Genomic DNA, 144,179 nt, shown 5'->3' with positions numbered 1-144,179 from the left:
GTTGTTTTTGTTCGTCACACAGCATACAGACTGTATTGTGCGCATTTTGAACTTGCACAGCGGTTTTCATTGTTCTGATAAATTGAGAATGGGTTCCATACCTAAAGGTTTGTTGCTCATCTGACATCTGCTCTTGTACAAGACAAAAGTACCAGATTGTTGTTTGGGTGTATTTAATTATTTATATTAATATTATAATATTAATTAGCATTGTTATACATTATATTTTTAAAACTGTATTAGATAGTTTAGATATTATTGGATTGATGATACTAGAATTTTCCTATGAGAGAAGGAGAGATAAGTGATTCATGTGAGAAATAGCAGCCAGTCTTATGGACAGAACTTTTGATCCAGTCAGCGTGTGGTATTTTTAACAGGGCGCAAGCTAATGTTACATGTGTTGGAGTGTTTGTTTACCCTAGCTACCTATGATACGACCATTCCTGACATTAAAGGAACAGATGTTGCAAGCTTTTCAGGGATAATCACATGATCGTCAAGATCGTAAACAAACTTTGAATGTTGGTTTGAACTGTCAGTCTGATATGGGTAACTTTGAATACTTAAAGAGCTATAGAGCATTAAAGTTTTGATGGATGATGGCTAGGCAGATGCATCTAGGAACGATTCATTTGGAATAACCGGTTACATGTTTACTCATATCGTTTCTTCTTGTGTCTGCAGCTAATAGGGTATAATGAAAAACCCGTCAGTCTGCAGATGTTCATCGGGACAGCAGATGAACGTTACATCAGGCCACACCCATTCTATCAAGTGCACAGGATTACTGGGAAAACCGTCGCGACACCAAGTCAAGAGACTGTGATATCCTGCACCAAAGTTCTCGAAATTCCTCTCCTGCCTGAAAACAATATGTGTGCCAGGTACCTGTCGAACAAACCTCTGATTTACATGCACCCTGCCCTGCATGCATTGTAGACAGAGCTTTTTTGCATAAATGATGTATTGACATGGCTGACAGTTCTGTCTTTATATCAAGAAGATGTCAGCTCTGAATGGAAAGTATGTGAAATTCAGAACAGTTTTAAAGGTGCAATCTTTTTCTGTGTTACTTTTCAAGAAATGAATACTACTTTTAATAAATATGTTTTTATTGATTTACACTCAATGTTATAAATCTAGTTATAGCAGTACCCTAATTAAAGTTGATTTATTTTACATGGAGTGGATTACATCATGGAAGCCGACATATTGAGATCACATAATATATATATATATATTTTTTCTATCTTGGTACCCACCTTATTATCTGGAATTTTCATTAAAGGGGTCATTGGATGCCTATTTTCCACAAGTTGATATGATTCTTTAGGGTCTTAATAAAAAGTCTATAGCATAATTTGGTTAAAATTTCTCAATGGTAGTGTAAAACAACACCCTTTTTACCCTGTCAAAAACCTGTCAAGCCATTTCATTGCATCTCCCTTTAAATGCAAATGAGCTCTGCTGACCTCTCTTCCGAGCAGCTCTCTATGAGACTGAAAACTTTAGGCAGGGTTTTGACTTCACACAGCCAAGAACCTGAGAATGGCTTGATTTTAAAAAGGGGATATTATTTATCTAGATTAAAAAAAAAAAAAAAAAAAAAAAAAAAAACGCTTTGTTGATTTTTATCATTATAGGGTGGATGTGTACACACATTGCCAACACACATTTCAGTTCAAACCGCATGTTAAAGTGAATTTTTTTGGAAAGAAAAAAAAAAATAAACAAAAAAACACTAAACCCTGACACCAGAACATTTCTTCAATGGCTTTGGTAATAATAATAATAAAAAAACTTCTGCATTTGCATGATGATGCATTCCCCCACACCCATACTGACCAGGCTTTTAATAGAAACTTTTCCAAATTTCAGTGATATTCAGTAAATGCATGTCTCATGAATGAATATACAAAGTGAAATTCATTTGCCATTGGATTTATAGCTTTTACTTAAAAGTTGCTCTAGGCCATTGGCAGCAAACAGCACCAATTATATCACACTGGCTTCATTTCCATAGATAACTGCAATTTTATTAAATAAACACAATTTAACTGACTTTTTCCATCTTTCCTTGAAAGCATTGACTGTGCTGGGATCCTGAAGCTGCGGAATTCAGACATCGAGCTGCGGAAAGGAGAGACGGATATCGGGCGTAAAAACACACGTGTGTGTGCTGTGTTCCGTGTTCATATCCCTCAACACAATGGAAAAGTGCTGTCACTGCAGGTGGCGTCCGTACCTATAGAATGCTGTGAGTTCTTTCTGTGATTATGTATCTTCTATGTAAACAATTTTGGTGGAGCATTTTTTTTGGATACAAAGTGCATATGCCCTTTGAACAAGATGATTTTGAAAATGTTGCCAAGCCATAATGATGAACATTTCCTCTGGAATTTACAGCTATTTTCTTTCTCTGTTGACTAGCTCAACGATTAGCTCAGGAACTTCCCCAAATTGAGAGCTTTAGTCCTGCCTGTGGTTCTGTGACTGGAGGAGAAGAGATGCTTATAACAGGCCAAAACATCAATCCAGAGTCAACAGTTGTCTTCCTAGAAAAGGGCTCTGGTACGTGAAATCATCTATTACAATAACTGTTCTCACAGCTAGTTCCTCTTCTGTAATTAGGAACAGTTTTTAGATCAGTAGTCCTGCAATAAATTTTGGATGACAGTTTATGTTATGTAATAACAAAAGAGCCTTTGTTGTCTTTTTTTTCCATTCCAGATGGTAAAACACAATGGGAGGTCGATGTGAGAGCTTTACAAGAAAAGAGTCAAAATGTAAGCAAAGTATGTTATTGATTTTTGTAATGAAACCCTGAAATTCCTCAGTTTATATAACATCATAACTTATGTTAAATACACTTCCCATTGAGATCTGCAATTACAGGTGTCTCTGAAGTTCTCTTATGTTCCCATTCCTGTTTAGACAAGCATAGTGGTAAAGATTCCTCCGTACTACAAGAAAACCACGGCTTCCTCCACCCAGGTGCAGTTCTATGTTAGCAATGGCAAGAGGAAGAGAAGTGCCTCACAGTTCTTCACCTATCTTACAGGTAATTGCCACAGTATAAGCATGTCTGGTCCACTTTGGTGGCAAGAACTGCCAGTTAGACAGCAAGAGAAAGTCCAAGTAATATATCAAAGACCAACTACAATTAAAAACATGTATTTTGAAGATGCAACAATATTCAACAAGTTCATCAAGGCTGTAGCTCATTCAATCTTTATGAAGGTTTCTACAGTCTGCAAGCAATTAATAGAAATCTGGTCCCACTATATATTTAAGTGGCCTTAACTACCACATACTTACATCCAAAAATAAGTACAATGCACTTATTGTGTTCATATTGTGTTGCAAAACACTTATGCTGCTATTGAGGTGGGATATAAGTAAGGTTAGGAACAGGTTTGGTGGTATGGGTAGGTTTAAGGGTGGGTAAAGGTGTAAGGGATTGGTCAACAGTGTAACTATAAATGTAATTACAGAAATTAAAGATGTAATTACATGCAGGGTTTTTTATATGTGCAATGTAAAAACATGTATGTACACAATAAGTGCATTGTACCAAATTATTAATTTAAATGTAAGTAAATGGCTGTTAAAGCCACTTAATATAAAGTTGGAACGAAAATGTATGCAGATGCAGAATATATGTAGAGTATATCTTAAAGGGGTCATATGACATTGCTAAAAAAGAACATTATTTTGTTTATTTGGTGTAATGCAATGTGTTTATGCGGTTTAAGGTAAAAAAAAAAACACATTATTTTCCACATAATGTACATTATTGTTTCTCCTCTATGCCCCGCCTTTCTGAAACGCGTCGAATTTTACAAAGCTCATCGGTCTGAAAAGTGAGGTGTGGTCTGATTGGCCAGCTATCCAGTGCATTGTGATTGGCTGAATACCTCAAGCAGGTGACGGAAATGCTATGGCCCTTAACATACTGTGATGCTGTCTCCCGGCGCGACGAGACAAAACAAATAAAACCCATTACAAATGAGGCATTTGTTGCATCCAGTGGAGACATAATTTTGGATTGCATCATGCTGCATAAACATAAAACCATGTCTGCATTTGTGATCAGAGAAACGACAAACAACAAGCGCAACTCTACACTGCTCAAAACTCGCATTTGAAACATCAGTGGCAAATTCATTAAATATGAAAATGTACTTACAGGTTTTGAGTCAGAACAGCCGGCATTATAGGCTACTGGTTCAGGAAACAATCCTCCATAAAATGCGCTGCACACACTCAAATATTTGGGTTGAACTGTTCTGGAACAGTGTTACAACTTAACCACTGATTTTTAGTCGTGTCCTCTTTTGGAAGGCCAAACAAAAGTATTTTCGCTTTCACAACTAAACATAGTGTCTCCATGACATGGCGGCAGCAGCAATAATACTAAAGCGAGAATCAAAGTTATGCCTTCTTTCTTTGAGTGAACATTTGTCCACACATATACAAATATACACACACAGCGACATAAAAATATGCATTTCATGATTGAACGAACTTGTTTTGGGGTGCGTGGACGAGTCTTAACTTTTATAAAGAATATCTCACTGGGTTTGAGACTTTAGTCTTTGCAACTTTAGTGATCTTATCTATGCACAAACAGCTTGTTACACTCCAAAGAGAAAGGAAAACTTGAAATCGCTTCATATGACCCCTTTAAAGAAATAAGCACTGATAATGGTTACTGACACCGCTCAAAGTGAAAAAAGATATCCTGTTTCCTCCTGGTATTAAGATGCATCTTTGGCGATCCAAACGTAACTCTTGTAATCGAAAAGGTGTAAAAGAAAGGTGTAAAACCTTTTATCTGATCACAGAAACCACACATGGGGGGAGTCAAAAACACACATGATCACATTGCATTTATAGTAGAAACGCTGTCTGTCCTTAAAGTGTCCCAGACCACAGTGTCTGACCAAGTACCTTAAAATGAGTTCATCCTGGGACGTGTTAGCTGCATTGTACCAAAACACACAAATGACACTAGGAAGTTGAGGTACTTTGACTTTGGACTTGGACTGCAGTTGTGAATGGACTTGGACATGTTGGGCACAGAAATACGTCATGTGTTACTTAGAAAGATAAAAAAAATAATAAGTATCATCATGAAATTAAAATACAAAGATAAATGTTTTCCACTTTAACTCAGCTGGTTAAAAACTAGGACTCCACTTGGACTCAACAAGGTGGACTCGGCCCTTTTCATTTGCTTTCTTTCCCATTTAGTTGTAAGCCACATAATATGCTTTTGTTAATTATGTAATAGTTGTGTGCTGTACCCATCCTTCATGTGAAAGTGATGCAGAGTGTCATGAAGTAAGAGAGGAGTGTCTCAAAAATAATCTAACAACAAATGGTCACAGGAGATTTGAAATGCATGATAATACCAGTTGGAAATAGTAAAGAGTTCAAGAGGCCTAAGTGTTTTGGACAAAACTGAACATCTAAGGGATATGAAGATGTTCTGAAGCATTTATTGTATTAGCCAGGTGACTGGTAAAAATGGCCATTACTTGGCAGGGTGTTAAGCGTGTGTTCACTGTCTTTCAGAATTTGTGTTTAGTTTGTGTTGAGCAGAAGTAGCCTACTCTGCTTTTGGAAGGCTGCAACCCTGCAGAGTTTAGCTCTAATCAAACACACCTGAAGCAGCTAATCAAGGTGTTCAAGATTTATAAATAACAGGCAGATGTGTTGGACCAGGGTTGAAACTGAAGATCTGCAGTAAGTTAGTGGTTACCAGTGTAGAGGCAATCCCAGGGCTGTCCAAACTTGTTCCTGGGGACCCACTGTCCTGCAGAGTTTAGCTCCAACCCTAATTTAAATGAATAGTTCATCCAAAAATGAAAATTCTGTCATTAATTACTCACCCTCATGTCGTTCCAAACCCATAAGTCCTTTGTTCATCTTCAGAACAAAAATTAAGATATGTTTGATGAAATTCGAGAGCTCTCTGATCCTCCACAGTGCACAAAGAAAACAAAAATAATGACTTTATTCAACAATTCTTCTCCTCCTCATCCCGTCTGCTGTGGCGCACAGCTATTGTGGAGAGAGTATAATGACGCATGTGCTTGCTCCCGCTTTGTATATAAATGACGCATGCACATGTCCAATGTAAGCGTCGGCATGCACATTCGTTGTTTACATTAAGAGGAAGCAAGCATATGCATCTTGATACTCATAGTCATTATTTTTGTTTTCTTTGCACACAAAAAGTATTCTCATAGCTTCGCAAAACTACGGTTGAACCCCTGGACTATTTTACTGATGTCATTGCTACGTTTATGGGCCTGGAATGACATAAGGGTAAGTAATTAATGACAGAATTTTCATTTTTGGGTGAACTATCCCTTTAACACACCTGAAGCAGCTAATCAAGGTCTTTAGACTCACTAGAAACTTTCAGTCGAGTGCGTTTAAGCTGGTTGAAGCTAAACACTGCAGGACGTTGGCTCTCCAGGAGAAGGATTGAACACTCCTGGGCTAACCAATCTTTTATCCAGTAGTTTGGATTTGTTTATGTGTATAATACACCATATTGTCTGAGATTACTGTAGAACTGGACTGATTTAGGTCTCAGTTGGTCAAGATAGAATATACATTTTCAAATGTTTTCATAAATGTTCATAAAGCTAATCTGTAATGTTGTGAACGGCCTTCTTCCAAGCAGCGCAGGTCAAGCAGGAGTTTGGCATAAGGACGGACCTTAACACGAATGACCTTGCAGGGCAGCATCCTACCACCTCCCCAGTAGGTCTCACCACTATTGGAGACCTGGTTGCTTCGGATGAAGTCCAGCCTCTTGAGCAGTGGCTGCTGTCTGAAGGGACAGTCTGTGCTCCATCTTCAAGCCATCTCAGTTACTCACCTCAGGATCCTTTGTATCTGAGCCGCTCATTTCCAGCAGACAGAAGCCTCAATGCTGGAGCAGACCTCCACCCTATGTTCCACCCCTCATTGGTGGATTTCAACAACTCTTTGTACCAAAAGCCTCATCAAGATCTGTCTTACAAAGGACAACCTAGTCTTCCAGTGGCTGGGGATTCACTGCAAAGCTGCAAGTCACTCCAAATCTTAGCAGAGCAACCAAGGTCTCAACTAGGCAAAGGATACCAAGGCATTCCTTCAGAACACAATCATAATCTCCACAACCTTGGGCCTGCCTCAGTGTCCAATACACCCATGATAACTAGCCCAAATTTGAATAAATCTGGTCTGCATGCAGTGGATCCAGTGCGATTCCCACGGTCCTCAACTTCCCAGGTGCTTCCTCTTTCCCATCAGCCTACTCTCTCCAAAGTGCCTTCTAACTCACCATCTGTCAGAGAAAGTTTGATGGAACCTCAACCTTTAGATGCATCTCTTCAGGAGTCCAGCAAAAGTTACAATATGTCACAAGGTGGAGAACTCCTCAACGTTAAACAGAAACCAAAGGAAGAGAAAGCGGTAGCCTTTCGGTCCATAGGCCTTCAGGATATCACTCTTGATGATGGTAAGACTCCCAAGGAGAACCATTTTATAGCAATGAAGATAACTGGACAATGTTGATTACCACAGAAATTTGTTTTGACAAGCAAAACTAGTCTATAGAACAGGGGTCCTCAACTCTGGACCTCAAGATCCACTGTCCTGCAGAGTTTAGCTCTAACCCTAATCAAACACACCTGCACAGGCCAATCAAGATCTTCAGGATTACTACAAATTTGCAGGCAGGTTGGCACTAATCTCTGCAGGAAAGTGGATCTTGAGGCAAGGGATTCTTCAAAATAAATAAAGGTCTAGTCAAAATAACTAACATTAGGTTTTCTTCTAAACCAGGGTTCTCAACCACATTCCTGGAGGACCCCCATCACTGCACATTTTGCATTTCTCCTTAATCAAACACACCTGATTCAGCTCACCTGCTCATTAGTAAATATTCACAGACTTGAAATGGGTGTGTCAGACAAAGAAGACATGCAAAATGTGCAGTGTTGGGGGTCCTCCAGGAATGTGGTTGAGAACCACTGTTCTAAACCCCCTGAAACAGTAATCCCAATGCTAAAAACAAGATTTAGACCATTTTACTGCCGAAGCAAACCACACATACAAGCTTCACATTTCTGCTTTAAACTTGATAATCAAGATTATGCCAAAGATGTTGAGTCCACCTTTAGTGATCCAGAAATAAAGGAAACCATTAACAGTTTCACTTTAACACCAAATATTACTGTGATTGCATGTTTATTCCAGACCATGTTATCTGTTTACATGTAATACACACTTACTGTGTCTCATGCTGGGTCAATAACTCACCACAGGCTGCAATACCAAAATATGCGCTAGTTTTGTGGCATATGCTAACCAAGCTTTTTGTTTACTCTCAAGAAAAACTGGCAGCTGCCACCCCTAGTGTCTGAAAGCCTGTTTAGTTTGGGCCTAATTATAGTCCACTGTCCCGCAGTGCGGCGGGAAAGAGGATACTGGCATTGCATGGAGTCACTGAAAGCACTAAATATACCTCGAAGGCTAATCCACCACTAGTTTTACGCAGCTGTATTGTGACAGTCTCACATACTTCACACAAAATCTTGCTGCCATTAGCCTGGAAGAAGACGCATGGAAGAAGCACATGGCCTTGACTGAACTTGATCTTTGTTAATGAAGCTGTCCATTCCTTGTGTTTATTTTTCTATGGATAGAATAGCATAGAATACATTTATTAAGTTATTCATTTTTACCAGAATGAAATGTTGTAAATAAAACAGCATACATAAAAATGTATAACATATAATCAAATAAATTAAAATTATTAATAAAAAAACAATATAAAAATTATAAAAATATAAAAATAAAATATATATATATATTTTTTTGCGGCACCCTATTAAATATAGAAACATAGGGTTTAGATTTATATATTAAATTATATATTGCACATTTAAATCATAAATATTTACATTCATAATTAGCCAAATCCTATAGGACAGACTGTATTATTTTTGTTTGCGGCACTCTTTGTTTTTTTTTTTTTTTACCTGGCCCACTGTTACTATGTCTCAGCACTTATCTGTGTTAGAGAGGACAGGTGCAGTGGACTGGAATACCCCTGTTGAGTGAGTGCTGTTGTCCGGCATCATGCTCCCTTCACTGCCAGGGTGTGCGCGCGTGCGTGCGTGTGTGTGTGTGTGTGTGTGTGTGTGTTGTCTTTCATCTTCACTCAAACAGATTCTTGTCCAAATGCACAGCTACCTTTTCTGGCTTCGATATATTTATAGCCCACACTGTATACTCTGTTTCCCATTTCATATGCTTAATGGATGTCATGTTGTAAATAACTTCTTGTGTATTTAAAGTGTATTAATAGATTTGCTTGGCTACTGGAAAGTCAAAGAAACGAGTGTTATTTCAGGAACTAGGTGAAGCTAGGTTTGGGCTGTTAAGTAGAAACCTTAAAAACAGCACAAAAGGCTACTGTATAAATTAAAACTCAGTTTCAGCCTTTGTGGTTTAACACCTCTGTGCGAATGCTTAAGTGTGTTTTGAATCAGAATAAGACACGCAGGAAAACCCCAATGTACAACACTGCCCTCAGATGGATTTAATATACTGTAGATGGGCAAAAATGAATTATGCATTATTAAAATTAGTTAGATGTTATATGTGTGTTTTATATATGTTTGTGTGTGTGTGTGTGTGTGTGAGAGAGAGAGAGAGATGTACCACTAAGTTTCTTGTATTAAATTGTTTGCTTTATTTCCTTTGCAGTAAGTGAAATCATTGTAAGAGACTTGTTTGAGACTCCAGATTCAGGGAATGCCAACAGTGTGCCATAGCTTCACTCCTGGACAAAATGTCCCACCGATTAGAAGATCAATGGAAACGGTGCATCTTGCATCGGACGTCAGTACTGCTACAGAACTGATAATCAGAGAACTGGACATCTCATTGTAACTGTTTTGGTCTCAGCATCCTGCATTACTGCACATGTAGAAAAGATTTTCCATGAGCAATGCCATGTACATACAATTTTCAGCCTAACAGAGGATGCATTCAATCATTATTATTTGTATTTTAAATGTTTTTAGTTTTGACTGAACATATCAAATGTGAATGTAAAATATTTACCAGTCATAGTTTTTGATTCAAAATGTGCCTTAACCAGACAGGCCTTTTATTATCCTTTTGAAATAATTTGATTGTAAATGTAAAACCTATTCTTGAAATGTATGATAATCATAAGAAGCATAGAATGAATTATTAAGATGAAAATATGCAGCATTGTGCATATAAAGCACAATCCCATGTTTCAATCTGCTGAGTGTACACTTTAAAAAACTGTTACCTGTTTGGCAATGTTTCTCAAACTTTTACTGTTGCTTATTATTTTGAAATGTCTTTGTATTTATGAATTTTTTTTCTGAATATAAAATAAATTTTGTGACCATCTTCATTCTTCAAGGACTCCTAGGAAAAAAATAAAAATATATATATATATATATATATATATATATATAAATACAAACATATGTATATATATATATATATATATATATACATACATACATAAAATTAATTTTAATTCAACCCTATAGTGAGCTTACAATGAGCTTCTAGTAAACATATTGTCATTTATTTGTGTGAGAAATACCATAGTGCCATTTTAGTCCCAGTATATATTATATAACCAACAACATAATACATAACGTCTGGGCTATTCTGACAGACCTTGACTGTGGTTATTGAGGTTATGTTTTGCAAGGCTTATTTGGCTTGTGCTATTCAAATGTTTCATATTTGTTTACACGAGTAGGCCCGCCCTTTGTCACATAATCACCGGAAGTTCGGCAGAATGACATCAGAGGCAGCGGAAACAGGTATGAGGGACAGAAAGTGCCAGAAACAGCCAGAGAAACAGATCCAAACATGATATTTCACCGTTTTATTTAAACCAAGCAGATATCAGACTGATCGTCGAGCAGCACGGGACTGATTTAAAGACCGTCTGATGAGTTTAAGGCACTGTCTGTCGTGTTTAAACCATTAACTTACGTAGCTAAAGCAGATTAGCTTCCATGCTAATGTAAAATAATCAAATGCTCTTTAAATATAAACATTGGTTTTACGAATCAAAAGAATTGAACGGTACTCGCCGTAATGGGGTTTAAACGTAATACATAACGATATATTGTATTTTCCAGCTTGTAAACAGAAAAGGACGCGTAGCTACAAGAAGAGCAGTGCTACAACACAAGAGCAGTGCTGTATTTATATAAACACAGCCCTTCTGTTCGGGCTCTTAGATCCTAGTATTCATTTGCAGTTAAGAGGAGTTTAAATTGGATTGTGAAGGACTTGTTGTCATCTATAAAAGGACACCTTTTAACCTGATAGAGTCTAGACTGATTAGCAGTCAGGATGCCTCTGCTGTTTCTGGAGCGCTTCCCCTGGCCCAGTTTACAGACATACACAGCCCTGAGCACGCTTCTGCTGGCCGGGACCATCCTGAGTGCCTACAGCACGGTCCGAGACTCCGAGCCCCCCTCTGCCCTGACGGAGGACTCACACAGAGCACCTGAGGAGCAGCTCGAGCTGGACAGCTTCGGGAGTGTGGCCTCTAGTGTGCTGCTGTACCTCATCACGGACAGTCTCTTCGTCTGGGTGTGTGACACTCCAGTGGTGCAGATGTGAACCCCAGAAGGGCTGATCTGTGACTTGCTTTAAAGAAGTTTTCATGTCCCCGCAGGTGATGGTGAACACGGCGTGCTGCATCCTCATGTTAATAGCTAAAGTGATCCAGTGCATCGTGTTTGGACCGCTGAGAGTCAGCGAGAAGCAGGTAGGAGTCACGTATGAGGAGAACACTGCTGCACATGACAATAAAGCATCATACTGTATTTACTGTATAACTGTTTTTACTGCAACATGTTTAAATAATATATACAGTACAGGTCAAAAGTTTGGAAACATTACTATTTTTAATGTTTTTGAAAGAAGTTTCTTCTGCTCATCAAGCCTTCATTTATTTTATCAAAAATACAGAAAAAAAATGTAATATTGTGATATATTATTACAATTTAAAATAATTGTTTTTAAATTTATTATACTTTAAATTATCATTTATTTCTGTGATGCAAAGCTGAATTTTTAGGATCATTATCACATGATCCTTTAGAAATCATTCTAATATGATGATTCATTATCAAAGTTGGAAACAGTTCTGCTGCTTAATATTTTTTCAGAACATGTGATACTTTTTTAGGTTACTTTGATGAATAAAAAGTAAAAAAAAAAAAAAAAAGCTACGTTTTTAATATATAAATATTTTGTAATAACAATATACACTACTGGTCAGTAATTTCTTTCTTTTTTTTTAAATAAAATCAATACTTTTATTCAGCAAGGATGTGTTAAATTGATAAAAAGTGATAGTAAAGAAAATATATTATTAGAATATATATTATTAGAAATGTTTTTTTTTTATTTTGAATAAATGCAGTTCTTTTTAACCTTTTATTCATCAAATATATTAGACAGCAGAACTGTTTCCAACACTCATAATAAATCAGAATATTAGAATGATTTCTAAATGATCATGTGATAGACTGGATGTTACATGTGACACTGAAGGCTGGAGTAATGATGCTGAAAATTCAGCTTTGCATCACAGGAATAAATTATTATTATTTTTTTTAAAGTATATTTAAATAGAAAACTATTATTTTAAGTTGTAATAATATATCACAATATTACATTTTTTTTTCTGTATTTTTGATCAAATAAATGCAGGCTTGATGAGCAGAAGAGACTTCTTTCAAAAACATTAAAAATAGTAATGTTTCCAAACTTTTGACCTGTACTGTATATATATATGACATCACAACATCCTTAATTTGTCAGTTCATATAGAGACATATAGTCAGTCTGCTGGTGTTTTTTGAATTGAATTTGATGTTTTAAATGGTTGAATATGTTTTTAGTGGCCGATGGAAATACCAATAATAATATAATACTATGTTGAACAAATATAATGCAAGGATTTACATATTAAAACAAGACGTTTATTATTCATATATTGTTCGTTGATAGATTTTGAAACTGAGAAGGGGAAGATAATTGTTCAAATCAATGATGTAGTTATATATATATATATATATACAGACAAAAAATAATTATCATATTTTTTTAAAGAAATTAATACTTTTTGTTCAGCAAGGTTGGACAAAAGTGAGTCTTTCACAAAATTCTGTATGTATTTTACCGTTGCTTAGTCCTTTGAAATGTCTTTTTATTTAAAATTTTTTACTGAATATAAAATGCATTTTGTGACATTCTTCATGGACGCCTAAATATATGTGTGTGTGTGTGTATAAATTATGGATTCCACAAAAGTATCACACAGCGTTTTCAACACTGACAAAAATAATAAAGAAATAAATGTTTCTTAAGCAACAAATCAGCATATTAGAATGATTTCTGAAGGGTCATGTGACACTGAAGACTGGAGTTATGATGCTGATAATTCAGCTTTGATCACAGGAATAAATTACATTTTAACAATATATTAAAATAGAACACAGCTATTTTAAATTGTAATAATATATCACAATTTTAATGTAGCCTTGGTGAGCAGAGGAGACTTCTTTCAGAAACCGTTCCTGTAAACGTGAAGTGCTCGACACGTAAAGGGTGAAGATTTCCACTGTACTGATATACTGATGTCATCTGCTCTTCTCTGTCTGACAGCATCTGAAAGATAAGTTCTGGAACTTCGTCTTCTACAAGTTCATCTTCATCTTCGGGGTGCTGAACGTGCAGCGGGTGGAGGAGGTGGTGCTGTGGTGTCTGTGGTTCTCCGTGCTCATCTTCCTTCATCTGATGGTGCAGCTCTGCAAAGACCGCTTTGAATACGTGAGCCAAACGTCTTTACCACATCAATAAACACTGATGCTCATGAAGAGTGGAAGCTTTTATTTATAGTAGTGCTATTAGACTTTACATGGCAAACTTTCAGAATTTCCTGTTTTGACAAACATCACCATTTGCTTTAACTGCCAAATTAGTGAAAAAAGCAAAATTGCAAGATATCTTTTGGAGTATGTGAGTATGGTTGAGACATTTATGTTTGTTTTTCCTGGCTCAAAATATGAATTGATTTAATTACCTACCTTCCTCCTTTCTTTGCCGGCTTCCTTCCTTCCTTCCTTCATATTTCCGTCCTTCACTTCCTTATCTGCTCTCTTTCATTCTGATTTCCTTCTTTCTCTCCTCCATTCATGCTAGTCTTCTTCCTTTCTTATTTACTTCCTTGTTTCCATCTGGAACATCTTACTGGCATCTTTCCCTCCTTCTTTCATTCACGCTTCCTTTCTTGCTTCCTTATTTACTTCCTTAATGGTTTTCCCCTTATTTAATGTCCTTTCTTTCGATCTTTCCTTCATTTCTAACTTTATTCCCTTTCTACTTCCTTTTCTTCTTCCTTCCTTCCTTTCTTTCCTCCTTTACTTTAGTTATCCCCCCTTGCTTCATTCGTGTTTCCTTCTTTACTTCCTGCCCTCCTTTTTTACTCTCTTATGTACTGCCTTTCTTACTAGAGTTCTTCCTTCCCTTTTCCATTCATGCTTCCTATCTTTGTTTTTCCCTAACTTCCTTCCCCCTTTCCTTACCTTTTTAATGACTTCCTTCATGTTTCCTTCTTTACTTCCTTCCCTTTACATTCTTATCTGCTCCCAGCATTTTCTAGTTTTCCTTCTTTCCTCTTATTTCCTTTCTTCATTCCTTTCTTTCCTGTTTGCTTTTATTTACTTCCTTCCTTGCTCGCTTCTGTCATGTTTCCTTCCTTTCCTCCTCTGTTGCGTTTGTATTTACTCCTACCTTCTCTAATTACTTGCTCATTTCTCTGCTTTTCTTTTTTTGCTTCCTTCCCTTCTTCCTTCGTTTTCTCCTTCCTCTACCCTTCCTTCCCTTTTCCCCTTTCCTTCTTATTCACTTCCTTGCTTCCTTAGTTTTTGATGTACCTTCCCTCTCCTCCCTCCACCCTTCGCTGCTGCTTTATTCATGTGTTTCTGTATTGTGTTGTTCTCTGGCAGCTCTCGTTCTCTCCCACTACTCCGATGAGCAGTCATGTGCGAGTGCTGGCTCTGCTGGCGTCTGTTTTGGCGTGCTGTGGTGGTCTAGCAGTGCTCTGCGCTCTAGTCGGGCATCTTCACAGCATGCACACTGTCGCTTTCATGGCAGCTGAGGTAAGAACACTTTGCAAACCTTTCTAAGTGACCGTAAAGAAAAAAAAAGGTTGCTCTCATTCATTATTCTGCATTTTGGTACGTACATTCTGAATCAAGCCCGAACCTTGTCTCCTGTCCTGCAGTGTTTGCTGGTGACGGTGCGCACAGGACACGTCATCATACGGTGTGTGCTCTGTTGAGAATACAGTCAGATGTGTTCATCGTGAGGCAGCAGAAGCATGAATCTGAAGGTTTCGATCTGTTATTTACAGGTACTCCATTCACTTGTGGGACCTGAACCACGAGGGAACCTGGGAGAACAAGAGCTCAAATATCTACTACACAGACTTCAGCATGGAGTTAACCATCCTCTGCCTAGACCTGATGCATCACATCCATATGCTGGTGAGAGAAATACTCGCGTGGCTGAAAACTCGGACTCATCTGAATGCCTCTGATTGGCCACTGCATTCATAAAGTCATGTGTGATTGGTTATAAAACAAGGCAAAGGAAATATAATGGAACAAATGAGCCCTAATATTATTTAGGTAGCATCACTAGTTTGATAATAATAAAGGCATCAGCTGCAGGTGATATCTCTGATCCTTTCGTCTGTCGGCACAACCCTAACTCCGAGTATCTGTATGATCATGTATTGTTGTTTCTCACTCCCTTGCAGCTCTTTGGGAACATCTGGTTGTCCATGGCTAGTCTTGTGATCTTTATGCAGCTGCGCTATCTCTTTCACGAGGTGCAGAGAAGAATTCGCCGCCATAAAAACTACTTGCGTGTTATTGACAATATGGAGTCCAGGTGAGGAGCCAGATGTTTTCAGACTTACTACTAAAACCACTGCATTTCTGCAGGCATTGGATTATATTGGACAACTGGGAACATAAAGTCGCTGAAGTAGATAACTTGTGGTGTAATGGGTACAGCTTGTGGCTAGAAACCTGAAGTTTGCACAGGATATCACCTCTGGCCTTTGGAAATAGGTTGTACCTTTGATAAGCTGCTCTGTATGTGTGTGACTTAATATAGCTAATGAGATCAATTCTCCAAGGTTGTATTTTTTATTATTTTTCATGATACCAGATGTATGATGGTTGCTACAGAAATACTGAAACATAATCAGCATTGATAATAATGTTTCTAGAGCATCAAATCAGCATACTAGAATTAATTAATTACACTAAATTTAATGGTGCAGTCCGTAAGTTTTGCCTCTTTGTCACCATCTCCGTTTGAAAACCTTCACTTGCAGTTATTTGCGCAATTTGAACAATTGCGATATTGTCATCTAAAGAAGTAAAAAGTCTGCCACAGTTTGTTCTGACCAAATGAGGGAAAAAAGCATTACAATAAATCACACTACAATGGTGATTAAATCTAACGATCAGTTAGCTCATATCACGTCACACCGTGTAAATTATTATTATTAATGTTGTTATACTTTGTTCTCAAATTCTTAATGTTAACAACATCAGCATTGCATGACTGTGTGTATAGTGTGTATGGAGATTTCAGTTTCTGTACAGTCTGATCTGACATACCATTCGCATTTCATATTGAGAAATTATTTTAACCCAAAAAGCAAATTATTCTTCCTTTATTAAAAAATCTTACCAACCCAAAACAGATTAACAATTTATTTAACAGTTTTTGTTTGTGTGTTCCCTTGTACATAAATGTTACTATTTGTTTAATATATTTAATTCATGCTGATTTAGATTTTTTTAAAATGTGTTCAGACAGGATTGTTTTCATTACTATATTAGATAACTTTTTAAATATATTGAAATTAGATAATTGTTTAAAATGTACTTAGTTCAATTTCCACAGTGCCAAAAAAGTTCTAAACATAGTCTCCGTGTGCATCATATGTTTGAATGTGTAATTGGATGTATATCATGAATCAGAAGTGAGCAGACTGCTCCATTGGCTGATAAAAAGCAGACCTTGTGTGTTGACATGAACGCCTCTCCTTGTGCAGGTTTGCTGTGGCAACGCCTGATGAGCTGCTGGCTAATAACGATGATTGTGCCATCTGCTGGGATTCAATGACTACAGCACGCAAGCTGCCCTGTGGACATCTTTTCCATAAGTGAGCAATAACCAGCTATTGTCAGCACTTTAGTGTTGTAATATTTGAAAGTTAATCTGACCGTTAATGGTTTATGTTCAGTTCCTGTCTGCGCTCTTGGCTGGAGCAGGACACTTCCTGTCCCACGTGCCGTATGTCACTGAACATTAATGAAGGTGGGAGGGAGAGAGAGGAGGGCCAGAGGGAGCCGCTGGATGATAACATAGCTGCTGGACCGGGAACAGAGGCCCGACCGCACCTTAACCAGCATAACCACTTCTTCCACTTTGATGGTGAGGCGCTTCTTTACATATTCACGCAAAATCCAGATCATTTACTGAAAGTTAGCTATACAAAAATCTCCAACATAAATATTCAAGTTTAAGACACCACCAAAAAAATAACAACAACCATAATATATAAAACAACCTATCTATCTGACTGTCCTATCTATCTATCTATCTGTCTGTCTGTATTTTAATATTGATGCAGTGATATCCAGGCAGACGAGTAATGGCTATGTCAGAGATCAATTTTCAAATAAGGAAAAAATTATTCATTAAATACAATTTTATTAATACAATAAAATAATAAAGTCAATATGAAAATTATAATAAGATGCAAGTTTAAGTATAATTCTAATTTTATTCAATAATTTATACTAAAGTGCAGAGTATTCCAAATTGTTATATTTAAGGGATGAAGTAGTGAATATCAGAAGAAAAGCCCAAAAGAAGTAAGATGTAAGCAGAATGCAAAGAAAGGGCAAAAGCAAAAGAAAAGAGAAAAAAAAAAGAGTAGAGTAAGCCATCACAGTGGGCACAAGGAATATATGAAGGAAACTTACATCCCCCTTAAGTGGTGTTTACGTCTAATAAGAAAAGGTCAGATAGACTTATCCATTATGTCACTCATCTTTTGTGTCATATGTTGTTGTATCAACCATAGGTCAGGTCAGGTAATCACGACCAGTCAGATGTTGTGGTTAAAAAAAAAACAACAAGAATAGATGTGTGGCAAGACAAAGATTTCACACCTTTAGAACAAATACAGCAAAACTAGCACTTTCAAATATCATATTTTACATATTACAAAAACACTGTTTCTGGAAAAGAACATCTAGTACAGTTATGACTAATTCTGAGAAACATTATTACTCAGGCAGTAGTTGAATGATGTCCAATATCTAACACACACCAGTAAAGAAGATAAATATACATAACATACATATTTTTGGAGAATACAACAAATAATATGATATGAATATTTGATGAGGATTAATATAAGAAGCATAAATCAACAACAAAGTAAGTCATAAATTAAAACATGGATATGAAAATCAAAGAAAATATAACAAAACTGATTATTGGATACACCAAATATATTATTCTTATTTTTAATAACCTCTAAAACAAATAGGCTTTTGGTAGTTAAAGCATCATGTGATATATTAATCTCCACTCGCTCACCCTCAGGGTCGCGCATTGCCAGTTGGCTGCCAAGCTTCTCTGTGGAGGTCATGCACACCACCAACATCCTTAGTATCGCACAGGCCAACAACTCGCAGCTCAATGCCATGGTGAGTCCTCCTGCTGGCGTCCAGCATGTTTACAAACAGCCTCATCTGTTCTCCACATGTTTCCATGTTATAAACCTGACTTTTCTTGAATTTCACAGGCCCATCAGATCCAGGAAATGTTTCCACAGGTCCCTTACCATCTGATCCTGCAGGATTTGCAGCTCACTCGCTCCGTTGAGGTCACCACTGATAACATCCTGGAGGGCAGGATCCAGGTGCCTTTCCCAACACAGGTGAGGTTAACACCTCTACCAAAAGGTGTTTATCAGCTGCTGAAATAATACATTGCTTGCATAGGAACTAATTTAAAAGCATGTTTCTCTCCTCTCGCCTGTGGAGCTCACACCCATACAGGTAAACACTGCTCCAGAAGATACAGCGGGTGCCAGCAGCAGTTCAGAGGTCGCTGCCCCTGAGGCGGAAGACTTTGAGGTGCGGGGAAGCCGCTTTTCCAAGTCTGCAGATGAGAGACAGAGGATGCTAATGCAGAGGAAAGAGGAGCTACTCCAAAGAGCTCGCAGGTGAGTCTCCCTATAACTTCTTAAGTGTGAGGTGAACAGCTTGTACTGCTTTGCTCTATTTTGCATGAAAGCCTTTTCACTATCACCATCGTCATTTGTATTGTTTGCTGCATTTCACCCCCTAGTGGCCTTTGCACAGAAATTAAGTTCATTCTGTTTATCCACTGTGATTGAATGAATTATCAGTATATCCACACAAACAAATGTTCACCAAAAAATTTGAAGTAGCAGATTTTCTAGGGCTAATAAAGGTTATTAATTAATTATTGTTTTGGAAAAAGTTATTTATAACCACCAGTTTTTAAAGAAATACTGTTTGAAGAATAACATTTTAGTGGGAAAACACCAATAAATATTTATCTGATTAGATTTTGTAACATTCAGTTGGGTTGTCACATACAGTCCAGCGGCAAAAGTTCAAATATTTTAACACAAACAAAGCTCACATCGGGTCAGAAGATTCTGATCCATGCAGCACTGGTACTACTGTGTTGAAAATAAATGACTTCGGTCTGTCGTATGTCAGAGATAGTGAAAAGCTTTACAGTATCTTCAGTGATCAGTGGGAGTACCCCAAGGCTTTGTTTTAGGTCCGGTTAAGTTTTAATATAACATTCTGTTCTCTCTTTGTTAGACGTTATCTACACAAAAAGTCTGATGAAGAAGATGTGTTTTCTGCTCCTGCCGCTGATAATGATGATGTCATGCCCTCCATGGAGGATGACAACTCAGATTCAGTGACCTTGAGGCGCAGACGACTGGCGGCCGCAGCCGAGAGACGCATGCAGAGGCAGGAGCCTCCCCCATTTTGAATCAAGCAAAAACATGCATGATGCACCTGTGGTCCAGCCATGCCATCATTCAATTTTGGGCTGATCAATGCACATTTGTGCTAGATGCAACTATGTACCCATCAAACATTTCAGTTCATTGTCCATAGAAATAATATATGGTGTCATTGCCACACCAGTGAATTGTAGTACAGTTTTGACAAGCATCAAATAAAATATAAAGACACATGCATATTTTATTCATGTGTCTTCCATAGACAAATTTTTTAAAATGTTAGTACGTAAACAAGAGCATGGTTTGGACAGCTGTTCATATACGTAAAAAAAAAATGGTTTTGGTTCCTGAGTTTGCATTTTTTTAAATGTCTTTGTAAGAACCGGGCAATTTTAATAATATTATGTTGCGTACTAACAGTTTGACTCTAGAGCTTAAACAACAAACAATGCTGGGGTTGATCTGTGTGGTGAACTTTGAGTTTCTTTCTTTTGCCAGCGAATATCCACAAGATTTTGCTGCTGTTTAGCATCTGTATCTGCCTTTAAGTCGGTTGGCTCATGCGCTCGAAAGATCCAATCTTGCGAGTTGGAGCCATCTCTTACGCTTACAGTGTCATCCCAGCATTTTAGAGTTTCCGATGACCTTTTAAAAGGAAAGCAGCATAGATCCTAGTGTCTGTTCTCGCATTGTTGTGACAACAAATTGCTCTGTGAATCATAAAAGGTGTTCATTTAGTCACATGATGTGTTGTCATTCAAAACAGACATATTTAATTCATCTCTTTTTTTGAACTTGTACTGGTGGTTATTTAGTGAGGAAATGTTTTGTGCTGCAGGAAAGGAGAAGCTTAAAGTCAGGGTAGATGTTGTTTAATTTAGTGAACGTCTGTTCAATGTTGTCCTATTGTAATTTTCACAAAACGTTTTCATTAGGTTAAAATTAAATGGCGCATCTACCCTGACTAAGTTCCTTTTGATTTATTCATACATAACACAAAGTTACGGTCACTAGGTCAGGTTTGTAGCTTTTTCGTCAGCGTTTTATTCTGTTTGTATTCGAATGGTTTTAAAGACATTTATTACTCCGCGTACTAATGCCTATAAATGCTTGTTTTTTACTGGCCCATAACATTCATAATGCATTTTCACAGGATAATTCAGAATCCTGCATGTTGAGTTTGTAGTGAACAAGCTTTTCATGTAATAGCACGTGACTTTTAATTTGCATTTGCCTTCTGTTAAATAACCGTAATCTCAAGTTCAACCATCATAACTGTGACCACTTATACAGGAACTTATTGGCTTGATAGCCTGTTTGTCGACCTTGAAAAAGAAGATCTTCAGAATTGTCTGATGTTTTACACTGTGAATCTATTGTCAAATATTTTTAGTGTCACACAAGGATGTTTTAATCTTTCTTTTTTTTTTTTTTACCTTTCATGTGGACGTCTTTTTCTATGTATGCAATCACTGACTCTTTGCGTTCATATTTGTTTCCTGGTCAACTTTCCCAAAGACTCTCCTGGTGATTATAGTGAAGCTGGTTGTTGGGATTGTAATGACCGCAGGTCGATGTAGAATACGTTTGTTTTGGTTGCACAGATGCACCTTTCAGCAGTATTTCTTGGAAAATGTATTAATTAAATGTCCACTGGAGTGATTCAGGTAATAATAGATAATTTGATGGGCGGTCAAGCTGTTTGCTGGAAACCAGAGGGAAGCACTGGATTGCTTTATGTACACAATTCATTCATTTGTGCCTCAAATCTACAGTGGATCAATAATAGTTTTGATTTGATGATTTGTGTAAATAATTTTGTAATAAAGACTGTAAAATACATGTGAAATTACCCTGTACAAAATAAAAGTCACAGCTGCTTTAGAAGCTTTTACCCACATTTCCCAGTGTACGGGTGTGTTTTCTGTTGAATATATACAAAAACACAAGGAACATATACAAACATTACAGGTGGCAACCATGAGATACAATATTCCCATTTTAATTAGCTTGACTGTTCTTAATTCATAACACTACAAAACAGTTTTACTTAAGAATAAATTACATTTTGAGGTGAAATTAAATACTAGCATTAAAAAAAAAAGTATATTTAATGTTTTTGTTGTTGTTTTTATATATAAAATAGAAAAAAAAAACAATTTAATATATTACAATAACTTTGCAATGCAATAACGTTTCAAAACATTAGCTGTATACTTCTTGTAAAGCTTGAACTTGGTAAGCATAAAATATTCAACATCATCTAATGTGTTGGTTGCAAAATTTAAATGTATTGGTTACAGGAAATAGAATAAACTCATACAGGTTTAGAACAACGCGAGGTGAATTATGTTATTTATTTATTATTATTATTCATTCAAATCGCGATCAAAAAATGTTGAAGTTTAAGGGCATGTAAACAGTGTGTGTTGATCGACACTAGAGGGAGCCACAGATCCATCTGCCAACAAAATCTGACATTTAATCTGAACCGACTGTTTGCTGGGAACTTCAGATGGGCACCAAATCACCAGAATATAGGCCTATACTTAAGATAAAAAGACACGTAATTAGACTTAATTGCGTTATTTTATATTCTGAAAGTAAATAAGATCCAATGCAATTAACAAATCTAAAGCTAAGAGCACACCTAATTGCAATGATCAATTCATTTGATTAAGTGTTCAGCTGTATCCATGTATTGACTGAGCTCAGTCTCTAATGAAGAGTTCATTGATTAACGTTTTAGCAGCCTTCAGCTCTGCTCATAAAAGAAGAGCTTTAGCTTGAGGTCATTGATATTTGTTACTGACATCAGTTAAGCCCTAACACTAAATACAGTGGTGCATTTGAAATAGACAGTCATGTATGTTTGGAACAACGTGAGAGAGAGTAAATAACGATTTGCTTTCATAAGGAATAGTTCACTTTGGGATCAACTGCCTTAAATGATTATTATACGAGTTGAGGGATTTAAGGCAGCAACATCTTTCATTCACATGTGCATACTTTTTATTTCCTTATAAACACACTAGCATTTACACTGTATAGGCCTAATGAGCTTGAGTGAATATCATATACAGTCCCTTAAGTGCTATTTCATAACTGTATACTTTCTAGGACTAGTCAAGGACAAAAAAAAAAAAAAAAAAAAAATGCATACATTTATGGGTTAAGTGCTTTTGCTCTTGTCTGTGGTGGTAATTAATGGGTTTGTTCATTTTCAGCGATGATCTCAAGAGCATTTCAAGTTAGTTAATCACTAGTCAATAGTCAGTTCAATTATTTTTAATGCTTAATGCACTTACATGAAGTTGCAGTTACTTTATTATTTTATTTATTTATTTATTTTTGTTAATATGTAGATGTTTTGAAATGCACATTTTCACACTGAGGTTATTAAAATGAACTGTATCTGAATAGCTAATTAAAACATATAGGTGAGAGTTGTCACACTGGTAGTTATAGATCTGACTCAAAATCAGACATAATAGAGACGTCAGTTTACCCAGGCCAAAACAATGGGTTTTATTTATTTATTTGTACTTTTGTTTGTACTGTTTAAATTTTGCTGAAAATACTGTTTAATATCAGGTTCCTTCTAACAACTTTGTGGCATGCTGTCAAAAAAAAAAAAAATAAAACATAAATAAAAATCTTTACATAGATTAACTTTCACACATAAACCTACCCTTAAAATTACTCACTGAAGTAGAATGTTACATCTTGCTCTACTCTCCAAATGCCTGTTTTTAATTGGGTTGGAAATAAAAAAAACAGAAGAAGAAAAAAGAAAAGAATGTGCAGAAGAGGACCTGGCTTCTTTAATTTAGATAGTTTGTGGATCGTTAGGTAGAGCTCACAGCGGGTGATCGGTTAGAATCACGCAAGATTTCTTCATTGGAAGTATTTATTGAATTTACAACTGCATGATTGAATATGTACAGTGATGGGTGTGGTTCTGAAACAAATAAAGAAATAAAACAAACAATTATTTGAATGCAAATGAATGATTATCATGCAACAAATCTCTATTTGTATTAACTGTATTCTATTCTAACAATACAGCAGAAATAAAATACAATGATATTTTAACATGGCCGAAACTGGCATTAAAAGAATGAAAACGGCTGTGCTGTGTCTAAGCAGCTACAACTATAACAATGAGAAAGGATAAACCATTCGCAATACAATGGCTCCCTCTGCTGGTCGCATAAATAACTACACCAGGCCGCTCCGACAGGTGTCACGTGACAACCAGTGTTCATGCGGGAGGTGCGTGCCCTATAACCGATTAACTGGATTGAAGGCGAATATCATTGCGATAGCTTACAAACTATGTGCAGAGGGTGCTTAAATGGTATTCTACAATGTGTAACCAAAGAATAATGCCAGAGTGGAAACCTATACATCGATAGAAAGAAGCATCACGATACGAGGCCTAACCGGGCAGAAAAGCCTGAGCTTACATTTAGCAACACTAAACAGACAAAACACTACCAAAATAGCCTTAGCAATGACAGTAAAAGAACAACAAAATACCGATTCTTACTTGTAAAGACGCACACAGAATAAAGCAGTTGTATCAAGGTGGGTTGTAAGCCCGTGCAGTTAGCGTACACTACTGGCCAAAAGTCTCAGACAGAATGCTACCAGCGTGCAGCGATCCTGAGTCAACCTGTGATTGGCTAAGAGTCCAGGTGAAGTGAGGCGTCTTCCAGTAGGAGAGAGAGAGTCACAGTAAAGTGTCTGATGCTTAGCGGCCACAAGGGGGCCTTTTTTACATATATATATAAAAAATAAAATAAAAAAACAGAAGAAGAAAAAAGAAAAGAAAAGAAACTCTGCATTTAAGTCCATTTAATACTGTCGTGATTTTTAGATCAGACAGCTCTACTGAAAAATTCATGTTTGTGTGACGTCAGACGCATCTGTCATCACGCTTGGAGATGTTTGAGCTCGTTGGCGGGTCGAAATGTTTCCCCTGAGTGCTTTTACACCGACAGAAATCAATAGCGGCTCTGCTGTCACCCTCTCAGCTCGGCGACTGCTCTTCAAGCAGGTTTGATGTGTCTCTTCAGCGCTTCTCACGAGGACTAGCGAGAGCCGTCACTAAATCACGTCAGGTTTTTCTCTCTGATTTTCGCGGCTGTTCTGTCGCTTTTCCCGCGCAGCGCGGATGGGACGGGAATCAATAGCAACTTTGATTTCCAGCCATCTGAAGTACCAGCACGCAACTTTGAATGCTTCCATTACCTCAATTTAACCTTTTTTGAGCTGAAATCATAACTTTGAGAGGCAGCTTTTTTCTCTGTAGGTTTTTAAGAAGTCAGTTAACATCATTTTGTAGAGCAAGCCACACATCAGAGTTCAGAAATGATTGACGTTATAAGGCTTCGTTTTGTCAAACGGAAAAAAACTGGCTTGTTCACCCTAAACTGAAATGTCATCATTTATTCATGTCGTTCAAACCTAGTATTATTTTCTTTCTAATGTAAAACATGATGTCCAAGCTTCATAAAACAGAAGTGGATGGAAGGCCCATAAGGTCATGATGACTCATATCAGTATTCCTGTTTGTGTTAATCATGTTCATAAAGGGGTGTGAATTTGAAAGACAACAAGGGCTTCTCTGTTCTTGCTCTCACCGCCTTGCCGATGTGTCCTGTATTTTTGCAATGTTTGATCAACTATTGGGACACAGGCTGGAGAATGGAAAGGTAAAGAAATGATGAATCACTACAGTTCAGGGGAAGTTATGAGTTTACCAAACCTACATATAGCATACACATTATATTGACTCCTGTTAAGATAGCCTACTCTTAAAGTGTTCATTTTGTGTTTCCTCAGAAGAAAGAAAATAAGACTGGAACAACACATGGGTGAGTACATTATTAGAAATATTCATTTCAAAGTGATGTAGTTGTTATCTTTTTAGAATATCAGATGTAAAATATTGATACTGAAAACAGTGTCCTTGAGAAATCACTTCAAGCTATTTCAAACAGCTATATGTAAAGAGTCAGGGGAGGAACCCAATCATTTTTAGTCAATCAGAGGACTAGCCAGTTACAAATGCTTCTGGCTGTCAGTCATTTTGTGCATCTGGGTTTTCTGTCTTTGCAGGACAAAGTTTTGGATAGAGGACTTGTTGTTGAGCCTATAGTGAAATAGTGGATATTAGCAAAATGGCAGAAATCACTTACAAACCTGAGCTAACTTGTTCAATTTAATTCAATTCAATTTGGGTTAACTTTGTCGGTTATCTTTTTTTTCTTATACTGACTAGAGGTAAGCATCTTCAGTATGGGTCAAAGGTTAATAAAATCCTCCTTTCCCATCCCTGCTCTGACTGATAAACCCCCAGTCCAAACTAAGCCTCTAATCACAATATTATTAGAGAAACCCCATCTGATCAGTATATAAATCTCTCCATCCAATTACAAGATGTAATATTTCTGCACTCAAGCTGGTAATGAGCTCTAATGCCTGTGCTGGAGTTAATCCCCCTCGGATGCAGCACAGATCAGATGTTGCCTCTGTAATTAGACTGGCAGAAAATCATTATTTCATGTTTGAGGAAAGAATGAAGTCAAAGGAGAGGTAGTCTTTCTGCCGCTTCTTTCTGAAATGTACATTGCGGTTTAATGTTCAAATCAAAAGTTATTATAAATTGTCCCAATATTGTATTAGAATCCCCAACAAAAAATATAAACAAATCTAAATCAAAGTGATGTGGATGTGATGTGAGGCTTCTTTTAAGTCAGAAATGGAAAAATCTGCTTAATATTGTAACTAAAATGTACAGTTTAGGCCCAGATAAAGTCCTTTGGATGAAACAATATGAGCAAATGTAAAAATGTGAAATATAAAAATGTAGTAGTTAAGACTGTACATTAAAAAAAGAAAAAAAGAAACATTTTTTGCAACCCACATCAGGATATTCAGCAACAAAGAAAAAGTTAATTGAGAATTTATTGTAAAAATTGTGTTACGTAGCACAGTAAGAGCCAGGAGAGAAGGCTGTGAAACACCAAGCCAATGGTTGGTCCTTGCCAGTGTCAAGCCATTGTTGAGCTTCCGTCAGATGAGTTTATGTGCTTTTTTCCACAGGCAGGTGCAGAAAATATTTGCTAGTTGACCATTGGTGGAAGTCTTTGTGCTGTATTCAAGGGCAAATTTTGGCCCATACACAAGCGACTTGAGGCAACACCACAGAGTGTGACTTTTATCACAGCTAGTTTTTGATGTTGGTTTAGTTTGTCTAGACCTTATTAAATGAGAGAGCTTTGTGACATCAGCTGAAATGGAAAGCTCTTTGACATACAGAGAAATTTTCACCTCAACATCCCATATGGTTACATGTCAATAATGGTGCTTTTCCACTGTGTGGTATGACTCGGCTCGGCATGGCTCAGTACAGCACGGCTTGGCTCGGCACGGTTTGCGTTTCCACTGCAGTTTAGTATCGCTTTAGAGTGGGCAGGATTATTTACATGTCCTTATAGTTGCACTGCCTCTACTGCCGCTACTCCTGAAAAACTTTTTCATTCCACGTCGCCCCATCAAGCTCTCACTGGATCTGCTCCTTTGCTATCAACGAGAGGAACGCCTGTACTTCCTCAACAGACCACGAAACAGCCATTTTTTTTGGTTGTTAAACAAAGGTGCGCTCATTCAAATGAGTTGCATTCATTTCATCGCTGGCTGTGCTGATTTAAATCTAGTGGGTCTGTTGTGTCGCAAGTTCAATGACGCAGGTAGTGACGATTCTCTCCGACCAATCAGTGATCAGCAGAGTTTACATGTCACGTTTTGGTAAAGGTAAGGTTTGCTTGGAACCTCAACCGAGGTGATACTGAAAAAATTACCAGGTACTGTACCCAGTGGAAACCCCCCCAAAATTGAACCATACTGAACCGTATCATGCCGTACCATGCAGTGGAAAAGCACCATAACATTAAAACTTACTGGTTCCCGTGCTAATTGACTTAACGGAAGAACCAGTGAAGATTGATGTAATTGATGTGTCACCATACCGGATTTTAGCATGATTATACATGAGATTGTCAGTGTTTTGACTAGATTAAACCACTGGATTAAACCACTGAAGAACAGATAACTTGTATGCTACAGTAATATCCTTTTTTGAGCTTGAAGCTTTTGGACTCATTTGACAAAAACAGCTCAGAGGTTCTTCAAATACCTTATTTTGCATTCCACAGAAGAAATATAATCATATGTTTTTGTGTTGACATGTGGGTGAGTAAATGATAACAGATTTATTTATTTATTTTATTTTTGTGTGAACTATCCCTTTAAGCACATCCATGAACACAAGGTGATCTTAGCTAGAGATTTTCAATATGTTACCCATCAGATGCTCTGTAATATGTACTGTCTTAAGAGACAGGTGCAGCATGCACTCTTGTGTTTGCATCTAAACTGAGGTCATGGTCTCCACTCGCTGTATGGAAGAGGTTTTGGAGACCAGGTTCAATGAGCATTCCAGCGGCTTTCTCTCCCTGCAGAGGACATAACAGATGTGGATTTACATACACCCCCAGCATCCCACTCTGATGAGATTATCCGAGAGTGCCGAGAAAGACTCATACTTAATACACGCCTCGAGGAGGGCCAGGGGAGCCAGGCCCTCCGAGAGTGCAGGGGACAAAAGCAGAAGGGGAAAATGTCAAGCTTGCCAGACGGGAACAGGACAACAAACTGCTTTCGCCGCTCTTCAAGCTCTGTCCCTGACAAGAGGGTGGATGGATTAGCATCTCATAAAGGCTGTGGTAATGCTGTTGGCAATTACTACAAGATGAAGGCTCTTAATGCGTGTATTTGAGAATTCTGTTTTGGTGTGTACACTTCTTGCTCATGGCGTAAAATGGTGGAAAACTATTGTATAGTTTTTGTTACTAAGAAGTTGCTTTGGTTGTAGCAGCAGTAAAAGGGATACCAGAGGGAGTTATACACCTTGTAGACTGTCAGTTAAGCACAGCATGTTTCAAGTACCCTGAAAGTTTCTTTGAGTCATCACCGTCAAAGCATAACCATGACAAAAATCCAACTAAAGAATGATCAAATTTTTAGTAAATGATTAAATGATCCTTAATCCTGGTCATTATTCCTTGGGAAAGAAGTTGACATTTTTAATGGCAAATAAACACAAGGGGGCCACCACACAGCAACCCCATACTACACCTGATGCCCTGAATACATGTATTGGAGGCTCTCCCCATCTATCGTTGAGGTCTTAAATTATGCAATAGGCATTGTGTTGGGCGCCTGAACCTGTCATGGTCCTCTATAGCTCAAGCTTGTGATTCATAATTAAACTGTTTGTGAGGCCTGTGTTCGAATATGAAAGCTGCGACAGAGTGGCCTTGTCCAGAAAGCACATGCTATATTGATTTCTCTTCCTCTGAGATACTTGGCCTTGACATTTTCCAACCGTTTCCCACATTGTTTTGTAAGTTTTATTTGTTCCGCTAGCATGGGCTCTCTCTCCCACCAAGGGCATGCCCTGGCAACCCTAAATTAATCCCTCTTCTTCTTCAAACTCTGGTTCGATATGTATCCATGAGTTATGTCTATCTGCAGAGTCCAACTCATCATCTCGAGAGGAGGTAAACGTGGCTTATAATTATGGGCTGTGTTCATTTACATGTGTTAATCACTCAGGTGATGGGCTGCTCATCCTGATACCGGCAGGTCAGGCCCCTGCAGACACAAGAGTCAAAACCCAATTATATGCATGATTAACTTTATCCTAAGCTGTTTCCCCACAGTCAAGACTCTCACTGGATAAGAGGACAGGGTAGCGATGTGTGTATGTGCCTGTGTACTTGTAGAAGGGTTGAGTGGCATATGAATTACAAGTAGTTTAAAGCTTGTTTAATTGCTCTTGAATGTTAATTTGGTTTTGACAGGTCTGAGAAAGTTATATAATTGTAGTATATCAGAATTTCCACAAGTATCCATAAACACCGTTCCAGTTTGACTCTGATGTAAACACGTTTAAAGATGTAGAGCCAGAGAGAATAAAGTCTAGTTTACCTTAAATGTTATTATAGCCTAGAACCAGTCACTTCTGACCAACATGTAAAGAAAACAAACTACTTTTATGTGCTGTTCAGAGGTGGGTTTAAGAGAAATAGTTTATATCTTGAATGTGGATATCATTTCATAAATATAGTATAGTATAGAGATCAATTCTCACTATTAACTAATTGCTTGTTAGCATGCCTATTATTGACATATTGGCTGTTTATTAGTACTTATAAAGCACATATTCTGCATGACCATATTCTACATCTCTAATCCTACCCAATACCTGAACTCACAAACTACCTTACTAACTATTAAATAAGTAGCAAATTAGGAGTTTATTGAGGCAAAAGTTATAGTTAAAGGCTTGTTAATAGCTAGATTCAGAAATTAAAACAAATGTGACCATTATTCTTAGTCCTATATCCTGGTTCTTTCCTAGTCTATAGGAGTATACTAAACCAGGAGGTAGATATCTGTTCTCTTACTGTTGTCAGTTTCAGTGTTAATGGATTTTTTCACTCAGCCAAAAATGTCAGATCTCAGTAACCAAGATGTCCTGGAGTCTTTCAAATATTTTCTAGTTCATAAACATTATCCCTTTCTTTGGTTGGGTGAACCATTGGATATCCCAGCAATGGATGACTGGAGACAATGAAGCAAAATTATTTGGAAAATAGACCATTTAAGACTTTGTTGATTTATAAATCAACAGAAAATCCAGGCACTTTGTAGATACAGACCAGCACCCTCATTCCACCCAGTTCATCAAATCTGGCTGTCTACAAGAGCTCTCTACAACTGAGGTTGCTCTGGAACCACAAATTCAGCCCCAGGTATGTAGGTCCTTTTAACTTCATTGGAAAAAGTAATTCTTTCATATCAGTTACATTTCCTACATCAGTTACATCTCTTTGTACAATATCTTCTGAAAGCTCTGGCTCCAAATGAAAATTATTTCATAAACCTCTAGACATAGAGATGTCTAGTAACCTTATTTACTCAAGGATATCCTGGATTCCAGACATTGTCAAATGTTCTACCTAGTAGACTTGAAGGGCTACAGTCCTCAGGAATGTTCCTGAGAGGTTTAGGTATTACAGATCCATTTACAATACTGGATTTTCACTATAATCACGGAATTGCCTTTCTGCTGAACCACCATTAAGAGCAAGGAGGTGGAGGGTAGGGCACTTGTACATGGTGAGGTTTGTAATCCTCCCTAATGCCAGAGGTGTATCACCCTTAATGGTCATACATACACTTGCTCTGGCCATGCCTATAATTGTGACCCTGCTTTGTGCCTTGGATTCTTGTGAGACACCGTCTCTGAATGTGACTCTTAATTCTACTGCAATCAAAAAAGCATTGCACTTGATTTATACCCTTTATACCATTCTTCAGTGTATGCTCCAAAGCAGGAGCCACCTGCATTCACTGATCAATTAAGTGATGTTCTATTTACATAGAATCTTCCTGAGATTTATTGTTACAATCTGTACGCCCAATGCACAAGAAAGTACATGTGAGCCCTCCTTTTGGCACAGACAAGAATTTGACTGAAGAGCGATATTTTAAACAACATTTAGTGATCTGCTCTGTCTAGTCTCCTTCTTTTGTGAAAATAGAACAAAGAAATTCCCTCTGTAGTGAATTCAGTGGGAAAATGTTTTATTAATTGCCATATGCCTATTGATTCCTCTTTCAAGCCTGTTCTTTTGTTCTTCCTTTCTGGTGGCAGCAGAAGGATCTGTAAGTTATGTGGAGTGTCAAAGGTGTCCTTTTGATGTAGATGACAGACCCCATGCTAAGAAACACCTGTGCCGGGTCTGGGCTTGTCTGCTCTGGTCTATTTGCATCTGAACTGCCGGACAGATCAACCCATCAGACAAAACTAATTGAGCCCAGAGAGGCATAGCATTGGTCATTGTTTCTAATCTAGGACATCTCGAGTATGGGGATATTTGTTGTAGTTTTCAGACTTGATAATTAATCCGCATACGTACAGTTCTTTGTTTTATGTGCAGTAGATGCTTCTTTCTCTCTTTATCTTATCTTGTAAACTCTCTAAACATCCTTGATATAATGGTGTACTGTTCAGCAGAAGGTGCAGCTATCAGCAGGGAAGCCAGCATCAGCGAGTAGCAAAAATCACAAATGCCATGTACCTTATAGTGGACCCCCTCGTTGCTGCCCATGGCACTTGGTACCTACTGTGTGATCTTCAGTAGAAGAGGGTGGTATATTCACCACCCCCATTGACAGACTAGCAACATGGCACAGCTAGATGCTCAAAATGCCAAGGGTTAGAAGGTACAACACACAATACACAAAAGAGGGACTTAAATTGAAAAGACGCAGATGCATACACAAACGGTGACCTATCATTATTTCTCAAAGGCCTGCCTTTCAGATGGACTCAAGAAATGTCTTAAATTTCCTTGGCCTAAAACCATGATGGTTTGAACAGTGCAGCCGCATATTCATGATGATAGATGTCTGCCTCGCCTCATTCTGAATTTATAAGCTTTAAAAACTCCCATGACATACTGACGACTCTGCTTAGAACAGGTGGTACATTATTAAAAACTCCACACTTCTTTGGTTGTCTTTGATATTCCTCATCTCATCAAGGATTCACTTTTTAGATGTAAATACCAGGAGTCGAGGGAGCTGTTACTAGGTAACACCCACACGCTCTTGCTGTCACTTTAAATTTTTTAAAACAGACAGATGTGAAAAGCGGAATAAAAGGGAAGAGCTGCGAACTGTCCGTCCCGTGGCAGGTGTCCACAAGCAATGCAGATGGAATCAGTTGGAAGCCAAATGTATAATAGGTTGTGATCAGTTGCCACTCAAGAAGATGGTAAACTGCCAAAGTCTGAATTTCTTCACGCTCTTAGATGACATTGCAGGTAGCAGTTTTAAATACATCTCCTGATCAGTGTTATGCAGTAGCTAGTTACAAGTAATAATATTTCAATACTTTGTGCAGCAACTAATAGTATAACTAATTACCAATAGTTACCATCCATAAAACAGCTAGTTACAGTACTTAGTTAATTTAGATGCCTTAACCCCTATTGATTTGAAGTCCAATAATCCAATAATTACTAGATTAATATTCATAATTTCCACGAACCCTTGAACACATGAAGTCAGTGGAGCAGCAGGAAAGCTTGGAATATGAAAAAGCTTGCATTTAGCTGGTGGAAATATTGCCATTAAATTGATTTTGTGCGAAGAAAAGATGATCTGAACACCAATTTGTAAGTTGTGGCATTACATGGCTTGCCTTCATCCCTCTGATCCCGATGTACATTGCATTACTATAATAAAAAATCTTTTTAACAATTTCTTATGAACGTATGCTATTTCTTTTGATAAACTGCATCATGAAATATAATCGTATACAGGTAACAAAAATTATAGCTACAATTAGCTTCAAGCTACACATGACAATGAGGTTAATACAACACTTAAAAGTCCCTATTATCATTGGTTACACTTTATTTTATAATGTTTTATTTATAGTACATGTCGGCATCTTCTCAGTGGCTCAGGCGACTGCAGGGCAAGATCTCTGGTGTATGAGCGAGTAGCAGGTTACTGGAAAAACAGTGGTGTGATAACATATGTCACTGCCAGATCCTGGAGAGCGTTCGATGGAGGGGCATCATAGGAGGTATGTTTGTGATGTGATGTCGCCAACCAACACCGAAAATGTTCACTGCAGGTTGAATCCGCATTTAGTTTGTGGATTGCTGGAGGTGACACATCAGGACACTAGGATGCATTTGGTACAGATTAGGGGCAGTTGAGATGGATTATTAGGGTGAAAAATGACTCCGAGATGGAATTGTAGGAGGGCTGGCTGGCAAAGAACAGATCCTGACAGCTGTTGGTCCTCCAGCTTCTCTCAGCAGGAGATAGTCGCAGACATGCCCACAGACGCCTACCACAACAACAGCCAACAGGCCGAAATATTATCCTACACACAAACAGACAAGAAAACATTACTTAAGAATGTTTAAGAGTTCTATGTGGAGCAGTTACAAAATAGAGATGAACAGTGATGCACCAAAGGTTTTTTTTTTTTTTTTTACCGAAACACCAAAAACAAAAGTGTTAATTTGGCCAAAAATTAAAAATTAATTAGGGTAAATAAAACTTAAATTCAGGGTGTCATGCTCAAAGGTGATAAACCAGGCATAGTAAAGTTCTTTGGCAATGAGCCGCCACTCTATATATTTTAGTTGGAAAAAAAAAAAATCTTCTATATTGCTACTCTATAGCATCTGTTTTGTCCATGGTGGAGTGCATCCACACTGCTGACATATTTACTTGCTGTAGCTTAAGTGTGAATGAAATAGACACTGGTAAGCGTCAAAACGCGTCATCGGAGAAGAGCTTATTAGTTCAGTCAACGATTTTGTCAGAAACCACCAATTCTTCTTTTTGTACACCTTTACGGCTGAATGTTTTTGGTTGGCAAAATGCTGGTGGCTGAACGTCTGATGCCTACGGCACACAAAAGTGGAAACACTTCAGGAGTTTCGAAGTCATCGTCGGATTGGTTGAATTATACAAGATTTCTGGTAGACGTCTGTGTCACATTCTTTAAAGTTCCACCAGGAAACAAAGATACCGTGGCGCCAAACCCCCTTATGAAAGAAGAAAGCCGTAGTGTTTACAACTGTGATGACGAGTGCTTATCAGTATGTGAAAAATGTATAGTTCGCGGCATAGAATCTTTAAAATATGTCTGAGAGTTTTACACACCGGTCTGTTATTATCATGACATTTCCACGCCCCGAAACGTGACGATGACCGAAACGAACTGTTATTGGTTGTTTGACATGTCAGTCAAACGGCCTCATGGGCGGGCCTTGGCCAATGAATGCTGCCATGAATTCAAGACCTTCTCACTGTTCTCAAATGTCATATTTTCAGTTTTACATGACATATATGTTTTATCTACACATATTTACTCATAAATTTCCATATAAAACATAAATGAATCTAATTCCTATATTCAGGTTTCTTTAGGAGACCTTTCTCTCACGCAGGGTCCTCCATGCAAAGCCAGTCTTTGAGGTTGCCAGATCCTTGTTTTCCATCTAGGTTCATAAGGGTAGAGGTGACAGTGCTCCTTTCTGCAATTCCTGTGTTTTCATGCATGTGGTATCTGGCAAAGTTGCCACAAGCTTGGCAACCAAAAGCTTTTTGATTATTAATTCATGGCGGTTTCCTGCCTGTTTGCCAAGTAGTCTCCCTATGTGACTATAACTTGAATCGAGATGTTTGGAGAATTGAATTCATCTGCCTATAAGTAAAAAAGAAAAATTGTTATAATAAAAACAGCTGGGCTGATATTAAAATGGATGAGCCGCTGCTGGTAATACCTGCAACCTCAAATATATGTAAAACTTTTATCCGCAGTATTTACAGCAAATCACCTAAAGCGCTTTCAGAATAGATCAAAATGTAATCATATATTTGTGCCTTTCCATTTCAGATGAAGGAATCCATTCACTAGCGCAGTCTCGCTTTCCGAGCCATTATTCAACTACAAAGCAAACCATATTCATCATTGTGTTTTAATCACATCAAAAAGAAATATAGTGCTACCCCAGGGTGCTGGCAGGAATATGGAGTCCTCCATGATGTTATTGTTTCCAGCACTGCCAAACAATCTCAAAAATTGACTTAGAATAAATGTATTTTTAATATGATAACTCAACCCTTGTGAATACAGAGACACTCTGTCAATTTTTCTTGCTGTATGCGTTGCTTTACAGATGTAATGCGGGAGTGCTTGTGATATAGCGATATTAAACCTGCGAGCGCTGCCTTTCAAACTTTGTTCCGGCTTTCCGGATAACATTCTCTTTCCTTCAGCTTAACTAAATGCTCTAACAGATGAGATGAATGCATTGGTTTACAAAGTCAGCACGTTCCTCGCGATGTTAAGATGCACGCTAATCGGATCTCGGATGCACTTTTCGTGCACTTTATATTAATGTGATTTCAGCTCAGCGCTGTTTAAGGAATATACCTGCACCTACATGAAATAATGCAATCAGACAGAAAAGAACACATGAGCTGATTACGAGTAGAATAGACTGGGGCTAGTTGTCTCACAATGGGATGTTGTCAAAAAGGCAAAAACTCCAATTACGCTGGTTTTTCTGTTGTGAGTTTGTAAACACCTAGTTCATACGTGCATAAATTAGAGTACATTTAGTCAGTTTTGTCCTCCAAACATCATCATATCATAAAATTCCAACATGGTATTTTTATAATAGCTGCTGGGTAAAGAAGTGAATACAATAAAAACACTTGGATACATTAAAGCAAGGTAGATTTTCAACAGAAAGGCTGAACTATACAAGAGAAAAGATTGAGTATTTTTCATCAATCTCAGATCGGGGCAGTTTGTCACAATTTTATGAGGGTGGATCACATGGTTTGCATCTTTAAACTTATCTATTACAGTTTATTAGTTAATTTTTCAGATTATTGTTTACATTTATGTCTAAAAAGCCTATCACGCCTTTCATACTATTGTAGGCAATTCTAATTGTATTTCAGTTTTTTAACCTGCTGGACACAGAGCATTATAATGCTTAGCTCAATTCACTTCACAAATCATCAGAATTGTTATTCCTTCCCATTACAATAAACAAGGCGTATTGTTTTCTGTCTCCAGGTGTGCTAAATTATTCACAGTCTTTCATGTAAATAACCAAACAAGCCTTGGCATCCAAAGACAATGCGAGGTGGCATGTCTTAATTAGCCAATCATCCGTCAGCACACAATTATCCGTGCGTCAGGCGCTCTTATTGAATGTGGCGTGCGACGACAGCGGGCTTGTGTTTCGTTTGTGGCGAGTGATGCGAGTTATTTGTGCGGCGAGGACTGTAGTTGCTAAGGGACGCCGAGGCTCCTAATGATCCTTTCAATTAAAGAGGAGCCCTGAGGCTGTAGCACAGCTGTCTGTTTCAAACGCCTCCTCTCTTAATGCCCGCCTGAGCCTGCTCAGCATGCAGGAGTGTTCAAGTCAATATTATTTTAGAGACTACCTCCCATCTATTATTAAGTAAATTGAGCCATCAGCGTCTTTGGCCGTTTTGAACCCTAAATGAAATCTATTTGCCAAAGGCCTGGAGGACTGTCGGTGTGTAATACAATAATACACTGGATGGCGCGCTTGTTAGGAGAATGAATAATAACTGCACAAATAATTCACCCTTAAATCGGAAGATCCGTGTTTTTGATATGGAACCCAGATTTTACATTGAATAACGTGATACACTCTTAAAAATAAAGGTTCTTTACTGGAATCTGTAGTTCCAAGAAGAACCTTGAACATCCATGCACAAAAGGGAAAAAAGAAAATGTTCTTTGAATTATTCAAATGTGCATAACTGTTTGCTAAAAAATGTTCATTGTTGAACCCAGAATGGTTCTTCAGCATCCAAAATCTAATTATGCAAGCTTAATCTTTAATAGTGTCATGCCAAAATTGTTTATGTACAAAAGGAACAACTGATTTGACAATTTTGGCAATGTGAACAGCCCGGCTCTCAATGACCCATAATTTGGCTTCTGCTGTTTGGTTCATCAGCGGCCTGTTAGTGCCTTCTCACTATGCAGGAAAACACTCTCTCAGACCCCATCGATCTGCTCCAAATCAATGCTTTTAAAAGCCTTGCATAGCCTTTAGTTAAGAGCAAAAGCATGCATGCTTCAAAAACGGCCCACCTATATTGATTAGGATGTGGAATGAAGAGCGTGTGAGCTTTTCACGGGTTTTCTCTCGCTCTATATGAACTGTCCACAAACTGAAAAATAAAACATAAAAAAAGACAAAATACAAAAAACAAAAAATTTTAATCAATTCATCAATTCATCTTACTATTTTACTATTAAAGTCGAAAAGAAATAAGAATGTGTCATTTTTATCTACAAACTAGCTGTGAAGTCATTTGATTTAATTGTCCCTAATGTAGTATCACATTTTGAAACCTTGACATTTGAAAAATAAGGAACTAATATATATAATATGAAATATCATTTAAATTACAGAAAGCAATAGGTCGTCTCTTTATAAGAGGTTAAACATTTATACATTAAAGCATATTTTACAGCTGGCAACAGCAGAACTAGAAAAAAAGATATTTTGGAACGAATGTATCAGCTGCATTCAGAACCCATTTTACAGCAATTACTAGTGATATTTTGTTTACACGTCTAAAAAAGAGACAGAACGAAAACTCATCTCTAGCAGCCCCCAAACCCCCTTGTAAAGCAATAAAAAGATAAAATGACTGCGCTGAATGTGACATTGGTCACAAGATGATTGGATAGTTTGGATAGTTTCGCCGGAGCTTCTTCTGTTACAAAGCTTTGAATTCAGTGAATTGTGAAATAGCATTGCGCCGAGTATAAATATATACCCGAACTTAGAATTTACTGGAGGGATTAGAGAGCTTTTCAAGTCCTTGCAGCCTCTTTTCATGGTTTTGTGTACAAAAATGTTGTATTAGCCCTGTAAGCCACGGGGCCTGAGTCGTTTCTCTGATGTTTGTTGATGTCGGACTCCGCTATTCGAGCAGAAATGAGGAATCTGTGGTAATCCTGTCTTTCTTGCAAAGAGTTTACTAAATTTTGAATTTACACGTTTAATACCTTTTAAAATGCTCTTTGAACATTTTTAGCCCCTCGCTGTTTCCGCATCACAGGAAAAAAGCGACACACATTTCATGAGAAGATGCTTTATGGACCATAAATTTAATATCTCCTCCACTTAAGAGTACTGTCCCATAATCCCCCTGCAATAAATGTTGACTTGTGCTATTTAAATTTACAATTTATCCACCGTATTATGCCCAGGAGGCGAGTGTTACAGTTATTGAGCGTTTTCTTTGAGTCCATGTAGGTGTAGCACAGTTGTGAGCAAATCAGGAAGGCACTGCACACCATTCTGCAAAGAACAGATGATAGAATAATCCATAATGGGTTAAAATACATGTAAAGAATTTCAATAACATTGCAGATTCTAAATTTTCTTGACTGATGTCTTCAGACCAGGGAACGAATTTCATGACACTGGACCTGATGCCAACCCTAATATAGTTCCTCTTAAAGCATATTAAACTCTCAACTCTTACATATCTATTTCAACATTTCTTAATAAAATGGGTGTGATTTAAGTTTTTTTTTTCTTTTTTCTTTTTTTTAGGTTTAACATGTACATAATTTACTACCCACACTGATTCTAGAATATGCATTGCCAAATTTGCTTGAAAATCTAAAATTGTCCAAGTAGACAGCAAAAATGGCACAGATGATAAATATGAGTGAAGATCCGTTAAAACAAGGACAATTGAAATAATTTTAACAGCTGATAGGAATTACAAAAAAGTTTTAAATTAGTGCTTTGGCCTCTTGCACAAATATCTCACAATAAATGATAGATATGTTAAGAAAAGTATGTTCTTTTTTAAATATAGGCCTATGAAAAAAAAAAAAAGTTCAGAAAGAACGCTTTTCATTTGCCACTCCTTCTACATTTCAATAAAGAGATAATGAATAGCATCACTAAACATTCGGCCTCTTGTGCTCGAAGGTGAGTTCTTTGCACATCTCCAGAGTCAGTCTGCTGTCTCTCGCTCTGTGTAACACAGTCTGATTAATTCCGCTCAGATGCGCCGGGTTCGAACCGTGCAGGTTTCCGAACGCGCCATAGTTCGTGAAGCCCGCGTAGAAAGGAGATGTGTAGTATAAGTGTCTTGGGGGAAAGGGGCACTGCGCTGGTGACCCGGCGGGCGATAACGCCCCTGATGACTGCGACGCTTCGTCACTCCTCTTATCCGACGTAGCGATTTCGGCCAGAGACCAGAGTTTTGGTTTGGGGGTCGGGTTTGCGGAATGAATGACAGATGTGGGTTCGCAGCTCTCACGGAGGGGCTTCTCGGTTTCGCTCAGCTCGTCTCGGGGAGAGGAGGTCGTGGGCACCGGGGACTCTATCCGATGCTCCTCTTCTTCTCCAGCGTCGATGATGACATTATCCGTCGCGTCCGGATCTTCCGTGCGGCTTTCTGTGCAGTCATCGACAACTGCGATCAAATGATAACAGGCTTATTAGTGTTAGAAACGGACAAATAGCATGGAATATAGGTCTAGAATATTTGTAAATTAGCAAAAAAGATTCTATATTATAAATAGGCTATATAAATAGGCTAGATACTGCGTAACAATTACGCTCCTTTTCTCTAAATCTATCAAAAAAGACAATAGCTAGAATAAATGTGAGAGGTTAAAGAACTTGTTTGTAAAACTTGTCAGGGGAAAAAAAAGTCTAGTTAAAAGGCTGCAAATTATTTTCCTCCTTCTCTTTTAAAATATTGTCGATGTTTTGTTATTAAACGTGTGTCCTCTAAATTAGTCAATTTGGTGTAACCAACACACTGGGGATATTTTGTTATCATGTGACATATTAGAGAGGACCTCTATAGACCCTCATGACGGGGTGGCAAGGTCATTATTTAATTATTTGTTTGTTTAAAAAATCATTTTTATACTTTTTTTTTTTCATGAACAGGATCTAGACCATTTGGAAGCTTATTAATATTCATGACTCCTTAAGCTATTATTATTATTGTTGTTGTTGTTGTTGAAAATAATATGTTGTGTGCCATAAAGCTATTGCATTAGGTACTTGATGGTTAAACTACAAAACATTTCACCCTTTTGCCATCTGATACGTTATTTGTAATCAACATTTGTTCAAACATAATATATTTATTTAAAATAAAAATGTTAATACAAAATAAGAAATATAATATCAATGCAACCACGCGCATACGTGACATAACAAAGGGAAAGAATGAGCACCTAAATCTTTGGTCGTCTGTGTTGTTTCGGTCGTTTTGAGTGGCTCGTCGTCCTCATCATTTTTCTCTAAATCAATGCTGTCCTCCTCATCTTCATCCTCGCTCCGGTTCCGTGGCGTCCAAGTCATTTTATTATCTTTTTTCAGTCTTCTGCGGGCGTTGGCGAACCAGGTGGACACCTGGGTGAGGGTCATCTTGGTGATGATGGCCAGCATGATTTTCTCTCCTTTCGTGGGGTAAGGGTTTTTCCGGTGTTCGCTGAGCCAGGCCTTCAGGGTGGCGGTGGCATCTCGTGTGGCGTTCTTCCGGTAAGCGGGGTCTCCAAACGGGTACGGGCCCAGGGGACCCGCGTACGGGTGATAGCTTATAGAGCCAGTCATGCCTGGAGAAGGGTCATATGGGGAGCCCTGGGCAATGAATTAATAAAGATTACAATTTAGGGGGAAAAGCAGAGCAGACTATCTGTTTTCCATGAGGATCTGTTGATTTTTCTTAACCGTTTCCACAGGGTGCTTCTGGAATATTTCGTTATTAACTGTAGGCTATATTATAATAATGGCATAATAATAAACTTGAATCAGAGTCAAAAGATTCAGTTTATATTGATCTGATGTATCTGAAGTTTATATGAAAGCTCACCACACACAAATTTTAAGTAGCCTAAGCGTAAGTAATAAAACAATTAATATTCTGAAGAATAGAATGCAAATTCCGTGATTACGGAACACTATTCGTTTTCTATATTTTAAAGGGTTATGTTCACTACGTTTCTTGATAATTTGTGTTATCGCTAAGCTTAGTCAAAGTGCTTAACACAAATGTAATTTATATATTTTGACAAGTGTTTCATATTTGGCAAATGATAGTTCTTAAAACTATTCGCTTATGCTTAAAGAAAACACTAGATTTTGTAGCGCAATAGCCTACAGAAAAAGAAAGTACTAATAGCGATGATAATAATGCAAAGTTCCAACTGTGGGCACTGGCATGCTGACAATCATGATGTCATAATATAATAATCAAAATAAACCTCCAGACCGCTCAAGAATAAATAAACCTTGGGCTTTATTATGAATGAAACTCACCCCATAGGAAGTGAAGGGGGCTGTGGATTCGGGACTGTACTGGAGTGAGTTGAAGGCTGTGGTGTTTGTGAAGGCTGTGGACGCGTACGGGGCGAAAGCAGATCCGCTAGAGGACCGTCCCAGGTCATCCGTCCGCGGTCCGGTGATCGCGCTGGAGCCGTACGGAGGACACGAGTACAGAGACAGAGACGACTGGTACAAGTATCCTTGAGGAAACGCCATGACCAGACTACTGCTACAGTCTCCTCACGAGCCCGAGAGTCAGCGCACTCATCCTGGGTGCCATCGAAGGAGAAATCAAAGATTCAAAGCTGATCAACTCCCGATATTAGGAAATTAAACGAGGTCGCTCGCATGACCGGTGTCGTCAGTAAATTGGGTAGAAGAGTTCCGCGCGCTTCCTCAAGGAGAGTGAAAGAAGAGCTCAAGCTGAGTTTTCCATCTCTCTCTCTCTCTCTCTCTCTCTCTCTCTCTCTCTCTCTCTCTCTCACACACACACACACACACACACACACACACGTTCTTTTTTCACAAGTTATCCTCTTCATTTGGTCTTGACATAAGAGCCGTTTACACACGACGCGTTATTGCGTTCCGTATTTTTTTAAATGTTCAATGCATATTTTTTTTCAACATCTCTTACAACGAGCGCTGGATTTTTAAGATGTAGTGTCCAGTTAAAAACAGTAGTGGACCTTCAGTCATTTTTTTTTAAAATCATCTAGCCTAATTAATATGCGATAGACTTTGTAGTGTTTGCCAGTTGACAGTTGCGACACATGCTGTTGTTAGCATTTGCCATAAAATTCACCCTTTAAATTCGGTCTAGAGACCCAAGTCTGCTCGTGTACTTGTAGTTTTGAACGGTTTTTGAAATAGTCCTGTACGACTGCTCACATTTATTTTTTAAACGGCCTCAAATCTGTTGTGTTCCAATTTGTTGAGTCGGACTGTTTTTAGGCGCGAGAATTTCTCCCGTGTGAACGCCCACATGCGCGCTTTTAATACTGATTATTTATGTTCCATAATAGCCTATATTTAGCCTGTTATACTAATTTATATTTGATTGTTACAAGTTGTTTCAAACGGATGCTTTATTGCTATTTTAGATTATTTTACGATTATCCCAGTCAAGCCTATGTTTAGTGTAGGCTACTGAATTGAGAGAAAATATAAATAAAATCAGTAATGCGTCTAGAAGTCACATTCCTTCTGAATATGCATTGCACATCTATTGAGCACTGGAGGGATCCACGCGCCATACTGCACTGAATATAAAAGTTTATTTTATGGAGTTCTGTGCCCTTCTTTTAAATATATTCGAAGGAGAGTGCACTGTATAGCGCGCCTGTGCCGCTTTGTTGCTTATGAATGGAGCGTTGCGTTTTTGTTGCGTCGCGTCTCTGGAGGACGCAGGTGAGTTAATCCTCTGAGCGCCGAGATCCGCGGCTCTGACGCGCGCTCAGGAATCCCTGCACTATTAACATGACTTCCGCGAATCAGACTCGAGCAGAGCGGGAATGTTACGACCTCTCGACTGCAGATGGAGGAACACATGATACCCACACAACGCACGAGCGACGCGACACACAACCTGGTTCAGGTAAAGGGAGCAGGTGCCCGTATAGAAACTCTTTATAGGCGATGCGAGCACCTACCTGAGCGTGTCGGTTAAAGATGCTCGTCTAAACTATTTATCTAGGCATATCTCTTAACAAAACATAAAAGTATCGCTCGAATTCCTTGAACAATTTAAACACGCAGAGAGGTGACTAATCTCATTTGCGAGCTCTATTAATAGACCTAAGTGCTTGCTTAATGCAGCATGACTCTATGCGAGAAGTGTATCTGAAGTCTATATATAAAGCATATATATAGACCTTTAACCCAGTAACAGATATAATGTGCTTGCACTTAGGCAATATCATTTGATATAATGTTTGAAACGGTGTGTTGATGCATTACTCTTTTATATCTATAGTATTCTAATGCATTATATCTGTGGATGAAATTATTCATGAGAACAAATGATTAGTGTGTGTAAGACATTATAAATGCGTTAGTTACAGGCTTCATGAAAAGTCTTGCCAATGTAGATCTTCACATTTTGTCGAGACACCTGTTGACAAACATTTTTTTTTATTTTTTATTTTTTATATATATTTAGATGCGTTTATTATACAGTTTTATTTGTTGAGGCCTGATTTGTTTTCTTGAGCATTGTAATAAGTACATTGATTTGTGTTTTTAATCTAGATGCTGGTTTCATGGATCAAGAAGGACCTGCATTTTCAGTCAAGGAAAAGGTAGTTGTTAAGCTCAATAGACACAAAAAGTGATAATAAACTTGTTTTTGCATTCAATGAAGGATGCCAAGTATGCACTAGTGTGCAATATGTTATATGCAAACTTACACTGTTGAATAACTCAACAAGCCTCTCTTTCCAACACCCCAACTCATGTCTAAAGTTTGTTTTGGTCCAAGAGCAGTGCCAATCCCTTTCAATAGCTGATAAACCTCTCATAATTCATTTCATAAAACACAGAGAATCATGATTTTGAAAACTTTAAGTATATATATATATATATATATATATATATATATATATATATATATATATATATATATATAAAACACAGAGAATCATGATTTTGAAAACTTTAAGTACCATAATTTCCTCAAAGTAAACAATATTTTACACTGTAAAAAGGTCAAGAAATTTCAAAATATGCTTTATGTAGTTTATTAGCTAATTCCAAAATAATATTTAATTTGACAGAATCACCTTTTCTACTTTGCGTTAAACCAACAGAACAGATCAGGTGGAAATAGCTGCACATTTTCACTTTTTACAGTGTGTAATCGTTTGTCTCGGAAGATTATACTTTTATTTAGAAAGAGTCAATAACTCCAACGGCTAAATGAGCATTGATTGACGATAATGGTGCATGAATAATGTTCTCTTTCCACAAAACGCTATCAGATTTGATGCATCACAGTCAGTTTTATGGTGATATGACTTCATTATGTGGTTGCTTTGCTCATAAAGACGGATTCAGTCGGTTGTATTTGAACTGTTTGCTCGCTTACATTTCTCTCAGGAATGTGGGTAAATTTAGTGCTTTCTACGCTCAGTAAAAATGTTTGTCCTAACACAATGATAAATCTACAGTTAAGCTAAAAAAGAAGTGATAACAGCTGTGATGTGAGTAAACCTGTCCTTGCAGTCACTGGAGTAATTGGTGCCCGTTTTAACCAAACATCACTCGATCGTGTTATTTATATCCCTGTTTACCAATTGCTTGTTTATACAGAATTCCTTTCTCCAGTCTTCAGGGAATTCCTCAGCTTAACTGAGTTTTAATACTAGCAAAGATTAGTCCTGGCCTGCTTGTTTCTCTTTGACCTGCAGTTTTATGTTTATCCTGTAAGGTAGCTCTTGTTTGTGAATTTGTGTCATTTCCTCTTTGGTGTCCTTTTGCCACTCCTTGCTCAGTGAAGCCTTGTCCCATGCTGTGTTTTGACCCCAGGTGGATCCTGTGGCTTTGAGCCTCGTAGTATTCAGACTCTGTTGTGTATATCACATGTCAGTAGATGGAAATGGACACAAGTGGATTAGCTAAAGTGTCGCAGCAGCTGCAGGGTGAACATTGTGGCACATTTCTTCAGAGGCTTGTCATATAACAACGGGTCTGATTTCTCTGTTTGTTGCCTGCTGTTATAATAAACTTTACAGAACATTAATGAAGTTGTTTTTAGCTAAAATGTGTTCTGTGCTTAAAGGAATGACCCGGGCTTAGCACAAATCGAGCTCTGTGGATGTCTGTGACATACTGTCCATTACTTGTACCCTAGTTTGTAAAAACAAGCACAGGGTGCACTTACAATGGGAGTCTATGGGGCAAGGCATTCAGTTTTAAAGCAGAAATGTGCAGCTATTTATTATTATTATTATTATTATTATTATTATTATTAATAATTCTTCCATTTAAAAATGTGAAGTTAAATTGATCTTGCAATGGGACTACTTTTCTATGCAGATGAATATCAGTAATTCCTTGTCTCCTTTTGAGCATTGTGCAAAAAGTTACTAGATTTTTTGTTTGTATGTTTTGTTTTGTTCTTGGTTTGTTTTTGGGATTTGAAACATTTCAGAAATTTGTTTTACTTTTGTTTTTATGTGAGGTGTTTGGTTTTGGGGTTTTGTTTAGTTGTTTTTTGTTTCGTGTTTTTTTTGTTGTGTGTTTTGTTGTTGATTTGTATTGGGTTTTGTATTGTTGTGTTTTTATTTTTGTTTTGTTTTTGTGTGTTTTACTTTTTTTGGGGGGGGGGGGGTGTTGCGTATTTTATTTCGTTGTTGTGTTGTGCTTTGTTTTGGGTTTTGTTTTGGGGTTGTTTTGTTGTTGTGTGTTTTTTGTTTTGTTTTGTTGTTGATTTGTTTTAAGTTTTGTATTACTGTTTTATAAGGTTTTTGGTTTTGTGTGTGTTTTGTTTTGTTTTGCTGTTTTATGATTTGTGTGTGTGTGTTGTTTTGGGTTTTTGTGTTTTACTTTTTTTTTTTTTTTGATGCTATAAGATTTTTTTTATGTTTACAGAAGCACATTTTTCAACTTTCATTTTGTTTTTCTTCTATAATCAAAATAAAGCCACTCAAAGTAATGTTTAGTCTACATTTCATTCAGCTAGACTTCAAACTAAAGCCTGTTGTCGCAATACCGAACCTTCAGCTTAATTAGATTGCTGTAAAGTTTAACAGTGGAATGACTTCATTGCTCAAATATTCGGAAACATCAAATGCTTTAAAATTTCTGCAGTCCAAGACGAATCAGCCATTGTCCAGAGAGAGCCGAAGTACAAGTGGCCACATGCACACAGTGTTTCTTAATTAATTGCAAACGGCTTGGATTACACATCCGACCATTATTTATAGGAAAACAATTCCTTGCCAGTTACCAATCCTTGTGTAATGAATACCTATTGGAGCTGACTGTTTAAACCGGCTTGAATGGGGGGACATTTTACTGAGACATTCTTGTCTAATGAAAGAAATGACATGCCAGTGGACATGGAGGCAAGAACAGCTGCGACATGTGGAAAACTGGGATTTTTTAATGTGAGGTCTTATTAAAGGAAGCTTTACCACTAGTCTGATTGATTTCTGCTTTCTGGCATTATAGGAAAAAACTAAAACAGTTTGGATGAGGCTTTTGTTTGGATATGCAAATAAAAATGTGATGCACTTTTTACTGAAAAAAGAAAATCGTTACAAGCCTCGACACAAAGTGTAGCACTGAAATATACATGGCCACCGCTGAGGTCTTAATGAACATGAGCGCTGCTATAAATGACACAAAGCCCACTGGGATTTCTCTTTCCAAATGAAGTGTAGTGGAGGTTGAGTATGGACTGAAGTCTGACAGATGAACTGTGCTTAATGGCCACTTGCAGAGAGGTCTCATCTCCATTGGGCCGTGTACACACATCAGCAGGTGACTAAAATAGCCACTGCACTTGTCAAACTGTCACATTACAGCCTAATGAAGAGTAATCATGCCAGCGTTGAGTGAAATGTTATTCCTCAGCTAAAGGGTATTTGTGCTTGTCAACCAGTTTTAGATTAGCACAAAAAATGGCACATGATGCACTTATGCTGAAGATAAGAGGAAGTTAGTGTGGTAATGTTTGTTTAATGATGGTTCGGTGTGACTTGAGCAATAAATATGCCAGAATGGGTGACAGGGTTGCATATTTAGATTAAATTTAGCTATCACTCAGGAGAGCCTAGACAGTTTGGTACCAAATGTTGGTTTGTAAATATTGATGTCTAATGTCAAGATTTTATAAAATGTTTTTATTATTATTATTATTTCTTTTTTATTTTATTATTATAGGATACACATCATGCTTATGGTAATTTTATAAATTAATTTTCACCATTTATAAATACATATTGTAACTGTGTTTAAAACTAAAAACTTTATGTTTGATAATATAGCATATTTAATAGTTCCCTTTAAGTTGGTCACTCTCGATGTCACATCGGTGACCGACGAGTTGGGATATCACTTCGCTAGACCAGTCTACTTTGAGTGTAAACTAAACAAGCCAATGCACATTGGCATATAATTATTATAGCCAGCTGCAGCTGATTACAGCATGAGTATGAGAAGGCAGCAGGTACAATGCATGCCAGCTTTTCACTTTGGAGCCGAGCAACAACATTGTTCTGCTCCATCCAGTGTCTTCAAGTTAGCTACAAGTTCAATGCGCTCTTGGAAGCTTCTGGTGTTGGTGGTACGATGCTTCAGCTGTGGTCGTTCTGTGTTGAGCGAGTTGCGCACTTCAGGCTGCACTACCCCCTGTTGTGCTGCAAGAGGTCAATTCCCCTGTGCGCCTCAGCACTAAAAGAGCATTTCCCTAAAAGAGCCTATTTCTCTAAAAGAGCTTCAAATGTGCTTCTTTATAAAGACGATGGATCGTTCTTATAAGGATGCCGTTTCACCTATGCATTTCTGGATGATGGTCATGATCGATGCCTCTGGTGTCTGGGCATTAAGCACGCTGAGGTGGCTTTCATGGATGACTCATGTTACAACTGTGGGAAGATGACCTTCTCGGAGCTGTGGACCAGGCAATGCCTGAATCGGTTCCAGAGATGGTATTCTTTCCCAGGCCACCGAAAAGGTAAGTTCAGAGTGGAAACCTCAGCACTGGCTTCATGGCCGAGTCCCGAGGTGGGTGTGGAAGCGCGGCACTCACCGGGTCCAAGTCACACTGGCCTGTTGCCAAACCTTCACCCCGAGGTCAGATCTTACGTTTCTTCGGGCAGGAGTGCCCCTGGAACAGGTCTCCAGGCATGCTGTGGTCTACATGGATACCTCCACCGCTGGCTGGGGGGCCACGTACAACGGGCATGCAGTGTTGGGGTATGGACAGGCCCCCATCTGCACTGGCATATCAATTGCCTAGAGTTGTTAGCAGCACACCTTGCCTTGGACTGTCTCAAAGGGCGCTTACCAGGCAAGCACATGCTGGTCCGAATGGACAACACAGTGACCGTTGCGTACATGAACCGGTAAGGTGGTCTGCGCTCCTCCTTTGGAGTCGGAAGGCTCTGAGGTCATTTCGAGCCATTCACATTCTGGGCCTGCTCAACCGTACGGCCGACAAGCTGTCTCGAGCTACACTTCCGGGAGAGTGGCGACTCCATCGCCTCACGGTTCAGCTGATTTGGAGACGTTTCAGAGCCGCTTAGGTAGACCTGTTTGCCACTCCAGAGACCTCTCACTGCTAGTTGTTCTACTCTCTGACTGAGGGAACACTCGGCATGGATGCACTGACACACAGCTGGCCGCAGGGTCTGCACAAGTATGCGTTTTTCCCAGTGAGCCTTCTCACACAGATGCTGTGCAAGGTCAGGGAGCACGAGGAGCAGGTCCTGCTTTTGGCGCCGTATTGGCCCACTAGGACCTGGTTCCTCGAACTAGTGCTCCTTGCCCTTCCCTGGCAGATTCCTCTGAGGAAGGATCTACTGACTCAGAGACGGGGCACCCTGTGGCACCCACATCCAGACCTCTGGAAACTTAATTTCTGGTGCCTGGATGGGACGCGGAGGTTCTAGTTGACCTACCCCAAGAAGTAGTGGACACCATCACTTCGGCGAGAGCACCGTCTACGAGACACGCTTACACCTTGAAGTGGAACCTGTTTGTCGAGTGGTGTTCTTCTCATCGAGAAGACCCCCGGAGATCCCTGTTCAGGGTCGTGCTTTTCTTTTTGCAGCAAGGGCTGGAGCGAAGGCTGTCTCCCTCCACCCTCAAAGTCCAGGTTGCTGCGATTGCTGCATACCATGACCCCCTAGAAGGGAAGTTGGTGGGTAAGCATGACCTGGTCATCAGGTTCCTTAGAAGGTCCAGGAGGTTGAATCCTTCCTGGCCCCCCACCATACCCTCTTGGGACTTGTCTCTAGTGCTTAAATCACTACAGCAGGGCCCATTTGAGCCTTTGCACTCAGTCAAACTAAAGTTTCTTTCATTGAAAACTCTGCTCCTGCTTGCACTGGCCTCCATCAAGAGGGTAGTGGACCTGCACGCATTTTCGGTCGATGATTCATGCCTAGAGTTTGGGCTGGCTGACTCCCAGGTAATCCTGAGTCCCCGGCCTGGCTATGTGCCCAAGGTTCCCACTACTCCCTTCAGGGATCAGGTGGTGAACCTGCAAGCACTGCCCTCGGAGGAGGCAGACCCAGCCCTAGCTTTGCTTTGTCCCATCTGAGCCCTCAGATGCTACGGAGGCCTGACACAAAGCTTTAGGACCTCAGACCAGCTGAAGGGAAATGCCGTCTCTAAGCAGAGGATGGCCCACTGGATTGTGGATGCCATCACCCTGGCTTATCAGGCACAGGGTGTGCCCTGCTTGTTCAGGTTGCGAGCTCACTCAACTAGAAGTGTTGCATCCTCCAGGGCGCTGGCCCGTGGCGCCTCGCTGACAGATATTTGTAGAGCTGTGGGCTGGGCAACCCCCAACACATTCACTAGATTCTATAGCCTTCGTGTGGAGCCGGTATCTTCCTGTGTTCTCACCTCAAATGGGTAGTGGCACTGAGAGGCCCCGGTTAGTGTCGGCTTGCTAAAACCTCTCCAGAGAGTCCATATTGTAGACCCTGTTGAGCTCCTCTGTCCCCTCGGCAACCAGACATAGCGGAGCGTCCGGCGCCAAGCCTTCACTCGCTGTATCCTTGAGAACTGGTAGAAGGCTGGGGTCCATATGTGAGACCTAAGTGGATCCCATATGTGTAAAGTCTACAATATAGCCTCATAGCCCGTGTTTCCCCGGCAGACTTCTGCCATTTCCAAGAGGGTTACAATCACCTCCAATTTTTCCTATGCACCTAAATGGATGTTCATATGCGTATTTGCTCCCGAGACCTCCTTCAGGAAGGATGGAGCTTCCACAGCGTCCTTGTTCCAAGTGCAATGGGTATGTTTTCCAGTGTTATCCCAGTGTTATCCAATGTCACTGAGTGGGTATTGCTTTGACAATGTTGAGTGGAACTTCTTGTTGTGAGCCCCGGCTTACACCAAAAAGGGGCACAGGGCACTGGAAGGGGCAGCATCCATGGTGCTTTGGTAGGGAATCCCAATTTTGGTCACCAACGTGGCGTCGAAAGTAACAGACTGAAAGGGAATGTCTCGGTTATGTATGGTAACCTTCATTCCCTGAAGGAGGATATGTAGACGTCACGTCCCGTCGCCACGGCTGCTGTACCAAGGGTCACTGGCTTGGCTCCTTAGTGAAAACCTGGTATGCATTGCACCTGCTGCCTTCTTATACTCACGCCATGATCAGCTGTAGCTGGATGCAATAACTGCATGTCAATGTGCATTCGCTCGTTTAGTTTACACTCAAATTAGATCGTTTGTCGGTCACCGACGTGACGTCTCAGTTCCCTCCTTCAGGGAAAAAGGGTTACCATATGTCACCGAGACGTTCTTTTTCTAAAGAATATTGAATTTTTTTGCTTTCAGAAAGTAATAGAACAGCATATTGAACATGTAGCGTGCCATTGTTTTAAGAGATGGACCTGACACTTTAAAACAATAAATAAGATATTTAATGTTTTATGATTAATAAATAAACATCTAACAGCTGCATTTATAAAATATTATGCCATGAAAATGTTCAATTGAAATGGTAAAAACCATTAATAAATGGTATAAATGTAAATTACAAAAAATAATTTGCTTATACAATGTATTAATAAAATTTTTAATACTTCATTTTCAATAACTTTGGTAATTAGTGCTCTTTCTGATCTGACTTTTAATCACTTTCACTGATGTAACCTATTGCCTAGTGATTTATGATATGAAAATAAAGCATATTGACATTTAATTATCATCTCATGTAATTTTTTTGATTAAAAATTTCAATGAATTGACATATCTGAAAATGTACTATAAACATGTTCTGTTTTTTGCTTTCAGGAGTCTGATTTTTTGGCTCATGAGTTCATCCCATCTTCATCGCACACTTCAGGATCAGGCCAGCACATTTGTGAGGGGTTAAAATATCTAATTCAAGAGGGACTAGAGCCAGATGTCAAGACCACCACCACACCAAAACCAGCCCAGGCCTTCACAGAGGAGTCCACGGCCAGTCAAACTCAGGGTCAGGGGCTGGATCCCACTGAGAGACTCCAAGAACCAGAACCTGAACAGATCCTGGAGGACAAGAGGTCTGATCAGGAGGATCTAAAGCAAGATGATGAGACGTTCAGGACACAGAGAATGTGTGAATATGAACCAGAGGAAGGGATGCCAGCCGTGGTGGTCACCCAACCCGAAGAGGTGAGTGGAGACCAGAACAGTTCATCACGCCATGTCTTTCAAAACCAATATAACTTTTCTTGTTTCTTCTGTGGAATACAAAAAGAAACGTTTAGCAGAATGTCCAAGCTGCTTTTTTCCATTCAATGAAAGTCAGCGGTGACCGCAATCAGTGTTGTGGAAAGTTACTTTTAAAAGGAATGCATTACAATATTGCGTTACTCCCTAAAAAAAGTAACTTACGTAATTAAGAAAATTACATTACTTAGTTACTTTTTTGTGGAAATTAATGTGTTACGTTACTTTTGAGTTACTTTTTAAATCTGGGCAGGGCTTGCTTGTTTGTTTAAAAAAAAAAAAAGGAAAAAAAAAAACGCTCTTCTTTTACAAATGTGAAAGCGCTTTTTACACCGAAAGTGAAATGAATACGCTTCAGGCTGAAGCAAATGTAAATTCACATCTGTACAGTAGAAGGCGCAGCTCAAACAAATCGCATGAGGAATATGACGCAGGTTTTACATATTTGAAAAAAGTAACATAGATATTTTTTTGTAAATTTAAAAGTAATGCATTACTTTACTAGTTAAATGAAAAAAGTAATCTGATTATGTAACTTGCGTAATGCTCCACCCCCAGCTCTGACCGCAACTGTCATGCGCAAGATCGAGATATTCAGGGAAAACAACTTAAAATTCAGCCTATTTCAACACAAATAAATCAATCAACCACTGAGGCCTCAATTTTGTCAACACAAACATTATGGAATCAAAATGCTTATATTATTCTGGATCTGAGAATTACATCAATCCAACTTCGGACGGATCACTTCACCAAAATGTAATTTAATGCTTTAAACAAATGAGTGTATTTAATAGATGACTTATATTGTGTGTTTACTTCTGTGATTAGTATTCCTGCATGCTTGAGTGTATTTTTCTCAGTCTCTTTGTTCTGCTATATGTGTACAGTAGAGTCTCACTCTCACATGCAGTCTTTGTTCTTTGTGTAAATGTTATCTCTAATCATGCGCTGCTCGGCTTCCCTTACACATTTTGTTCGTTACAGATGTTTTTCTTCTCACATATGAAACATATGATAAGGTCTATATTTCTTTCATTAAATGTATGCAAATTATTATTTTCTCTTAGATAAGTGCTGGTTTTACAGCTGCTGTCATATCAAGATTTCTCAGAGACAACTGGAAGTTCACCGAATGTTTTTGCATTATTGACACACTGTTTTCCTAATTAATTTTGTTCAGTTGCTTTGACGAAATCTTTTTTGTTTAAAGCGCTATATAAATAAAGGTGACTTGACTTGACTTGTCCTAGTAAAAAGCTTAGTTTAGAATAAGAAAAATAAATAAATAAATGAAGGTGCATTTGTAATTTGTAGGCTACTAACAAGACAGGACTGCAAACCAAAAATATTATTTATGACTGGATTCCTATACACTTTAGTTCTTTCCAGGCAATTAAATCAAAATTATGCCTAGTTATTGCCTTTCTATAGTGCCTTTCTTTCTTTCTTTTTTTTAAATAACATTTTAGTAACCCACTGGAAATAAATCTTTAAGACTGGATTGTGTTTACATAGTTTACATATCTTGGATATCTTGATTGATTGATTGATTGAGTGATTGATTAAAAAAAAAATCCAAAACACTTTTCTGATCTTATTTTGAATATAATGTGCACATCCTTTCACATGTTTGTATCAAAATCTATTGCTAAAATGACATAAAGCTATGTGGCTCTAATAACTCCGATCCAAAAATGAAATTTTTATTATTTACTCACCTCAAGTCATTCTAAATCTTTTTTTTTTTGCTTTGCAGAACACAAAAGAACCAACCATTGAACTCTGTTTTATGGGAACAAACAAACAAACAGACAAACAAATAAATAAATCTGAGTGTAATTTCTTTGCCACAAACAAGATAGAATTGCAAACCAACATTTTTGTGCACATTCTTCCAAATGTCTGCATCAAAATCTCTTACCAGAATGTAATAACTTGGTCTGCCTCTCTAATCATTTCCACCAAAACAATGAAAACTCTATAATTTACTCGCCCTCATGTCGTTCCAAACCTGCATGCACTTTTTGATATTATGAAGAACATTGGGAGTCAACTAACACTGAATGCCACTGCCTTCTGCTGTATGAACAAAAAAGTCACAGCATTGAATTAAAAAAAAACAAACAAAAAAAGATAACAACTATTGTGCTCATTATTCCAAAATATTGGTGTAAAAAAATCTATTACCAAAATGTAAAACACAACAACAACAACAGCACTGAGACATTTCTCAAAATATCATCGCAGAATGATATATATCACAGCAGAAGTCATATATATTTGTAATAACAGCAGGGAGAGTACATGATAACAGAATCCCTTTCATTTCTGAATGACGTCATGAATCCTCCTTATTTCTCAACCCTCCCCGCCAACAACTACACTCCCTTCTGCTAAGTATAGCCCACTCTTGACAATCCAATCCAATCAAACCCCTGATGGATCCCACCATTAAATCTTCAGAAGTGACCTCTGTAACAATAATACCTCAATAATGCGGTATTATAATGTGCCATTTTTTTTTTTGGCTTTGTTGCATTTTGTTTTTTTATTTCTTCAGCACAAACAATATGCATTTGTGGAGCAGTATTTTATGGGTGCGTTTGCTCAGACACACACCTGTTAGTGTGGACGTGTGTGTGCGGCACAGTAATGATATGGGCTGTGCAGGACTAGATTGATGGCTCGGCTGGATGGGCTGCACTCTCTAAAGTGCCCCTGGGGGAGCCAATAGATAAATCAGTTTAAGCCCTGGACCCCATTTAAAAAGGCTTTGGCAGGTTAATGTGATATCCACTCCAATACATTATACCAGCCTCTCATTCAGGTAAATAGGCACTTACTCTGTTCTGACCCACACTCTCTGCTATCCAATTGTGTTTATTTCATTAGCTCATCCGTACAGAGTTTCCAATGACACAGGATTTCAATTGATCCTGGGCTGAAGATGATGGCTGGCATCAGGTGGCTGTGATGTGTTTAGGAAGTAGAAGGTGTCTGATGTGCTGTGACTTATGGGTGACGCTCCAGTGGCTCTGTGCTGGGGCGGATGGGTTCGGATCGGGACGGTCTGGATTTATCAGGGCATTCCTGTGTGTGACTGCCAAGTGTTCAAAGACAGTTTACAGCCTCAATCATTGATAAAATGGCCTTTAGCGCCTAGCTGCCTACCTAGACAACATTTTTAGGCATTATGGCCAGTATTGAGGTAACATGTTACGATGTATTACGAACATTATCAGAGTGATAGTCTCATAAAAGTGCCCATTATATTGATTAAAAATATATAATTCATAATTCATTAATTTCCTTAACTCACCTAAGTGGAAGATTTAGCATCAGAAATAATTTCCTCCAGGTGTGCATGTGGAACATTCCTCACATGAAGTCACTAAAATGAAAATATGAGGAAGAAAATCCCGATGTCTTGACGTTTTTGTGACAGGTGCAGTTTCACTGAGAAACTTGCTCATGTCATGTGATTCCACGAGTCACATAATAGCCTGCACTGTTTGTCACACATGTGCGAGGGAACACTGCTAAATAATTGCTCTGTCACAGTTGTGATGCAGCGGACCCATATTTGGCACTATTTTATACTTTCACAGCTTTCACAGTCTATGTTTTCCTGAGTTTGACACTGCTGTTTCTTTATTTTAGTTAATAAAAGGACAGTAAACAGAAATCTGAAATCACACAAATGAACACACACACACATACAGTATCTGCACTTTGAACTGCTACTGCGCTAAACACGGCCATGAAGCGTTTCTGTGGGGGGAGGCCAGCGCTCACCCAAGCTCTGAATATATATTGAATATTTGAATATTGTAGGCACTCGTTTGCATCCAAATGAGTTCTGCTTGTCTGGGTGATGGACAATTTCAACTTGACCCCTGTCTCTTTGTATGCAACCTACAGTTTACTGTCAAAAGCGTCTCATTGTCTTCGGCTCATTTGTGTGTTTACCTCTGGCAACCCCACATTTCTCAGTGTCTCGAAAGTATGGATTTTGTCTGTAAACATTGTATTTTATACCCCGGTCACACTATTGTCTGGGTGAAGTCATCTCCGGTCTATTGTTTAAAACCTTCATTCAGAAGCCATTGAGGTAAAGAGATATGTGGGGAAAATCTGCCTTTGTTAGAAAATATGACAAATATCACAGACCATCTATTAGTGGTGTTTGGTAAGTCAGATACACTATAGAAATGATTTTTCAACGTTGTAAATAAAACTAAACTATTGGAGTACATTTTATAAGAACATACTATTTCAGTCTTTCTACTTCAACATTTCACGTTTAATTAAAGGCGTTGCTTGCCAGGGCCATTATAGTGCACTAAAACTAAATTCATTCTAATAAAATTAAAATCATAAGAAAAATAAGTAATAATAATAATGTTAACTAAAAATAAATAAAAATAAAAAAAAGCTGGTTAATAAAATAATAAAAAAAATAATAAAAATAAAAAAAAAATTAAGGTCAAATAAAATAAAAAAAAAAAAAAAAAAAATAAAGTTTTATGCCAGCTGGTTAATAATGCAAAGTTTCTCACAATATATCTAAAAAAAACAAAAATAAAAATATTAACAATAAAATAAACAATAATAATAATAATAATAATAATAATAAACCTATAATAGTATCTCAATGATACTAAAATAACACTGTTACCAGTCTAATAGTCTACTCAGTAAACACACAGAGAACAGTTTGAACTTGCACATTTGCATCCAGACCCTGACAGATTCAACAGGCACAAAGATGCAATGCAGTCTGCGGATTAATTTGGTGACTGCTAGTCTATGACGGGCTCCATATCCCGTGTGTGTGTGTGTGTGTGTGTGTGTGTGCTTGTCCAACTGAAGCCTTTCCAAATGACTTCACCAATCACTTGTGAGAGCAACCAATTGGCTTCTCAAATGAGAAATATAAAGATACCAATATTATGCATGAAGTTATATTGGACTCTCAGAGGGCCACTAAAGAAGTAATTCCCCTCGGATGGAGATACCCGGTAACTAATATGAATAATATGAATGCAAATTGGATTAAACGCCTGCATTAGTGTCTGATAAACAATTTACGTTGCCAAGTGCTCAGAAGGGATGCAACGTTTTATCTTGAGCTCTTGTTTTTGATAGACTGTGTGATTGAATTCACTTCTGTGTACTTTTAGTACTTAAAGACTTATTACTTAACATATTCTATGAATGCTTTAGGAATGCATTCTTAAAGGGGTCATATGATGCGGTATCAAGTTTTCCTTTCTCTTTGGAGTGTTACAAGCTGTTTGTAAAGTTGCAAAGACTAAAGTCTCAAACCCAAAAAGATATTCTTTATAAAAGTTAAGAATTGTCCACTCCTTCCTGAAACGCCTCATGTCTCCACAAATCTACATCACTGTGTGGGAAGATTTGCATAACAACGCCCAAATGTTTACGCAAAGAAAGAAGGCGTAACTTTTATTCTTGCTGTAGTATTGTTGTCATGGAGACGCTGTGTGTTTCCAAATATGGTAAGGGGCCTAACATTTCCATCACACGCTTGATGTATTCGGCCAATCACAACGCACTTGATAGCTGGCCAATCAGAGCACACCTCACTTTTCAGAACGAAGAACTTTGTAAAAATCGACGCGTCTCAGAAAGACAGGGCAGAGCAGAGCAACAATAATATATGGTATGTGGAAAATAATATGTTTTTTGAAAATTAAACCGCATAAGCACATTACATTACATTACACCAAATACACAACACTGGTGGTATAACACTTCTTATCTTTTCACAAATTATAGTATCCACGGTCACAGTACATTAAAATTTGTATTCATTACAATCATGTAGCTCATAAAACTGACTCTAAATTCTGATTGAATGAGCCAGATTTTAGACCATTGTAAAATGCCCGTAAACACATCTGAGTAGCTTGGCAGCTTTAAACAGTGATGTTTTATTACCAGTGTTGGGGAAAGTTACATTTAAAAGTAATGCATTACAATATTGCGTTATTCCATAAAAAAGCAATTAATTGCATTACGTCGTTTTTTATGAAAGTAATGTATTATGTTACTTTTGCATTACTTTTGTAACCTGAGCTGAGAACAGAATTTTTGGAATGTATATATAAAATATTGAATCCTCCTAGTGAGATGTGTGTGTGTGTGTGTGTGTGGGGGGGGGTGTTTGCTAATTAAAGGATAAGAGGCTTGTCTGTGCTTTACTGAGAGGGCAGTTCATTGTGTCGGCCTTTCTTGAAGCATTACATGCCAAGAGTTGTAGAATTAACATCTCTCACACTGCCTTCTAAATGTTATTACATCTTTCATTCTTCTGAATGCTACAGAATTTTTAGCATTTAATGGGTTGTTATTTGAGAACAGTCAGCACATATGTGGGATCTGACTATGTATAACACTCCTGGTCTATATTGTACAGTGTAGTATGCACTTCCATGTAGTTGCCATTCACTATATACTGTAACTTAGTGGAGTAGTAGTATTTTATTTATTATATTCTTTTTATTTATTTGGTTAGTTGATATTTATCTAATTGTTGCTGTTGTTATTGTGCATTTTATAAGGCCAAATTCGTTCATTTTTGTAATAAAAAAAAAACAAAATCAATGCAATGCCATGAAAATTAACAGTGACAGCAAATATGTGTTTAAAATTGTGAAAAACGTTAAATGATTAACCATTACAGCATCTAAAACATGCACCTTTTCTTATAAATTCAAATCAATTTTGTAAATATGAAAATAATAATTAACTATGCTACCTTAAAAGATATTTTGAAGAATGTTGGAAACCAAACAGTTGCTGGTCCCCTTTGGCTTTCATAGTATGGGAAAAATACTGATAAAGTCAATGACCACCAGCAACTGTTTGGTTACCCACATTTTTTCAAAATAGGTGTGGAAAGACGTGAGGGTGAGTAAATGATGGCAGAATTTTTATTTTTGAGTGAACTATCCCTCAAAATATGTGTGTAGGGCGTAACAAAATAAATGCCTAAAATGAAAATAAATAAAAATAAATCAGTGTTTGTATTTAACAAGTTATATTTTTAAAATATTCTATCCATTTTTGTTGACTTTTAATCAAAATATTTGAAAATGGAGAAACTATGAGACAGATCAGTCTCAAGAACTACAATTATAACTTAACTACAAAAAAATTACATAAATCTTAAAATTAAAAATCACACACAAATCTAATAATAAAAAAACGGATTACATCTTAGTTTCAGTTTTTTAGAGTTTGTGTTGAAATTGAACTACAAAAAATAGTACAGAAATCTTCATGCTATTGACATCACAACCCTGAGCTCATTAGCATATGGCCACAAACATTTACATATCAACATCAATTGAGTACTCAGCACTGTTGAGTGACAATGTGAACTGTGCTGGACACAGGTCATTTAAATTCAGACATCTTAAAGGTACAGTAGCAACAAAAGTCAACTGTTTAATTTACTCCTAAGGGTTTACATCAGAGAGAGGGGTGAAAATGGGCAATGAAATTAAATTCCTACCTCACTGTTGCAAGAGACCTCGGCTAAGTTTGTAAGTGGACTTCAGGGAAAAACATTAATGCAAAAATTAAAAAATGCAGCATGTTTCCTTTAAAGGTTTAGGAGCGATTATGTGTCTCTGTAGGGTATTTAGCAGTAGACTGCTAGCGGGGTGCAGGACGTGACGTGCTATTATGACAGCCTTTCAGGTGTGATGTGAAACGCGAGTGGTAGTTTCTAAAACGCACGCAGCATTTCAGCAGAGCTCGAGGTAAAACTGCTCTCAATGTGCCAGACTCACGCTGCGATGTCATCGCATATTTAGCGTCGCGATTGTAAAAAGTTGAGTTTAGTAACTCGGAGGCTCACCCGGAGTCGTCGCCTGTCAGAAACGCCTTCGCTTTGGCTCTCCGCTCGGCCTGTCAAGGTGCGCGCGAATCACAGCGCTGTTTATTCTCTTTGATTTGTCGCAGATGTATGCAGTGCTGTTGACACGAGATTCTCTTGTTATTTTACGTTCAACATCCTCCCCCCAAGTTTATCTCTCCCCTGTTCTCATTCGAGCAATTCAGTTGACTCTTGGATCTTAACACGTGTGAAGAGTCTTCAGAAGTGTGGCGCTACATGATCATCAGAGATAGTCGTTATGACAATGCTCCAGTTGTCGTTCACACTTCTGCTCACTTCATGATACTGATCAAAACAAGCAAAGTGAAGCTTTAGTTTCCTTCTCGCCAGTACATGAATACTTGCACAAAGTTAATTAGGCCTCAGACTGAACGTGTCCGCAGAGCTTTTAGAGGATTTTTGACAGGTCTGTTAAAGGACAGCAATAAAGAAGATGAGAGAGAGAGTAATGTTTTCCGGTTATGTTAGATGTACTTTATCTCATCCGTGCACGTCCTGCTTGGATGATCCAAAATAACATGAATATGAAGAGAAGTGTACAGGTGACACATTTGCATGTTTTGGAGACAAATGGAGGTATGGTGAAAAGAAACTATTACCCTTTTGTTCCTGTAATCAGGGCCACATTAATCAGGGCTGTAACTCCCTGCACACTTTCATTTCACAGACTATGCGTAGACCGAATCCCTACACATGAATGTAAAATTAAACTATAAACTGAGGGTATGTTAACAATGTACTAAAAATGACAATTTTTCCTTTTACTTTTGGAAAGTTTCACTTACAGACGACAAGGTCAAAACGATTACTGTTCACTCAGATCTGTGAAAACAAGTAAAAACACTGTATTATTCCTGCCAGACCAGTAGGTGGTGATGTCACTTTGTCATGAAACACGTAATACGCATGATGTCACCGTTTTCTCAAATTCACATTTTAGTAGTTTACACAATAACTGTATTGTTTTCAAAGACCTGCACATTGTTGTGTACATGTTTTTAGTAGAAAGCGTTGTTGGGTAAACATGGAGTTTGGAGTGGGATCTGTTTATTCAACTAATGAACAACGTGGGAGTGTTTGGGAAATAGATGGAAGTTTTGCAATTCCACAAAGATACTTCTTACCTTTAACCAGGTGAATTTCATGACTTCACCCAAAAATGATAAGGAAGCAAATGGTTTCGTTTGGATTTCATTTTGTGGTTTATGGACTTTGTTTGTATTCTCGTTTCCCTATTTTGTTCCCTTTTTTTCCTCTTTGTCCGGGTGTGTGTGTGTTTATTTGAGGCTGTGTTTATTTGAAATACAGAAAAAAAACTGTACTACTTTGAAATATTATTACAATTAAAAATAATTGAAGTTTCAATTTATTTCAAATTGTAATTCATTCCTGTGATGACAAAGCTGATTTTTTTTTCATGTGTGTGTTACGTTATCCTTCAGAATAATTATAGTATGCTGATTTGCTGCTCAAAATAATTTCTTTCTTTTTTTTTTTTTTTTTACAATGTTTAAAATAGTTGTGCTGCCTCAAATATTTGTGTCAATCAATCAATGTCTAGGCCTGTCCTGACTGTACAATATGGTACTAACAATTTGACAGGTAAATATTGTTAATTGTCATAAAAATAATTTCACAGAAATATTTCAAATTGATACTAAATGTGGTTCTTGGTGTTTTGTTTTTTGTTTTGTTTTTTGGGGAAGGAGTGGGTGCTACAAAATGTAGATCTGGCTTGTCTTTTTTTGTCTATTTTTGAGTCCTTTCATAGTTACTTTATTTGTGATTATCAATCAACTTTATTCTGATTGCTGTCAGTAAGAGGGTTAGGCCATTTTATAGTGTAAATTGGTGTCATAATTATGTAAAGATGCAGCAGTGCTGTTTCTCAGGAGTAATTACCTGCACTGAACTGATTGATGTGTCTCTTTTATTGAATGGCTCGAGTGTGTGTGTGCTTTACTGTTGGAGGAGAGTGTTTTTATAAGTGATTTGTGTGATGAGAGTGTTTCAGTAATGAGGTCCCGTGGGACTCTCACCGGGTAATTACAGTCTCTATGAGATATTAAACTGTTTCCTGTGTCTTTTTGTTGGGCTTTAATTGCATGCAACAAGTAAGGCGAGTCTTTTCATTCTCTTCCATGGCACAAACGAATGTAACTCGCATCCTGTCTGTAAAAGAATTGTTTTATATGATAAATAGCTTCACATAAGGGAATTTTAAGAGATGTCCTGGAGAGCTGAAAGACTTCGTGTTCTATTGAAATTGATAGCTGAGGTTTGTTTCATGTTGAGGATCTGTGTTGATGTGTTGGGGGAATCACACTGGTTCTGCACTATTCTCGTTTGAATTGATTTTTGAAAATATTAATTTGAACAGTAAGCACTTAGACTGATAATTCAAAGTAACCACCTAAACTAGATCATTCAAAATAGTGTCCTTAGTTTTGATGAACAGTATTTTAATAGCCTACATATTTATATTTCAATGCTTTTACATTCTCTCACAAAACGTTTGTGTTTAGCTGAGAAACTTTGCGTTCACTCACAAAATATTTGTATAAGTATTGGAAAACTGTATTTCATTGCTTTTGTGAGCAAACACAACATTTCTCAAGGGAAATGTGATAGTTTTGCAAGAGAATGCAAATATTTTGTAAGAGAATAAAAAGTTTCTTTGAGGAACACAAATGGTTTGTGAGTGAATGCACAGTTTCTCATGGGAAAACAATACCTTTGAACGTAACACTTATGTCAGAGTGTAATGGATTATCAATAAAAATAATGTTGAAAATGTAAGACAAGGACTTTGCTCCTTTCATTGCTTGTTGAGCGTTTTTTGCTGTTCATTGCATTCAGAAATGAGCTTATAGCCAAAAGTGGAGTGGTAGGGTTTAAGCAGGAATGCATGATTGTTCAGCATATGTCACAAAAAGAAAGAAAGAAAGAAAGAAAGAATAAGAAAATGCCTGTTGTTTTCACTGGAGGATCTATTACAATTTCATTGAAGTCGGCATGAAATGGAAATTGCAATCGTATTCTCTATTTTGACTTGAGAGAAGAGATCAAAATTAGTTGTTTTAATAAACACTGCAATATTGCACAAAAATTACAATTTAAACATTACAAGGTCTAATATAATGTCAAATCTGAAAAATATACAACCAATGAATCATTCCCAATACATCCATTTACATCAATCCATCCATCCATCCATCCATCTATCCATCCACAAACAACACTGTGACTGAATGAGTGACGCCTTGTTCACGTGTTGGTTTCCAAAACCTTCACCTTCTCTGCTCCTCTCTGGTGGAATGAGTTGCCAACCTCCACTTGAACTGCTGAAACCATCACAACTCTCAAGAAGCAAGAGAGTTGCTTTTAAGTTTAAAGGGGTCATATGATTCTTTTTTTTAAGATCATTATTTTGTATATTTGGAGTAACAGAATATGTTGAAATACTTTAATGTTCAAAAAACACATTATTTTTCAAATACTGTACATTATTGTAGGTCCTCTATGCCCTGCCTTTGTCAAACACGTCTGACAAGTGCAGTCTGCTCTGATTGGCCATCTGACCCAGTGCATTGTGATTGGCCGAACACCGCAAGCACTCTTCGGAAATGTAACAGCCCTTTTCATAATTGCGAGCTTTATCTTTCAAAATAAATGTGAAGACAGTTAATAATGTCCTTAGTTTTACCATCAGTTCAAGCCTGAAAGGAGAAAAGAGTCGCAACAGACACAGTGATGAAGCTCCTATGTGTTTGCAGTACACAAGCCATGGACGGTTAAGACAGCTGACTCTACACGCACAAACACAAACAACCTCCAAAACTCCCCATCTCAACATCCAACACCAAATCTCACACACACACACACACACACACACACACACACACACACACACACACACAACATGCAAAACTCCGCATTTGAACAGTCTATAGCAAATACTTAAACTAAAAAAAAACATACTTAGCTGATTCAGAAGCACCAGATTGTCGTAGCAAAGTCAGAATTACCTCCTCTACTAGGTTCACGAAACGGTTGTCCATAAAATGCATTGCTGTTCTGTTGTAAGTAATCTTAAAGATTCCTAAATGCATCTACTTTCAGAAGCCCAAATAAAGTGCTTTTGCTTTCGCCTAGATACACACGGCATCTCCCTGACATGGCTGCTTCAACACTAACTGCGGTTACTGAAACCACTCCTATATTTCCACATAGTGATGTAGAGATGTGGGGGCATATTTGAATGAGCCATTTTAGGGGGGCGTGGCAGAGTCTTAACTTTGATAAAGAATATCTCTCTGGATTTGAGACTTTAGTCTTTACAACTTTAGAGATCTTCTTCATGCACCAAGAGCTTGTAACACTCCAAAGAGAAGGGAAAAATTGAAATAGCATCATATGACCCCTTTAAACACAGTATGTTGCATTTAATTTGCTAAAAGTTCATTTTAGATAGTTACAGATTTACTATCTAAATAGCTATCTCAGAATTAATTAGAATAGAAACAGAATAGTAACATGAATTCAGTGTATAATTTCTCTATTTTTGCTGACATTTTGAATGTGTATTTGTGTATTTCAGGTCTCATCAGACCAGGCGGAGGACATAAATGTATCTGTGACACTTGAGGACATGATTCACAGTGATTCCAGTCGCAATGCGAGTCCCAGCGATGGCACTGAACTCAGCAGCAGTGACCTGCTGTCTTTAAAAAGTGACACAGTATCTCTGCTCAGTGAATTGGCCATGTCATGCAAAGTTAGTAAACACACAAACAATGTCTTTTTTTGTCCTATGCTGGGTTTACACCACATGATTTTCAAAGTCGTTGGATCGCTGCTCTTCTCGCACTGCATGACTGTCTGGGGTTCCATCTAATTACTGTTGTGTGCACATTACATGACAGATTGGATTGTCAGATCTTAGCACGTTTTTAGACCTCTTGATTTGGGTTGACATACACAGCCGTTACAGACTTAAGCATGGTTTGTTTGTTGCCTTTTATGGTGCTACACACTCTCATTGAGGGACAGGCTTAAATGAGTGATTTTTTTTTTTAAACCAATATGAATATCTGGCATGAAAATTCAGTCAAATGTTTGCATCCAATTTCTCTGTCCAGATCAATGCAAAATAACATCAGATGAATGAAACTGCAAATTCACTCTCTGACAGTAGGTGCCACTTATGCTAAAACAGAAATACAGTTGCAAACAAAGGAAGTGTTGCACAAATTTCCATTAAATGGTATTCATGTTTTCAAACATCTGTTTGGATTTTTATATTCACTGTGTGTTAAACAATAAATTACAAATACAAGAGTACAGAGACAGAGCCAGATTCTTCCTCTGCTATTCACTGTTGCTTAGAAAAAAAGTGGCAAAAAAGGTGGCCCGCAGAAAATGTCTCAGGTTACGCTGTAAAAAATAATCCGTAAAATAAACGGTAAAAAACTGGCAGCTTTGGTTGCCAGAATTATACCGTAAAAAAAACGGTAACACGTTTTAGGTTTAACAGTTTTATACCGTAAAAAATACGGTAACACCATTTTAGGTTTAAGGATTTTACCTTAAATGTACAGTTTAATACCATAATTTTACTGATATAATATTAATATACCAACTTACTGAAGTACCGAAATCGGTTTTGTCCCTTTGTAATACACTGGTAACCACCAAAAGCATGTGGTGATGAGAAAGTCACGTGATGAAACAAAGCCCATCACAAGCAGCTTTTAAATAAGATACATAGAAGGTGCACAGTGTCATTCACACAAGCACTAAACACCATCATGGTGAGACTCATTAAACTGAAATATGCAATAAACATTGATTTAACAACATTATATGTAACATACAACCCTAATAAATGTAACAGATAAGAAAAAAATAAGAAGAAACATAGTTATTTCAAAGAAAAAACATCAAATTCAAACAAAATTTGAAATACAACGCAGAGAATTCTGGGAACGTCAGTTTACGTTTTTTCCCCCTGTAAATTTTACAGGAAATTACCGTTAACCATTTAACAGGTTTGTACTGTAGCATTTTCACAGTTTTTTACCGTTAAAATCACAGTCATTTACTGTAAAATTACATGTAAAGTCCAATACAGTTTTTCACCGTATATAGTAGGGGAATTTACCGTAAACCATTTAACAGGTTTTTACTGTAGCATTTTTATAGTGTTTTACCATTAAATTCACAGTCATTTTTTACAGTGTACGCATGAACCATGGTTCCCCGAGAGGAAATGAGATGCTGCGCCCCTTAGGGGGCACACTGGGGAATGCATCCAGCATGACCTGTGTCTTAAGCGTGTGTGAAAAAACGGCAATCCTATTGGTCCACATGACCCATGACGTCATAGGTGGGTGCCCAGAAGTATAAAAGGGCACCTGCTAAATACGTCACCAACTTAGTTGTCTGAAGGAGACGTAAACAGGCAGGCCGAAGGCATGGCGAGGGGGCGCAACATCTCCTTCCCTCTCGGAGAACCATGGTTACATGCGTAACCCGAGACGTTCCCTTTTCCACACTGCGCCCCCTAGGAGGCACAATGGGGAATGAAATCCAACCATGCCGTACCGAAGGGCATGCCTATACACCTGGTGGGAAAGCACCAAGGAAGTGACAGACACACACCAGGCCTTTCCTCAGAAAGGGGTCTGGCCACTGACGCCACGGGCTGCTCACATAACCTGGCAGAAATGGGGAACCCGATTTAGATCAAGGGGAACATAACACCCAAGTTAAGAGCACAGCCAGGGCCGCTGCTAGCAATTTTGGACCCTATGGAAGAAAATGAGGTTGGGCCCCCTACCGCTCCCATTCCACACCAAACATACAAGCTAACTTATAGATGAACATACAAATTAATGAAGACAGCGTTATATAATTATGAATGTTTGTGCTTTTTTGATTTTAGCTTAATAATATTTTTTTCTTTAATATTCTTATTATTTTAAGGGGATTTTATTAAATATTAACTTCTAAATTATGAACCATTTATCTTCTGCAATATCAGGGTGTAACCTCTAGATGGCTTTATAGCCCTATATATAAATACATATAAATACATATAAACCATTTGCTGCAGAGTACTTCAGACATAAAGCACGTTACTTGTATCAGGCTATTCATTGATATATATTTTTAGACATGATTAAAGACCACATTTAGTAAAAGTTGAAATTGAAATGTTGATTTGAAGTGTCAGTTATTATTAAATCTGGACAGAGAAAGCCTTTTGTTAGGCTACTCATACTAGCTACAGTGTGATCAGTCACACGAAAGTCATCAGGATAAATATTGGCTCAGTGTGACCAGGGCAATATTTTAAAACATAGAATTGAGTGTTTAAATAACACGAACATAGACATTCTGTGGTTGAGATGTGTATCCTATTTGAAAAATCTGCATCGCAATCAGCAACTGGTAAATTGAGATTCAAGTAGCTTTACTGGCATGCTAAAAAGGCTTTACAAAGCATCGACAGCGCTTCGAAACAATGGTCTTGAGCATTCAAAGCTACAATTCATAGTTTTCAGTCACATGACTGGCTCGAAGACCTATCAGGCAAAACATCCATAGAATTGCAGCAAAAGCTTTCACAAATATTTAGATCTTTTGAAGCAAAGACTTACATCTTCGTTGAACTTAAAGACATCTCCTATTTAACAGTTTACCATTCGATCTCACTCAGTGACTCTAGGCTGTGTAGGACGGGATGGAACCATGCAGTGAATGGGGGGGGGGGTTCCAGGGATTTTGCTGAAAATAAGCCGTAATTTAGTTTTATTTGTAACTCTTTGGTGGATACATTTATGATTTCCATTGCAATACTACTGGTACTGTTACTGCTAATAAAACAGATTAAGTGCGTGGTCCCTCAGAATTGTTCTAACTCCTAGCTAGCTATCCTTAGATAGCTATGTCCTCAAGGTCTTATGAAGGCTTATATATCAGAATAACAATACACAGCTAGCCTAGATGGCCAGGCAAGACCTTCCTGGTTTACATACAGAAATATAAGCACATAGACGTGAGAGGGACGCAGGCTTGATTTTTGCCTTGTAACGGTGTTGCCGGCCAAGGAAAAATTCTTTCACCTGGTGTAGCCTACTGGTGGAAGGTGCAGAGGAAACCTGTGTTCATTACATGCCCACCATTCGAGAGGACTCCCCATCGTTGGAATGTCAGGCATCTGAAAATAATCTTGAATCTCATCTTCATTGGTATTTGGCTGCTTTGTCGTAGGATTGTGGCTTTTGTAGTTACATCCAAAGAGCTCCTCAAGATCAGCCTCAAGTCTTGGTTTTTTATGCTCACTGGGCAACGCATTGGTTGTCGTGCTGCAGTTGGCAACCTCCTGTTCACCTGTGGTGACAGTGAAATATACATCAAGAAGTGGTTTACTATGGATTATTAGCTCACCTGAAATTTCTGAATGCTTTGTCTTGCTGTCATGCAATGAATCGGCGAGATGGGATTTGGCATCCTGTAATGTTAATGCACGCTTGAGTAGTCGATTGTTTCCGACAGTGCCGAATAGTGGTTAAAATAGTCAATCACTCGACTAGTCGACTAGTCTATGCAAGCCCTACATGAGGCATAGATCATGTGTGTCCCCAAGTGTCAGAAACCTTGGGCACGGAGGCACACACTTTCCACAAGGCTCACCTGCCTTGGTCTTAAACACACACTTCAAACAGATGGCTCCGCAGACAACATAAGTTGGTGACGTATTCAGCAGGTGCTTTTATACTCCCGGGCACCCGTCTATGACGTCATGGGCCACTTGAACCAATAGGATTGGCATTGTTTCATACATGCTTCAGACACAGGTCATGCTGGCCACAGTGAGCCTACAGAACTCCAAGGAATACTAAATGAAAGGGAGATCCAGGTGAGCTAGGGCGGGAACTTCCATGCCACAGAATGAACAGGGGAACTGAAAACAAATGCTTTACTTTGTGTAGGTCTGTTAGTTAGAGCACAGAGTGAGGAATGAGGAGACGAGGAGTACATCAAAACAGGAGGCTTTAATAGTATCATCAAAGGGTAACATGAAAACACAGGTAGCACAGTTTGACATAAACAATACCAGACAAAGGAACTCAAAACAGAGAACACTATTTAAACACATGACAGGATAAGGGGATGATGAGACACACCTGGGATCAATAGAAATAAATGGGGAACACCTGGAATCAAATAATAAACAATCAGGGAACAGGAACCGGAAGACCAAACAAGGGCATGGAAACACATGGGGACCAAAAAGCACACAAAACATGGAACATAGTCTGACAGGTATACATGTCAAACCAGCGATAAAAGACTACAGATTTTAGCCTAGGATTACAGGAATCTTTTCAGATTTTCAAAATTGAGTCAAACTTGCACAGTGTGAGCTTTAGATTGCGTCTTTGAAAATTCACTACACAATTGTCACTCGCATGAATGAGAATTGATTTGCCTCTGATTTCAGGGCATTTGTCAGCAATTTCCACAAAACTGTCGTCGACTGAAAATCTGGGCTAAAATCCTGTGTGAAACTGACATTAAACTGATTCCCTCTGCCCACCAAAAATCAGCACACTAATGGCTCATTCACACAAAAGCTTGACGGAGGGCGTTTCTGAAGTTTGGTGCTAACACGACCGTCATAGTGATAACAGCCAACCACATTAGTTTTCTGGTGTTGCATGCACGCGATTGGCTGGCGTCTGCGCTAGGGTATTTGCATAAGGCGATCCGATTGGAGGATGCCTGCATTGGCGCTTGAAAAGTTGAAAAGTTTTCAACTTCTGCCACGAGCAACGGACCCAACGTGGTGCGACGGACCCACAATTTATTTCGCCAATGCTTGAAGTCACTCCATTCAAAGTAAACGAGAGGTGTTGACACCTACGCCCCATGTGAATGGGCCGTAACAGTCACTCTGAATAACAGCAACAGCATATCAACAAGTTAACAACCCTTGCAACTCCCTGGCAGCCACACATTACATTATATTGTGTTTGCAAGTTTTAAAAAGGCAAGCTCATATTAAGAAATAAAAAAATAAATAATTCCAGTTCTCTTTCGTATCTCCGGGTTTCATTTGCTCAAACAGCATATGCTCATCATTACATACTCAAGTGCATCTCTGGCTTTGGCTCATCATGTTTTCTCAGCTTGTCTTTTGTAATCCTCTTAGAGGCTCCTGCTTGTCCTGGCTCAGTGAATGTCTTAACCGTACAGTGAGGATGGTCACCCCACTGATGAGGTCAGCCCGGCCTGCCCTCCTGTGTCAGATCTTAGCACGTTTTTAGACCTCTTGATTTGGGTTGACATACACAGCCATTTACAGGTTTAAGCTGTTAAGTGTATTGCAATGTATTTTGCCCAATTTTGTTCCCCATTGCATAACTAAAATACCCAAATTTAGCTTTTTACTGTTTTGTAAAAAAAAAAATCAATTACAAAACAACAATTTAAAATATTTACTTAACACCTATTGAACATTCTAGCAGACATTGCACCAATTTAACTTAAAATTAATAAGTTATGTACTGTATTTCTTTTACTGTACAAATATATGCAGCCTCACTGAGCAGAGGAGAATTATTTTAAAACATTAGAAAATATTTCAGATCCCACAGATACAAATCTATTACAGATTTGAAAACTTTGTGTGAATGTTATATTAAATGTATTAATATAGCTGTTGTAATTATTATTATCATTATTATTGTCTCACTTTTTAATTTTATTTTACAGAACAGCAGTAAAATTACAATACAAATATTTATGAATGTTGATGGAGCTTTTACTTTGGTGGATTTTTTTGACCACAGCAGATTAATAAATTATTTTAATAAGAATTTGGGAAGAAGTTTGTTGCACGTATCACATTGTCACATTCATGCCTTGTGAAAATTCATAAAAATGTTACTGAGTAACTGACAAGTAACACTGTTTCAGTGCAAATTATCCTCGCGCTTTGAACTTTAAAACCCTGGCTAATGAGCTTGTTCAGCGTTGTTTGAATACATGCAGTTCATGCATGTATTAGAAAACATAACACTCTGCAGTTTATTTATTAATAAAGGCAATTTCGCAATACCAATCATCATACAGTAATCAGCAACAACCACCCCTTCCTCTTCTCATTGAAGACATGCGATGCAGTGCTAAACTGTCTCTTGCTGTCAGTGCTTGTTATGATTTTTGCATCTTTCTCAGAGAGTTTTAAATGCTTCCACACTGCCGACTTGTCTGCTGCATTAGTGCACGCCTCTGTTTGGTCACGCCATTGTTCGGTACAATTTATTTTATAAATTTTTTTCGCTTATTCGGCCGAGCACCGAAATAACTTTTTTTCGTATTTTCGGCCAAATAATTTCAGTTGCCAAACCTTTGGTGCATCCCTAGTCAGAAGTATAAATTATTATATTAATTTAAAACAGGGTTATATGGGTGGATGGGGGAAACAGCAGACAAGCTTTTTGAAAATCCAAATTGATTTTCTGCCAGTAGGAGGTGCTTTGTCAGAAATATAACGGTTTCCCAGTAATGGCTGTAAACAAAGCAGCACTGCACTCATGAATGCTCCCATCAGATAAAGTTGAAATGCAATCGATCTTTCTTGAATTAGTATGAATGAGTAAAGTTTTTAAAACTATAGCCTATAATGTTGAAAATGTACGAGGACGTCCTCTGATGAGTTACCAAGGTAAGCCTATGTGCGTGGCCCAGGCCCAATTTAACCCCTGCTTATTAACATGCCTATTATTAACATTTTGGCTATTTATTAGTACTTATAAAGCACATATTCTGTATGACATGATCATATTCTACATCTCTAATCCTTGCCAATACCTAAACTTAACGACTACCTTACTAATGATTAATAAGCAGCAAATTATGAGTATATTGAGGAAAAAGTCAAGGTTAATGGTTTGTTAATGGTGAGAATTGGACCTTAAAATAAAGTGTGATTGCATTTTTAATAAACACATAGTAGTACTTTTAATTAACACATAGTAGTACACATAGTAGTTTTAATAAACACATAGTAGACTCATGATTAATTTTAGTGAAGTAAACTGTAAAACTGTCAACCCTGTCACCATCAACCCTGTTTTCCACAATTCTATCCCAGCATGTGTTAATATATATTAATTTAGCTTGAGATAACAATATACAAACATGTATCAACATTAAAGACGTTGTCTGCCTGACACAATATTTAAAATCATACAGAAATCTTCAAAAATATTATTAGAATGTAAAAGATCCATTAAATTGCAAACCAATTGCCACCTATCAAGCTCACTGCCTTTTACCTTCCACTGATGCCTTAAGCCTGGTGCACACTGTATAAGTTTGCCATCTGAGACAAATTTCAGGGATCGTAAAGGATTTTTTATTGTCTTAGGGCACAATCGTGAGTCTTTGATGGCCTAAGTTGACATGTTCACCAATAACAATGCTCTTTGTGGTGAATCTTAACCACCGGTGGAGATTTTTGTCCCAAATTGTTATTAATATAAATACTGACTTAAAAATAGGCTGGAAGAGTACATAGTTGTGCATTTTCAGTAATATATTATATCAAATCAAAATATAAGAAATATGTTTTTTTTTTTTTTTTTTTTAAATTTGTAAACTCATTAACAACACATTGTTCATTACTGAAGTGAACTTTATCCACTTTTGCTTAAGAAATGCAAATACAGAAAGACACGTTTGGTGTGCGACCGACTTGTCAACAATGAATCGCTGAAAAAAATACATATAAAAATAATTCAAAAAAAAAAAAAAAATATATATATATATATATATATATATATATATATATACACACACACTGTATAGCAGGCTTTACAAGGAAAACATCTTGTATTGCAGTGACATCCCCACTAACATCCTGCTGAAAGAAAATATTAGGGCAGCCGTGGTAGTAATCAAGGCTGAAACAACAGATATTCTTCCTTTATCCCGTGATTTCACACTTATCTGAGCCTGACCTCACTGCCACTCCTGGTAGAAAGAAGTTACAATGTTTCTTTGTATTCCAGATCAATGGCCTAAACCTACGACTCCATGAAGCTGTTGGTGTCAGGTGGAGTCAAGTCATTTTCTCTTAAGTAAAACATCAGTGTTTTGCCACGCCACCTTCAATGCGCACACATATGTAAGAGATAACACATTACCAAATGAGAAAATGGCCCTTCTTAAATGACTAGCCAGTAAGCCGTTGTTGCTTGCCTCTTCGAACAAGCACAGTGAGAGGTTTCAGGTGACCTCGCACGCCGTCCTGTCACTTTGACAATGTGGGGCAAGAGATCTTTCTGCCACAGGCAGACGGGATGTAAATGGGAGTAAATGGGTTTTTTTATTTCTAAATGCCGTCTGATAATGGAAGTGGGTGATGTGTCAGATCACACACATATGAGCCTCTGTTGGAGATAAGGCCATTTGTACAAGAGCAGTGTGTATGTGTGTGTGTTATCTTCACCCCTCTGTTTTCACAATTTCTATTCTGTTCCTGAAAGACTCATTTGAATTTCCTCATCATAACAGCCCTATGCTTGAACCTCAATTAATATGTTAATGTTGCTGTGCAAGGTTTTTAATTAGTATAAGATGAATCACATTGCATTTAGGGGACCTGATTATCGCTCTCGGATGCTTTGGGGGTGTCGTTTTGTTGTTACGTGACGCTCGTATTGGTATTGCTCAGGGTAGAATTTTTCAAGCTTAAAGTATTTAATTTTCTAAATAGTTAAGGTTTATTCTGTTAAGCCTTATTTATTTATTTACACAGAAAGATATCACTCTTTGGATTAAATCACTGGATCCTATACATTTACAATGCCATAATGGCCTTTTTGGAGCTTGAAAGTTTTGATTACCTATCATTGGGTAGACAGAACTCTTCAGAATTTATTAACTTAATTTGTGCCTGAAGATAAATGAAAGTCTTGCAGGTTTGGAACGATGTGAGGGTGAGTAAATGATGATTGAATTTTCATCTTTGGGTGAACTAACCCTGATTAGCAGAACACATATTCTGTTTAACAACGGATACTCTCATGAACGTGCGTCAAAAACTGACATGGAAGAGAAGAAATTGTTGAATAAAGTCTTTTATTTTTTTCGTGTTTTTGTGTGTTGCTACACCTAAGAACATTACATTTCTCACCCATTGTAAAATCACTTTTTGCTTTACTAAAACACACACTCATACACGTGTGGTGTTTCTTCATTGGCATCTCTTCTATCCATCCTTCTCTCTTTCTCCCTCCCCCATTTCTCGCTCTGTTTTTTGTCCACTGCTATTATTTCCATCTCAGTAATCTGTTGAGGTACATTTATTTTTGCGAGCGAGTTATTGAATCATAACTGTGCTTTTAAAAGAGTAATTAAAGTTAAACGAGGCCCTGATGAGCTACTCCTTCAGGAAATGTTGTGATATTAAATTATTTATGTCTAGAGGGTCTCTGTACCATATGTAAATCATTTAGAAATGCAAATGGCCCACTAAATCTCATAGATTATGAATCAAAATGTACTATTCCCATGTTTAGCGCTGGGCTTTTAATCACAGAATTACTTTTCTTTTTGTTCATGCCTAAAGTCATATTAATCACATGCTAGAAACACTGTAAAGACTAAGACACCTCCAGTTCAAAAGACAAAACCAGTATAATACCACAGTTTTTTATATTTTAAATGCTGACACTGACATTGCAAAATGCACTGTCTAAAATATAGTCTACACAGATATGAGAAAACAGAGTTCAAATGTTAAAACAGCTTAAGCTCAAATGTGTTGCCTTCTCAGAGCCACCACAAGGGAAGCCGTCACCGTTTTTCTGTCTTTAAAATCAAAGTGAATTATTTTTACGTGAACACTGCATGTTTAGAATACCATGCCATGCGCAAGACACTGCAAAAGATGCTAACTCAATTAATAATGTCCGTATAGTGAGTGTTTACATAGAAAACAATGGATATTGTGCAAACAGCACAATAGAATGTAAAAATGTACTCTGTGTGAATGCCCCTAAATGGCCACGTTTATCGCCGCTATGCAACATTTCACAGGCAAAAGAAAGCAGGAAAGGAGGTGACAAAATACCATTAATGATACCATAATAATACTCAAATGTAGTGTTACAGCATAATGAGCTTGGTTTTTTGGCAAGTTATGAATCTTTGTCAGTCAGAGGTCACAATAGGAATCAAAAGGTATGCTATTGGTTGGCCTGCAAATATGTGTCAAAATTGTGAAATTCACATGCATGGTTGCAGGTGTGTGTTCATTTGCATTTTACACTAACTTCGAATGCAGTTCATTCTCGCTTTAAAGCAAAGTTTATGTTAAATGATTAAATGTAAATGTCACATTTAGGGCGGTTGTGGCCTAATGGTTAGAGAGTTGGAATTATAACCCGGAAGTCAAGGGTTTGATTCTCATGTCCGGCAGGGATTGTAGGTGGGGGAGTGATTAACCAGTGCTCTTTTCCACCCTCAATACCACGACTGAGGTGAGACCCTTGGGTTAAATGCAGAGCACAATTTCTGGGTATGGGTCCTATTTGTAAAAATATAAATAAATATGAATTGAATATGACCTCAGTTGTACATTTTCATACAATCTTCTCATGCTCCATGGATGTGTAGGTTTAGGAATAGATACTTTTTTTCATACAAATCGTACAATTTTATTCAAATCGCAATGAAATTGTGCAAAATTGGATTGAAAGAACAAAACTTCAGAGTCAGAACTACTTTAAAAGTGCAGACCTCATACAAACTAAATTGAGATAAACTTTTGGAGAAAAAAGGGGTTGTGAGTTTGAGAAAGTGAAATCCATTGTTTCTGCTATATTCTCCAGCGATTGCTCATCTGCCATTTATCTCACATGTCCTAACATCAGGAGGCTCCACATAATGAGACACTGAGATGAGCACACGAGTGGCATCATACCAGCTGTACAAGCACAGAATTATCTGTCATTTACACCAAAAACCATCAGAATTATCATATATGCTTCATGACTATTTTCCACCCTGACCCTTATAATCAATCAGACCATTTTTACTCTTGTCCTATCAAAATGTAGGTTTTGACATTAGAGTTTACAACATTAGGGTCGTCATATGTTAATGAGCTCATGGTTGTGATGTCATAACCACAAATATTTCTGAATGAGTCGTTTTTACAGTTTTATTTTAATAGACAGGCTTTATGAAGGTAAGCTTTTTACATAATACCTCTGTGTGATTTAAAAAAAAAAAACCTTTGAAATATTACTAATATTGATCCAATACTATTGCATTTTGAGTTAACTGTCATTTTATGTGTTGTACAGAGTGATGAACAGGAGGGACCTGAGGAAGACACTCGGAGCATCACTGCATCTTCAGTTATGGTATTTCAATCAATCAATGGTATTTAATTATTTATCTGGTATTTTGAGGCTTAATTATTCCAATGGTAGAAGTTATGTAAAATTGCTATTATTATTTGTATGTACTTTATGTAAGAGTTAGGCGGAAATACATTTATTTATTTATTAACCAGACACTGTTATCCAAAGTAACATAAAATAAAAAAAAAACAACCACAAAAAACAAACAAACAAACAAAAAAACATTACAAACAGTATATATAAAATCATCAAATGTGGTTATGTTAGATTGTATTACATCACTCTGTATTGTATAAAACGCAGCAGTAACCACTCGTACCATAAATCAATAAACCATACCACACAGTGTTTTGGGAAGAGGACTGAGCTCTATTTCAGGCATTTTTCTCAAAGCATTTCCTTGCAGAGTATACAAACAGTCTTCTCCCAGAACAGCATGCAGGCGGTTGAAGGACAGCCCCCTCAGTGAACGCATGCGTTTTTTAATTATCGTGGAGGTGACACCTCTTCCCCGAGCATCTCTCACCTGAGCTGTAAACAGGGCTGTGAACTTTGTCGTCAGCCGCGCGACCCTGAGTGTCATTGATGAAGGGAAAAGCTCATTAATACTCACCCAGCTAGAGACAACACAACACAGCCAGCTGAGAAACCCTCAACATGCACATATAGCTCATTTCTGAAGCATCTTTACAGAATTTCAGAAAGATGCGGTTTCATTTTAGTGAGCGTCATGTCTGATTAATTGCTGTACTGTTTTTTCCACTTTTGTGATGTTATTATGCCTTGGTTACAGAAAGCATTTGAGTGTTTGTTCACTTCAACACAAGCTTACAGTGACCTGGATGTGTCAAGCTTTGAAAGCCAATCATAAAAGCACCATAAAAGCTGAATAAAATTAGCTTATATGGTTTGTGTGTTATAATTTACATTTTCTGAGGCCATACGATAGCTTTGTGTGAGAAACAGACCAACATCTAGTCATATTTTGCTAATGACATAGCTGATTTGATAATAGGATAGCTCTCAAATCTCACACTTGCATTTGCATGTATTCAAAACCTCAAATTTGCCACTTTTAGAAAGTTTGTGTATGTAAGTCAGTGGTCAATGGCTGTTTGTGACATTCAGGTCCTCCTGGTAAGTCTGTTTTTATGAGTTGAGAAGTCATAATTTCGATGTCAGGCTTGTTCAAAATTATGTTTTTACATCTTTGTCATTTACAAATGTGTAGATTGAATCGTTGTAAGCTTTACTTTTAAATGGCTAGTTAGCGTTCACTTGAGCATTTCCCAGTGCACTTTCAGAGTTCCTCTGAAACCCTCCACCTTCCCCAGCTCCACCTGTATACAGTAGATCTCCTACAATTTATTATATATGCTAATTGTGCAGCAGCAGTATGTCTTAAATACTCACAGCAGCGAATTGGAGTATGTATTGGCAATAGAAGTTCCTGCACTTCCTTTGCAGCAGCAGCAATAATCAACAACAACAATAACCAATAACAGCAGCAGCGTAGCAGAACTATTCCACCAAGACCAAATACATTAACACTGCCATATCCATTACCATGCTAAAATCTTCAGAGAGCCATAATAGAACTAGTTTTATTGTGCCAGACTTAAAGCAGAAGGTCTGGACTCCATCGCAGCTTTCATTGGCTAAAAGGCCATTTGACAACATGTACAGTAAAGCAACCAATCCCAGTTAACTTTGTTTCATGTTTAGGGGCATAACAATTTATTTTATAAATTATACATTATATTTGTGCTTGTAAATATCATCATCAGCATGCTTACTGTATTTCGCACAGCCTGTTTTTTTTTTTTTTTTTTTAATTGCGCAATTAGTTGATCCACAAGAGGGCAGCACTGGCTGTCAGAAAAACAACGGAAAAGATGGAACAACAACAAACTACTAGAGACTGCAGCATACTTATCAAAACTTAAGTATACTTTGGGCTTGAGTTCACAGGCAAATCTTTATCTTCAGGGTTCCATAATCAATACAGAGAATCAAATACAGAGCATTTACGATTTATGCCCATGAGTTTTGAGGCCTCGTAATAAGCTACATCATAAACTTGCTGCTGGAAGCATTTCTTTCAAAATGGATGTCAGAAGGCAACAGAGCCATAAACAACCAGAGACATTAATTTCAGAATAAACGAGGGGAGTTTGTCTCTTGTAAACTTTCATTTTAACTTTGCTGTAAACTTTATTGGCTGGGTACCAACTGGCCTGCCAATTACAGCTCCTTTCTCTTGTTAATTTTATGTCGGGGTGATAAATTCTCAGCAGGGCTCGAGTCCTGACCTCAACCTTACCTACTTCATTCATAAAGAAAACTCCTTCAGCACACCCCGTTTAAAAAAAAAAAAAAAAAAAACAGACTGTTGAAGGCATCACGAAATATGTCACAGAGAACCAATTTGTTAATGTGCTTTTAATTTTTTAGTGGGACATTTACACCCACACCATGCTTCTATTAGTTTAGCTAAACCAAGCTAATGAATCAGTAGATGACTCACAACACTGACTGTGTGTAGCGAAAGCTACAGCATGTTTCTCCTCCATCCCCAGTGTCCACACAAAGGGCACAAAAACTTGCTGATATCGTATCTCTCTCCCAGCGAGCAGGACACTGACCTAGCTGTCTCATTCTGCCAATGCTAACAGAGTGAACGCACCAGATCGGCCATTTCCATGTTAGCATTCAATGTCTGAACAGGCACCTTCAGTGAGTCCACGCTGAGATGAGTTCACCAGGCCGCTGGGTTTGGAGCGCCAACACGGCACTTCTCATGTTCAAGAGTAGACCTGACTCACCTCCAACTTGCTCGTGATTTAGCATATTGTTATTGTTAGCAAAAATATTGCATTTTTTAAGCAGCCCACATATACGTGAACAAACTCATTTGCATTTAATGCAGATCATGCAAAGTCTTCATGTCAAAACATGCACGTTAAATAATTTAGGGTTTCGTTGTATGTTTGTACTTGAAGAATTCACATCCTGAAATGATAAACATGCAATAGTTTATTATTTAAATAGCATAAAACAGGGTGGTCACATAATGTGGAGGGACGTCTTTTATGACTTTGTTAATGATAAATTATCAACTCAAATCCAAATAAGAAATTGATAAGAAATGATCAACTCATATCTAAATGTGCTATCATTTGCTGCAATTTTTAGCAAATCCCTCTATTGTTCTAGATCAGATAAGCACATTAATGCCATATTTTGTGTTTTTAAAAGGCTGATTTAAAGATGTTCACATGGTTTTCCAATAATAATGGTCTCTTAGAGAATTGAGGCATGTAAACCTGAACAAGTTGCTGAAGAAAACAACTAAAAAAACACCTGGAGTGGGAAAACGCAGTGCTGACATCTGATCCGTCTGAGAGCGAGAGTTCAGATCCTTTCATGTGTCCGTAAGAGCTGAAGCAAGACATGCAGTCTTAGAGAGATATCTCACAATGTCCATCACTGCAGCAGTTTGTCTTCATCAATCATCGCGCTGTTTGTTGACCATAGCAACAGGATGTCACCGTTATTTTTATAGATCTGGTTATTGGGGTCTGCCCTCTCACAGCAGGAATTTCCTCAGCACAAGGCATCAAGGGATGTGGACCTGAATGTGCTTATGACATATTTGCAGGGACCGTCTTTGTTCTCTCATGGATTGAATTATGACGTGATTTTCATGATCAAATAACTAAGCCGTAACATTTTGAGCATGTTTGAATGTCAGACAACATTTTGATGTCACGCTTTAGATTGTGGCGTGTTTCTGTATCTGGTTGCTTTCTAATGAGCAGCTTATGTTATCTGGCATTGGGTGTTTCCAGCAGACCGATGAATGGAGCTCACGTCAGTGTTTTCTCGCCTGGAGACGCAGCTGAAGTTTAAGAGTCAAGGTCACGCAGACCCCTCGCCTTCATCTGTCAGCTCCTTTTGATCTGCAGACGCTTTCCTCCGTCTTTCTGCACGCTCTGCTTTTAACACGGGGTCAGAGGTCAAGGCAGGGCAAGGCCGCAGGATCCCAGCCTCCTTTTCCTCTGCTAGTTTTCCTTTCTGTCTTTCTTTGTTTCTAATATCGGCCTGCAAAGTATTTGTTTATTTCAAAGTTCAGATCTATATTGCTTTAGCTTTTATAACATACATATGTCAATATCCACGCTCGGCCCCTGGTCCCAATCGGCAGCCCCTCAGTTGCCACGTTGAATCAATGTTTTGAACAGAAATGCAATAATGTCAGGACATTCACGGCGGGGGTTTCAATTTGTCATATCATAAACAGGTGCTAAACATGAAGATTAGCGGAGCTGAGATCCACGGTCTTCCCTTGGATCGTGTTATCTGAGTATTGGATCCCTGACATGTTCTGTCAGATTGAACAACGGGGCCCTTGTGCTGGCCACGGGCGTCTGCAGGGCCCCAGACTTGGTCACAGGTCATTGATCAGTGTGACAAGAAACTCTGTCTGGTTCTGTTTAGAGGGAGGCTGCCTGGAACCGACCTCAGATTAGAAATGAAGAGAGGTCAAAACAAGAAGGAGCTGAAGGCTAGTGTTATTACTGATTTTACTTACATTGTAAAAGGGGAGGGGCTATCTGACTCTGATGCTGGATGACAAAAAAACCTTATAATATGCCATACACTAGATGGTAGAATACAGCTTTATGGTCATGCTTTAGTTTGGGGAACAATTCTCACCATTAACTACTTATTGACTATGAGTTCTGGTGCTGAGTTTTAGTATGTACTTTCTGACGAAGTACATACTACTTACAGGTCTTACAGGTGAACCCTATTCTTGCATGCTCCCTTGTCAGGTCTTATGTCTTCCATGTCTTGTTTGTAGTCACTGTTTCAACGGGTACAGATGGACCCCATTGAGAAAGAGTGGCTGCGTTGTGCAGCGCTGGGAAACGCTACCACCCTGTACCTGCTTCTACAACAGGACCCTACACTTGTCTCCAAAAAGGTGAGACTTCACCATTGCCATATTCACCATATTTCAATAACTATATATATATTATTTGTTATTCTCTGTATGGTGCCAGTAGCATCATTTTCCTGATTACTAGTAATTTGTGTAGTGACTGGAGGGTTGCAGCGGTTGTGTTTCCTGAGTTGTAAGGGTCAAGCTAATTAGGATAAGGATTACATTACTGCACAGAACCAGAGAGTGTCTCTTTTGAAGATTTAGGGCATGACTCAGACAGGAACTGATTGTTGTTTGACCAGGAGCGTTTCTGTTGCCTGATAGTGTTAGAGGAACAGAGCGGGTCTTCTTTAAAGGTGTAGAGGAAAGAAAATAAAACATGCTGACGACTTCCAGATATTGTTTGTCCCCTGGATGCAAGCACAGCCTGTATTGGCTTAACTTCAGAAGCCTTTGGCCCCAAGGCTGTGTATTCTGCCACTTACGCACACTTCCGAAACAAGTGAGATGGCTGGACACAGAAAACGGAGAAGAGAAAAAGAAAAGGAAGGTGGCAGACGTGTGTCTGGTTGTAAATCATCACATATGTGCCTGGCAGCAGCAGCAGGTCGTGGCTCTACGGGAGTGAGGCCCAAAGCAGCAGCTCTTATTAAATTTCCATGAAGTTTAGTGAATTTACGCAGTGAGTGAGGATGACAGGGAACGGCTGGTGCTGCTAAGTGCTTGCAGCGTTGTTGTAGAGCAACTGGCAAAAACACTCACCACCTTTGTAGCTACTGCTAATAGCTACTTATTTTACTCTAGTTTAACCAGATATTAATGGAACATTCTCAGAAAACAGTGCCATTTGTGTCCAAAAATTTCTAGGAATTACTTTGAAACAGTTACTCTTGAACTAAGTCCTAAAGCACCAGTATGTGTTTACAGCCTTGCAGTGCAAGAACCAATAGTTATTAATGTTACTAACCTTGAGTCTCTAGCTGAGTTGCATGTTAATTAGTAATTAATCAGTAGTAAATCATGGCCCAAAAATTCCTGCAAGCTACCCTTTTTATAAAACCTACATTAAAAAGTGTTGTTAAAACATAGTTAGCTTTACATAGTAGCATAGTTAACATAGTTAGCTTTTTTTGTTTCTCAACATCAACATTGATCGTTCTTTCCACTAGTTTTCAAAGTCAAACGGATTTCATAATCTTAGTGCAAGTTTGTTTACCTGCTGTCGCCAAAGAGAACACTTTAAATCATGTGTCCACTAGCATGCTAGTGCTGATAACAGCAAAATGTTCTTTTGTGTAAGTGATGCTAACTTAGACAACAACAGGGCATTTCCAAAGAGCAAGCAAGGTTTTCTTCTGTACCTCACAATGCATTTTTCAAACAAGGAACCGGTTCAAATGCATCTTCATTGTCTTTAAAGATAAGATGGGACATTCTCGTCAGATCAGACTTCAGATGTGGCAGTCAAAGATGGACATTTTTAGTGGACCTTTTTGCTCGTCCAGTCCCCCCAGGTCAACAGTAATGGCCAATGCTCTTAACCAGGTTTAGATAAAAGCGATAGTGTTGATGGGATAGACAGCATCTTATGTGGCCATCACGATTGAGAGACAAAAACTCATAGGAAAGGTTAATCTCAGGCCCTTATCAATCAATTACATTTGGCTTTGTGGAATTAATGGCATGGCTGGAATTGCTTGGCAGGATTGAAAAGGGTTTGTGGGCTGAACTTGGCATTGGCGTCTCTAGGGGAAATGAAGCTCTTTGTGTTTGAAACATCACAGCCAAATGGTTCAAACCCCTCTCATAGACGCAGATACAGAGCAAGATAACAGATTCTCAAATTAATTAGTGCCTCCTCGTTCCCAATCAAACGGTTACCTTGAGTCCCTTGTGAATCCCTGCAGGAAATGCCGTGCCATTGAAATTGCAATGTGTGACTTTGTGTGGTACATCCTTTGACCATGTTTAATTTATGTGTCCGTTATGTCTACAATCTCATTTGATGTATTTCTTTCTTCTTTCCGCAGGACTTTGTCACCGTAAGTACATGAGGACTCTACCTATACCCCTTCATCCCCGTACTCTTTGCTTCTGCTTCATGCCACTAGAAAGAACTTGTGCAAACAGTTTGTCACTCTTTTGATGTAATTCTTAGTTTTACCCTTCTCTATCTGTTGTCCGCAATTATACTCAAGTGTTGTTTCAAGAAGATCATCAATTGTTATCTGAGGCTGGTTGGGATGGGAACTGTAGGCAGTGTTGTGATACTCAAAATACCAAAACTACCAACGTAACTACTAATTTTAGTAGGGTAACAGTTTGTTTTCAAGCAGAGTATCTTTCCCATTAAAAAGTAAAAAATTGTGCAAAACTAATGGCATAGAGAGAGTAAAATTCATTGGGAACACAGTTGTAAGCCCAAGTATATATTTAAGCCTTAAATGCCCATCCTCTATTTCATATTAACCAATTTGAGAAACATGATCTCACAAAATAAAGAAGCGGAAAAGTATTTTTCGAGGTCGTGGTTTCATACAAATTTGTAAATTGTGAAAATGTACCATTTGTGATAAAATGAAAGTAAACTTCAAACTGTACCTCTGACCCCACTCCTAAACCTAACCCTCCGTAGGGCGAGTAAGCTGTATGAAAACGTGTGAATGACATTGCCAAAACATAATATTTATGAATTGTAATGCAACTGTGTTGAAAATTGCAGTTCATTTAAATGAACCAGTTTTTTCGAAATTTGATCTTTTTGCTTAATTTGTATTGTAGTAGAATGCGAATACCTTCAAAACAGTTAACCACTTTTTATTAGTAGCTTGTTCATCGAGCTGAGTCAGTTCTGATCGCAATGAAAAGGAAGTCAAAAAAGACAGCAAGATTGGGGGTATTTAGATGAATGATATGCATGTATGAGTAGAGACTCCCACTGGTCAGTTGCATCCATCGCAATGCTGTTGTTTACTAAAATATGACACCAGGGAAATCAGATTTGCAAACAATAACATCTAAGGGCTTGCTAATCTTCTTAAGAGAAATTAATGAAGGGGCTGGAAATGAGAAGGGGGTGTCTGTAGCCAGGTTGGACACTGATCTTGAGGCGATCGAATAACAAGGGAAGATGAGACCAGGATCTGGGGATTAAGCTGAGGAGATCCCAGAGGAATCAAATGAGAGTTTAGCCTTTAGACTCACAATTTCTCAGCTTAGAGCCAACCGCCCCCAAACTTCAAAAACGGGAAGCTTTGAAATGGGAGTAGGTGTCTATAATCCCCTCTGTGGATGCTAATCTATGTACCAAGATTTGGTCCTTCCCTTAGTCTGAGCTTCACAACAATGCTCCTCTCCTCTTGGGCTGGCCAACTTTAGCCTTGTGATGTGTTGATGAAAGTAGAATGGATTAGTTGAGTAGGTGTTCTCTTTAGAGTACTTCTTTCATTAGATCTCATTAGCTCTCTCGACTAGAATGTTGCTTAGAGTCCATTGTACAGTATTTCATTTGCATCAGGACAATGTTTGATCCATGTTGTCTTCCATCACTGTTGTCTTCAATGACTTCATTGGATTTCCAGGGGGTAAGTATGCTCTCTAAGAGTCATTTTTGTTATATCAAGTTTGTTAGTGGTGTTTGCTAAGGCAAGCCTTCCCATGGTGGAGGAGGGACCCGGGTTATATCAAGGGACCAGAATATCACAGAGACTTTTGTGTGGGCTCTTTTGATTTAGGCCAGTAAGCAACCACAAAGACTACTCTAGCAACAACTTAGCAACATACTAAAAACCATCCAGACTTCCCCCAGTGCCCTGGTGACCACCCACAATACACTAACGTAGGTGTCGATGCTAAGGACCCCCATATATGATGATCCTTAATAGTTTGTTCACGCCAAAAGCAAAGTGCATATCCACGTGAGATGTTTTTTGTGTCATTTACGTGAATAAAAACATAATAATGCTCTCCCTCCATTTTTTTTGTACAACTGGACATGTCAAAGCAGACGTGTCATTAAGCTCTTCGCTGATTGACTTGCGCGACAACGCATCATGCGAATTTTCTGCTCGTGTTGAATTTTTTTCAACATGTGTCGAAGATGCGATTGAGGCGAATATCACCTGTTCACAGCAAACGTGTTGCCCAATTTGTCATGTCATAGTGCACAAATTTGCGGCTATTTGCATCTTTGCTTTTAATTTTTTTCTCAGTTTGAAAAAACTGGTAAAACTGGCAGTTTTTCAGCGCCAATCACCTTGTGGGCAGATATGCATCACTGTTTGCTTCCTGTCAACTTGCTGTCCTATCGAAATAAAGGCATAAAACACCAACAATAAATCTTAAAAAAAAAAAAAAAAACTTTCACAGTTTGAAAATTGAAGTGTTATTTGAAGCGTATATTGACAAGCAACCTAATTCTTTAGAAAATGTAATTTTCAATTTCTAATATCTATTTTTCTTATACCCTTTTATCTTTCAAATGAACACAATTGATTTCATTCTTACAGCACTGACGAACAGTAATGAAATGTGCATATATCACTGCTTTTTTTCATTGATCTTTATTAATTCAACGTACATTAAAAAGCTTTGCCTCTGTTTTCTGGAGCACACAATCTAATAATGAGAGAAACCAGTGTTAATATATGAAAACATGGTCATGGTGGTTTACACCTTCAGGCATCTTCATGCAGGAGTTGAGCACTCTTGTTCAACATTAATAATTGCAATGATGAGGTATTTAATTCATGTTAATTTGTGTGTCTGGTATGCGGCCCTCTCTATCCGCACAGGCAGCCGAATGATCATTGTGTCTAATTATAGTGTAATGACACGGCAATTATTAGTTTAACAAACAGGCACTGCTCCAGCCGCCTCGGGGCGGACATGCACCTCTCCGCATCTCTCAGCCAATAGGAATAAAGGATTGAGCTACTGTGGTATAAAAGGATTAAATTCATGCTTAAGTTTTAGGATAAAGAAGACTCTTTACATCTTTTTATTGGCCTTTTGTATGTTTACAAAAACATTTCACAGTGCTGCAGCGTAAATGTGGTGGGATTTTAACAGTTTTCTGAGATGAGAGGTAATATATACCTTGAAAAGTCAGCAATGTTTTGTTTCTTTTTCAATTCTTATGATAATGAAAGCAGACGGAGGGCTTGTTCTCATCTGCTAGTGTAAGATATGCTATGTACTAAACACAAACCTTTTAAGGCAGCATCCTAACTGAAATGGACCTTCATAAGAGGGATTTTATTAATCTATTCAAGCAGAAACTCTGTCATACAAATAGACTTTCTTGCTCAAAACACACTGTAGACTGAGTTCAATAGAGCTTAATGTTAGCATGTTGGTAAGCAAAACACTTGATACTCTAAAGGAGTGCTGTAGGGGTGGCATAGTTTTGTAGGCCAAATCCAGAAACGAGTTATCATTTTAGTACTTCTGGTTTTTTTTTTTGGTTTTTTTTTAATGGGATTTTGGTTAGTTGCCTGAAATAAGACATCAAAATCATGTGACTGTAGCATAGTTAATTTGTGTTTAGCATTTGTACTTCTAACAATTATGTTTAGGTTTCAAAATTTATAAAAGTTAATAAATAAAATAATAAAATATCCCAAAAGCCAGTGGAAAAATCAGGAACCAGGAGGATGCTAAATTACTACAAAAATCCTTTATTGCAGTGCTCTATAATATAATATAATATAATATAATATAATATAATATAATATAATATAATATAATATAATATAATATAATATAATATAATATAATATAATATATATAATATAATATAATATAGCACATACAAATATTAAATAAAATGGTCTGCTATAAAATTTGGATTATTTAATTATTAAGAATGAATGTTCGTCTAATGCAGTGGTGATTAACTAGTAGAGCACAACTCTTCTGGTATGGTCACAGATAGTATGGGAACAAACAATGCTAAATAAAATTAATAATAAGTGACTAGCCATATCATTTTGCATAGTTAGGAAAACGAAATAGGGTTTAAAACTTTTAAAGTGTTATGTTCTGTCAGCCGAACTATAATGACTAGTAAACTGAATTTCTGTTGTTTATAAATACATTAAATTATGAAATTAGTTCATATAATGTTATAAAATGTGCATATTGGTGAGCTTATACAGTTTGATTTTCTTTTCTGCAATAAACATTTTTATATTGTGTTGGATCGCCACAAAATCTGGGTCCTGAAGCAAAACAGCTGAGAACAGTCCCCTCAGTTCTATCTGAAATTGAAAATATTCAAAGCTTTCAGTATTATCAATCCTCACATTTGAGTGATAAGGTCATGAAAGGTATGTGTGAGTGTGTGTGTGTGTGTGTGTGTGTGTGTGTGTGTGTGTGTGTGTGTGTGTGTGTGTGTGTGTGTGACTGCTCTCCCTGTGCAATAATTCAGTGTTATCCCAGCAGTCATTGTAAGAGGCTGTTAATGTTGCTCTTTTGTGTGGAGCTATGGCCGTTTTTAAACAGCTCCATATGGTGACAAGCATCAGGCTTTGAGTGAGAGAGTGTGTGTGAGGGTCTGCTCTCACCCTCTCTATTGAGCCCGACCACAGAGGAGCACTATAAGCTGTCCTTTCACACTGCCAATAAAAGACAGAGCCTCCATCTGGCACACACTAAACCTCTCTCACACACACACACACACATGAAAATTACACTGCTTCTTATGCTCAGCTTGATCAGACTGGGGGAATGGAAATTCTCTGTTTGAGTATTTTTTTTAAACATCTGATTATTATTAATATTAATATTATTATAAATAATAATAATAATAATACAAATTAACTTTCTAGTTTTCTTAGATTTGTTTAAAAGGCTTTATTTAATAAAATAAATTTACTGTCCAAGCATCACCACATTATCATATCCATATGTTTTATACCCATTTTATTGTCTACGAACTGTAAATCACTTTGAAAAGTAACAATAAACTCCACAAGTCTAATTTTAGATATCTTTCATGTTTGATTACCAAATGGTGCAAAATACATACATAAATAAACAGACAAACACTTTGGTCTGGGGTTTGTTTAAATGCCTTAGCAAACACCTCAAAATTATATCTGTGTCACAAAATCCCCCAAATTGTATTGAATGTGCACGAAAAAAAAAAAAAAAAGTACTCATAGATAATATATTATTAATGAAATTAAATACCACTTAAGTGTTTTAAAGACTTTTAAAAAAGTATATTTTAGTAATAATGTCAAAATAAAGGTTTTCTGCTTTAAAGAGTTAAGCATATTTGAATAACATACTGCACTAAAGCTCATGGAAAGTGCTTTATGATTGTAAGTTTAACTCTAGTGTGTTATTTGATATTTTATATAAGCTAATATATTTAAAACATTCTAAATTGCAACCTAAAGATGTGTTTGTACAGAAATACATTCAGTTTTTACATTCAGTTCACGCTTAAGTGTAAGCTATATTAAAATTACTCTTTTTAAATGTATTTTGAATTGTAGGCCTACTTATTTTTCACAAGGATATGGAAATTTGGGGCACTATTTTAAGGATCTAAGCGCATGGTCTAAAGCGCACGGCGCAGGTGCACTCAACACGTTCCAAAATCCACTTCCCCAATCTCAAAAACAGTAAAACGTTCATCTTGCCCATACACATGGTCTAAAAGGGTTGTCCCTATTCTCTTAATGAGTAATGGGTGTTTTTTGGGCATAACGTGCAATAAACCAATCAGAGTCTCATCTCCCATCCCCTTTAAAAATCCCCCTATCTACATGGCGGAATGTAATTGTTCATTTTTAAAAATGTTTGTGTGCTGCTGTGCGTCCCTGTGTGTCGATGAGGCAAAGTGTACGCGCGTTGTGCACCCGCCTATAGGCGCATATTACTAACACGCTCTTTAAACAACAAAGAAAAAATATTGCGCCAAACTTTAGACCAGGTTTGAGTTGGTCTATGGCGCAGTCTATTTTCAGTTCCTCAAAATAGCAACACGAACAACAATACACACCAACACCCGCACAAACCCATTGCAAAAACAAATGGGTGCAAAAATGCATTTGCTATTTAAACAACGCGGCACAGGATGTGAAACTGAGAACTACGTCAGGCTGAAACTCTCAAAAACACTTGCGCCACATTGCGTCGGGTGTATGATAGGGCCCTTGATGTTTAATGCTCTAATAGATTCAGCTAACATCTTAGCTGCACTAGGTTTTGCTTTTCAGTGGATATTGTTTACTAAAGGATCATAGACCTGGGCAGATTGTTGCTCTTCAGGACGGGGCACAGACTGGCCAGAGACCAACAGAGAAGAGGACATTTCTCAACGGATTGCATGTGTGTGAATAAAGCGGGGCCCTGTCCGCCTAGCGAGGGCTCTGTAAGAGACGGCTTATGGGGTCAAGGTGGGCTGCCAGCTCTTGCGTGACAAGATACATAGGGCTTTTTGATTCGCTCTTTGGCAGATTACAGGTTGCTATAGTTTCTCTAATGCTCAAATCAAGCATTCAGCTAATCGGCTCAGAATAGGTTAAAGGCTGCCGCTGATTTGGAAGAGATAAAACTTGGTGACAGAAAATTGGGGAGGAGAGTTTGACAAAAGCACGGCTGCTCCGGCTTTGATGTCCCGCTCCGTGTGAATGTGGATGGGGACTAGAGAAACACTCTGAGCTTTTGGCCAAACACGCCGATGTGATGAAACACAATGGCGACTATGGAGAGCAACAAGGCCCAAAAGAGTTGTGTTATCCTATTACTGATGTTGTTTTCTTGCTTTCTTTCACTGTCTCGCTCTGGGGATCTCTGACACACAATGAATGAAAAAATAACACTTGGAACTCCTCACTTGGTCCTGAAGTTTGTAAGTAGCCTGTACGTTCATCAGTATTCATGCATTAGAGACTGTGTAATCTAGAGGACATTCGTGTTTAGAAAAACATAAAGATCAGTGATAGCAATGATAAATGATACAAATATTTAAATATGTATTAAAATTAGTGCAGTCAAATGATTAAACGCATCCAAAATAAAAGTTTTGTTTACATAATATGTGTGTGTACTGTGTGTGTATGTATATATATATATATATATATATATATACATATATATATATATATATATATATATATATATATTATACAAACACATACAGTATATGTTTTGAAAATATTTACATGTATTTACAGTATATATTTATATTCATATAATTTATATTATATATAAATATATGTAATATATAAACATATAACATTTGTCTGAAATAGATACTGTATGTGTGTGTTTATATCTACATAATAAATATACACAGTACACACACATATATTATGTAAACAAAACTTTTATTTTGTGTGATGTCATTAATCGCACGTTTGATCAAACGAATTAAAATTGTGACATACTTTCTAATTCAGGCCTGGGTTATTATAACAAACAAACAAATATATAAATAAATGGTACATGAAATAATTTTTTTTAAATGAAATAAAATCTTTTGTCAAAAAAACTGCCAAAAAACAAAACAAAAACTGCCAAAGCAACATTTCTAATTCTTACTTAAAATGAGAATTAAATTGAAATTGAATTATAAATTAATAAAAACTACATCCATATGTAAATAAAACTAATAAAAATGACAAAAAAACAACAACACAGTAAAAAAATAAATAAAAATTAATTAACAAAAATATAATGCTATATCAATAATACTTACTTAACACTGATTTAAGCTAAATCTGCAACCTTGTTACTTACTTTTTTATAACTTCACTATGTAGCAGTGATATATACAGTATACAAAAAAAAAAAAAACTCTTGGCATTACATTATGTAATGGTCACTGCCCGCAGTTTAACAGCAGTGGAGTTGGCGTCCTTGAGTTTGGCTCTTTTAGTTTGGCCTCAGTGAGCTAATATTGTGCTGAATTAGCTGCTATGTAAATGACTCAAGCCTGTTCTCATTCATTCATATGGGACCAAATCTGCTTATGCAAATGAACCCAAACACAGCTTTCATAGGTGCTTCATAAATAGGCTTCAGATACAGTGACCCAAAATGTTGGACTTTGGTATTTGGACTTTTATAACACACTTAAAAATGTCTAAATGTCATTGAATGTTTAGTTCTTGTCTCACAACACTATATTTAATTTGAAGTGAATGGAAAAGAAGGCTGTAAACGGTTTATAATGGGTTGCACTGTTTTAGGTATTGTCAAAGTGTTTATAATGATTATATCACTGTTATAACAGATTTGAAACAGGCCTCTGAACTAACTAAAGTCAACATCTTATTTAAGTATAGTATAAACAATTCAATATTTTCAGTAAGCAGTGAACAAAAATCAGTTATTGATTGATTAAAATCAGCAAGTACATGTATTCAAAACTGTCTCCTTCCCCTTCCCCTTCACAATGGTAAGCTTATAATATTGATTTATAATTTGAGCTTCTGGGTCTGATTTTGTGGAAAATGTCAGTTTGAGGTGAGGACACTGAACACTAACACAGAGATGTTTCTTTCTATATTTCAGTGGCTCATTAAGTAGCTAGCTAACATTAGCACCCTTGTTCGCTCTAGAACTATTCTGCTCTGAAGTGACTTATATTTTAACATTTCTGTTTTCAATTGGTCAGAACAAAAGGGGCAGATATGTTACTTATTGTTCAGATGACATATTTTCGGATAAATGGCGTATGTGGATGTAACATGACAGATCCGCTCTGATATGATGAGCATGATTCATCCGTGAAATTATCAACTCCACAAGTAACTTGCGATGAAAAAAAAATTGTGTTTCGATAAGAAATGGCGATAAAGAGACAAAACTTCCGTACTGGAGTCTAAAATAAAAACAAAGAAAAAAAGAAAGAAAGATAGATGATAAAATTATAAAATGATAAAATAACTTCGATCCTATTTATATTTTTAATGCATATCACTGGTTTTAATGTGCGTGATTCATAAGTGCATGTTTTTTCAAAATAAATAAATAAATAAAATAAATGTAAAATTGAATTGAAAAATAGTTTTCATTAAAATGTCATTTACATTTATATTTTCTGAATTTAGATAAATTTACACTAACAATACTAACAACACTCAGCTTTACTCTGCTCACACTATAGAAATCATTATAATATTAAATAAAAATAATAATAATAGTAATAATAATTCGTTTATAATAATTCAGTCTATATATGAAACCCTGTTGCTCACTCGGGTGGAAAATAAATAATTAAATTAATTAATTAATTAATTAATTAATAAATACATTTTAACATTTATTATTATTATTATTATTATACGAAAACAAAAAGAGATAATACATTGTAATGCGATAAATCATATGTATAGTCACAGATATACTGCGGTGAAATTCACTGAAAATGTATATCTAAAAAATGGACTACAAAATAAATTTACCTTACAAAAATGGGCCTTGCAGGTTTAATACAGAGAAGAAAATTTTGGTTACATTTTATTATAAGGTGTCCGTGTTACACGTTACATGTACTTACTATTATAATAGCAATAAATTATGCATAATTACGTGCAAGTAATCCTAACCCTAACCATGTAGTAAGTACATGTAGTTAATTAATATTACTCTGTACTTAAATGCATAATTACATTATAACACAGACACCTTAAAATAAAGTGTAACCAAGATTTTCAGTGAATAACTATTTTAAAAAAAAAAAGTCTCTCTTTTGTGAAAAAAATAACAGCATTCAGGATTGGAACCACATGAGGCTGAGTAAATAATGGCAGAATATACTTACTGGGGTAAATTATTTCTTTAAAGAAATCATCAAAAGCATTCATATGAAGCAAAATGCACTCAGTGTCAATATGATGTTTGTGAACAAGTAAATGTTCAGGTGAGTCCAGTGCTTGCAGTATCTCTTCTGAAGCCCAGGTGTACATCACATGTGTGATTGACAGATGTGTGGTGACTGACAGCTGCTGTGTTTGCATGTGTGTGTTGCAGACGGCGCTCCACTGGGCGGCCAAGCAGGGCCGTGTGGAGATGGTGGACATGATGGCGCGCTCCGGAGCGGACGTCAACCAGAGAGCGGTGAGAGCTGACAGGAGCCAGCGCCCCACTGACACGCTCACATTTACACCTCTGCAGGGGCCCGCGCACACAACACACACCCAAACACACACACAAATTAACACCTCCTCCCGCCGCTCAGGCTGCCCGTGTAATGTGTGTGTTTGCGTATAATTAAAGCGTAATTTCTCTTTAATATGAGCCCTTAGGTCACAAACTTCCTCGCCTATGTGATTGGACGTGGCTAATCAGCTAAATTCTGCTATTAATCAAACACACTCGCAGCGAGGGCTGGGATTTAAGTGGAGTGTGTTTGCATAAACATGACCTCATGTTTATTTATTCCAGATCTGCTAACAGTCAGGCAGTGAATGCTTTGGCCTTCCCCTCAGTTCATGCATATTATAATGCACTGTATCTTATCTGGACATATTGAGGCTTGCTGAAGTGCAAAGGAAATACTGACAGGATCTTTGTGCCTCTGGCAGCACCCCTCCCTCCCTCCCGACCCCCAGCCTTTATTTGGAGGTCTATTTTCCCTCTATCACCCACAGCATCGTGGATCCTCTCAGAAGGTCATTTCAGATCAGATCCTGCTGCAGTTTAAAGAGTCCAATTCAACCCTTTGCAAATTGGCTGTTTATATAAATGTGAGGATCCAAGAGTGTTTGCTTGTGGGTAAGGGACTAGAAAAAAAAAAAAAATGTCAGAAATGATGATTAGATGATTAGAAGAAAGCTTTTTCATTTTTTATAGTATTCAGGTTGGTTTGACACACATAATATATATAATTTTCAACAATGGTTTTGAATTAATGATTCTAAAATTAAGTGGTGTTCAGCACGTCAATGTATAATTTATTATTATTATTATTATTATTATTATTATTATTATTATTATTATTATTATTTTAACATTTTTTCAAGGATTAAAGTAGTGTATATTAGTGCTGTCAAATGATTAATTGTGATTAATCCAATATATATATATATATATATGTATGTATGTATATATATATATATATATATATATATATATATATATTTACATAATATATGTAGTGCTGTGTATATTTATTTTGTATATATAAATGCACAGACATGTTGTAATACTGTATGTGTTTGTATTTATATGTACATAATAAATATACACGGAACACACGCATATTTTATACAAACAAAAACCTTTATTTTGTATGTGATTAATTGCGATCAATCGTTTGACAGCACTATAAATATCAACAAAATATCAAAATATCAAAAGACCAAATTTTTGATAAACTACATATTGTTACATAATGCTTAAAATTAATTAATTTATTTATTTATTTATACAGTTTTAAGTTACAGCTCTTTAACTTTTTTTTTTTTTTTAAACTGACAAAATATGAAATAAGTTTTAATTCTAAAAAATGTAAGCATGTGCATCACAGATGAGTTGTAGATGTATTTAATTAGTTAGATAGTTGTGATAAGTGTTGTGATTACTTGATGTTTTCTCTCACTTGTTCCACTACTCTAATCTTCCTCCTCATTCTGTCTGCGGTGACGTGCTCATTGAAGATAATGTTTAAAGCCTTCACAAGCACTGTCAAGCACACACGCACTTTTTATTGCCTTCATAATTACATAATTAACTTTTGCTCTCTAATCGTTATGGGGCTAATGGTGCTCTTCAAGTGCAGTCTCCTCTGGGCAGAAATGGAATAAAAAAATCAATAATCCATGCAGCGCTGTCAGGGTCTGGATGTGGCTCACTATGATTCACAAACACATGATCGTGGACTTCTCTTTTCTTTCACGGTCTCAGTTTCCCTTTGGATAGACCTTTTTGGTGTTTCACCACTGAGAATAAAAACTGGTGAAGAATTTCGACTACATTACACAAACAATCACAAAGAAATGGCAAAAGCAGTGTTTTGAAGTAGAAAAACATATATATTCTATCTAAATTAAAAGTACATCAACGTTTTATGTTAATTCCTTATATGTGAATTTACATCTGATCGGTGAAATGCTAAATTCCTTTAATTAAAAAAAAAAAAAAATGAATAAATTAATAAGCTCACGTTAAATGTATTATATGCCCATCTCTCTCTCTCTCTCTCTCTCTCTCGATACCAACACCTTTACCTGGCGTTTTAAGCATGTAAGTGTACACCTGGTTTTATTCAGTTTCACATATGCAGAAAATGCATGTAAATTATCACACTAGATTCTGACATTACTTTCTCTGTGAAGAATGCATGTAATGTTCCCATCAAATTTAGCCAAAACATGATATCATATCTACACTTTAGAGCAGTCTTGAGGGTGGAAGTGCACCCATGATGCCTTGAAATGCTGTAGGCGGCTCAATAGGTTTTGTAGATTTAGATTTATGCTCTTCATATGAAGGAAATATTTCCAGAGCCAAACTGCCCGTGCTGTCAGTGTGAAATTAAGTTCTTGACCCATCTTGTGCTATGCTTATTCTGTTTCTGTAATCTTCTCTGGCAAACGGGAGCCGACTCTGGTCTTGATGACGGCCTGCTTTCTTCTTTCTTTCTAAAGGGGGTGAGTTTGATTTCAATACACCTGTGAAATGAAGCAGGATTTAGAAGAAATGTGCTTCAGATTCTGAACGCAGTCACACACTCATTGGCTGCCCAGCTATCAGAGGATTGTGGGACGGTTAAGAACTGGCACGCTATGAGACCAAATCCCTTTTCCTTGCCTAGCATTAGGTTTTAGTAACTTTTTTATTAAACATTCAAAATGGAGATACTATCAGATTAAGTTACGAACCTTAGAAGTAATGGGTTTTAATGCCATAACCATTCAGAGTAATACAGGAAGTATGTGCAATAGTGTGGTGTTTCCTAAGCTGAATATGACAGTTTTTATCATTTCATTTTGTGGAGCTCATTGCTATTACTGCTTACTATAATGCTGTTCATAGTATATTATAACGGATTAGGTATGCATACTTGGTGTATGATACCTTGAAGAAAAACGTATTGATCAAAATTAATTAGGCATTCATAGAGTTCACTGTTATACCTGAGGTGCACCTAGACCTTAAAATATAATATGTATGTCTTTGTTTGCCTTGAAAGTCAACAGAGTCAAATAGTAGAAGTAAAACGGGTTGAGATTGCATGTGATTAAAAATATGGCACTTAAAAAAATTCATCGTAATAATTACTGTAACAAAAATACAAATTAAACTTTTAAAAAATTTACACTAAGCGTAATATTTTAAATAAATAATATTAAACAAAATGTACTTTATTTACGAGCCTGTCCTCCAACAAAAAAGACCATATAGGTCGTTTGTGCAAGCACCTTATTACGACCTATATTTACGTTTTAAAGTTAAGCGGCCTCTAGCGGGCGTAAAAATAATGACAGTTTCGCGTTGCGTCTGTCGTCCTGAAATGACGTATAACGTCATTACCAATCAAAACGCACGTTTATTTAAATGCAATGTGTGGACTTTTTACACCGATCTCACAGTAATTCGTACATATTTTACTAGGAGGCTTATTCGTTCGAATGACCACACCTAACCCAACCCCCTAATCCTAACCCTCACAGAAATCATGCTAAATTATGATTTATTGAGCATATGCATTTTACGTGCACGTCTGTTCTCTGGGATCGAACCCATGATAGCATGATTGCATATCAAGGTATAACGCAATAATCTACCAACTGAGCTACACGAAACGCAAATCACAGTGCAAATAAAAGAGTACAAAACATTAATATGAAAAACGACCTTTTTGCCGATGGGGCGCAATTGTAGTATACGCTCTGATGGGTCGTATTTCAGGGATTTATAAAAACCACATACAATACAATAATACAAACATAACATTCACATATTTACACTAAGTGTCTTATTTTATTTCATTAATATTACACTATAAGTGCACATTCAATACAATTATGCAAACTTCTTCTTCACAAGGGTCATGACAGCAATTGTCCATGTTCTGTGTCAATATGTTAGTCAGTCGCGTTAAAACCAAACTCACTGTCTTACCTTGATCTCCACTGGCTCCTTTGGCACCCTGGACAGTCTCTCCAGGGCCTTTACTTATACTGAAGCTGACGTGAAACAGAGCACATGAAAGTGGCTGTGACCTTTCCAAAAATGTCAGTGCTAGGACTAGTGTAATAATGAGGAGTAGAGCGGAGGGAAGTCTACTTTAACCTTTAAGGGCAGCAGAACTACACTATGATAGTGCTGTGCTGTTAGCAACATGGCTACGCTGTGCTACACGCTACAAACACAGCCACCAGTGATCCTGGACTGATTCTAGGCTCCAAAAACATTAAAAAATTAAACAGTATCACCATCACCTTCAAACCCAACATTATCCAAAAAAAACAAATACTCAAAAACAACGATTCAATCTGTGTGTTTCTCTATATGAGTTCTGTTCCAGAATGTAAACGCTCTCTGCTGCTTACATAGAGCTCCTAAGTGACTGTATCAATCTACACAGGCAGCAACTTGACACATTATACAACTAGTGCCTTTCACGAAAAGTTAACTGGAGGCTCGATTGACAACTGATTCCAGTAGAGTTTGACATTAGCATGTTGTTAGGTATGTTTACACGCACTAAATTTCAAGAATCCAAATAAATCCAATCCAATTTCAGATTCTAAATGTTCTGTTTATGTGAACCCTAAACTTTGAAACTGATTCACATGTTTGTATACATGTGCATAGCATTAAAAATCTTCCATAAATACGGTACGCCCAGTCATCATGTTGAGAATTGTTTGTTTTTTTGATTGAGGGTATGCTTAAATGATAATGATGTACTAATTTTGTTTTAAAATTTTACATAATTAATTTGCACCTGTATTTCAGTTTCATGCTGTTTTGGACATTTAAGGACGTTATCCATTTTTTGTTTGGTTAATGTCCAAAATTCTTAAATATGCTCGCTCTACCCTCGTTTTGCAGTAATCACATGGCCCATTAGTGTTATGAGCGAGGAAATGGTAACTGAAAACAAATATCAGGGATAGATGGAGTCAATCCGTTTGCAGAAGTGTCTTCGGATGATAAAGTCCCCCGTGGAGCATTAATGTGCCGTCATCCACACTAATCACCGCCTGAGCTCAGATCAGCACTAAACCGCAGTCACATTTCGTACATCCATCATCCTCTCACGCCGGCTTCACTAGCACACTATCCTTCTAGGTTTTGATAGGAAGCACCATCAGGCTGCAGCTGTTTGAATCAGCGGTGGGTGCTGACGGGATCCTGGAGAGGGTTAGTCCCGTGTTAATGTGCGGGATGTACTGGAGCGATTGTCTCAGCGGGTCTCGCTGTCTGGTTAACTGCATAAATGGGAAATGTCACCTGCACACAGTGGTGTGTGAAATGACGTCCAGCTGTTTTTAATAGCCTATCACAATCGAGTGACAGACACAACAGGAGAACAAGAATTGCTGTCATATTACTGTCCTCCCACACTAATAATATTTAGATATTTGCTTGTGTGTAGGATGCATATAAACTGACATTTCAGGACTTAATTTGACCGAATGCACTTATAGATTGTTTGTGTGTATTTGCAGGGTTACACACCGCTCCACCTGGCTTCTCTACACGGACATGACAAAATCATCCAGCTGCTAATCAATAACTACAGTAAGATTCTGAATATTCCTGATTAACTACACCTTAAGATGTGTGGACGTTATCTGTATATGAGTCTGTGGCCAGTTGCTGTGCATCTTTTGCAGTCCAACTTTTGGCACTGCATGTAAAATATGTTGAGAGGATAAACACGTGTTACTTCATGTCACATTTTGGGGGTATGAAGTCATGTCGTGCAACCAACATGCAGAAAAACATGCAGGAATGGAAATTGTACAGAGAACCCCTGAAGACCACAATGTTTTGTGGTCAGTTCAAGTTTTAAAATGTCATGTGGTTTAACCTCCAAAAACACTTAATGAAAATAATGAATTAACAATTAATGTTATTTGAAAAAAAGTACAGTTTTTTTTATTATGAAAATGTTATTTATTTATTTATTTATTAATTTATGGTGTGTACACAATACTTGAATATATGTTTTAAGTAAATACTTTATACAGTACTTAAATTAAAATATGTATTTATTTATTTATTTATTCATTCATTAATTCATTAAGATGTGTACACAATACTTGAAGAATATGTACTTTAAGTAAATACTGTATACGATACTTGATTGTATATGATACTAAAGGTTAATGCCTTTTACTTAATGGATACACCACGTGACATTTTTGAGTCATTACATTTAGACTTCTCTTAAATAGTACAGTATTTGCCAAATACTACATACAAAACTAAAATATTTTTTTGTTTGTTTGTTCATTTAAATAATTGTATACAAAACTTAAAGAAAATATTTTAATGCATTTTACGTATGGTTACACCACATGACGTTTAAGAGTCATTAAATTTAGACTTTTCTTAAATAGTATAATAGTTGGTAAAAATAGTCTTTCAAAACTAACTTGTTTATTCATTCATCCATTCATTCATTCATCAATTCATTCATTAATTTAGGTGTGTAAACAATACTTGAAGAGTAAGTAAATATTTTATACAATATTTAAAGCTTAAAGAAAATGTTAATGCCTTTTACTTGATGGTTACACCACATGACATTTTAAAATCATTAAATTTAGACTTTTGTTAAATAATATAATAGTTGGTTAAAAAAAAGCTATTTTTTATTTTATTTTATTTTATTTTGACAGACCCTTTTGGCAACAATTCTTTTAGGCAGTCCTTCCTGACACATTTCTTTTCTGACAATGGTCACTACCAACGTAGTTCAGCAATTCGCTGTTTCCCCACAGTTCTAAAGAACATTCACAACTAATATCACAATCTTACACAGCTGGAACAACACCAGCATAGTTTCTTGTAAGATAGCAGGTGGATTTACGTAGAACATACTCTCGAGGATTATAAGCAAGCTAACATGCAATGCATTCTATATCTGTCATCCTATTTATATATACAAATTCCATTTTTCAAGTTTTAGTTTGTCAAGAGAATGAAAGTGCCATTTTTGAAGAGTGTGCATGCCTGAATGTGCTCTCTGGAACTTACAATTGAATCTTGAAAGGAAGCAAAATAGTAGAATACTAAATAGTAGTGGTCAGACACCATGTTTGTTATTTACAGCAACAACCTGACAATAATTTGATCTCAAACCAACTAATTAGCTAAATGTATTAGTCCATTATAAGAAAGAGGAAATCCAGCTAACTGACACTGATATGATCAGTGATGCAAAGCTGAAGTTACTGTGCAGTCACGAATGATAATTGGTTTTTAGGGGAGAAAACTCCAGCGACGGTCTCACACTGTGAGCTAACACTAGCTCCCGCTAATGAAGCTAACTATGGTGTGTGTCAATAGAGTAATTCAAAAGAGCAGTCCCTCGAGATCTTGGACGGCGTACACGCATGTGTGTGTGTAGGGGGGTCTTGTTTGTAAAAGCCCCTAACACAGAATAGATGCCCATATGTTGTGTGTTAGGTGGCCGCTCGGCCCTGTTGTGTTTGTAATTCACTAAAACACATATGGTCCAGGTCAATATTAGATCCCACCTCCTCCAAACAAACCACAGAGTTTCCATATGGTGTGTGGAAATGGATACTCCATGGTTTCCCATCACCACCTACAGCTCATTTGGACCCTACGCTGAGAGACAGAGAGAGGGTTGTCCTTCTTTTGTTCAGTTTTTTCACGTACTGTGAATGTTCAGCCAAACTGTAAATTGCTCTCTTCACAGAATGATGATACAGTTGAGCAGACCAGTGAAGTTTAGGTCAGTGGTGCTCAATTGGTTTTGAAATGTCATATTGGGCACAATCATATCCATGAATTTATAAATTGAATTTAAATAAATGAATAAATAAATAAATAAATAAGTGAGTGAGTGAGTGAGTGAATGAATGAATGAATGAATGAATGAATGAATGAATGAATGCACCTCTTCTATTATGGTTACACCGCATGACATTTTAGAGTCATTAAATTTAGACTTTTCTTAAATAGTATAGTAGTTGGTAAAAAAAAGTCTTTCAAAACTCATTCATTCATTCATTCATTCATTCATTCATTCATTCATTCATTCATCCCTTTAGATGTGTAAACAATACTTGAAGAATATAAATAATTTAAGTAAATATTTTATACAATAATTAAAGCTTAAAGAAAATGTTAATGCATTTATTTGATGGTTACACCACATGACATTTTAAAATCATTAAATTTAGACTTTTGTTAAATAATATAATAGTTGGTTAAAATAAATAAATAAAATGAATGAATGAATGAATTACTTAAAGACACCTCTTCTATTATGGTTACACCGCATGACATTCTAGAGTCGTTAAATTTAGACTTTTCTTAAATAGTATAGTAGTTGGTAAAAAATAGTCTTTCAAAACTAACTTATTCATTCATTCATTCATTCATTCATTTAGATGTGTAAACAATACTTGAAGAATATTTAATGTAATATTTTAAGCTTTAAGAAAATGTTAATGTATTTACTTGATGGTTACACCACATTACATTTTAAAATCATTAAATTTAGACTTTTGTTAAATAATATAATAGTTGGTTAAAATAAATAAATAAATAAATCGAATGAATGAATGAATGCAATGACTTAAAGACACCACTTCTATTATGAAGGTTTTTATTATTATTATTATTATTATTATTATTATTATTATTATTATTATTAATTTATTTTTTTGTTATTATTGAAATTATATAGGGCTGGGTAGTAGGTGATAGCATGTCGTCTGGATTACCTAATCAGATTTCACTTTTCTTTTTTTTTTTTTTTTTTTTTGATTACAGTGATTGTTATTCACACAGTAGCAATAAATAATTTATAAGTCACCAACTCTGTGCAGTTCTTTCTTTCTAAAATATCTTGCCACTTATGCATCCAGAAATTTTCAAGAGAAAAAAAAAGAAAAGAAAAAAACGAAAATTGCATGATACAAATGGCCACTGAAGACCTTCATGACAAGATTAAAAATATTGTAAAATATCAGATAAATTTATCTTTTTATGACATGGCAAGGATAGTTCAGGTTATAAAATGTCATGTAGTAAAACCCTTTACAGCATTATATGAATTAATAATTCATATTTGTAAAAAGAAAAAAAAATATTTTTTTATTTTTTGGTCTGAAAATAATGTGTAAGATATTCACTGTATCGATGATGCAAAGAAAACATTACATTTTACATCACATTGACATTTTTAAAAGTCATTAAATTTCAACTTTTATCTCACTCTCATCAGCACACTCTATCTCCCCAAAAAACTTGAATCAGTCACTAAACTAAAGGTGTTTAGCTCTTTAAACATGGTATAACAGCTCAGTTTTATCAAGACTTTAAGTTCTGTGATCAGCTCCTCTTCCTCGTGTTGTTTCAAACCTCTGTGATGAACTGGCTTGGTCCACACAATGAAAATTATTGAGGTCCAAAATAACCCTGGACCCCACTGACTCTCACTGAATGGACTTTATGAATCAATATAGGCTGTCGGTGTGTGTATACTGAGCGTCAGACTGATGAGATCTCTAGCACCAGACCTTCACCTGGGAACCTCCGAAGCAATGAGCCGTGCCTGGCCAAGCTGCCATCAGCGGCCCTTCATCCCCCTCACCAAGTCACCGACTGTTCACTGTTCACACACTCGCATGCACATCGTCTACAGCGTGCTGATACATTCCACTGCCTTATGTGTTTCTGTTCACCTCATCAACTTTAAGTAGTAGTTACAAAGATCATGCCTTCATTTGATGGAATAGTTTGCACAATAATGAATGGTTAAACAATTGACATTTGTTCTGCTCACAGAGTTATTGATTATCACCAATGTTTATTTCAATATTTCATTTTTATTACAAATAGACAACACATCTTAATTGGGTTTGGCGGAAATAGTGATGAAAATTAAGATTTTTTAATAAAATGGCTGACTCATCTTGCTAATGCTTAAACTTAAAAGTTATTATTAATAGTAAAAAACAAACAAACAAAAAAACACCACAACTAAGTGATAATCAAATTGTGTGGTTAAAAAATAAATAAAGAAATAAAATAAAATAAAGTGGTTTATGTCACTTTTGAATATCACATTTAAAAATAATAAATAAATAAATAAATAAATAAATAATAAAATTGAAATAAACAGTAATTTGTACATGGTTAAAAAATAGTCATCAGTTGTAAATAATAATAATAATGATATTATTATTAATAATAATAATAATAATAATAATAATAATAATGGTTGACCTCAGTCTTTGTATATAATATTATTTTTTAAATAATTAAATTAAATCAATCAAATTATTAAATCAACATATGTATTTAATAAAACAACTCTTTCTTTACAATTAAAATCTTTAACATCTTTGATAAATTAAATTAAATTAAATTAAATTAAATTAAATTAAATTAAATTAAATTAAATTAAATTAAATTAAATTAAATTAAATTAAATTAATAATTACACACATTTTTCATATTTTAAGCCTGGACAATTGTAAAATAATAAAATGTGTATATATAAGGAATTTGATAATAAAATAAATTACAATGTTAAATGGTAAAAAGCCTTTATAATGTGACCCTATACCAAAAATATATATTTTTTTAAATGTTAATTTTTTATAAAAAAAAATCAACCCCTATACTGGAACAGTTTACAAATCACTTGTAGGTGCAGAAACACCCCTGTATTAAAGTACCATGGTATTACCATCTGATTCCATTACTGCACCAGAGTGTTTTTATATAAGGACTCTGAATCTATTTGAAGCGTTCAAACCGCTGCACTAATGATTTCTATAGCACTCCGGGTGAATAATGCATTATCTTATCATGGCGAGATCTGCGCGAGTGGTTAGGGAACTGCAGATAGTTTAACATAGTTACCAACTGACTGCTTGCAGTGCCTTAAGCAATATAGTTGAACAGCGTTATAGGATTACCGCTTTGCGCCTGGAAACATAAGCCTCTCTTAGCGGCGTACAGCTTAAGACCTCCGCATAACTCTATTAAAGCACACAGAATTTCTCCAGACACACGCCTAATCATATAACTCTGTTAAAACAGCTCGCAGTTGCTTCGGATACAGTCGTGACTGGATTGTTGAAAATCAGAGTTAACATCTCACTCTTTATTGAAACTGTGGTTTTATTAGTTTATTGTTATCAATTCATGCCCATCGTCGATATTTAGGCACTGCGGGAGCTGCACTGTGGTTTTCCAGCGTCGTGTTTGGTTGACTGTCCACCTCAGGATTTAAGCTGACCGAAAACTTGAACAAGTGCTGTTGTTGAAGATCTTCCAGCACGTTCTGTAATAGTGAACATGGTGTAAAACACATATCTGCTTTAGGAGCTAATATATTATTCAATAGAATAAGCGACTGGGGAGACATACATTAATATTGAGGGTCTGAGAATAATGCAGGCTAAGCCTGTTGGTCAGAGAAGCCCTTAGGTCGTGTCTGCAAGGCCAGTCTTCCTGTAACGCCACAGTTCAACACTAGTTATAATCTACAAACATAAACCCTCACTGGGTGAACCTCGCACACACCAGTGCTGGGGGTGAAGCAATAAAGGTAACGCCAGTTACGTAATCAGATTACTTTTTTTAAAAGTAACTAGTAAAGTAATGCAATGAATAAAATTAATAAAAACAGTCGAATACAAACTCAGAATATTATACAAACCTGCAAAAATTAAATATATTAAATAAGACAAATACAATTTATGTATTTAATCCCATTTTATTAACCACTGTCTTTGCTACTGACCTTCGAGGGTCCAATTCAACCATATTAACAAGAAAAAATGACATATTTGTGTTTCATTTTTGTTATTGCTGAATAGTGTTGAACTTTCATCGCCTGCGTCATATTCTTCATACGATTTCTTTGAGCTGCGCCCTCTACTGTACAGACGTGAATTTACACTTCCTTCAGCCTGAGGCAGATTCATTTCAATTTCGGTGTGAAAGGGCTTTTACATTGTAATTTATTTATTTATTTGTTATATTAAAAACAAACATGTAAGCCCTGCCCAAATTTAAAAAGTAACTCAAAAGTAATGTAATGCATTGCATTACTTTTGACAAAAAAGTAACAAGTAACATAATTAGTTACTTTTTTAAGGGAGTAACATAATATCGAAAATACATTACTTTTAAAAGTAGCTTTCCCCAACACTGGTAAACACTGTCAAGAAACGTACAAGCTTTATTATATTTTTGTATAATGAGGCTTTAACTGTATAATTGGCTGTTACTGGGGTTATTATAAATAACTAAAACTCAATTTTTGTTATTATAAAAAACTAAAAGTAACTTGGGTTAGTATAATGAGCTATAACTAAGTTTAGAACTAAAAATAAAGCCATGAAAATATTTTTGTTAATGGAAATAAAACAGATGTTAATAAAAGCAAATTTAAGTTATTTTATGTCAGCTCATTTTCAGTTTAACATTCTGTAGTAAAATAAATAAAATTGAAATAAAAATTATAAAATGTATATAAATTATAAATAATAAAAGCTAATAAAGACATGTACGTAAACAAAATAATAAAAACAACAAATGCATACAACAAAATTGCTAAATATAAACTAAAATGAAAAGGAAAAATATAAAATAAAAACAAATTCAAAATATTAATATAAATACAAATAAATTAAATATGAATTCAAAACACTCATATCAATTTCTTTGCATGTCTGTTAATGTATTTATTTGGTATGTAACCATGTAATAACTGGCTTTATGTACAGTCAGCCAGATAATTCAGTTGGTAATTATTGTTTATTGCCTACATATTTTGCATGAACATGAAAACTTTTTGAATTGTGTTATTGATGTTTAAACATATTCAAATCCTCTCCCTCAATTTTCATTACCATAGAAAAATAAATAACTACTATTGTTATTATTATTATTATTATTATTATTATTATTATTAATCATAACAATTCTCATGACCACAATGCAAAACCTTTTTTTTTTTTTTTGTGGAGAATCAGTCAATCAGTCAACCAATCAATCAAACAAATAAACAAACAAACAAACAAATAAATAAATATTATTTTAATGTAAGTGTTTTAAAGATTTAACTATAAATTAATTTATATTATTGTATAAAAACCAAGAAGATAGATTGATTGATTGACTGATTTGTGATTGTCGGCTGAAGTTCAATTTTATATGCATAACTTTGTTTGTTTGTTCATTCATTCATACATGCATACAGTACATACATACTCTATTATATTAGAATTATGAAGCCTAATAACCATTTGATTTTGAAGACATGCAGTATATGCAGCTTTAAATGTCATCAACAGTGCTTCAGTGAAAAAGAGCCGGCCCGAGCAGCTTGTCATTCACACACATTCATTTGTCAGGCAAAGCACTGATCTCTAAAGCTGAATCTCCAGCAACAGAATATGTCATTCATGAAAAGCGTGGCGATTTTAAAAAGGCATAACAGGCTGTTGACACTCTACATAAAAATAGGAGATGTTGACCTTTAGCACATTAGGCGTCCTCTCCGCCCTGTCCTCGCTTTCCCTCTCTTTATGTTGCCCGGCCTTTTTTCAAATGCACAGTCCTCACCTCTTCTTTTCACTGTTATCTCAAATAATTACCCCTCCGTTTCCCCCGAATCCCTGGAGGCCTGAGCTGCTCAAAAGGGCAGTCAGTGTGTCCAGGCGTGCAGGGATTGAGATCAGCGCTCAGTCGCTCAGTATTCAGCCTCTAATTAACCGCCGCGGTGTTCCAGCAGGCCCCAGACCAGCCCGAGTCCATATGGCTGCTACAAGGCCAGTGTGATTATCACCATGTGCTACAGAGCGAGGGAGAGGGGGTGACTGAAGAGAGAGAGCGCTTGGGTGTATTATTTTTAACGACTCTCCGTTGCCAGAGATGACGGTGCTTTTGTTATTTTTAAGCAGCAGTAGCCTAACCTTGACCTCCCACACACTCACACCTCTGTTTATGTGTTAGCAAAAGTCATTACTGAGAGTGTTTGTGTGTTACGAGTGTGAGAGAAGGAAAACGTAATCATATTTTATTCATAGCTTCGCAAAACAGTGTTGAATCTGAGACAGCAGTGTTTCTGGTCAGATTAATTGTTGCTCTGTAAATTTTCACAGGCAAAATCCAGTCATTTCAAAAGGAATCCACGCGATTGGGGGTTTCCATATGCAGATTCCACAATGGGTTCAAGTTAGTCGTACAAATTTGCCGGGTTGAGCGACAGAAAGTGTATGAAAGTGTGAGCTGACACTGGACCTTGTAAGACAGCTTGTAAGTTCGGGATGAAGGAGGTGTGAACCAGCAAATGTTTAATGACAAAATAAACAACCAAAATAAAATTAATCCACCTCATGGCTGACTACTGCAGAAAAGTAAACAAAGCAAGTGATGTAAATGTCCTCTCTTGTCTTCCACTGTTGTCTCTCCTCCGTGGGGCTCATTAACATTCGTGCCACTGGACTCGCTCCGCCCCCATGGCTCTCGGCCCCTCCCCACTCCTCACCAAAGACCATTTTTTGCTCACTATAGGTGCTTTTCCACTGCGTGGTACGACGCGGCTCAGCACGGCTCAGTACGATAGGGCACGGCTTGCGTTTCCACTGCAGTTTAGTATGCTTTAGAGTGGGCGGGATTATTCACATGTCGTTATAGTTGTGCCACCTCTATTGCCACGACTCCTAAAAAAAAACGGTTTCATTCTGCATCGCTCCATCAAGCTCTCGCTGGATCCGCTCCTCTGCTATCAACGAGAGGAACGTCTGTACTTACGCAACAGACAATGAAACTTTTTGCTTGGAAAAAAAGGTGTGCTCATTTAAAATGTTTGATCCTTGGCTGGCTGTGCTGATTTAAATCTAGCGGTTCTTTTGTGTTCAGTGATACAGGTAGTGACGATTCTCTCCGGCCAATCCGTGATCAGCAGAGTTTCACGTCACATTTTGGTAATGGTATGGTTCACTTGGAACCTCAACCAAAGTGGTAATTAAAAAGTACCAGTTACCAGGGACTGTACCCAGTAGAAAACCCCCCAAAAGTGAACCGCACCGAGCCATACCGTGCAGTGGAAAAGTGCCATAATTTTGCCAAAATTTTGCTAATGTGACCGCATTTTAAAGATGCAATTCACCACTGGAAAATAGGGTTTTAATAAAAGTTGGCTGTCTGTGTAGTAGAAACACGAGAGCTACATGCTAAATAGAAAACTATGGAACCTTGTTTCTGCCACTGAATAAGGTAAAAAGGTAACTGCCTTTTTATCTCACTATTCTGGGGTTTTTCGAGGAGTTGCAAGTTACAAAGTCAAGTTACAAATAGTAAGATTATGTCTCACAATTGACCGTTCACAAAGAACTAGATTGACAGGCGATCTGAGCAATCATGACGCCAAATCCGCCATCTTGTCCGACAGCTATGACCGGAAACTTACAATAAATTTAATTTTTTTACCTATGAGATTGTGTTTTGTTATTGTCTACACCTACCCCAACCCTAAAAAAAAAAATTACAAAAATGGAAAAACAATAATGTTGTACAGCGTGTTAAAAAATACACTATATTGATGTGCTCATGCCCGGGATCCGCAGCTGTTTCCCAACCACAAATCAGACAGGAGAGTAGATTAATTTTGGTTGACTTAAACTTGAAAAATTGTATGTTCCGCGGTTGAAATAAAATATGTTGTGATGTTCATTCATGTTTATTTCACGCTTTAAGTAAATATGAAAAGATGGGTTCACATGGAGCTTTAACTGAGCCAATACAGTTATCTCTCATTAAGTATTCATTGTTTGAATTTCTGAGAGTGCTGAGACCTTGTTTCATATCAGAAGTAACCTGCTTTGTCTTGTCTGTCGGTGTGTTTCCGCTTTGCTCCACGATGTACTTTTCACTGCGTGAGAACACGATGTGTACTGTGAGAGCAGCATGGCTTGTCGGACATAGCAAAAGTAGCTAAGGGGAGCAGGTCAATTGCGAGAAATAAGTCAGAATTGCAAGATAAGAGTCGCAATTACCTGGGCTTTCATAGAAAACAGACCAAATGGGCTATGGTGAAAAAAGATGGGAAAATTTAAACACCCATAATACACAATTCAGTCAATCAGACAATCCACCAGTGAAGTTACAAAAATTGGGGATAAAACAAAACAAAAAACAAAAACATGTAGAATGCTATTTGGCAGAATCTTGACTGCAAGAACAGGGGTTTTCTTAAAACTACAAATCACACTTCCACTTTTTGTATCCCACTCAATGATGTTTGATTTAGCCCAGTGCATAATGGGTACTGAAGTTTTCCTACCCTTTTTTAAAACACTTTTTCTCTCTTTTCTTTTGTCATGTAGCACTGAATGAATGAATGAATGAATGAATGCATTTCTACTGCATGGACAGCCAACTTTTATTAAAACCCCATCTTGTCAGCAGTGAATTAACCCTTAAAGGGGCTGTTTTTCCATCGTTTTTCTAAGGTAACATGCCCTAGACAGATGTCTTTGACTGTTGCGCTAAAGGCACATCACATGTTCTGTGTGAATTGCCCCTAACAAAGTGAACTTAACTGTTTAATGTTCAAATATCTGTTACTCTCACTTAATTGTTTACATGCCATTTTTTCTGTTAACTTTCTGTATTCCTAAAAGTTAAAGGGGACTGGAGCAAAACTGATGTGGAGAAGCATCATGAAAGTAGTTCATATGACTGATATGCTGTATTACAAGCCTTCTGAAGCCATGTGACAGACTGAAATTTAATTCATCACATCTCACTGAAAATCATACCATCTACTTTTTCTGAGTGAACTGTCCCTTTAAAATAACCTTCTTAGTTGTTGTGTTTGTATTTATGGAAATGCAGCACAGTGTAACACAGGTGACATTAATAACATGACTTATTAATAACACCAGTGGCTTCACGGGGCTTATGCTTTATTTTGCAAGTGTTTCTGGCCAACCTGAAACAGCTTTTTTTTTTCTTTCTATCTTTCTTCAGATGCCAAAGTCAATGTAAGGGACTATCACGGGAAGATGGCAGCTCATTACTGGAGTGGCAGCAAGGATATTTTTACCGAACAAAGATCTCATTCTGGCACGTATTTACTGTCCAGTGTTTCACATTTACAGAAGCATGTTTAGAACAGTGACTAACACAATCATTCTGTGTATTGTGTTGTCATCTTTCTGCTGCTGTATTGGTTGTCTGTGGTGATTGACAGCTGTTTTGCTCCACTCAGCTGGCAGCTGGCCGAGGGGGAGGCGGGCCCAGTGTTACGCGCAGCTGTCTGCCCTCCTGTCTCGCTCTCAGAGTAACAGAATCATCAGTGCAGAGACGTCCAGCAGTCCACAAGAGCTCCATCACCCTCATCCTGATACACACTCAGCATGAACCACTGCCCAGTGATTGTCAAGTATTCATGAAATGAGCATTAAAGGATTAGTTTGAATAAAAATTAATATGCTGTCATCAGTTACTCACTCTCGTGCCTTTCAACTTGCATGCTAAGACTTAATCCTTTGGTAATAATTTATTAATTTTAGGGTTCTTGTATAAAGAAAACCCTTGTATTGAATATGCACTTGTAATTATATATATATGTGTGTGTGTGTGTGTGTGTGTGTGTGTGTGTGTGTGTGTGTGTGTGTGTGTGTGTGTGTGACACTGCAAGCACCAGGATTTGTTTACCTCTTTTACTCACTTAAAGTACATACTTTGCTGATAATGGGACGATACTCATGCAGTCACATTATTGAAATTTTGGCAGAACTTTATGGAGAAAAACAGTCAGTAGTGTAGTGATGAAGCACAGCTCAGTCAGAAGTCACTTTTAAACCAAGCAGCTTTCTTTGGCTCAGCACGGTGAATTCGCATGACCAGCTGTACCAAAACATGCACAAACATCATTGCTGTTAATCTTGCATTTACTTGTCAGAAATACCAAACCAGTCAGCTTTCTCTTTATATACACCCCAATTAACACAAGGGCTAGAGGAACACAACACAGGGCGTAATGCTTCTGTCCATCTGTTGTATCTCAGGCCTTTGTCTTTGTTTGGACACTAGCTGCAGTATTTCTCACTATCAGACCAACTCTCGCTAGCGGCTGTCATGTGAGAAAGCTATGTGCAGATAGCGCACACTCAGAATGGACCGATGGTTTGCACGAGTGGCGTACTGCTATGAAAATCTCTCTGGAATGAGAACAAACAATGGAAGACATTATAGCGGGTCATTATCTTGTAGAAAAATAAATCAAACACTCTGAACTTCAATAGATATTGCTAAAGATTCATCAAAGTCTAGCAATCTCTAGTGACCGTATGCAGTCTGGATTTCCTGCCATCTGGGAAAAGTCAGCAGCATGTCCTTGTGCGGATGTTCATTATGTCTGAATGACGGCTAGAAATATGAAAATGCAATGCAAGAAACTGGACATCTTTCTTGAACTTTTATTTATTTAAATGTTATTTTTATTATTTTATTTTGTTAATTTGTATTCATTTTTATTTAGATTTTATTTTATTCATTTTTATTTTATTTTTTATTGTTTTATTTTATTCATTTTTATAAATTTTTATTTAAATTTGATTTGATTTTATTTAATTTCCTCTGAAGAAAATTCTAATATCACAAAATAACATTGCGCTAACACTGCTTATGACATTATCACATCTGTTGCTGGTTAGAATTACGATCTGGTGTCAAAATGTGTCCTCAGGTGTTCAGGTGTAAAGAAAAAAGAGAGCAGACACTGGTAAAGGAATATGTTTTTGGCTGGAACTGCTTAAAATAGAACTCAGACGTTTACGTTTCCTGTTACATTACTATCAGTGACAAAATCATCTAGTAATGACTATAATATAGTACCCAACAGCAGTCTGTTCATAATCAGCATTGCCTTCTGAAAAACGACACTTTAGCATACTTTTAAAAGAGTACTTATGAAAATAGTATACATCCAAATATATACTCAGATATGAAAGTAATATTCTTGAAACCTTAATTGCACATCAATCAATTCTGTTAAAATTATAAGTGTGCTTTATTATGTTTGTCAACACATCAAAATTATTCTTTAAAACATGACATATATATATATATATATATATATATATATATATATATATATATATATATATATATATATTAAACATAATGATTTAAAATGTACACAACGATACTAAAATGTACTAATTTGACAAGTGTATCATCTGTGGTGAATTTACTTAGGGCCCTTGGCCCCTCTCTTTCAGGAATGCTGGGAGGTCGAGCATCAATAACAGTCGCTCACACCTGCCTCGGGCCGTTTGTTTAGGTCAAGATTTAGATCCTGCATCTCTGCCACCTCTGGCAAAGCACACAAAGAGGCTCTTGGGTAATCTTTGAGAAGAAATCACAAAACACACACACACAAACACTCACAAACAAGTGTGAGCCAATGACTTTTCGAGCTAAAGCAAATATTTCAGACATTCAAAGTTGGTAAAAGCTTTTAAATTCAAGTAATGATCCTTAGATGCACTGGACTGTGTGCTGGTGTCTCAAAAGAATCAGTTATGGCAATTTAAACAATCATTCATTAGATTTAATATCCAAATTGTGACCTTAAAGCACAAAGATCGGAAAAGTATGTATAGGGCAGGATTGAGTTCATCCCTGAGTATTTGATTGGATCAGGGATGTGTGTGTGTGTGTGTGGACAAACAGTGCTGGACAGATTACTTGAAAAATGTAGTTCAGAACTGATTACAGGTGATGATTACATGAGGAAACTAGTAATGTAATTTAGGTTACTGTAATGTATTTTTACTACTTTTTAGATTTTATCAAACTTGTTTTAGACTTACTATTCAACATAACATATACATACAGTACATACATACATATGTGACACCAGTCTTAAGTCTCTGGGGTATATGTTTAGCAATAGCCAACAATACATTGTATGGGTCAAAATTATCCATTTTTCTTTTATGTCAAAAATCATTAGGATATTATGTATCATGTTACATGAAGATATTTTGTAAATTTCCTTCCGTAAATATATCAAAACGTATTTTTTTAAATTATTAATGTGCATTCCTATGAACTTCATTTGGACAACTTTAATTTTTTTCAATATTTATTTGTTTTATTTATTTATTTATTTATTTTTTGCACCCTCAGATTTCAGATTTTTAAATAGTTATATCTCTGCCAAATATTGTCCTATATATATATATATATATATATATATATATATATATATAGATACTATATATATATATATATATATAATAAATAAATAAAATAATAATAATAACATTTTGTCCTACAAACCATACATCAAAGGAAATTAAAAAAAAATATATATGGAATTCATGTAATTGGGAATTTTGCATGAGGGCGAACGTTTTCTTGCAACACATAAAAGATCATCAAAAAGTCTCTTCAAGTTCTCTTCTGATGCGAGCAGTTTCATTCCCGCACCAGCCCCCCATCGTTTTCTCTCTAAAGTTACACACTTTCTTTGTGTCATCAGTCAGACATCAATAACGGATTCAGTGTTGGCGTCCAATTTCATGTCTGGCGCGTTGTGCGTCACTAAGAGTGCGTTTTTATCACCAAATCCTCCTTGGAGCCGAGAGAACAGCAACAATAGAGTCATCCAGGTTAACTTTTCCTTTGTGTTCCTGTCTGCAAAGCACAACACAATACATGACTATATATCAGGGCTTACGCTGTCAGAGCCCTCCTTCTGTCCCAGCGACACCGCAAAGATGGATCACCCCTGCCCAGAGAAAAGATCTGCTGCTGCTCAATGGCAGCTGGATTGTTTTACAGGACAATTAGACCTGGCCTTTGTTTGGATAATTACAGTGGATTGGAGGCAGACCAGCCCCCTCCAGGTCATGGGGACAACCTTGACACAGTCATTAGAGAAACGCCCAGTGTGTCATCAGATGTTTGGCTGGAGAACTTTTAATCCCACAGATGTGGCACTGCTGTGTGTATGATGTGTCCTCAAGCACCGAGATAAGGGTGAGTCTCACCAGACACGTCTAGGTCATACTTTACCCAACAAAACAAAACAAAACAAAAAACAAAACAAAACAAAACAAAACAAAACAAAATAAATTATTTATATAATATGTTAATATATTCTTGTTTCATATCAAAGTAATTTTATTTATTTGCAGCAATGACATTTGGGGAATCAATATGCTAACCTTTATTAAACTATATAATTGCATATGTAATGATGTTACAATGAAGAAATTTGATCAATAAAATCTAAAACCTGTATCTTTTAAGTAACCTATAATGTAATTTCTTATTCATTTGTATGCATTTATGGTGTTTCTATGTAGTTAAAAACTACACCAATCCTACACCATGTGTGTGTGTGTGTGTGTGTGTGTGTGTGTGTGTGTGTGTGTGTGTGTGTGTGTGTGTGTGTGTGTGTGTGTGTGTGTGTGTGTTTGACCAGGTTACTTTTGTTTTATTCATGATTTCCACATTTCTTCAGTACTTATTAAGCATTATGTTTAAATCATGTACATAGAGTATATTTAAAATCAGCATAGTCTGGAAAAAGAAAAACAGCAACAAAAAAACAAAACAATGAAATGCGACCTTTTCCATTGAATCAGAAATAAAATCTCTTAATTATGTGTATTCAATGAAATGCATATGTCAATAATAATAATAATAATAATTATTATTATTATTATTATTATTATTCAGAAGCGATCTCAACAATGCAATGATTGATCATTAAAGAAATCAGAATATTTTTGGAATATTTTTTTTCAGTTACAGAATTTTTCGGAATACTTTCAGAATATTTCATCTATAGACATGCACTAATAAAAAAAAAAAAAAAAAAAAAAAAAAAAAATCTCAACAAGGAAAGGTCTCTATAGTAACCAGGAAAACATTATTGTCATTAGTAGCAAACAAACACATTATAAATAATCAAAGACCCCCAAAAAAAGCATAAAAGCAAGAGTTTATCAATTCAAAGAGTCATATTCTACCTGAGTCATTCCCTCAATAAGCACTTAATCCTCCATCTGTCAAGCGAACCAAAACCACTCGAGACTAACAAACATATCTGAAGTCCTGTACATCTGAGGGTGGTGTTCCTAACTACAACAACAACAGTTTCTTGCATCTCCAAACAGATACTGATAAGTTGTAATAACTCTTACTTTGAAGCTCTATCTAAGGGTGAGTCAACATGGTTATTCCTTTATAATACAGATATTAGCAGTGTGAAGATGATTAATGATTGAGCGATGCTTTGTAGTGCAGCTTTACAGCTCTGACTCACGAGAGTAACACAATCCCAGCACACTCAATAGTCACCTGCATATCAGATAAATCAGACAGAAAGTGTAAATTGTACGTGGGGGTGTTGCCCTAGATTTGCAGGTGCACTTTTGTACAAGAACGCAGAGAAAAGCACACAAAGAGTAATTAAAATCTGGTTTGCAGAAGCACTTACAGACAAAAGCAATCATGCTAAGGCAGGGATTACTAGTACTAACGCTTATTACTAGTACTAATGTTTACTAACGCGTAATACTGGGCCATTTCAGCGAAAACGCAAATCCTTTTTACTCCACTACATTTCTTAATGCAGTGGAGTAAAACCCACTCTGAGATGCAATAGCGTGTCCAATTGGTGAACGAGCTGATTCTTTTCAATGAATCTGTTAAATCGGTTCACAATCACACTGAACGATACATTCGCGTGTTGGACTGAATAAATTCCTGTTGTTCACAAATCAACAACTCACTGATTCAAATGATTCGGTCAGAGCGAGTCTCTAGTTAACAGTAAATCAGATTACTTTTCCCAAATAACTAGTAACGTAACACATTACTTTTAAACTTACAAGAGAATATCTGAGTTACTTTTTCAAATAAGTAATGCAAGTTACTTTATTTTTCCATTCTTTCACTGACATCTCTCCTGTCTTGTGTTGAGAGAAATTTAGAGTAAATGTTGAAGCTGTGGCACTTCCTTCAGTCTAAAGCTTATTAATGTTATTTTTGGTGTGAAGGGCCATTGCAGTTGGCTAAAATAAAACTTTTCAGGTTTTTTTTTTTATATATATATATATATATACATTTATAAGCAAGCCCAGCTTGAAGTAATGAACGCAGAAGTAATGAAATGCGTTACTTTCCATAAAAAGTAACCAAGTGACACTAGTTACTAAGTATTTATTTATTTATTTAATGAAGTAATACAATATTGTAATGCATGTCTTTTAAAAGTAACTTTCCACAACACTGCAGTTCAGTGAATTCACAAGTCTGACCCAAAATGAGCTCACTCAGAGCTTGAGTGAACATGTGACTGATGGGACGAAAAATAAACTACTAATACCCAATTATTGTAAAAGAAACAAATGTTTCAGGCAAGCTGGGAAATCACTTTAACTCTCGGACTAAAAAACAACCCATGGCAACAGTAAAAAAGTTGACCAATTCCATGGAAAAACAATGGATTTGGCAACACTACCCAGAAAAGCATCAACCTGAGTTGACATTATTCACCACCATCACGTTTCCAATGAAACACAACATGCATTGACGGGAATATCCAATCTGGCTGCTTACATGGCAGACGCAAACGCACATATCTGATTGATATCAGATTTATTTCCACATTTTATCAACCACAAAGAACACCCGATGAAATAGCAACATATTAAAACCACTTGATTTTTCATAGTAATGCCCAGGTAACCATCTACAACACCCTATCACTGTAGTGTTTTGTGCATAAAAATTCTCACACTTTTTATACAGAACGTTTCTTTTAAATAAAAAACGTGATCAGTCAAAGCTGATCTGTGATTAATTCCTCCTCCCTTTATCAAAGACATTAATCAGATCTACATAATAAAGCTGCACATACGCTGATAACACAGTTTTTGATTAATGTGTTTAGATGAAGTGATACCTTCTCTAGGTTCATTTTATTGATTTTTTAAAGAGGTGAGAGACGAGTAGCGAGAGTGTGGAAATAGCTACTGCCTCTGTCAGCTCATAATGGTAAAAACATAGCTGTTTCGTTGTGATTAATGTGCTGTTTTGGGTGTCGGGGCAGAGGTTAGCCCTTTTGCACCTCGGCTAGTTTTTCAAGCCCACCCGGTGCAGGGCCCACAAGAAACCAGAGAGAGATCCAGAAAAATGCTTGAAATTAGACTAGAAAGAACGAGGGCCAGAAAACATACTTGAACACATTTGATTCGTGCTGATTGGAGTGTAGTTATGTAGTTGCAACCCTGTTGTATCAATTACACCCATGCTAAATGACTTGTTTCGCTCGGCAAATGTTTGTTTTCCGGCTGGTGCAGATGTGGGAGTGAATTTGATGATAAGCAAGAACAATATGCCTCACAGGCTGCCATAGAGAGAGATCATGTTCTCCTGGACAGAAACACACAATGGAAGAAAGAAAAAGGGAAAGGTGGTGAAGAAGAATGGAATATGGATGAGAGAAGACTCTTGTGGAAAATAAGTGTGCTAAATTGGACTGAATGTGCAATGAAATTGTGTACTATATATATAATATTATATTCATACAGTATTCATATAATATTAATGAAATTAAATATTATGAAGTATCTTTTTTTAAGAAAGCATCTGCTAATATACATATTTAACTATACAAAATCTGTAATGGTCAATCTCAGGTAACTGTTTTACATGGTTTTTAAAGGGAAGATGGATGCATTTCTCAGTCCTGTTACCAAAACTCTTATGTCTTTTAAAAAGCATGTTAAAAATATGTCAACAAATTCCTTTTGTTTACTCAGTTTTCTGTGGATATGTTTTCTCACACTTAAATGCCATTTCATTTATGGGTCTAATAAATAATTGCCACAGGACAGAAATTGCAAGTACGTTTTCTGTCATACTTGAAGGAATGTAATATAATACAACAATGCAGGGGACAATCATAGGATTTCTCTTGCCAAAAACATTGTCTTAGTGTAGATAGAAGGCCAAAACATAGAGAAAAATATGCATTTTCAAATTTATCTAGATTAATATGGATGTAGCCTAACATTTATAATAAATCGGATGACACTACTCACTCCTGTTACTATTAATCAGTTACTATATATAAGTATAGGATATATGAGTATATAAGTAACAGGACTGAAAGTATAAGAATTGAGATTTTAGGACAAAATTAGCAAGTACATATAATATAGTGCATGTTAATACGATGAGGATACTCAGTAAATTAAGTGATTCACCAAAGATTTGTATTTTTAAAATAAACAATTGATATCTAAGAAATACTTAAAGTGACAGTAAGTTAATAATGACGCACACAGTCATCATTACAAAATCATCAAATATATAAAAAAGAAATTGAGTCCACATGCTTTAGGTCATTTCATTGCCTTCAGAAAATCCAGATGTTACAGTATCATGTTAAAAATGTGTCTTGTGGAATTTTGCCAGGTTTTTTTAGAGAAGGAATGTAACAGGACTGAGTGAAATCTGGGGACATGACTAAAATGTGTATTTTATCTAAAATATTATAGGTTTATTTTGAAATAAATGTATTTAAAGCACAGATGGGATGGTAGGTACACAAAAATGCAAAATAGAAATTAATTCTGAAGGATTTTAAACATTATATTTCATGTTAAATGTAGCATTAGACATGGATGTCACTAGGCCAATTTTTGGGTGGGCAGAAATGGCACCCATTTGGTGGAATGGCCCTTATTAAATTACATATAAAGATGTACTTAAGACCTACTTAAGCAGGTAAAAAATGAGTTATTTTTTAAATTTTTTTTTTTTTTTTTTTTTTTGTTTCCTGTCAAAGAAAATGTTCCCTAAAGTGAGAATGTCCCACCTTCTAACACCAACTGCAGCCAACTCACACTAGCAAGTAGCAAGCCATAATTCAAGGCTGTGACTAAAGGCTAAATGCTATTGGCTATTTCAAAAATGGGGACAAGCCATTTCGATCTGTTGTGCACAACGTTAAATAGAAAATGTACTTACATTTTACTATAGTAATGTGCTGTTTTACACAGTACTTGTGTGTGCTGTGTGTTTTGATGTTTATTGTAATATCAAACTCTATTTGTCAATGTAGGCAGCAAGGCAGCTCACTACATTCTCAAGTAGTTTATATTATCCTATAAATTCATTGCCTTATGAATATGGAAATCCAAATATACTATGCTGCTTATCAAAGTACAATGGTATCATTACTCTCTGATATCACTGAACCATGGTACTGACACTTGTTTTGTTGGGAAGTCTCTTAAGTCATGGTGATTTTTCAGTCTTGGCTTTTCTTTTGAGTTTGAATCTATTAAGATTCATCCATATGGATGAATCATCTCTGTGAATAATGCAATCAGCTATTAGTATTAATAAAGTGCTTAATGTTTTCCTAAAATATACGCTTCTTTCTCTGCAGCATTTGTGTCTTTTCCAGCTCATTATGCCTTCACGAACTGAAGGTCAGGCCAGCATTGGTTTCATTCATTTGTGCTTTGACAATGGCCTCCTGAGAAGAGTGGTTATGTCTTTCTTCATTCACAGATCACTTTCTCCAAACCCCAAACAGCTTTACAACCTTTAATGATCATCAATTACTGGCCCATTTTGCCTATCAAGCGACTCTTAACCACAATGCAGACTAAAAATTAACTCTATTGAGGAGCTCTGGGTGTAATTTGTTACCTGAATGCTCCGGCACAAAAGACTAGTGGGGACGGCTACTTAGCTAAATGAGCTGAATACTGTTTATGGGCTCTTAAATACACTTCTCACTGGCAGCACAACAATGCATCGACCTCTCAACTTTGGCATGACCTCTCTCAGTCTGTGTTAACTTCAAACCCTGAGCGTCCCCTCCCACAGCTGGGAGTTGTTATGATAGCCAATAAAAAGACAGACAGCCAATGGAGTCCCAGCCTACGGGCCCCTCTGAGCAGCCTGTATGAAAACAAGAGAATGGACCAGAGGCGTTAACTCATTAACAGCCTTTGTTGTGCCAAAATGGGTATCATGCGGGCTCTTGGTGAATGGGAAATGGGCTAATGACCTGAAAAGCAACTTCAAAAAGCATTACAAACCAGATGAATGCATCCTTCCATTTCAGAGTCACCATTTCAATGCAGGACTTGCTCTAAGAATGTTGACGTCTTTCAAACCATTTAATATGATAATTATCTCCTGCTAAAGGGAGTAAATGTGAGTTTGAATGGGACATTGTGTTTTGAGAAGTTTAGGTTTTGCGTTTTAACCTTATTTGAGGTTGCTCTTTATTAGCTCGTCCAACAATTAAGAAGTCAAACATATCTCTTTCTCAAATGTGTTCTCTTTTACTTGCATTTCTTAGGAACTGGACTAGGAATCTGAAGCCTTCCTGACCCTCTCAAAGTCTTGCAGGTTATAGAATAATTTTCAAAATACTTTACTATTACTTGGTCTTTTATTAACTTGTTATGGTTCCATTGGGGCCTTTCCCCTTTGTTTAACATATATATTCAAAAAAATCAACAGATGTCGACCCATATGGATGTAAAAATGAACATTTGCACCCACAGCTGAATGGTGGAGCAAAATTAGTCACAGTCTACTTTGTAGCTCTTCTGTAGTCATTAGGCTAATGGCAGCAGCAGATGATGCTGTGGAGGTGGTAGGACAACGTAAATTCTTGGTAGAAGCGTGAAGCCCTTTTCCGACCCTCTTTGGGTGGGTATGAGCCACTGGAGCAAGTAACCTCCTGAGAACCATCCAAATGAGGAACCCTGAGGGTGTTTGTATGCATCTTGTACCCTATGCAGGGGGTCTTGGGTTACTTGTGTTGGTGAAGGGCTCAACATTGGGTTGTCACTTTTTTGAGACAAGTAATGGGAACTAGCTGGAGTGGGGGTACCTATTGGACTCTCAACCAATAGGAGAGCATGTACTTTAACCCGAGTAGGCGGACAGCATGATCCAGTTGAGTGCGTTCATGTAAATCCTGACCCCAACCACTTTGGGGACAACAAGGTTTGAGCATAACAATTGAGGTTGCCTATAAAAAAAATGGCCTAGTATGTGTGTAGGTGTGTGAATCTGGTCAGCTGTATGTTCAGGAGAAAGGGCTTTCTTTGAGGGACACTGTTAGGAAGCCTCAGCTGTCACATGTTGGGATGTCCCGTAGTGCTGGGCTGCTCCCATCTCAGTTGGAACTTTGATGAATGGATCAGTTTGCTGATTTAGCCCGGGGTCAAATGTAGAGTGATTAGTACAGCACAGCTGAGAACTACCTGCGCCCCATGCACACTTCTCCTCCAACTCTTTGTGTTTCAAATCAGTGCAACAAAGCACAGTGCCAGGAAACACTTTCAACTTTTCATTGGGAACAAACCGAGCCCATAAGACAGACAGTGTGGGTAATTACAGAGTGCATGAAGTTGAGCATGTTAGCCGCGAGATTTCACCATGGGCTGTTAGCTCACAGGAGACCGTCTTGATTTAATCCCACCCCTCCGCAGTCACGCCTCTCCATCTTCATAATCTCCTACTAGTCTATGCTGCCATGCTGTTCTGAGCCTTAGGCCAAGGCCCGGCACTGTGTTACCTCCCCCTTGTTGTCTTTTTAAGGAGCAACAAAAGAGCCGTTCTCTAATCACAACCCTCCCACTTCAATTTGAGCACCCTGGGTAACAGGCCATCGATACACACTCAGTGTGGGCACCTGTGCTCCAAAAATGCAATTTATGTACACTGCCTCTGGCGAGACAGGACCGATTCAAAGGACGGCTCTGTTAGTCTCAGTCTTTCCCGCTGTGCCCACGCTGACCAGAGGAGGTGGTTTGAACAACAGAAAGAAACACTGTTGATAAGGGATGAGGTATCGCTGTCATAGCGACTTTTTAGCTTAAGGGTGAAAACACAAACCCGACATCACGCTAATCAGATTTAATTTGTCCAACCTGGGACAGCAGAGGGTTAGACTGATTCCTACTTGAGTGAGACTGCTGAGAGGAAGTGACAAGACTCATCTGTGTGTGGTTTTACCAGGCATATGAATTACATCCTGTTCGGTGACTGAAAACCTAGAAGAGTCATTGGCGCTGAATTAAACGACTGTTAAACATTTAGTTTAGAAGTCTTGTCTACCAATAATAACACAGCAATACAGGTTATAAGATACTATTATAGGCTCAAAGCACATAAACATATTTAATCCAAACTTGCACATATTCACCAAAAATATTAAACATAGTTAAAAAGAAAAATATGTTTAATTATAATATTTAAAAATGAATGCTTAGGAGTAAATAACATACAATTTACAAAATATTTAATGCTGACCTCTACACTATAAATTTATGATACCCAGAGATTTTTAAATTGCAAATGCCAGCAAAACAATTAAGTGTCACTAATCTGAAGTAATGTGCTACGACAAGAGCACTAAAAATAAAAAAATCCATAATTTGCATACAGTTCATCCAGAATATTTGATCAGAGTGGAAATACGTCAAGCAGATTTACACATTAACAGTGACAGACACTGCCATGCACACATGGTCAGCTACTGTCACTCTGCAATTGCATAATAAAACTGCAATAACAAATCCTCACAGGATTTAATTAATAAACTGTTAAACTGAGAGGCAGGTCTTTATGCGGTAAGTAAACCAAAGAAATGGGCAGGATGCCACTGTGTTAAAATCGCATATACGCACCACCTCTTTTTAGTCATCCATCTACCTCCATACTTGACTGCATTCAAGCTTTTGTTCAGCATTAGCATGCTGTCGAGAAATAGTTTGTAACAAAAATGTTTGAAAGTTGCTGATATTCTAGATGTTGCAACATACCTTGAGTTTAACCAATGGGGGTGCACTTCAGGAGGTCATATAATAGAAGTTCATTTGATGATTAGCTCTATCTGAGACTCCTTCTGGAGCCATAATGAAGGAGTCGAACCAACGCCTTTGAAGATTTTACCTTTTCCAGGCCAACAGGGGCGGCTGAGATCCGGCCACATGGGCATCTGGTCCGGGGGACTGCTCAGGTTTGGGTTACCGTAGCACCACTGAGGTTCAACTAAACTGCGGGAGGCCAAGAGTAAATCTCCTTTGAATTCAATTAAGCCTTTGTTTTTTGAAATGGTAGCTATAGCACTGTGAATAAATTCACTCAAATTCTCTAGGAGGGCGTATTATTTTATGACTGTGGTTTCATGATGCAACATTTTAAACCAGATTTCTGTACTGGTTAAGCACAGTGAAGTATGACTTGTTATTCTTCTTATAAAGTGAGATTTCTCTATTGGATTTAAACCCAGCAGAAATGTGCTGGTAGTAGACTTCTATGCTGCTCTTTTTGCTGCCATTTTCAAAAGGATCTCTTCCCTTCTCTATCTCTCTTAATAGAATTAGACCGCCTTGACTCTCAATAGGCACAGATCCTCACATTTGGCCCTACAAATGAGGGTGCTACTAGAGACAGGCCTTTCACACAGATCAGAGATCGGTTTTCTAGTTTAGGATAGCTGAGATTAGGAATTGGATTAGAGTGACAATTGTTGCAAATGAATGTGGAATTGGTTAGTTGAGGCAGCAAATGTTTGGAGCACTACAGCTATCTCTTAATGCGCTAAACCAAATGTGTGTTTATTCATGGTACCAAAATCTATCTCAGGTAACATGATAAATGGACAGTACTAAATACAGATGTAAATGTGGTATGAGATTGTGATCTGATCACTCAAACTCATTTGTAGCTTTTCCTGATACTAGAACAACAGTTGGAGCTGTGTTGATAAGAGTACACATATGTGACAAGAGAAGGGGACCAAGTACCGAGCCCTGTGGCACCCCATTTTTTAAGCTTTGTTGAAAATGAATATCGTTAAAAGAGAACAACTCTTTAATGGAAACATGGAAAAGGCTACATAGACACAAGCACTAAACCATTAATATGCAGTTAAACACTGCCACAGCAAGCGATGTCTGTAGTTCATGAAATTAGAAACCCTCCCAGATCAGTGGACAAGTGAAAGGCATTACAAATTCTGTAGGCATTTAATGGTAATGTGCAATCTACATATGCCAACAGACAACTTCAGACTGGATCACTTAAGACAGGTTAAGTTTAGATGACATAACTACTGACCATTCACTATCATGCCTGATATTTGCAAAAAGTTGAGCATTTTCTCAACTTTTGAATGCTTTTGAATACTCTCAGTGCTTTCTCTGATCCGTTGTCAATCCCCCAATTCTTTCAGTGAGCATGTAGCTTGGCTCCCATTGGAATTAATTGATTGAAGTAGATGATTTGTGGCCAGAATAAGTTGTAAAGCCAATGGTAAAAAGGTATGTAAAATTAATAGGTGTAAATGGAACCACAGATCTTGATCCTTATATAATTTAATTCTTAGTTCAAGCCTTCTCTGAAAAGTGCATTGCATTCCGGGATATAAGATATGTGTAAATATAATTTCAGTTTCCATGTCTGCAACAAACGGAAATAAATAATAGCTTGAAAGCAGTAATAGAGATTACTGTCTAAAGTGGCTGCATTATCTACTACTGCAATAGAGTTTGTCTACTCTAATACAGGTGATGATTTCATAATTACAATTAAGAGTTGACAGTTACTTTGGATTGCTTGCGGAATTTAATGAGAAGATGACAGGAAAAAGGGGGGGGGGGTGACAGCAAATTACAGGATGCTACTGCTTTTCCTTATTGCAGTTTTACACATCAATGTATTTGAGAGCTGTTTCCTTTCAGAAATGGAAGGAAGTTGGGTCAATGAGGTCTCCCTGTGATGTGTTAAAAACACAAACAAGGTTTGCTGTTCTCAGTTGACCCTTAGACCAAAGCACCTGGCTCTGACAAGCCCAGCTCACATTCCTGGAGTGACTGCTCATTTAACTGGTTGTGATCTTGATGCAGTTCTAGCTTCTTTGTTCTCTTCTTTTTTTTCTTCATCAGTATTGAGGAAGCTACTTTTAAAACTTAAGCTTTCCAAGCTACACACATCAAAGACTTCAAAACTTCCAAACAAGCTTTTGTCTTGACAAACTGCTTTTCTAGTTAACAATTTTACAATTTAATGAATTTCTTCAGTTCATTTTAAGTCTACTTCTGCGTCATGTTTGTTAACTTATTTAAGATTAAAATTTTGACTGTTGCACAACCTTGTTAGTTAAATTTTAATCTTCACTTTGTTTTTAAAATGTCTTTTTTTAGTTTTGTAGATAGTACAACTTCCATCAGATGTTTTTTGCAACGTTTGGGGTCGAAAGTGTTGGTGAATGAAATTGACACTTTTATCCAAAATAAATACTCTTGGGATATATATCAGTCCGTGCAATTCTCTGTGAACTGAACCCCTAACCTTGACCTTGCTACCATCATGCTGTACTATTTAAGCCACAGGAACAGCAGATGACCAGATGCACTTTAAAGGTGATGCATATTTTCAGAGAGGTCCTACCACGATCCTGGTACATGTGCTTGGGTGGTTGGTGGTCGGTGAACACCATTGTGGCCTCAGTTTGCTTACAGTAAATGTTTGCCATTTTTTCTAAATAATTCATATAATAAATTAAATCTGCTGTATATATATATATATATATATATATATATATATATATATATATATATATATATATATATATATATATATATATATATGTCACAAATTGAAATATTTGTTTTAAATATAATGCCAGCATGTCATAAATATGAGTGCAATATGAGGTTTTCTTATAAACTGCATATGCAGAATGAAGTAATAGTGTGTTTAAATCCTCTATTCATAACCAAACACCTTTGGTAAGATGGTGACCTTACTTTACAAACTACTGACCAATCAATCCGAAAAACCACACATCAAATTACAAAGACACAGACCCACAGATCTCCCACAGATTTAGATTCCCCTCTGACTGGCCATCTCCGTAAAACTGAGACCCCAGTTATCACAAGCTTACCCTTATCTGTGCCGCACAAAATTACCATACCAATGCCGGCTGTTTAAGCGATGATACATTAACGCTGCGCCGAAAAAAAAAGAAAGTGGACTGCAAGCCCCAAGCGTGGATTCCTCTCAACCCAAATCACCGTGATGCATTCAAGAGGCGGGCTGTCATAATGGATCCGAGCCTGGCTGCTAATGGTTATTTAATACACCCATCTCCGCGTTCCACTCCTTTTGCATACTGAGCACACAGTGAAAGCCCTAAACCCTCTTTAACACTTATTCAAGATGACAGGAAAAATGAAAGCGTTTGTCCTCTCAATGGAAAAAGTAATCACGGCTACATTATCCATCCGCTCGGCCCTATCATGCTAAAGCAGGGGACAAATGTCACAGAGATGTATTTAAACACTGATGGAGCACCACTGCGTGATTCCTGCCATGGGGCTGATTAATAAGAATAAATAAATATAAAATCCTCAATTTGTATGTAAATGCGCTGGGGAAGAGGGCAGGCAAATCCATATCAGTAGCTAGAGCTAGTCGGATCTACGGACCAATCGTCATGAAGTGAAGTGTAAAATGGTAATTGTGGCCATTCGTCCGTCGTATGCGTAAAACATTATGAGATTCTTATAGAGCCTGTTAGCTAGACTCTACATGACAGGGGAGGCATTGCTGGCATCCTGTTAGCATACAAAAAGATATCAGCTAATCAGCTCATAGCAAGAGTAAAGTGGTGCATGAAGACAGATGATAGCTCTGTTCCACAGCCTAGCAGGCTTTCTAAGTACCTACATAGGCAATTGCTGTCTTAATTCCAAAGTATACTTAATTTCTTTTCTGCGTACGCTAGAGTATGTGTATAGTTGAATGCATACCCTTTCAAAGCATACTCCATTTGATAGCATGTATGAATGCAGGCGATAGACACATGCGCACTAGAAATCATCATCTTTGTCCAGCATCTACACTGTTTTTCTCCACAAGAAATTGGCCCGGGCCAGTGCTGCCACCTTGTGGAACAACTGATTAGTGCAAAACCAAGACAAGACGCATGTGTGACCCTGGGCATACAAAGTATGCAGGGTTCTAAAAATCAGGTGGTGCATGTATTACTCTAGTAACAAAATTTGCGTCATGTGCACTTTATGTGGACCCTCACGTACACACACACATATATATATATATATATATATATATATATATATATATATATATATATATATATATATATATGTGTACGTGAGGGTCCACATAAAGTGCACATGACGCAAATTTTGTTACTAGAGTAATACATGCACCACCTGATTTGATGAAGATGATGATTCCACTGGGTTTCACTGGGTACAGTCCCTGGTACCTGGTACTTTTTTAAGTACCACCACAGTTGAGGTTCCAAGTGAACCGTACCGTTACCAAAATGTGACATGAAACTCTGCTGATCATGGATTGGCCGGAGAGAATCGTCGCTACCTGCATCACTGAACTTGTGACTCAAACACAAAAGAACCGATAGATTTAAATCAGCACAGCCAGCCAACGATCGGACGCAACTGTTTTGAACAAACACACCTTTTTTAACAAGCAAAAAGTTTTGATGTGTGTTGTGGAAGTACAGACGTTCCTCTCATTGATAGCAGAGGAGCGGATCCAGCGAGAGCTTGATGGGGCGACACGGAATTAAAACGTTTTTGGCAGTAGAGGCGGCATAACTATAATGACATGTGATTAATTCTGCCGACTATAAAGCGGCCCTAAACTGCAGTGGAAACGCAAACCATGCTGAGCTGAGCCGAGCTGTGCCATACTGTACGGAGCCGTGCCGAGCCGAGTCTTACCACGCAGTGGAAAAGCACCATTAGACACGTTTCTACCAATGAGAACCTTCCAGAACCAAAAACGTTCCCGCTGGGTCACTAGGTTTTGAAACCTAGTTTGAAAATGTCAATGATGATATATTCTGTGGTTCACAGAGTGCTGGTTAGCATGTTGTGTGTTGGTAAAAAGGTTCCAGTAGGCCACAACTGGTGAATCAATGTTTGAATCGAGGGCAGGGCTCCAAAGACTCACAAAAACAAATTCTCAAGAAGTAAGAAAGCGAGAAAAGGGGTTTTGGCGCTAAATTTATGAGCATAATGGTTTTGGACAAAAGTCATTCAGTTATGTTTATCTTTGGCTTCTCTGTAAATAAGACTGCTTTGTGTTAAATTGGATTTTGCAGATGACACTGGCGGTTAGAATGGATCTGCTCAAGTGCAGCTCTCAGGAGAAACTTATCAAGATCTCTCGCATCACACCCATAAACACCCTCATGCAGAGTATCGCTGTAAAATAAAACCAGCATTTAAATATTAATAGTTGTGGATTGTTGGGTAGTGAGCCTGATCTGAAGACTGCAACGTCAATGAATATTAATCATTATTGAGGAAGAATGGCATGCACACACTTATTCATATTCTAATGTATTTATGCTAATACTTCCGCCTCACTGTGTATGTGTTTATGAGAGTTTGAGAGAAGATGTATAGTCTATATCAGAGTAAAATAGAAAAATTCTTGAGTTTTCAAGCATAATTTAACATTAATAATCGATTTAGTAAGCCTTGTGGTGCATGAGGTCTGCATGTTGATATTATTATATATCAGATTTCAAATAATAGATATTCTAAATGTGAGTCAAAGGAATGTTCCAGGTTCAATAAAACTTGAGCTCTATCAACAACATCTCTAGCATCTTGTCATTTACCACAAAAAATATAATTTGACTCGACCATCGGTCTGCAAACACTGCACCTATAATGGAAGTCTATGAGGCAATCATGGAGGCTCTAAAAGCAGAAATGTAAAGCTTTTCTTTTTATTGAAATTCTAATATCAATTGTTCCATTGACAATAAAAGCTGCACAGTTGTCTAAATCATTTTTAAAATGGTACCAAATCTCTGTCTTTTATTTTAATGTGTTTTAATGCAAAAATTGCCAAGTTTATTGGCTGTCCTTGGTCACGTCAGGAGTTGATATAATATTGGTTATATTGAAGATTACAGTAGCCTGATGTTAACATGCATGTCTAAGTATTTTAACATTTACCTTGGTGTACTGGCCCCATTGTAAGGGTTTTACTGTAAACACAATGTTTTCTTTTTACAAGTCGAGAGATGAGCTGAAGTTATTTTCGACAGCATGTCACATATGCTGTACATGGAGCCTAACTTGTATTGAGCCTATATAAAATGGAACTGTAACACACAACACACAAAGGCATTTCCAGATGAAATTAGCTGGTAAGAACTCTCAGACCAACATAGCCTGCCCCGAGGAGCCCTCACCATCAGTCTGACTCTAGATAACTTCTCTTGAAAACCCTGTTTGATGAAGACTCTCTCGATCCCATCAAAGTACGACGCTGTGATATTTTCCCACGAACTAACGGATGGCCAGCCCTGATAGCAGCCAATCCATTACTGTCAGCCGTGGGGTGAGAGTCATTAATTACTCTACTCTCTCCATCCTGGCCACACACACACACAGGAAGACCAGGTGTGAGGGACAGTCCTGATTATCCTGTCCACAGATTGGAAAAGATTAATCTTCCCCTCGTAGAAATAACGGACCACCGAGGTCCTTTCATTTCAGATTGTAATCATTCTCTTAAAATAATAATTGCCTTTTTCCTCCCCGGCATGTTTTACATTACAATGTGTGTTCGGTGTCTATTGAGGTGGATGTCGCATTGTGTTGGGTGCTTTGAAAGGGCTGGACTGGTGTGGCAGTCTGCAGTGATTAGTGATCGTAATGTTTTAGTATTCAAATGACAGTGTATTTGGTGGATTTGCTAAAGCAAGCATCACTCTCACTCTTGCTCCTATTTGGTTTGGTGATTTAAACAAACTGTTAACCCTAAGTATTAAACAAGAAACATTTGCAGGTGAGCAAATCCACAAACACAAACACTTTTCAATTTCACATTCCTCTAAATCAGTTTATTTTATAATTAACTACTAATAAGCTGTGCAATCTATATATATGTGAGTCCATGTACAAATTTCATTCTGTCTTTTAGTTTGTCGACAATGAAAGTGGTGTATGTTTTTATTTTCTTTTTAAGAGTGTGGATGTGCGGAAGTGCTCTAGTATCTCGAAAATAATCTGTAAAGCCAAAAAAAAAAAAAAAATGGAGGACAAAAATAGCAGAGTGGGGCTATTTTCATTATTTACAGCAATACTATGACATAAATCTTATTGCAAACTAAAGGTTTTGTGTTTTTGCCTATAGTGACCTCATTAACAACAGTTATATATTGTTGAACCAAAATAGCTCAAACTATGGACGTTACTACATAAAGTCACTACCAGTGTTGGGGAAAGTTACTTTCGAAAGTAATGCATTATGATATTGCGTTACTCCATTATTAAGTAACTAATTGCATTACTTAATTACTTTGTAACCAGAGCTGGGCTTGCTTATTGGTTTTTTGTTTGTTTGTTTTTTAATAACAAAACCTAAAAGTTATATTTTCGGAAACTGTAAAGGCCCTTTCATACCAAAAGTGACATTGATAAGCCTCACTGTGCGTTCACACCGCCAGCGTCGAGAGCGTCAAAGTGGCCGGAAGTCATTCATTTTCAATGTGAGCCGGCGTCGAGCAGCGGCGAGGAGCCGCGTGGCGCGACTTGGCCGTTGAGAGCGTCGAGGAGAGTTGAAATCAGGGCAACTTTATGGTAATGATCTATGACGCGGTTGGGCAGCAACCAATCAGAACGTAGAAGTCCACCGCTTGAGAGGATAGAGAACGCAGCTCCAACCACATTAGTTCTCAAAACAAAAGGTTGATTATTGGTGTGGCGGGTTTGCAGTAATCTATGATGTGTCCGTTTGCGTACAGGGACATAAAAAAAATAATTTAAAATGATACGTGGACCAAGGTGTCTGAAATTGTTCATGTTTCTGGTGAGTTGCTGATGTGCAGTAACGATATAAGAATAATAATCTAATGATATAATAAATAACACTAGGCTACAGTAGTCCCAGTTTACTTTTTAAAAAATTTCCTTGATTATATTTACTTAAGTAACATTTTTAATTCAGGACTTTTACTTGCATCAGAGTATTTTTACAGTGCTTTATACATTTTTAGGTAAAGGATCTTAATACTTCGTCCAAAACAATATTTAATGAGGTTAACTTATAACGTTACGCTCATTGTGGTCAGTCTGCACAAGATCAACAAGCTTGTTTGCTTTGCGGCCACTTTAAATACACGATAAGCATTCGATCTACGTCAGAGCGCTCACGAATCTTTCTGCAGCGTTGTTAGCAGGGCGGCCAGAACGATTTTTGACGCTCTCGACGCCGGCGGTGTGAACGCAAAGTCAGGCTGAAAGAAGTGCCTCTTCACCTCACTCCCAATTTCTCTCAGTACAGGGACAGGAGAGCTGTCAGTAAATAAATGGGAAAACAAAATAACATGCGATACTTATTTAAAAAAAATAACTCAGATATTTCATTGTAAGCTTAAAAGCAATGTGTTACTAGTTACTTGGAAAAAAGTAATCTGATTACGTAACTTGTGTTACTTGTAATGTGTTACCCCCAACACTGGTCACTTTGATTTCAAACCCTGACTAGCTAGTTTCTCCAACAAATCATTGTACTATGGTGGTTATGTCGTTGTACAGACCCCTGGTCCATTTACTAATGTCAGGGCGGAACAACTGAGCATGCTAGTATACATTCAACATATTTATGCCTAGCTACACTCTCAGAAATAAAGGTACAAAAGCTGTCACTGGGGCTGTACCTTTTCAAAAGGTACACTTTTGTACCTATTGGGTTCTAATATGTACACTTTAAGTACTAATATGTACCTTTAAGGTACCTAAATGGACCCTTAATGTACAAATATGTACAGTACCTTTTGAAAAGGTACAGCCCCAGTGACAGCTTTTGTACCTTTATTTCTGAGAGTGTACCTGAATATTAACACAACCAGTTTATTTGCACAATCATTCAAAGGAAACTTTGAATATAGATGTTTGTTAGCATCACAATAACAGAAGACTGACTGCATGACAGACAGTTATTTTGCTTGATACTGCAAACTGGGATTTGTAATATGCTATTGTTTTAATTCATTATCATAATCACAAGTACACTGGTTTCTAGCACAAATAGTTTCCTTGTTTAGTGCACTTTGTTATTCTAGTTATTTACATACAGCAGCGAATGAAGCAAGTCTTGCATATGTACAGAAAAAAAGCTACTTCCATGTTGCAAAATAAGGTGGATAGTATCACGGCAGTGAGTTTTGTGTGGAAAACATAACATGCAAATTAACATTCTCTTCAGAAAATGTAAAATACAGTATATAGCTTAATGTATGTATGTAGTTATTTTAAAATCCCCATGACATTAAAAAAAACTCCAGTATAATACAAGCAGAAATCAGAATGTGGAAAACACATCTCTCAGGAACGTGTAGCTTCACAGAAATGCAGACAAACACATGATTGTAACAGCATGCTGTGGGATTGCCAGAGCAAATCTCACTAGTGTCCTAAAATCACACACTCTCCCACAACTAATTTACTATGACAAACACACACTTTCACATGCACACACACTCAACAGGCAACAAGAACACCACTGCACAGTCTAAATAAATAAATGAGTGTAGTGGAAAGATATAGTATAATATAGGGTTGCTTCATTTTAAGGTGTCCTTGTTACAATGTAATCATACATTGAAGTACTTAGTAATATTAATTAACTACATGTACTTACTATATGGTTAGGTTTAGGGTTACTTGCATGTAATTATACATAATGTATTGTTATTGTAATAGTAAGTAGGCTACATGTAACGTGTAACAAGAACACCTTAAAATAAAGTGTTACCTAATATAGTAGGTATACCTGAAATATAAGCAATGTAGTGATGCTTGCCCTAGTAAACACTAACGTAGTGTTAAGGATTTAATCCTTTAAAACACATTTTGCTAAGCAATCTGCTCGTAGGGAGGGAAAACGAGGGGTCATTCTGATTATGGAACAGAGACGGGGGTCTGTCATGTTGAGTGACACATAAAGCCTCTGAATACTAAAATCTATTCTTGCATATTCGCACTGGACTGTGGACAATGCCAGCACTATACACTGGCAGTGAAGTCACACAGGGCCTCCATCTAATAGTGCGGGGAAGAAAACACACTGACAAAACCTGGAAATGGGTCTTTTTTATTGCTTGAAGGTTGCTTGGTTATTGCTCAGAAGATAGTGTTCTCAGTTACCTTTCGTTTAAGTATTAGCTTTGTTTCCAATTAAGAGGAATACAACCAAACATAAACCAGATTGTTGATTTACAGTAAAAGCACAGAGTGTTATATTAACACACACATAATGTGGTCTTAAAAGTTTAATATTGAGTCAAGACTGTGATCTCTGACTTTTGATTGTCAGCTTTGGTTGAGAGATATGCCCTGAAACACGTTTGCTTTCATTTTGTCATTTTTAAATAATATTTTAAATAATATTTGTGCAGTTTAATTTCATACTACTATCACATCATAGTGAGATCATGTCAAGCTCCAAAAGGACCAAAATTTAAGTCGTTATTCACTTTTAATAATCTTAAACAGACATGAAAGCAGGTTAAAATTGGATAACTATGGCAGAAGGGAATTTTCAACACATAACCAATGTTGCTTTAATATCATTTATATAGTATTATAATATTTAGTAATATTTTGAGTTCTCATTTTAGTTCATCTCATTTTTTTTTTTCAATTATTTATTTTAATTTATTTTCAGTTATTTTAAGTTTTAATAAATGTAATAGGCCTACTTAAACTTTTGTTTCAATTAACAAAAATGATTCATTGTTTTGATATTAGTGTTTAATAAAAAAACAACATCACTACAAATAATTACTTACATTGTTGCCTGTTCTTCATAAAGTTATGACTTGTGCACAAGTAGCATTCTACTTTTCTTTTTCTTTCGTGTCATTTTGAAGTTCAGGGTCTCCATTCGCCTTCATTGTACGGAAAAGAGCAGCTTGGACATTCTGCTAAACATCTCCTATTGTGTTTCGCGACATAAGGAAAATCGTTTAGATTTTAAACCACTCTTATTGAAATATATTTCCTGTAATTGTCATCATGGGTGAAGAAAGAGGTATTACTTAAGTTGTTAAACAAGGAAGCGAGGCAATTAATATCGCCATAAGAAGCGCTCACAAAGATCTCCGCTCTCTCTGAGCTCGTGTCAAAGGCTTTGAGTCGCCGTAGCCTTTAACACAACTGTGGCGAAAAAAAAAAAAAAAGACAAAAAAAAAAAAAATAACCCTCGGCTCCATTTAAGTCTGATCTAAAGAGCTTACAACTGTAATTAAATCATTAAATTCTTGTCCATGCTTGACAGAGCAGAGAGAAATTAACTTCCCCACCAACCTCATTTTCTATTTGAACATGAAATAATGATTTTCTGCCAGTCTAATTACAGAGGCAACATCTGATCTGTGCTGCATCCGAGGGGGATTAACTCCAGCACAGGCATTAGAGCTCATTACCAGCGCGAGTGCAGAAATATTACATCTTGTAATTGGATGGAGAGATTTATATACTGATCCGGGACCAGTTTTTTGGAATATTGTAATTACAAGCTTCATTGGTCAGCTACTTATCTAAACTTCGCAGGAAAACAAACTGCGCGAGCGTGCATCACATTAACCCGTGACCCTGTCCGCGGCCGCGCGACGCTCCTGTTAGCAGGCTATGAAGGGGAAATGGGTTTTGTGTCTCTTCAGGGTGGCTGAGCGCAATGTATCTATTACTTAAGAATAACTGGCTGTGAAGTCATCCGTTTGACCGCCACGAGGAGTTTGTTTCTCCTGCTAAACGCGCGAAGAGAGTAGGCTATTGATTCCTCAAGACTGCGGCCATTTGCCTGCTAAAATAAAGCAGGTGCAAAAGATGGGAGGCTAGGGCGTTCAGAAAATTTGCAAACACTATTTCATTTTCGTTACCAGCCGTTACCAATCGTTGCTGTCTCGCTTAAACAAGCGATCCTCCAGGAGCCCCTTCTGGAGACTCAGGGTCCACCACAGCTCTGCTGGAGATACAGCTGAAGATGAGCTCGTGGATCTCCAGACCCACCGACGATTCTCCAGCGCGCCTGGAGCAAGCTGATGAAGGCCTGAGAGTGTTGATGTGTGGTTTCCATTGTGCTTTTCAACCATCCGCTTGAGGAACGACCAAATCAACATTTCTCAAAGAGCAGTTAATCATTTAGGTCCTTGAGTTTGGTGAAAGGAAGATATTAGCTCTCCTGGACTGGATATCTTTTATAAATCTTGCTTTAAGAGCTTTGGTAAAATCAGAATCGTGGTACTACAATTATTTTACAGCTCGTTATTGATACAGCATACAATATATATATATATATATATATATATATATATATATATATATATATATATATATATATATATATATATATATTTAAGTATTCAAATCATTTTATAATAATTTTACAGAAATGCAACATTTGCAAATATTATTAGGATGTATAAATTTTGCAAATAAATTTTACACGTTATTTGCTCTAAACTACAACGCATGCGTAGTTTGTTTTTCAAATATGCTTTTGAAAATGGTATGAAAATAATATAAGCGAAGATCCGATATATTTCACTCTCTCGGTTTTTTTTTTTTTTCTCATTTTTCTTAGTTTTAAATCTACAACCATCGAGAACACTGCTATTTTTCTTTTTTCTTTCTTTCTGTTAATTTAAGCACCTGTCGATGAATAGTGATATTATCACCTGCTTCGCAGGATAAAAACTCTTTTATAAAGCGGATTATATTCTGTGAAATAAGATTTGTGATGTGCTCATAATAAACCGATGGAGATGTAATCTCAGCACTACATACTGTTTTCTGAGGACAATAAAGCATCAATATGTCTCTTCAGGATTTGTTTAATCTTTTCCTGGAATTTCAGTTTTGTAGGCTATCTCTTGTTTTCTCTTAATCTTAACAGAAGATCTTGTTTAATCCATCGCAGTTTGCAGAAATATTGTTATTTTTGATTATTATGACAAATAACAAAATATCCTGATTTTATTATTATACTGTTTCTAATACCATATTGACGTAATATTTTTCACTATTATAGGCTATATCTAATATTTTATTGTCATAATAATTTAGTCAAATTCCTTAAATTTGTAGGCGATTTGGTAATTGTATGTTACGCAAATATAAGTTTATTTATTCTCTCATACGCAGTCTTGTTTCTGTTATGGAAAAGGCTGTGTTGTGTGAGAAGAATATGATATGATTAAACGATCGGAAATAAAGTCTGAAAATTATCGGACGACGACTGACGTGTGTGTGTGTGTGTGTGTGTGTGTGTGTACATCCGCTTTTATACATACATATCAATAAAAAAACAAGAGCGAGCGCGCGCGAGGGAGAGTTTTCAGAGATGGGAGGGGCCTGAGAGACTCTAGAAATGTCAATCACACGAGTGTTGTGAACAATCTCCCTCAATCTGAATGTGACCTCAGTGCACCTCAGAGCTGAGAGCGGCTTTAACTCTCAGCGAGGCTCTCCGCGAGTTTCCACTCAGTCCTCCGTGTCAAAGGCGAGATCTGTGATTGTTTTCCGTAGCTCGGACCTTTGGCTGCAGCATGTCTCTCCCGCAGCTCGGCTATAAGTACATCAGACCGCTGTACTCCGCGGAGCGGCGCGTCGGCGCGGAGCTCAGCGCGCCAGGCTCGCTCTCCAGCGTGCTCTCCAGCATGTACGGAGCTCCGTTCGCCAGCGCGCAGGGATACAGCGCGTTCCTGCCCTACTCCAGCGACCTCTCCATTCTCAATCAGCTGGTGAGTTCATCTACAATACATCTTTGAGTTGAGGAATGTGCTGTAATGATCATTTGGATTTACAAGCATCTTGGAAAGTTTGAAATATCGTTTGCATTTATCGTTCGACCTGTTAACTGCATGCGCAACTTAAAAAGAAAATGTAGGCTAAGTTTATTTAAGTATAAGTAGGCTACCGAAAATAGCTTTTTCGTTTCTCTAGTTGTTTATTTCATATCTATTTACCGGCGCTTAAATAATAATAATAATAATTTTCTTTCCTCCAAAGAACTGCAAGTTCAACTCACGAAGGGTTAGCCTATATTTAAGTAAATCATGATTTCTTTAAATCAGAAAATGTTGTTATGGCATATTTAGACTTATTATTAAAATGTGAAAACGTGTGTCAAGGTCCACAAATTACGTTTAATTTGTATTTATACAAATTAATAAAATGTATTCAAACACGTTTTATTGTACCTGGAAATTCTATCGTAATTGTTTTCCGTTTTTTTCTTCTTCTTTAATCTTAAAGAATTCAAAAGGAATTCAAAAAATTTACTTTTAAATGTTTAGACTGATTTATTCAAGTCAAAATGATTATTTCATAAACCTTTTACTACAAGTTAAAATAGCAAAAGTATTTTTTTAAGGGTTTTAAGGGTCCAATTTGGTAAGGAAACAAAAACAAACAAAAAACAAACAAATAATATTAAAATTAAATAGAAAAAATAAAAAATAAAAACATAGATAACAACTGCATATTTCCATTTATACAAACACTGGACTTTTTTTATTATTAAATATGGTTTTATTTTTCCTTGTTTTAGTCATATCTTTATGCAATAAATGTAAATAAATGTATCAGTAAAAAAGCACATATTTCTCTCAGATGCACTCATATCTACTTGCTTTCCTTCTGTTTAAGGCTCCCAGTATGAGTTTAAAGACAGTCCTGGGATTCAGCATGCAGGGTTTCCTCACGCATCCTTCTACCCATACGGACACCAGTATCAGTTTGGTGATCCGTCCCGACCCAAGAACGCCACCCGCGAGAGCACCAGCACCCTGAAGGCCTGGCTCAGCGAACACCGCAAAAACCCTTACCCCACCAAAGGAGAGAAAATCATGCTGGCCATCATCACCAAGATGACCCTCACTCAGGTGTCCACCTGGTTCGCCAACGCCCGCAGAAGACTGAAAAAAGAGAATAAAATGACTTGGGTTCCCAAAACGAGAACCGACGAGGAAGGAAATGTGTATACGAGTGACAACGAGGACGGAGACAAGAGGGACGAGGACGAGGAAATAGACCTGGAGAACATAGACACGGAAAACATCGAAGACAAGCAGGATTGTGATTATCAGGACGATGAAAAATCAGCGTCTAAAGTTTCTGATTCTGAGGAATATGGCGACGCGGGAGCTGAAAAGAGTTTTGTGAATGATATTATAAAAGACAGAAGAGACACAAACTCAGATGAGGGAGAGGAGGACCAAATCAAAAAGAGTCCGGCAGCACAAGAGCCCTCAAATAATGCGAGTCCACCTCAGAAACCAAAGATCTGGTCTTTGGCTGAAACTGCGACGGCGCCGGACAGTCCCAAAAAGTCCTCGTGGATTCAGAGGAACTGTGACGCTCAGACAGCCAGGAATCCTCTCCATGCTCAAAACTGGACCAAAATGGCTTTTTCAGCCCATCAGATGGCTTTAACCAGCCATTACCTCGGACTTAAACACCAAACCACCTCGAACAGCCACACACACATGAAGCACGGAGAGCAGAGGACTCACAGCCTATGAAACAAATCACACACTGAAAGACTTTTCATGTTTTTAAAATATTTTTCACCTTCCTCGTGGGAGCGTAACACTTATTCAGAGAAATATCCAGTTTCTGCATAATGGATGCCCTGAATTTAAAATAGATTAAAGCTGTCTATTAGCTCTTCAATTAATATGAGATTATATTAGAATATGTTTTATATTGCTGACTTGTAAACATTCATTTCATTGTGTCAAATCCTGTGTTGTTGTTTTTATTTTTAATCCGTAGGCCCAGTTTGTCTTTGAGTAACAGTCGTACACTGAGGTTGGATTCAGACGAAACCTATTTAAAACAAATAATGAATCTAAATGAATAGATTGTCCGATTACAGAATTAGTCACTGAGAGTTATAATAATTCATGGAGGAAACAGTGCCTATATGGGAATTTTAAAAGTCCTCTAAGACACACTCACGGCTTTGTTCGCATGAGTTATGATTTGTGTAAGTGTTGCATCCACATCTTTGTCTTATTTTAGCACATCTGTTTCAAGGATTCGCAATAATATCATACCAGAATTTATGCTTATCTTTAAGGAGTGATTCGACAGTTATTCATTTTATTGTTGTTGTTGTTTTCCCAAATGCCTTGGATTTTAAAAAGCGGTTATTGTTTGTCACGTTGCATTTTATATGTCATGTTTTGTCTGAATATTTTGAATGGGGTAAAACAAAATACATATTTGAAATGGTTTTGTAAATGAAATGAAAATGTACCTACTTGAAATATTGTACAAAGACATATATTTTGAATATTAAAATGAAATCACAATTGTCATAATGAATTTATTCTTTCTCGTTTTCACTCTTTTCCAATGGATATTTTAAATGAATGAGAATGAAAAACAACATAAGTTCCTTACAAGATTAATAATCAACAAGAACCATAAAAAGCGTAGATTTGTGTCGTCAAACATTATTTTAAATATATAATGGTTGTCCAGTGCCTTAATCTCAACGGACATCATATTTTCTTCGTGGGTCACATTGATTGACAGATAGAAAATAAAATCATTTTGATCAAGCTACACTTGAGATGACTTGTTTCTCTTGAAGGTGTCTCCTTGCTGTTTCAGGATTGACATGCTGTCACAAAAATGAACTGCTCTGCTCTAGAGCGCCATCTGCAGGCAGCCAAGAGATCCCAGTTAAAACGTTGACATTTATTGCTATTTCCTCTGCTTCAGTCCATTAGGTCATAGATGGAGACCATTGTGCTGTTCGCTATGTCAAGCGTCAAAATTACTATTCCTCATAATTTAACAAACCCTTCATCTCTAGTGTGTAGGATAACCCGTAGCTTACAGATATGAATTATACCTCAAAACATATGACTTGTAGAGGAAAGCTGTCCTATTATGTTTCTAAATGATGAAATAGGATAAAACTAGAGACCAGAATATCATAGAAACTTGTGCATTTCATTTGTCTTGCTGTTTGTAGATCTGCATCTGTAATTAAACTGAAAAAAAAGGTATTGATGATCAGGTCAAATTTAGTTTCTGTATGTAAACCACAACTATCTGTGTGAATGAGACATGTTAAAGGTTAACCCTTTTGTGTCTGTTTGTGTGTATCTAGAGGACAGACGGCACAGAGAGGGAGGCCGCGCTGATTTCATGCTTGCGTTCTGAAGGAAACGCTTTCATGCCACACAAAGGATCCTCTTCTGGATTGGGGGAGAATGAGGACAGACTGAGGTCTCTCTCCATTCAGTTTAAAAATTCCTCACCCTGTTCTCACAAGGCCTTGTCACAGGAGTTACTGAACAATTATGGTAATAGATTGTTTTCTTGAGTAAGTATTAAAGCAAATGGAGAAGGGCCAGAGTGTTTACGTTCCACTCGACAGTCATTTTATACTATATTTCACTGGGCCTATTTTTGCTAAAGATATCAAGACATTCTTCTGGTATGTGGGTTCTTGAGTGATGTCAGGTGTTCCAATTGGGGCTAAATCTGGGACTGAACAGACTGAAGTTTAGTTTCTTGAAAGTCATTACCTAGGAAGTGTAAGTAAACACCTAGCAATCAATCAGAGATGCTATCAACCACATATTATGATAATAACAACTCAAAACATGCTAGCAACTGCACAGCATGCTAATAACCACTCGGAACATGCTAGTTACTGTACAAGTTAAAGGGTTACTCAAGCCCAAAATGAAAATTTTGTCATTAATCACTTACCCCCATGTCGTTCCAAACCCGTAAGAGCTTCGTTCATCTTCGGAATACAATTTAAGATATTTTGGATGAAAACCAGGAGGCTTGTGACTGTCCCATAGATTGCCAAGTAAATAACAGTGTCAAGGTCCATAAAAGTATGAAAGACATCATCAGAATACTCCATCTGCCATCAGTGGTTCAACTGTAACATTATGAAGCATTGAGAATACTTTTTGTATACAAAGAAAGCAAAAATAATGACTTTATTCAACAATTTGTCTCCTCTGTCTCTCCACATTACCGTAGTGCCATTTTGGAGAATATCCGCTGAACGCAAGCAGAATACACTATTCTGTGTCAACCGCGCCACAAGGATCCCCTGTTTCTATGTGTATTTAGCTTTGATTTGAAATAAAACAGTGCATCCTCATGGCGCAGATGATACAGAAGAGCATACGCAGCATACGGTGAGAGACACAGAGGAGACCGTTGACAAAGGAATTATTGAATAAAGTTGTAATTTTTGTTTTCTTCACTTACAAAAAGTGTTCCTGTCGCTTCATATAACCAAGATTGCATGTCTGATGGCAGATGGAGTATTATGATGATGACTTTCATACCTTTTCTGGACCTTGACACTGTTATTTATTTGGCAGTCTATGGGACAGTCTCAAGCCTCCCGGTTTTCATCCAAAATATCTTAAATTGTGTTCCAAAGACGAACGGATCTTTTACGGGTTTGGAACGACATGGGGGTAAGTGAAAAATTACAAAATTTTCATTTTGGGGTGGAGTATCCCTTTAATGTTAATCCAAGAATATTAAAGAAAGAAAATCAATCACTGCTCTTGACTGAATTACTTTGTAGTTTTAACAAGAATTAATCCACAGTCAAACCAGCAATTATTCAGACACCAGATATAATTTATTATAATTTTTTTTTTCTAGTGGGTGCAGAACACTATAGTTTATTTAGGAACTAAGTGAGTATAGCAAAATAAAGTAAACTGTGACATTTTATACCCAAAAGTACTTCATACAGTGGACTACCAGTCAAATTGATTAAATTATTCAGACACTTTGACCTGAGCATGTTTTGCTTAAGTGTTTTTTTCTTTAATTGCTAATGTGACCTTTGTACACCACAGACTGAACAAAATTAAGCATCGCTTGGTAATTGGTCAACAAAGTACTGATAGTATGCAAATATTGTCATACTAACAGTTGTCTGAATTTTTGGTTGATTGTAATCCATTGCATACCTTTCTATCAAAGTTATCTGACATTATCAAGATGAATTCGTTCTGACAGTTTAACTCTTGTCATGTTTTATTTTCTAAACTATAGCAAATAAACTATGATAATGTGAGAAATGTTGAAGGTGTCTGAATAAATTTTGGTTTGACTGTATGTTTAATTTTTACAGTGAAGACTTTGCAGTGCTGTTTTACATTTGATTATTTGGTTTCTGTACCTGGACACCTACAAACCTGAAAAGATTTAAACATTGTGTAAATAGCACAAATAAGTAAATAGAACGAACATACAAATTAAACAATTTCCAACAGGGCCCTGTGGTACAACCTGCACTGGGGCCCCGCAAACCCCAGCTACGGCCCTGCTAGCAAGAGCATAGCTTGCTAACAAACTCTCAGAACACCTTAACAACATCCTGACAACTGCACTCAAAGCTCAAGTGGGTAAAAACGCTCACATTTCTTTCCAAAAATGTAAAAATCTGGGTCTTAGCTTTGCCATTGACAGATTATAAGTGAATAGTGTCATAGTCTTCATTTTGTACACAGATCATGTTTTGTACTTCTGATCAGCTGACAGGAGCATGATGCGTGATCGTACACCAGCACAGTAGCATAAGCTTGAAAACAACTGCCCTGAATGTTCTCACTGCTCTACCATATCATCATTCTAGACCAAAATTTAGACTTGCTGTGCAAACTAATAAGACACAACTTCACCTGCATCTGAGAAAATGTGCTGGCAGTCATCTAACATGGTAGCGTTAGTTTCAACATAATGGCTGGCGGCCAAAGCCAGAGATGTGTGAGTGAATGATACAGGGATAAATCCTCAAACCTAAAAGTCAATCTTCAAACAAACTTTATATGAGTTTGACAGATAGTTTTGTGTTGTCTGGCTCTATTACC

General features: G+C 37.2%; 5 protein-coding genes across 15 annotated transcripts in view; 4 read left to right on the top strand and 1 right to left on the bottom strand.

Annotated features, from left to right (window-relative positions):
* The window catches only part of LOC109055244 (nuclear factor of activated T-cells, cytoplasmic 3-like), a 14,916-nt gene extending 4,455 nt beyond the window's left edge, over nt 1–10,461 (top strand). Inside the window, exons 4-10 of one of the 4 annotated variants that reach the window (XM_042753591.1) lie at nt 688–887; nt 2,088–2,260; nt 2,434–2,574; nt 2,734–2,798; nt 2,938–3,064; nt 6,701–7,525; nt 9,781–10,461. In XM_042753591.1, coding sequence (XP_042609525.1) covers nt 688–887; nt 2,088–2,260; nt 2,434–2,574; nt 2,734–2,798; nt 2,938–3,064; nt 6,701–7,525; nt 9,781–9,848 — 1,599 coding nt within the window. In that variant the 3' untranslated portion in view covers nt 9,849–10,461. The remainder of the gene's footprint in view (nt 1–687; nt 888–2,087; nt 2,261–2,433; nt 2,575–2,733; nt 2,799–2,937; nt 3,065–6,700; nt 7,526–9,780) is intronic. The other 3 variants (XM_042753593.1, XM_042753592.1, XM_042753594.1) reach the window with 3 other exon arrangements.
* A 390-nt stretch (nt 10,462–10,851) lies between these two features.
* LOC109055263 (E3 ubiquitin-protein ligase AMFR-like) lies at nt 10,852–22,106 on the top strand. 2 transcript variants are annotated; one of them, XM_042753600.1, is made up of 13 exons: nt 10,852–11,673; nt 11,759–11,851; nt 13,759–13,923; nt 15,102–15,254; nt 15,380–15,420; nt 15,509–15,641; nt 15,917–16,050; nt 17,231–17,341; nt 17,423–17,613; nt 18,796–18,899; nt 18,998–19,132; nt 19,254–19,420; nt 20,055–22,106. In XM_042753600.1, exons 1-13 carry the CDS (start codon nt 11,431–11,433, stop codon nt 20,230–20,232), a joined length of 1,848 nt encoding a protein of 615 aa, XP_042609534.1. In that variant the 5' UTR covers nt 10,852–11,430; the 3' UTR covers nt 20,233–22,106. The 2 variants fall into 2 exon arrangements, with proteins under 2 accessions (XP_042609534.1, XP_042609533.1); XM_042753599.1 differs by having other exon boundaries at nt 10,853–11,673; nt 19,239–19,420.
* Nucleotides 22,107–25,101: 2,995 nt separating this feature from the next.
* On the top strand, nt 25,102–111,640 carry LOC109055275 (ankyrin repeat domain-containing protein 1). Of its 7 annotated transcripts, XM_042753616.1 has the most exons (15): nt 25,102–25,268; nt 25,807–25,926; nt 26,057–26,088; nt 44,503–44,552; nt 52,234–52,596; nt 65,187–65,363; nt 76,978–77,037; nt 81,905–82,027; nt 84,019–84,030; nt 84,119–84,121; nt 93,983–94,069; nt 96,601–96,603; nt 99,634–99,706; nt 111,167–111,262; nt 111,408–111,640. In XM_042753616.1, exons 2-15 carry the CDS (start codon nt 25,865–25,867, stop codon nt 111,557–111,559), a joined length of 1,293 nt encoding a protein of 430 aa, XP_042609550.1. In that variant the 5' UTR covers nt 25,102–25,268; nt 25,807–25,864; the 3' UTR covers nt 111,560–111,640. The 7 variants fall into 7 exon arrangements, with proteins under 7 accessions (XP_042609550.1, XP_042609546.1, XP_042609548.1 ...); XM_042753612.1 differs by lacking the exons at nt 25,102–25,268; nt 25,807–25,926; nt 26,057–26,088 and adding an exon at nt 42,675–43,849; XM_042753614.1 differs by lacking the exons at nt 25,102–25,268; nt 25,807–25,926; nt 26,057–26,088; nt 84,119–84,121 and adding an exon at nt 42,675–43,849.
* Nucleotides 39,498–42,658, bottom strand: LOC109055243 (iroquois-class homeodomain protein IRX-5-like). The gene is made up of 3 exons (XM_019072476.2): nt 42,247–42,658; nt 41,163–41,568; nt 39,498–40,384 (listed from the first exon to the last, which is right to left on the bottom strand). The coding sequence occupies exons 1-3, from the start codon at nt 42,466–42,468 to the stop codon at nt 39,867–39,869; spliced, it is 1,146 nt and encodes a 381-aa protein (XP_018928021.1). The 5' UTR covers nt 42,469–42,658; the 3' UTR covers nt 39,498–39,866.
* Nucleotides 111,641–137,687: 26,047 nt separating the features above from the next.
* Nucleotides 137,688–140,631, top strand: irx3b (iroquois homeobox 3b). Its single transcript, XM_042753623.1, has 2 exons — nt 137,688–138,041; nt 138,948–140,631. Exons 1-2 carry the CDS (start codon nt 137,847–137,849, stop codon nt 139,821–139,823), a joined length of 1,071 nt encoding a protein of 356 aa, XP_042609557.1. The 5' UTR covers nt 137,688–137,846; the 3' UTR covers nt 139,824–140,631.
* The last annotated feature ends 3,548 nt before the right edge of the window (nt 140,632–144,179 follow it).

This window comes from Cyprinus carpio, chromosome B25 (assembly GCF_018340385.1).
Source record: "Cyprinus carpio isolate SPL01 chromosome B25, ASM1834038v1, whole genome shotgun sequence".
Lineage (NCBI taxonomy): Eukaryota > Metazoa > Chordata > Actinopteri > Cypriniformes > Cyprinidae > Cyprinus > Cyprinus carpio.
The sequence above is the reverse complement of the archived record's forward strand: the minus strand, read 5'-3'. Positions and strand labels throughout refer to the sequence as shown.

Coding starts and splice junctions, on each gene's coding strand:
- LOC109055263 (XM_042753599.1), top strand. CDS start 11,431: ATGCCTCTGCTGTTTCTGGAGCGCTTCCCCTGGCCCAGTTTACAGACA. Junction 17,614..18,795: donor CCACTTCTTCCACTTTGATG/GTGAGGCGCTTC, acceptor GCTCACCCTCAG/GGTCGCGCATTGCCAGTTGG. Junction 19,133..19,238: donor AGGTGCCTTTCCCAACACAG/GTGAGGTTAACA, acceptor TCGCCTGTGGAG/CTCACACCCATACAGGTAAA.
- LOC109055275 (XM_042753612.1), top strand. CDS start 43,732: ATGACTTCCGCGAATCAGACTCGAGCAGAGCGGGAATGTTACGACCTC. Junction 44,553..52,233: donor CATTTTCAGTCAAGGAAAAG/GTAGTTGTTAAG, acceptor TTTTGCTTTCAG/GAGTCTGATTTTTTGGCTCA. Junction 65,364..76,977: donor AATTGGCCATGTCATGCAAA/GTTAGTAAACAC, acceptor TGTGTTGTACAG/AGTGATGAACAGGAGGGACC.
- LOC109055243 (XM_019072476.2), bottom strand. CDS start 42,468: ATGGCGTTTCCTCAAGGATACTTGTACCAGTCGTCTCTGTCTCTGTAC. Junction 41,569..42,246: donor CCCCCTTCACTTCCTATGGG/GTGAGTTTCATT, acceptor TTCATTGCCCAG/GGCTCCCCATATGACCCTTC. Junction 40,385..41,162: donor ACAGACGACCAAAGATTTAG/GTGCTCATTCTT, acceptor ATTTGATCGCAG/TTGTCGATGACTGCACAGAA.
- irx3b (XM_042753623.1), top strand. CDS start 137,847: ATGTCTCTCCCGCAGCTCGGCTATAAGTACATCAGACCGCTGTACTCC. Junction 138,042..138,947: donor TCTCCATTCTCAATCAGCTG/GTGAGTTCATCT, acceptor CCTTCTGTTTAA/GGCTCCCAGTATGAGTTTAA.